Source organism: Budorcas taxicolor, chromosome 2 (genome assembly GCF_023091745.1).
Source record: "Budorcas taxicolor isolate Tak-1 chromosome 2, Takin1.1, whole genome shotgun sequence".
In the NCBI taxonomy this organism is placed as follows: Eukaryota; Metazoa; Chordata; class Mammalia; order Artiodactyla; family Bovidae; genus Budorcas; species Budorcas taxicolor.
This window is the reverse complement of record NC_068911.1, coordinates 66,005,247-66,149,425: the sequence shown is the minus strand read 5'-3', so window position 1 is coordinate 66,149,425 and position 144,179 is coordinate 66,005,247. Positions and strand designations below refer to the sequence as shown.

Below are 144,179 nucleotides of genomic sequence, written 5' to 3'. Positions count from 1 at the left end.
TTCTTTTTCTTCCCCCAAACTTGGGAGCTGGAATTTAATTTAATTGAAAATATTTAATGCCAGTTCTTCTTTAGGCCCTCCCATTAGTTTTCAAACCTGTGCATCCCTTGGCAGTATAGGGATATGCTAATACAGATACTTGGTTAAAGCAGAACCTGTGTATACATATATATACACACATATACATGTATTGATATATATAGACATATATGTGTTATATATGGAAAAGGAAATGGCAACCCACTCCAGTGCTCTTGCCTGGAGAATCCCAGGGACAGGGCAGCCTGGTGGGCTGCTGTCTGTGGGGTCGCACAGAGTTGGACACGACTGAAGCAACTTAGCAGCAGCAGCAGCCATATATGTGTTATATATAGTGTTAAAATATATAATATGTTAAATACAAAATGGTAATACATATAATGATATATTGATACAACATAGACATGTAATGAAATTGTTCAGCTGAAATCCCAAAACAGTCATTTAAACTGAAATTCTTTATGAAGTCACCCCAACCAGAAGTAATAATTCTTTTAACTCCCAGAGAACTCATGCTTTAAGTTCAAGTGTGGGTCTAAAAATCACTCTACCTTTTTAATAATTATTTGAGTATATATATATATGCAAATATATAAAACATGTGAGGTAGGGTGAGGTGTTAGTCACTCAGTCATGTCCAACTCTTTGTGACTGCATGGACTGTAGGCCACCAGGCTCCTCTGTCCATGTAATTCTCCAGGCAAGAATACTGGAGTGGGTTGCCATGCCCTTCTCCAGGGGATCTTCCTGACCCAGAGATTGAGCACAGGTCTCCTACATTGCAGGCAGATTCTTCACCACTGAGCCACCCGGGAAGCCCCATTAAATATGTACTTGTGGGGACTTCCACGGTGGTCCCATGGTTAAGACTGTGCTTCCAATGCAGGGTTCACAGGTTCGATCCCTGTTCCGGCAACTAGGATCCCACATGCTGTGTGGTGCAGCCAAAATATTTAAAAAAATAAAAAATAAAAAAATAATAAATATGTACTTGTGTGTGTGTGTGTGTATATATGTGTAAGTAACACACAGACAGACAGACACATATTCTACCTCTCTACCCACTGGATCCTTAGCTTAAAGTAGGGTTCTGTTGTGTTTTTCTTTATATTTCCCGGCACATAGATGCTCAGCAAAAGTCAGTTGCATATATTAATGTAAAATAAAAGCTAATTCAGTGATTTCAGATAGTCTGTCTCCATGATGAACCACCCAGTGTGGAGCATGCTAGGATATTGATAACCTTCTGGTTGATGGTTTACATTGCCCTGCTCCACCCTGTATTTTGGCAAAAGCAAGTGGAAGGTTTTGTTTAAAGTTTGCACTTACAACTTGGACTCATGATAGAGGATTAAGGAGCACCAGGATGTCAGAAGATTACTTGTAACTGCTGAATATTTGGCCTTTCCATGTTTCATTTCTGTGCAATTCAGTGCAATAAGCTTTGCAAAGTCAAGCTGGTCTTTCACACCAGTTCTCAGAAAATCTCACCTTATATGAAGTCTTTCTATGCCCTATACCTGGTGGCTCTTTTTGTACAGAGGACCAGAGCCAGATACCTATGTTTTCCTTTTAAAAAATATTTCAATTACAAAAATGTTATTTTTCTACACATAGCAATTACAAAGATATATATGCAAAAAGAAAAAGAGGAAAGAGAAACCATTGTTAATTCCACTAGCAAAAAATAGCTACAGTTAACATTTTAGTTTCTATCCTTTGAAAAATTTTTTCTCTGGCTTTACAGATGAGGCCGGCTTCCCTGATAGCTCAGTTGGTAAAGAATCTGGTTGCAATGCAGGAGACCCCAGTTCGATTCCTGGATCAGGAAGATTTGCTAGAGAAGGGATAGGCTACCCACTCCAGTATCCTTGGGCTTCCCTTGTGGTTCAGCTGGTAAAGAGTCTGTCTGCAATGTGGGAGACCTGGGTTTGATCCCTGAGTTGGGAAGATCCCCTGGAGAAGGGATAGGCTACCCACTCCAGTATTCTGGCCTGAAGAATTCCATAGTCAGTCCATGGAGTCGCAGAGTCGGACATGACTGAGAGACTTTCACTTTCATTTATGGATGTGGCACATGAAAGCATGGATTTTCCCCTTTCTCTGTCCTTGAATCCCAGTGATTATAGCCCGTTAGTACTGTGAGACTTTACCCTCTACCATAGTTATTTGGTAGGTCTGTGGATGAACACCGACCCGAGCTGGGTCATTCTGAATTTCTCTGTCTCTGAGGATGAAGCTAAAATGTTTAAATTAGGGGCTGTTGGAAATCATCTTTGACTGTGAGGAACAAGAAACAGAAGACAATCCAGTGTGAAAGAGTTGAATTAAAAAATAAGAGAGAAGCCCTGACAGCATTAAAGAATCTAGCTCAATTATTCTTCGTCTTGGAAGAACACACACTTTAAGTTCTGTAGGTAGAGTAGATGTTGGGGTGTCCTACCCATATCCTCCCCATCAGGAGTGAAGTATCCATTCCCCCAAAGGCCAGGAATGTCTGTTGCTGATGGCTCACAGCTGAGTTGATCCCAGGACCTGCCCTTGGACTGAAAGAGCTGCTTGGACTAATGTCCCACACCTTCTCCACATAGGGGCAGCCTACATCTGATGATTGGTCGATATGTGGGTATAAAGGCCTGGGCTCCTTGCCTCAATATTGAGCAACTCTGAAGCTCTCCATGGCATTGATTATAACATCTCAATTTAACCTTGCCCTCTGTCCAGTTCTCCTTTCTTCACTCTCTTACAGTTACGGATTTAAAGAGGGTCATCTGTTAAACTTTCTGCATGCAAATTTCTATCTCCATGTTTCCTGGGGAGCGAGACTAAAGACAGTGGGAGTGGCAGAGATACCTAAACACTCCACATAATGCATTCTCCCTTTTACCCTTGTTATAAATCATTCCATCATTATTATTATTTGGCCTAGAACAAGTGGTTTCTTGGTTTTTGCAATAAAAAAGGTTCTACCTAGTATATTATTTCCTTATGATACATTTCTGGAAGTAAAGTCAATGTTATACTAGAGATACAGATTTGTAAGAATTTTGATTCCTAATTGCCACATCATCCTTCAGAAACTTGTACCACTTTACATTCTCATCAGTAGTTCATGGAAGCAATCTTCCCAGATGCTGCACAACACTGATGTTATTCTCTTTTTATTCATTTATTCAACAGTTGTTTATTGAGTGGCTGCTGTGTGCCTGCCTATGTACTGTGGGCTGGGGATAAATCACTGCCTTCATGAAGCTTGCATTCTAGGTATGAAAAGATAGCCAATTAACAATTAAGTGAGAAAGCTTTATACTACAAAGTGGTTACATACTATAGAGACACATAAAACAGGAGGAAGAGGCAGGGTGTCCATTTCAAGCACAGCGGTCGGGGAAGCCATCCAATGAGATGGTGACTTTTCAGCAAAGGCTTGGAGCAGGTGAAGGAACAAGGCGTGGAGATTTCTAGGGAAAGAGCATTTTTGGCAGAGGGAGCAGCAAGTTCTGGAGGTTGGATAACGCACGTTCATTCAAACATCAACCAGGCCAGAGACTGGAGCAGGGAAGTTGGGGGAGGCAAAGGGAGGAGCGAGAGGAGAGGTGGTTTCTGAGGAAATGGGGGCTCCTTCATTGCCCCAGGGATTGTGGCTTTCTCTAGACAAGATGGAGAGATTGGAGCACAGGAGTGACATGTTCCAACTTATAATTCAAAAGATGCCCTCTGCACCACAGCTGAAGGGAAGTCTGCGTGCCGCAATGGAAGATCCCTAGTGTCGCAACTAAGACCCAATGCAGGCAAAAATAAATAAGTAAAATATTTTTTAGAAAAGGCACCTTCTGGCTGCTGTGTTAAAGAAAGACTCCAGCAACCACCTCTACCCACCATCCTCAGGGAATATGGTACAGGACCCCCAGTGAACACCTAAAACTGTGGATAGTACCGAATCCTAAATATACTGTGTTTTCTTCTATCCATACATACCTAGGATAAAATTTAATTCATAAATTAGGCATACTCAGAGATTAACAATACCAATCATAAACTAGAAAAATGATAAAAATGTACGCTAGCAAAGTTATCTGAATGAGGTCTACATCCCCAAATATCTTACCCCATGAATGAATTCAATGCCTTTCCCATCTTAACCAAGCACTGATCATGCACTGTGGCTGTAATTTTGCCGTTTGAGGTGAGACTTATGCGAAACTAGCATAATTCTTTTTTTCCTTCTTACCAGAGATCTTAGCAACCTCAGTATACAACTTTTTTCTTTCTTTTAAGTTGAGAACTTTCACCCTTTCACTTAAAGAAAGTGGGAGGCCAGTCAGGAGACTTTGCCTAACTGCTGGACCAAAAACAGTATTTCATTGCAGTTTCTTTTGGACTTGAAGATTTTACATATAAGGTGATTGTTTTTATTTCTTTTATTGGAAATGGCCTATTTTTAAGATCTTTGCTGATGCTTCTATTAGCATAGTACCTTTTGTTATGGTTTTCAGTGATATCAAGTATGTAGCTCTTTGTATATATGTATAGTTCTAGGTCCAGAGTTATTCTTTTCTTTAAGGCTGTTTGTGTTTTTTTAAGAGAGAGAAATTTTTAATTTTTATGAGGACAGATTTAAAAATAACTTTTCTTTTAGGGACTCTGCTTGTGATATAATATTAGAAGTATTGTGCCAAGATTATTGCTTCAGCCTGCTGCTGCTGCTGCTAAGTTGCGTCAGTCGTGTCCAACTCTTCGCGACCCCATGGACTGCACCCCACCAGGCTCCCCTGTCCCTGGGATTCTCCAGGCAAGAACACTGGAGTGGGTTGTCATTTCCTTCTCCAATGCAGGAAAGTGAAAAGTGAAAGTGAAGTCGCTCAGTCGCATCCGACTCTTAGCAACCCCATGGACTGCAGCCTACCAGGCTCCTCCATCCATGGGATTTTCCAGGCAAGAGTACTGGAGTGGGGTGCCATTGCCTTCTCCATGCTTCAGCCTAGGCTTTTTTATTTGAAAGCACAGGGAGCTGGCTTAATTGAAGGAAAACTCAATGCAATATTTGTGATTTAAACTGGAACCTGGAGGTAGGAGATTTAACAAGGCTACATGAGATTCTGGAACTGGAAACTAAAACCTTACCTGTCACCAAAGCATCATTTCCATTTCTCTGAGTTTTCCTGTTCTCTGCTCTCTGCCTGTCTCTAAGCATCTGCTTCATTCTTCTCTGAGAAATGGTTTATCCACACTGTGGCCACCCAAGTTTGAGCACCACTGACATGTAGACTAGTATCTCTGTGCTCCAGTTTCAACTCATAGGAAAGAGAAGCTAATTCACACAGTCCCTTCAGTAGTAGATGGGTCTATCTCCCTACCCCCACTGCCGCATGACAAAAAGCCATGTCCAGGGAGTGGTGGAGTCACCAGCTGCACGGGCTTCTCCTGAGGCAGGCACATGGAGAAGGGGCATTCTCAAATGGGAAATAGGGATACCACGAAAGAAGTATAATCCACATTCATCCAAATTTCATTCTCCTACTTTCACAGTTTAAAATTCTCCATACATTCGAAATCAATTTTTATGGAAGATACACTTTAGAAATATCACTTTATTTTATATTTTGTGGCAAAAGATTAGCCAGTTGTCCCCAAATTTTGATAGAAAAGGTGAATTTGTATCAGTAACACTATTGATATGAGCCAGATGTCTTATATCTTGAATTGCTTAAAGTAATTTGACTATTGCTATTTAAATATTATTTATCTAATTGTTTGAAATTCCTCTTGGTATATCAGTGTCAATTATGCCTTAGAGAGTCCCTTGGACTGCAAGGAGATCCAACCAGTCCATTCTGAAGGAGATCAGCCCTGGGATTTCTCTGGAAGGAATGATGCTAAAGCTGAAACTCCAGTACTTTGGCCAGCTCATGCGAAGAGTTGACTCATTGGAAAAGACTCTGATGCTGGGAGGGATTGGGGGCAGGAGGAGAAGGGGATGACAGAGGATGACATGGCTGGGTGGCATCACTGACTCGATGGATGTGAGTCTGAGTGAACTCCGGGAGTTGGTGAGGGACAGGGAGGCCTGGCGTGCTGCGATTCATGGGGTCGCAAAGAGTCGGACACGACTGAGCAACTGAACTGAACTGAACTGATAGGCTTTGTGCTCAGTTATGTCCAACTCTGTGACCCCATGGACTGTAACCTGCCAGGCTCCTCTGTTGATGGGATTTACCAGGCAAGAATACTGGAATGGATTCTCATTTCCTTTTCCCAGGGATCTTCCCAACCCAGGGATTGAACCCGTGTCTCCTATGTCTCCTGCATTGCGGGCAGATTCTTGAGCCTGCAGAGCTCAACCTGCTGAGCCATCATGAAAGCCCTTTATATGTTTGTTTTGTTGTTGTTGTTTCTTACCAATTAAAAAAAAAGCCAAAGAATAGAATCAGACCAACGTGATTACCTTATGGTTGAATGACACAAGAAAGATGGGAGCTTTTCCGGTAAGTGGCCTGAGGTGACCCCTAAAAATGGTGCGCTATTCACTTGACCCAGAAAACCCTACAAAATCATGCAAATCAAGAGGTTCAAATCTTCATGTTCACTTTAAGAACGCTCGTGAAACTGCCCAGGCCATAAAGGGTATGCATATCCGAAAAGCCACCATGTATCTGAAGATGTCACTTTAAAGAAGCAGTGCGTGCCATTCCGTTGTTACAATGGTGGAGTTGGTAGGTGTGCACAGGCCAAACGGTGGGGCTGGACGCAGGGTCGGTGGCCCAAAAAGAGTGCTGAATTTTTACTACACATGCTCAAAAATGCAGAGAGTAATGCTGACCGTAAGGGCTTAGATGTAGATTCTCTGGTCATTGAGCACATCCAAGTGAACAAAGCCCCCAAGATGCGGTGCAGGACTTACAGAGCTCACGGTCGGATCCACCCCTACATGAGCTCTCCCTGCCATACTGAGATGATCCTTACTGAAAAAGAACAGATTGCTCCTAAACCAGAAGAGGAGACTGCACAGAAGAAAAAGATATCCCAGAAGAAACGGAAGAAACAAAAACTTATGGCCCGGGAATAAATGCCGCAAAAAATAAATGCAAATAAAAGTGGAAAAAAAAAAAAAAAGAAAGATGGGAGTCACTGCCAGCCCACCATGTTTGAGGGATTCTCTTATAGATCTTGGTGGAAAGACAACTGAATTCACCACAGAGAAGCAGTTACAGCGGGAAGTGGTAGGGAAGATGCTGTCAGTTAATCTCATGCTACTGGGATCCCTTAAGGTGCCCTAGCTCTTCTTGCTGGTGAGCCTCATTCTTCCATTCACTTTACGATTCTAAAAGCCACCCCATGCCATCTAGGACATTTCCTTTGCCTTTGAGGTAGCCAGGAGGGGAATCGTATTGCTTGTAACCAAAGACCTTCATCTGCTAAAGGTGGCTCTCGTTTACCTCTGCCTGGTGGGCCGCTCCTAATCTTCTATAGAAAACAAATCCCACCCATCCTCTAACCACTTGGCCTCTAGATCCTAACGCGTCTAAATCAAGATCTACTCCTCTTACACTTTGGATATAATAGACCCCTCCTTTTTGGCTGGCCTGAGCCAGGTTTCTGTCACTTACACCTGAAATCACCCTGCACCCAAGCCCCTCTCATCTGGCTGTATATGCGTATCAAGTGCCAAGCATAAGACTTGGAAGGCAGCAAGTACTGGTCAGTAAATAAACTACTATGCTCTTAAAATCATAGACAATTTTATAAATCTGTAGATGACAGAGAAGTGGAAACGTTGCTTGGAGCAGCATAGGGGATAAGCCTACCTCTCCTGAAGTCAGACTACCTGGCTGTGAATCCCAGCTCTGTATATGAATATCAACTCTGTGATCTTGGGCAAGTTATTAATGTCTCTGTGTCTTAGCTTCTTCAACCCTAAAGTGTGGATGACAATAGGATATATCTCATAAAGTGGTTGGACTTCCCTGGTAGACCAGACAGTAAAGAATCCGTCTACAATGCAGGAGACCGGGTTCAATACCTGTGTCAGTATGACCCCCTGGGGAAGGGAATGGCAACCCACTCCAGTATTCTTGCCTGGAGAATCCCATAGATGACTGAGTGACTAACACAACCGCAACCATAAAGTGGTTATGAGGATTAAGTTCATTAATTTACAAAAAACATTTAAACAATGCCTGATACATGCAAGTGTTCTAAAAATGGTTTTGCTTTGATGCTGATCATTTTTTGAATGATAGGGTCAGGAATGAAAAAGAGTTCAATGTTCTCTCAAGGATTAGAGATCAAATCTTGGTTACTAGTTGCAGAATCTTAGATGAAATGCCTACTTTCCCTGAGAATCCATTTTTTCACTATTAAACTGGCACATATAAGGTCCCATGTGTGTATGTGAGCTAACTCGCTTCAGTCATGTCTGACTCTTTGCAACCCCATGGACTGTAGCCTACCTGGCTCCTCTGTCCATGGATTCTCCAGGCAAGAATACTGGAGTTGCCATTTCCTCCTCGAGGAGATCTTCCTAACCAAGGATCGAACCCCGGTCTCCTGCATTGCAGGCAGCTTCTTTACTGCCTGAGCCACCAAGGAAGCCCCATAAAGTCCTATATTGGGGCTCAAATAATGAAACACAGGTGGTTTAACAGAAGTTCATGTAATAAGGACCTTGAGTTTGGGGAGAGACACGGGGTTAGCTGACCACAAGCTCATTTTGAGCTAATACAATGTCAAGGCTGTCTTAAAACTTTCAGAAGTCAGACAGGTTGCAAACAGTAGTGTCACTTAATAAAGATTACAGTGCTTGGGTCTTCGCTCAGTGTTCAAGCACAGATTCAGCACTTCGATAGGCTGGAGAGTGTCTGGTAGAAAGCTAGACAGAGTGAGGGATATTTCAATCAGGTCATTCGAAGAACGATTGAGAGCCTTTAAAATGCTTGTTCTGAATAACAGCAGTCGAAGAGAAAATGACATGAAAGGTACTCAAAACTTCGTCCTGTGGTGGAGGGATGGCACTTACCTGACATTCTCCAGAAGTCCTGGGGGGGAAGGCCCTCATGGCAGACCCCAGCTCAACGTGAGTATGTGCTCTTTACCACGGAGAAGGTGATGGCACCCCACTCCAGTACTCTTGCCTGGAAAATTCCATGGGCAGAGGAGCCTGGTAGGCTGCAGTCCATGGCGTCACGGCGAGTCGGGACATACGACTGAGCAACTTCACTTTCACTTTTCACTTTCCTGTGTTGGAGAAGGCAATGGCAACCCACTTCAGTGTTCTTGCCTGGAGAATCCCAGGGACGGTGGAGCCTGGTGGGCTGCCGTCTATGGGGTTGTACAGAGTTGGACACGACTGAAGCGACTTAGCAGCAGCAGCTCTTTACCAACTAGAGCTGTTTAATGATGGAGAGGGCTGCCTTGGAAAGCCACAAGCCCCTGACCCTGAGAGGAACTAGGTGAACCTGAGTTTGTGTGTGAGTGTGTTAGCTGCCCAGTTGTGTCCTCCTCTTTGGACCCCCATGGACTGTAGCCCCCCAGGCTCCTCTGTCCATGGAATTCTCCAGGCAAGAATACTGGAGTGGGTTGCCATTTCCTTCTCCAGAACCTGAGCTTAGGGACATATTAACAAAGAACCTGAAATGTAGGAAGGATGGGTCATTCATCACTTCTGTTTCATTTCACATTCTGAAAAAACATTCCTTTATTTTTGTTTTTTAGATTTAAAAGAGGTCAACTAAACACTTGACTGACGGGTTGCAACTTTTGAAAAGTAGGAGCAGCTGCATATAAGGGTTGCCTTTTGCGCTAAGGGGAGTGGAAAGAGTCATGATTGCCTCCCAGGGCAGAATGGCCCAGCTGGTCCTGTCTTCAGGATCGTGCCAAGTGGTTAGCATTGAATCTGCTTTCACTACTGCTGACACTCGTGCCCACAGTCTTGGAATGACCCAGAGGAAGTCCCACCCCAGTGTGATGATAAGATGAAGCCTTATGAATCCATCTGAGTGTAACATCTCATTTTGATCACTTCCCTCTCAGCCCAGAAGGCTTGGAAGAGAGTCGATAGTGCAAATCCTGTTTGCAAGTGCGTTTCTTTCTAAAGAAAGAGTTGCCAGAATGTTTGCTCACAGAACAGCCACTGGCTAGCAGAACTCACACTACATAATCACAGGGGATTAAAATGAATCATGAGGGTCAGAATCATTCCACACTAAAAGTGGATGGTTTACTTTTTCTTAAAAAAACAAAAAACAAAAAACACCTTCCCTCCATATCCAAACACTGCTCTACCTGCATGCTGCCTTTTAAGGAAAAAAAAAAAAAATATAGAAATACTATTGTTTAAAAATCTATTTCTTGTGCACTGTAGATTCAAACAGCACTGAGAAACAGCCCATGGACATTTTGATATTTATGTGTTTGATATATATGTGTGTGTGTGTGTGTGTGTAGGAAGAAATGTAAATATCTTGTACAGAAACTTTTAACTACAGCTGCTTATCCAAATAGAGGCAGCAAGAGGTGTCAATCAGTGAATCATTTGAACTCCTTGAATCCCTATTGCTGCTTTCCCTGGAATATAAAATTTATATTTTAAGGCAGGACAAGAAAACAATTAAACACAGAATTCTCTCTGTTTGTTTGGGCCTTTTCCCTCCCGAATGTGCAGTGTGTACCTGCATTACACATTAACCAGAGCTCCTCAAAGATGGGAGTGCCTGCTCAACCATAAAAACCAATTTTTTTCTTTGTTCTGAGGCTAGCAATGTAACTTCTTAAAATAATAGTGTTCTTCCCCAGCACTGTAGGGGGTCATGGTGACTTGCTGCCCACTTTGTACAAGCTTACCTGGACTATGTAAGCTTGGTGACCTTTATGTAAAATATCAGTGTGTCATTTTGATATATGACCTTTGTCTCAAAAATGTATATGACTATGCCTTCTGACAGTTGGGATAGTTCTTGTAGCTTTCTGAGAATCTGTTTCTAGGGTTATAATCCTCCATTTGGCTCGAATAAAATTCTCTTTTTTATTCTTGATAGTTAACAAGAATCTTCAACAGGAGTTTCTTTTCTAATGATAAAAGGAATATATAATAATTGTTTAAGAATCTGGAATATATGGGAAATTATGAAAAATTTCTAGGTTCAGAAAAGTGAATATTAAAAAAAATGCACATTTTAGGTGATTGGTGTCACATAAAATGTGCTTAGCTGTCCTTAATCAGAACACTTCTGACACCAGATGTGTTGGATGCTTTTTTTTACACTAACCTATTCTTCTTATTCTCCAGACACCAACTGGGTGTCCTACAGTTCAATTCTAACCCTAACTACCCAGAGTTATTTTTCAGATTCTATAGGACTACCCAGTCAAAAGTCTCTGACTGTCTGTCAGCTGTATTTTGACTAACTAGCTGGCTATTAGTAGGGAGTTCTCATGACCTCCCTCCTCATTCAATAATTTGGTAGAATGGTTCACAGAACTCATGGAAGCACTTCACTTACTATTACTGGTTTATTATAAGGATACAACTCGAGAACAGCCAAACAGAAGAAATGTATAGGGCAAAGCACGACATGCCTTCTCTGGGCAGGCCACCCTCCTAGCACTTCACTGTTCTCATCCACCAGGAAGCTCTCCAAACCCATGGTTTAGGGGTTTTGTGGAGGTTTGATTACTTAGGCATGACTGGTGAAATCATTAGTCATTGGTGATTGAGCTCAGTCTCCAGTCAGGGGTGGGAAGTTTGGTGGAATGCAAAGTTCCACCCTTCTACTCATGCCTTGGAGACCAGCTCCATCCAGAAGCCATCTAGGTGCCTCCAGGTACCAGTCATCTCACGTGCATACAAAAGATACTTATCACTCCCCAGAGTTTCCAAGGGTTTTAGGAACTGTGTGTCAGAAACTGGGAACAAAGACGAAATATATGTATTTCTTGTTATGCCGTAGTGCTCTATTTTAAAATGTTTAAAAGGCTGTATCAAAGGGTTCTCTGGGCCAGGCAACTGAATGCCAGAATTGAAAGACCACCAGCTAAGTACCTGGCTGATTCATTTTCATCAAAACTGTTGTGGTTAAAACTTCCTTCTTTGTATGGTTAGCTAACACTTACTGGCAGTCCCTGAGCCCAGGTTGGGGCGGTGTTCTCTAAGTGTGGTCTTGAAGAACAGCATAAGCATCTTCTGGGAACTTGTTAAGAGATGCAGATTCTCAGCCCACCTCACACCTACTGAATCAGAAACTCTGGGGTGGGGGCCAGCAATCTGTGTTATAACAAGGCCCTCCAGGTGATTCTGATGTGTGTTAAAGCCTGAGAACCACTGCCTGGGGTGCTCCCATCCCACAGTGGGGAATTGGCTCCAAATGACTCACACTCTCAAGTCCAATCACATACGTATCTGGATCTGTGTGGCAATTACACAGATACATAAATCCATAAAAACTCTTCACGCTCTACACTTACTATCAGTGGATTTAATCAGGCCTACTTTGTTTTGTATTTTGGGGGGCTTTTTGTCTTGTTCTGTTTTTATCACAGTCAAATTGTATTTTTAAGAAGGCTGGTTGGGGCTGGGCTTGTCCCTATGAATTAAGGTGTCAGACCCAGGCATGATGGCCCCAGCAATACTGTCTTCTAATCAGTGATCACTAGGTGGGCATTCCATGGTATCAACAGCCAAGGAGGCCTATCCCCAAAGGTATTTATTGACATTGTTTAGCAGTGAATTAGTCCCCCAGCAACAATCTAAACTTGTTCTATAGCATCCTGGGTATGTCTCCAAAATGTGGGGCACAGACCCAGGAAGCCCTAAGGTGACACGTGGGAGCAGGTGGGAGGTAGTACTAGTCTTTCAAGCTGGAAAAGGGAAGCTGAAGAAATCTAGGGAGCAGTGATAAAACTCAGCTGATCTGGGCTATGTGTGCCAAGACAAGTCTTGGGCAAGAGAGAAGTCATGGCCAAAAAGCCATGAGTCACACAAACAGCGAGAACAGACCTGCTGAGAACAGCCTCTCTTCTGCTGATAGATTCTGGAGGAGCATGAGAAGGCGGGGTGTGGGCGGGGAGCAGATGGGCCAGGAAGGGCCCTGCAGCTCCTAACAGGCGTCTGTCCCCTGTCCTGGTCATCAGGGTGAGGTGCCGACCCCTGAGAGCCACAGAGAGCTCTGCACCCAGTCTCGGGACCACACAAATCCTCTGCTCCAGGGCCAAGGTGTCTTGTGAATCCTGAAACGAAAAAAAGCCCAGCTTCCAGTCCCCATCACGAACTGTCTTCCTGATGAACAGACCTTCCTTCGCTCTTATTTGGGGAACCCATCCTAGACTATGCAGCTGGGCTCACTTCTGTTAATCTCCACACTGCTGGGCAGTGTCAGCCCTGCACAAGTGAAGACTCAAGCGAGAGAAAAGTTGGAGAAAAACTGCTCCAGCAGGTGGACCCCGAGTCCACGCCTCGCGCTGCGCATGCGCACAGTCGCCTGCCGCTCCCCGCCCCTGCGACTCCTCGGGAGTTGCGTCTGCGATCCGGGACTCGGGAATTACGCCAAACCTGGAGTTTTCCTTTCAAATGCTCCCTACAAGGTATTGTTCAGTCCGCCCTTGCCCAGTGAAATGAAAACACATTAACAACCATTCCTATCTAAATCAGTGAAGTTTCCCTTCATTTCCCAGACCATTTAAGGTGAGATGCAGGCTTCTGCGTTTCTGGTTCCAGGACCTACTTGGTTTTGTTTCTGATGCTTCGATTGCATAGTTTCACTGTGTGTGGGGGGGGTGGGGGGGGGGGTGGCGGTGCTCGTTAGTTCCTTTGCCTACTCAGCATCCAAACTTTGTTTCTGTGTTGGGTGAGTCTCCCATTGCATAAGGCTGGGCGGAGAAAGGCCTCCCTCTCAGGGCAGAGGCAGAAGCAGACAGGTAACCTCTTTCCATCTCCTGGGAGTTAGCACGGGCAGCTGGGGACCTGAGCTCGGCCGGTCATGCTACCGCCTGCGGCTTTAACTCTTGAGCAACAATGCCAAGACGAAGGGACCACTGAGGAGTTCTTCACTGGGACAGCAGTGCAGTTTGAGTGTCCAGGGGTAGAGGAACCAGTGGCAGCTGCCTGGTTCCATTGTCCTAAAGTGTGATCTTGTCAGCTGACTAGCCCAGGCCAGTTTCTGTTCTCCATCTCCTCTGTCCACGTCAATGCTTGTGGTCAGCTCTCCTCTTCTGGGAGACTTGGTCTCCTTTCCCCGGATCCCAGGTCAGCAGTCATCGCTACCTCTGCAGGCTCTGCACCCAGCACCTCCACCCTGCTGTGGGTGGCTGATCCTGGTTGTCAGGGTATCAGGGGCCAGCTTGCCTGGTAACTCCTGCCCGCCTGATGCTTGTCTGCTAAAGCCAGTGTTCAGCCGAGTTTTTAGAGGTTTTATACCAGGTATGACAGTTTTCAGCTAGTTCAGAGGAGCTTCTCTTTGTGTAAATGTGGCACTTCTGGCCCCACAGGTTGTGCAATAGGGCTGCTCTAACAAATAACCTAGACAGCGTATTAAGAAGCGGAGATATTTCTTTGCCGACAAAGGTCCATTGTCAGGAAACATTTAACAGGAGGCTTCCTGTGTGCTGTTTTGGATCTGTCAGGAATTCTCTGCTCCTTAGCCTCTCCCGGGGGCTGAAGAATCCAGGCATTTCCTTCATTAATTTTTCTATACAGTGAAAAGTATCCTCTTCCTCCTTGTAAACCTTACGGTAAAAGTGATTGTTTACAAATCTCTCTTTAATATGGATTGCCTATGTTTTGTAAGTCTGGAATTTTAACCTTTATCTTTGCTAAGAATAACAACTTTGTAAGACAGTATATATACACACACCACGTTAATTAAAGCTCCATCAGAGCTCTGGTTCCCATGTCTTTCTTTCTCTCTCTCTCCTTCTTTCTCTCTTTCTCTCTCTCCCTCCCTCTCTTTTTCAGGCTGATCCCCCGGAGCGCAGAGGTTCTCTGAGTTCACTTTCCTGCCCAGGCTTCTGAGACCCTCTGGAGAAGGTGTCTTGCACCTTCACCCCATTGAGGGGGCGCCTGAGGCCTTCGTGAACAGAGCAAGCCCCGTGCAGGGGCTTTATTGGCTTTCTGTGTAAACCAAGGAATATCAGCCTCTTTCTCTCTCCTTTACTTTCTTACCAGTCGACTCTGGACCACCAGGTTCCAGTCCATTAAAGGACTGCAACAGTCCATTTAGTCACAGCTATGGTTTTTCAATTTGTCATGTATGGATGTGAGAGTTGGATCCTAAAGAAGGCTGAGCACTGAAGAATTGATGCTTTTGAACTATGGTGTTGGAGAAGACTCTTGAGAGTCCCTTGGACAGCAAGGAGATCCAACCAGTCAGTCCCAAGGAAATCAACCCTGAATATTCATTGGAAGGACTGATGCTGAAGCTGAAGCTCCAATACTTTGGCCACCTGATGCAAAGAGCTGACTCATGAGAAAAGACCCTGATGCGGGGAAAGCTAGAAGGTGGGAGGAGAAGGGGACGACAGAGGATGAGATGGTTGGATGGCATCACCAACTCGATGGACATGAGTTTCAGTAGGCTCCAGGAGATGGTGCAGGACAGGGAAGCCTGGTGGGCTGCAGTCCATGGGGTCTCAAAGAGTCAGACATGAATGAGTGACTGAACAGTAACAACAAATTACGGCAGACTGGCTAAGGCCCAGTAAGTGTCTTCGGTCCCAGTTCTGGGGGCAGCACTTAGACAAGGTGTGAGCAGCGTTGGTCCCTGCTGGAGGCCCTGCGCGGGACCTGCTCCGTGCTCCTCTCCTGGCTCTGGGCGGCGCGGGACCTGCTCCCTGCTCCTCTCCTGGCCCTGGGAGGCGCGGGACCTGCTCCGGGCTCCTCTCCTGGCCCTGGGCGGCGCGGGACCTGCTCCCGGCTCCTCTCCTGGCCCTGGGCGGCGCGGGACCTGCTCCGGGCTCCTCTCCTGGCCCCGGGCGGCGCGGGACCTGCTCCGGGCTCCTCTCCTGGCCCTGGGCGGTGCGGGACCTGCTCCGCGCGCCTCTCCTGGCTCTGGGCGGCGCGGGACCTGCTCCGGGCGCCTCTCCTGGCCCTGGGTGGCGCGGGACCTGCTCCCTGCTCCTCTCCTGGCTCTGGGCGGCGCGGGACCGGCTCCGGGCTCCTCTCCTGGCTCTGGGCGGCGCGGGACCTGCTCCGGGCTCCTCTCCTGGCCCCGGGCGGCGCGGGACCTGCTCCGGGCTCCTCTCCTGGCTCTGGGCGGCGCGGGACCTGCTCCCTGCTCCTCTCCTGGCCCTGGGCGGCGCGGGACCTGCTCCGGGCTCCTCTCCTGGCCCTGGGCGGCGCGGGACCTGCTCCGCGCTCCTCTCCTGGCTCTGGGCGGCACGGGACCTGCTCCCTGCTCCTCTCCTGGCTCTGGGCGGCGCGGACCTGCTCCCTGCTCCTCTCCTGGCTCTGGGCGGCACGGGACCTGCTCCCTGCTCCTCTCCTGGCTCTGGGCGGCGCGGACCTGCTCCCTGCTCCTCTCCTGGCTCTGGGCATGGCTGCCTCTTTGGCTTTCCTGGGCTTGTGGCTGCATCACTCTACTCTGGCTCAGCTTCACGAGCCCCCCCTCTCTGTGTCTCTGCATCTTCTCTTTCTCTGTCACTTGGAGAAAGGGAACATTTGGACACAGAGGGAGGCCAACGTGAAAAAGTCACAGGGAGAGACCTGTGTGAACAGAGTGAGCTGGAAGGTGGCCATCTACAAGCCGAGGAGGTGAGGGTGGAGGGGGAGAGCAGGAGAGTGCCATAGAAATCAAGGGACAAAGATCACTTCAGGAAGGAAGGAATGACCGCTGAGGTCAATGCTGCAGAGAGGCCTTAGGTTCCCGGATTCCATCTGGTTAAGGAACAAATGGCAGATAAAGAACTGGGGACAGAAAAGGCAGATAACCTGTAAAGAAGGAAAACGGGACTGAGGATAGACAGAGGCGGTCACTGAATAAATGTGAGGTTTGTCTGCTTGGAGGATGGGAGAGGAAGAAGGAAATGGCAGCCCGCTCCAGTATTCTTGCCTGGAGAATCCATGGACAGAGGAGCCCGCTGGGCTACAGTCTATGGGGTCGCATGGGTCGGACATGACTTAGCGACTAAACCACCACCACCACCGCCAGGATGGGAGAGACAGCCCCTGTAACAAAGCTGGGGATGAGTCTGCAGGGAGGTGCCTGGAGATGGCAGAAAGAGGAACGTTCCAAGAGACATACCGAGATTCAGATGGAAGCAGTAGCCTCGAGCTCAGATGGGAAGAAGACACCTCTTCTGTCCTCTCAGGAGGGAAGTGTGTCACTTCAGTGGCAGGAAGGTGAGAATCCCTCTGTGACGGCTCCCTTCTTCTGTGAAGTCACAGGCACAGTACCTCCTTCAGAGAGATGGGCAAATGGATCAAGGTTTGAGAAGAGTGGAGGTGACTGGAGGCTACACAGAGAAGGGACACTGCCCGGCTCATTGGTACATCTAGTGAAGCAAGCAATCATAGCCTGCTAGTTTTTCTTTTTAATTAATTTTTACTGGAGTATAGTTGCTTTACAATGCTGTTAGTTTCTACTGTACAACAAAATGAATCGGCCATACATAGACATATATCCCCTCCCTTTTGGACTTCCTTCCCATTCAGGTAGCCTGCTAGTTTTGAAGATGAAAATTTTGAACTGTGGGGAGGGTGTATGTCTCTACACAAGTAGAGGCTGTGTGCCATTGGCTGTGTACATGACACAGCATGTGCATTAAGAAAGGAGTATTCAGGGATACTTGGTTCAACAGGAATTTATCTGCCTGACTTTTTACAGTTATAGCCCCCCACCCCAACCCCAACTATGTAAACCCTTCAGTATTTTAATATTGAAAGTTACCTGGTAAAGTAAACTGATAGTGAATTCGTTCCATATTTTCTTGTGTTCCTTGAACTCTTCACTTTTAAATATTTCCGACTACCACTAGGTGGTGCTTTGTTCAGTTCATTCAAAAGGAAAATTTCTTTTGATTCAGAAGGAAATGCACTGAAAAGTAAGCACGCTACCAGCTGCAGTTCAGCTCTAATATTCACTTTCCAACTCATTCCAATTTTCTAGACCAGCTGTGGTATAAAGGAGAACTTTGCTTTGCTAAATTGTTACACAATGTCCTGCTTGTCGTTAAAGGAAATGGAGATGTCCCCTTCAAAGGACCCGGTGAAGGGACTGATGCAGGAGGCAGGTCTCATCTGAGAAAGAAATATGAATGTATGCATGATTGAGAAATCACTTTGCATTTGCAATTCTAACACCTTTAAAAAAAAATTAAAATTTGGGGGCTTCCCTGGTGGTCCAGTGGTTAAGACTGCACTTCCACTGAAGAGGGTGTGGCCAAAAACAGAAATATAATTTCATATTAAAAAAATCAAATTGCCTTTTAAACCAAAGATGCTTACTAGCCCTTTTAGTTCCATTTAATAGTGCCTGTCACTTCTATGCTAGACATACCAGGTCTTCTGTAAATTCATCACTAAAAGCACTCTGTTGAAAACTGAAACGGTTAATCTCCTATGAATGTGCTAGTAAGCTAGTAGAACAACTATTTAAGTAAAATAAGTACATTTTTTTCTTTCTCATCAGAAGTGATAAAATAGGATTTTATGTATCAACCCAAAGCCTCCCTTTCCCTCTGTGTGCATTCTGGGTTTAAACACTAAACTTGCTGCTTACCAGCTCTGACTTTGGGCCAGCCTCTTAACCTCTCTGAACCGTGGCTTTCTCACTCTGTAATACCAATATCTGCCCCGCCCCCACCGCTAGAGTTGTTAGGGTGAACAGAAGCTTTTAAAAAAAAAATATTGTGAAGTTTGGGGTACAGAATGCTTGATAAATAGGAGAGATTAAGTACAAGTGCATCCTTTTCGATTCATTGTTATTTCTGCCTGAAAACTAGCGTTCTAGAGTAGTGTAGCGCATCTTCCGCTCTCTTCCTCCCCCACCCCAGGCCCAGTGTTCACCCATCTTCATCTTGTACTGTGCCCCAGGGGGTTGACTTGTGTTGACTGGATGGACAGGTTTCTTTATCCTCTGGCTTCTGGCTGAGTTTGGACAGAGGACAGCAGATTGGAGGGAGGGTGGAGAAAGGTTGGGATATTTGTTCGTCTAGCTCCCTTCCTGTGGGGTACTGGGGGCTGGCTGCAGCTCTCAACTGAATTTCCCAGGTTCCCCCAGGTAGCCTCACCACACAGCTTTCTCTGTTTCTCTGAGTTTTCGCAGCTTCTCACTGTCCTTGCTCTCGCAGCGACTCTCACCTGTTATTGAACTTGTAGGGTCTCTGTGCTGCTCTTTGTATTCCTTTATTAAACGCTCCTCACATAATCCGAGTGTATCGTCTTTTTCCTGCTGGGTCTCTGTGATCCAAGACTTCTGCTAATTTTGGAGGCCACTACAAGAAATGTCCTTAGACTCTTCATTGCTTGGGGCCTCTGTGTTTCTCTGGAAGTCTTGATGAAACTTGGACAGAACCCAAATTCCAGGAGTTGAATTTGAAAGCCTCCCCACTACTTGTGCTATGTTCTTCCACTGCGTTCTGTGCTCCTGAGTCCCAGTCTCCTTGGTTCGAGCGTGGATCAGACCCAGGGTGAAGCTCCAGCCCTTCTGCACTGTCCTAAGAACTCCAAACATGCTCAACGTTGTGTGATGCTCTGTAACGCTGCTGAGTAGTGAGGGTGACGCAGTAGGGACCTTGTAGCATCCCATCCAGATTTCAGCTGCCTTCACTGCCTCCCAACACCTGATGCACTCCCAAATGAGCCCTCATTGTCTCTCTCCTCACTCACTCCCAGTGTTTCTTTGATTGAAGCACCTATGACAGCTCAAAACCATCTCAAAAGATCACCGTCCCCCCCCTACCCCCCACACGAATAAAGAATAAAATCTGGCTATAAGGGTAGTGCTGGCCCAGAACTGTGGGCACTTAGCTGGAGGGCCTTTCCTCTTGGAGTAGGAGGTGGGCTGGTGATGAGGTCCTAGGCCTGAAGCCTCACTGGCCAGGGTGATGGCAGGACATTGCAGACGCGGAGCATGTGGGCCCAGCCAGCTGCCAGCGGCAACCGCCCTCTGGTTAGGGAGTCTGAAGAGGGCCGAGATGGTGGGGGAGCTGCAAGGCCAAAAGGACGCTGATGTCACGGGCCACCGGCCTGCTGGTGCTGCACTGAGCTTTCAGCTGCGTCTCCTTGCACCAGCTTTGCCTCCATCACCCACAGTGAAAACTGAGGTCAGGTGGGAACATTTAAAAAGACTTATTTAGATTTTCCTGAAGGTCTATAGCAATTGTGGAGAACATATCATACGGGGTGGTGAGGGGGGAACCACAAAGGAACAATGACACAAGAACAAAAACTTCCGAACAGGCCAGACCTTCCCAGGGCTCCTGACCTGACGCCCATTCCTCACTCCAGCCCACCCGAGCAAGGAGTAGCTCACACCAGACATCTCCCTGCTCCAGACCATGGCCTCTCATTCCTGGGACACTTCGCACTCCAGTGCAAAACGTCCTTCTGTGTGGTCTGAGCTATTCCCAGAATGACTGAAAATGAGAGTATCTACTCCATTAAGGGAAAACCCAGTCTCTTCACAAAGGCTTCCTATAATTACTCAATAATTACAAGGATGTTTCTCAAATTCTGGGCTGTTTTACCTAATATAAGAATATGTTTGGAACATCAAAAGCTGAATTGAATTTGGGTTGTGTGATAATCTAAGTCCAATTCCTTTGCAGTCTCTCATCAAGAAATCAAAATTCTTGGAATCCAGTTTATCCATGGTTCACTTTGTTACAACATGTTTTGGTGATATGTTGTTCAGAATAGAAGGCTTATTCATATTTTTGATACATTTTTACTATTTTAAATGTTTTTTGTCTCCTGTAATACATTAGACTTGGAGTGTTCCTCCACCCCCGATTTTATTAGTTTGCATTTTCCTACCATATCTTTTTTCTCATCTCTTCATTTCCAACCTTCTCTCTTTTTGCTTTATATGCATCTCTTGTACAGAGATTATAGTTGGGGGCTGGTTGCTCTTTCACTTTACTTTCTTTTTATTATGTTATGTAGTATTGTTTTGTTACCTTTTCAGTCAATGTCAGAATTTCTGCTGAATTAACATTTTCTGCATTAAAGTACGGTGGCTCCACAATTTCCTTTAAATTTTATTACTTCACCATCAGGTGTGGCCATCATGGCTCGCCTCCACGTGGACATCACAGCCCAAGGAAAGAGAACACGGGCAGGGCATGACCCAGCAATTGCATAGGTGATTCCCATTTGTTCAATGAACTAGAAACGGCCTCCCCATAGCAAGGGACACTGGGAAAAAGCAGTGGGGTGGCTGTTGAATGCTTGTCTCTCAGATCCATTTCCACCCTTCTAAATTATGCTTTTTGATGCTGGAACTGGGACTCTGCAAACTACGTTTCTTCTGTGTCAGCTGACTTTGTGATAAATTCCACGAAGAGAATGCGGTGGAGGTAGGAGAAGCTGGAAGACAGAAGGGGAGAGGGGAGTACTTCTTCATTTGCTGGCTGTGGTTTTCATGTCATGCCGGGAACGGTTGTGCACCCCAGTAGCACCAATTGGTTTCACTCTCCTTTCGTTTGGCTCTCCCAAAACCAGACTTCAGAAGTCTGAATCCCAGGTCTGGGAGACCCTTTCTCTGAACCTTTAGGTTCTACAACTTTAATTTCTTCTCTTTGTTCCCAAAGCCCTAGGAGTTGTAGCTTCTTCCTGAAGTTATTGACCTCTGTTTTACCGCCACATTCTTCAGTCTTCCAACATCTGTTTGTCTTTTTTTTTTTTTTGGCTGTACTGGGTCTTTGTTGCTGTGATTAAGCTTTATTTAGTTGCAGTGAGTGGGGCTGCTCGTCGTGGTGTGCGGGCTTCTCATTGCGGTGGTTTCTCTTGTTGGAGACTGTGGGCTCTAAGGCACACAGGCTTCAGTAGTTGCAATGCATGGGCTCATTAGTTGTAGCACAGACTTAGTTGCTCAGCGCCATGTGGGATCCTCCCAGACCAGGGACCTGGATTGGCAGGTGGATCCCTAACCACTGGACTAACAGGGAAGTCCCTTAACAGCTGTTAAACTAATTTCTTATATTAAATTCTTACTATTTACTTAGTATGGCTTCAGCTTTCCTGAATGGACCCTGCCCAACACATTAATCTGTAGCTGGATGGCCAAATGGCACTAAGGATTCCAAGTGCTATTTAGGATGGGGAAAATGGATATTGAGAATAGCTATCTTCAAAACAGACGAAGAATTCTAGTACAATTTCATTCTGTTGGGGGCATCACCCCACCGTATCTTTCAAGATTTGTTGAAACCATGTTAAGCTTTTGTTCAAGATGATTAATTTTTTATGCCTATAACATTTAAAGACTTTCTTAAACAGTTCTAATTAAATTCACAATAATTATTTGGACTTACCACATTTTATTGGTTTTATTTTCATAACTCTTTGGTATAACAGATCTTATTTTATGCTATTCTTTTTCCTCCCCTGGGTTTTTTTTTTTTTTTTTTTTTTTAGGAAAATAATGAACTGTGTGTATGTTGCCTACATTCTGGATTCCTGGATGTTGAAAATGTGTCTTGTCATGAATGTCGCACATGTCAGTAGTGTCATGTAATATTGACTTAAGATTATTTAGGGGAAAAAAACGGAGAAGTAGCACAAGGCATCTGTGCCCGGAGCTCCCATTACTCCACAGAAGGGTGATCTTGGCGTGACCTACGTGGACTGCATGCATGTGGAATGGCTGCCGGGAATGGAGGCCCCCAAAGTACTTTATATATTTATAGGGAAGATGGAGGAACACTTAGTGGATATAACAGTGGGGTTTCCTGGTTCAGGAGGCTAATAAAGAGCCTTTGGTTTTAACCTGTTCTTCTACTGGGCTCATTTAAACCTGCTAAATGGGCTTCTTGTTAAGCTACTGAGAGAGGTGAGAAAGTGAACCTCCAGTGCCTTTGGATGTATAGTTGCTGTTCAGTCGCTAAGTCATTTCTGACTCTTTGCAACGCCATGGACTTCAGCACACCAGGCTCCTCTGTTCTCCACCATCTCTTGGAATTTGCTCAAATTCATGTCCATTGAGTTGGTGATGGTATCTAACTGTCTCATCCTCTGCTACCCTCTTCTCCTTTTGCCTGCATTCTTTCCCAGCATCAGAGTCTTTTTCAGAGAGTCAGCTCTTCATATTAGATGGCCAAAGTATTGGAGCTTAAGCTTCAGTATCAGTCCTTCCAATGAATATTCAGGGTTGATTTCCTTTAGGATTGACTAGTTTGATCTCCTCGCAGTCCAAAGAACTCTCAAGAGTCTTCTCCAGCATCACAGTTCAAAAGCATCAGTTCTTCGGTGCTCAGCCTTCTTTATGGTCCAACTCTCACATCTGTACGTGACTACTGGAAAAATCATAGCTTTGACTACACGGATCTCTGTGGGCAAAGTGATGCCTCTGCTTTTTAATACACTGTGTAGTTTGTCATAGCTCTGGTTTCATGGCTGTAGTCACCATCTGCAGTGATTTTGGAGCCCAAGAAGATACAATCTGTCACTGCCTTCAGTTTTCCCCCTTTTATTTGCATGAAGTGATGGGACTGGATTCCATGAGCTTAGTTTTATTAAGTTGAGTTCCAAGCCCCAGCTTTTTCACTCTCCTATTTCACCCTCATCAAGAGGCTCTTGGATGTTTATCTTCTCAGTAATGTTGATACTGATACATATAAAAGATAATTTGGCTGGGTGTGCAGTTCTAGGGTCAGAACACTGTAAGAAAATTACTCTTAGATATTAGCGTGGCTTTCTTGGATCCTTGAGAACTGTATGAGATCACAGTTGAACCCTGACTTCACATTTTGTACATGTTCAGAGCAGTACTCAAGATTTCTTCAGATTCCCAGGAGATTTGTGTAGCATAGTGGTTAAAAAAAAAAAAAGGTTCATAACCTAAATTGCCTGTGTTTAAATTCTGACTCTGTTGCTCGGGTAACCACGTGACCCGGCTTTCTTAGACTTTCATTGCCTCATCTATAAAATAGGAAAATAATACATCATCTGTGCTGACCAAATCTTTCCAGTCCCCTTGTGGTAGGTTAAGCTGTGTGACTGATCGTTGGTTGTGAGTAGAAATGACATTTGTGATCTATGGACTTGTTGATTTGAGACTTTCAAGAGTCCCCTCCCCCCAATTTTGGCATGGTGATAAGCAATGTTTAAGATGGTTAAGAATTGTCCAGTTTGCACACACAAATGAAAGGGAATAAAGAGAATCTTGGAATTTGAGGCCTTGTAGGTAGGCTTGCCCGTAACATTTCTGAGGTCAGAAAGATGTATATTCAGTTGTCTAGATATGTGAAAGTTATAAATGGAGATAAAATATTAAATAAAATATGTTCCACCTTCCTGCCTTAACAAATATAGTTCCATAATGAAAAAATAAAAGCTAGTTTAAATCTATTTTTTATGACTGAGAGTCAACAAAATGTCACATAATTATTGCACATATTTTAGGTGGTCTTTGTTGGGTCAATAATATTACATGAGTAAGAAAATGAAGAAATAAAATTTATGACATTTGATATAATTCTTTTATGAAATCACTAATTATAGATATAGTAAGATTTTACATTCCTCCTGTTCTTTTGCTAGTAGTGATATAAGGGGTTAAAAGCAAAGTAATTATTCAAAGTATAAAAATTTAAATAGAATTTTATCAAAATGGAAAATTATATGGATGGAAAGTCAAAATCAAAAATTAAAATTATTTTATTTTCAAAAACATTTTCTCCCATAAATAGCAAAATTTTCAATCTATGAAAAGGTAAAATAAAATTGTAATATATGGATATTAAACTTATAAATCAAGTTAATAAGCATAAATAACTTTAAATTTTGAAATGTTAATCTTATTGCTATTTTATAATTTTTATTGCAATTTTAGTGTTCAGAGTCTATCCAGTTGGCAATATAAAGGAAACTGGCATCACTTTATGCATGCATCTAGACCTGATATTTACACATTTAAGAGTACCATGAATTATTAATATTGCACAATGTTTCTCTGGCACGATGTACATCTTCTGACAATACTACAGATTGGAACAGGAAAAGAAAATGAGCACTTGACATGACTGGGAAGTAGTACTTTGTGCATGAATCTGTTGCGTTCATGTTCACAGAAGAGATTTGACAAGTTAGTCTTTTTTCTTTCACTTCCATAACTTAAATCTTCCATCCACTACAAATTAGTGTTCATCTCTGACATCAGCAGTGACAGCCCACGAAGGTGCATGTCACTCTGATGTAGTTACTTTGTTTTGATGATACGTGAAAGAGATGTAGACAAGTGTATTCGTGGGGCCTGAATGGTGTAAGTTGTGCGAGCAGCTGTTGCTGGGGCTGACTGTCAGGTCTTGGGTGACACAGAGACTCGCTGAAATATGGAGCCGAAGGCAGTAGCCCCTCTTGTCTAGGTCTGAGGGGACTAGAGTGGCAGATTTGAGAAGCTACCTACTCCTACACGCCAAAGAATAAGAGACCTGAAGAAAAAGTTTGAATATCAAAGGCCAATCAGTAAAAAACCCAGCAACAAGGGATTGAGTCTTCTCACTGAAGTCTGATGGCATCAAACTGCCAGTGATTAGAGAGAGGGGGGCCTGGGAGTGAGACATTAATGTAGTAAAGTGATGATTTTGGAAAGCTAAGAATTGGAATGAAAGTTGGGTGTGCCTACTGGCTCATGACACTAACTTGAAACAAAGAGATCATAAGCCAGTTGAGATTTTGAGAAAGTTATATTGCAGAAGAATCTCTGAGCCTAGAACAAAGAGCTTTTAACAGATTGAAACACTCTCTGGCCCCCCAGCTTGCAGAGGCAGGAACTAGGCTGTGAAATCAACAACACCGCCCATGATGTGGCCAAAGAGGATACAGAACGTGGAAGAACCTCCAGAAAGGTGATCCGGGGCCACAGAGAAAAGGGAAATTCCACCAACAAGTGGCATCAGGTCTCATCCAGGAAACTCCCCAAATGCCAGCAAAAAGAATCCTCACAATGCCTGTCCCATCAGATTCCACAGTTGCTGCAGACCAGTGATTGCTGTGTGCCCTCCAGTGGTCCTTTTTCTGGAGGGAAGTATCTGTAGTAGTTATCCTCTCCTGAATTTGCAGTGGTTTAGTAAGAGTACTAAACCCACTCCAGTACTCTTGCCTGGAAAATCCCATGGACAGAGGAGCCTGGTGGGCTGCAGTCCATGGGGTCATGAAGAGTCGGACACAACAGAGCGACTTCACTTTCACTTTTCACCTTCCTGCATTGAAGGAAATGGCAACGCACTCCAGTGTTCTTCCCTGGAGAGTCCCAGGGACGGGGGAGCCTGGTGGGCTGCTGTCTATGGCGTCGCACAGAGTCAGACACGACTGAAGCGACTTAGCAGCAGCAGCAGTAAGAGTACTGGGGGGTCTGAGGGAAGATAACATGTCCACTCGTTCATGTGTTATGAGGTCACACAGAGCCAAATCCAGATCTCAGAGAGAGGTGTGTGCTGCATCGGCCCTGGACTTTGAACTGGATGTAGTCACTTGATGGGACTTCTGGTTTTCTTCCTTTGGAAGATGAGAGTATGGGAAGAAGAGTATGCTCAATATTTGATAGCCAGAGAAGGGGGGAAATGCAGTCAAGACTCAAGCAGGAAGGCAGGATTCCAAGTTTAGCAATCACCTTAGCCTCTTCTCAGTGTCCTTGCATGTCATTTTTTCTTTGGATCTTTGCAACAGCCCAGTGAGGGAGCGGGAGACAGACCTTCAAGTACAGGGAGCATCACTGACTGAGGGCCCCAGCTGCTGCCTCTGAAATCCATGGCCACGTTTGCGCTATGGCCACACCCCCCTCTTCCCACCAGCTGCTTCTAACCAAAGCCTGGGTGTGGCTGGGATACTGGGGCCCCTCTGATAGTGAACTTTGGCTCAAGGATATCCCCAATTCCATGGCCCTGATGACCCTTCTTTAGCCTCCTCTCTACCTTCCCTCCTTCTCTATTTTATGAGGGGTCAGCTTTATCAGGCTCCTTCACCTTTTCTCTCACAGGCGCTTCCCCAAATAGAACCCTTGCTTGTCTGAAAAAAAAAAAAAAAAAAAGTAGCCAAAGCAAAGGAGTAGATTGCTGTAGAGATCACCATCTTCCACTGAAAACTGTGCTCTTCTCTATAGTGTAGAGATATTGCTGGAAAGACATAGAATCAGTTCTTCTGCCAGGGATTAGTTTTATTGGTGTCATGCTTTCCTGGCTCTGGCTTTATAATGGGAGCCCAGGGCAGTCTCACTGCCAAGGACACCTAACTTCAAATCCAACTCTCTGCTGTGGGTGTCCTCTTTATTTATGGCACTCCTCTTGCTTTATAGCTCAGCTGTATATTGAAATATTTCAAATATTATATATAGCATTTTTATTTGTTTGGAGGAGGTAGGGTTACATTCCACATTATCTCCATCTTAAGTTCTCCCAAAACAGCAAACATCCAAAATGAAAATGCAAAATTCCTAAAAAAAAAAAAAGTGAAATCATTGGGAAAACAGAAACATTTTTCTTTTAAAATGTTTACTTCATCTTATCCTGTGCATCTCTTTACATAGTTGTAATTAGCATGTAAATCAAGATTTTAATATTTTCACAATATTTATTAGGTTCCATACAGTATTTTTGTAGTGAATTTTTTAGTGGCTTCTGCTTGCTGGTCATTAAGTAGAACATAAATATACCAGTTTACAGTTAGATACATTTTTAAAAAATTTATTGAAGTATAGTTGTCACTTTATTTTGGTTGGAGGATAATTGCCTTACAATATTGTGTTGGTTTCTGCCATACATCAACATGAATCAGCCACAGGTATATGTACGTCCCCTCTCTCTTCAATCTCCCACCCCATTCCACCCCTCTAGGTCATCACTGGCCCCTGAATTTGAGCTGTCTGCATCATACAGTAAATTTCCACTGGCTGTCTAATTTTGTATTTGGTAATGTGTATTTTCAATGCTACTCTCTCAATTCACCCCACTCTCTCCTTCCCCTCCACATCTGATCTTAAGATCAGGAAAAAAAAAACTTTAAAAAAACCTCCTATCTATTGACTTTCCTTCTAAATGTCATTTTCCTAATAGACTTTCCATTTGGGAAGATACAACATTTGTTCTTTTAGTTTCAGAAAGAGGTTCTGGTATGCATTGCGTAAATTGGGTCCATTTTGCTTTGTCTTGAAGGAGTATGACCTAGTGCTATATCAATATCTTTTCTCTGTCCAAAAGAGTATTTCACACAAATGTAGGATATAAAATCTCAGAAGCATATTGAATATATCAAAAGCTGGTCAGCAGTGGCATTTTAGGGTAAAAAATCACTGGCTACTTGTTTCAAATTTACTGCTTTTGTTGTACATATCTGCCTATATTTAAGATTTTGAATACCCTCAAAAGAAGCAACATGTAGGAATTGGGATTTGATCATGGTGTTTTAAAAAGCAGGTTTTACCTCGCAGGTAAAACATTCAGAAAACTAAGATCATGGCATCACTTCATGGCAAAGAGATGAGGAAACAATGGAAACAGTGAGATACTTTATTTTCTTGGGCTCCAGAATCACTGTAGATGGTAACTGCAGCCATGAAATTAAAAGATGCTTGCTCCTTGGAAGAAAAGCTATGACAAACCTAGATGGCATATTAAAAAGCAGAGACATTACTTTGCCAACAAAGGTCCGTTTAGTCAAAGCTATGGTTTTTCCAGTAGTCATGTACAGGTGTGAGAGTTGGACCATAAAGAAAGCTGAGCGCCAAAGAATTGATGCTTTTGAACTGTGGTGTTGGAGAAGACTCTTGAGAGTCCCTTGAACTGCATGGAGATACAACCAGTCAATCCTAAAGGAAATCAGTCCTGTATATTCATTGGTGAAGCTGAAACTCCAATACTTTGGCCACCTGATGTGAAGAACTGACTCACTGGAAAAGACTCTGATGCTGGGAAAGATTGAAGGTGGGAGGAGAAGGGGATGACAGAGAATGAGATGGTTCGATGGCATCACCGACTCAATGGACATGAGTTTGGGTAAACTCTGGGAGTTGGTGATGGACAGGGAAGCCTGGGGTGCTGCAGTCCATGAGGTCGCAAAGAGTCAGACACGACTGAGAAACTGAACTGGACTGAACCTCTGAAGTGGCTCACTGGTAAAGAGTCCATCTGCCAGTGTAGGAGATGCAGGTTCAATCCCTGGGTCGGGAGGATCCTCTGGAGAAGGAAATGGCAACTAACTCCAGTATTCTTGCCTGAAAAATTCCATGAACAGAGGCGCCTGGCAGCCTGCAGTCCATGGGGGTCCCAAAGGGTTGGATGTGACTAAACACACATGGATGCATGATGTTATGTGAAAAACTGGCAATATGCTACTCTGAAAAATTTAGTGTGATTTTAGTAAAATTATTTGTTTAATGTAATATTTTATTTTAAAATTATACTTTAATTATGAAACATTTATAGAAAATTAGACAAGAGACGTGAAACTGTCATCAGCTTTATAAAGTGTTATCAAGTTACTCTTTGAAGTCATGGCACCAATATATGCTTCCACCTGTTCTAATGTTCTCACATGCTCCCCCAATACCTGGTCACATCTGACCTATTTTTCTAATCTGATGAGAAATTTTTGTATCATTGTTTTTTCATATTAATTTGTGGTTTATATAATTTGTTTAAAGAGGATATTATTTATACATTTTTCTTAGTAGTAGACCTAGGATTTACAACATTTATCTTAATCATACTGTATCTTTAAATGGTACCATATACTTCACATACAGTATGAGAATCTTACAACAGTATTATTTCAATCTCTCCTTCCACCTTTTGTCATATATATAACTGTGGTCATATATATAACTTTTGCCTATGCTATCTATTGCTATTATTTTGCTTTAGACAGTTAGTGATTCACTTTCCCATACACCTGAAACTAATACAACATTGTAAATGTGATTAGACATTAGAAAAAATGTGATTAGACATAAAAACTCTTTTATATTTACTTTCATTTTAACCATTTCTAGAAAATTTCCTTTTTGTCAATCTAAGTTTTTATCTGTCAACACTGCTTGAAAGACTTCTTTTGACATTTCTTGTAGTGCAATTCTGAAATTAATAAATTCTTTCAGTACTTGCTTGTCTAACAAATCCTTATTTGTCTTTCATCTTTGAAACGTATTTTCACTGAATATAGAAATCTAGATTCGTCAGTCTTCTCCAGCCATTTTAAGGAGACACAAAAGAGACTTGCTTATTTGGATAAGAAATCTGTGGTGAAATTTACCATTTTCTTCTGTAATTTTTCACTTGAACAGGCTTTATTATTTATTCTTTCTGTTGTGTGAGTTCTTTATCTAGTATGGATATTAGTCCCATATCAGATATATGACTTTCAAACATTTTCCGTTTGGTATGTTGCCTTTTCATTTTGTTGATTTCTTTTGCTGTACGGAACCTTTCTCGTCTGATGTACTCCTACTTATCTTTGCTTTTGTTGCCTTTCAGTATCAAATCCAAAAAATTGTTTCCAATACCAACTTCATGGTGTTTACCTCCTGTTTTTGAGTTTTATGGTTTCAGGGCTTATGTTCAAGTCTTTAATCAACTTTGAGTTAATCTCTGTGTATGGTATAAGATGGTGGTCCAGCTTCATTCTTTTGCATACGGCTGTCCAGTTTTTCAACACTGTTTATTGAAGAGATTGTTCTTTCTCCATTTTATGTTTTTTTAAAAAAAATTATTGGTGTATGGTTGATTTACAATGCTGTGTTAGTTTCAGGTGTACAGCAAAGTGAATTAGTTATGCATATGCATATAGCCATTCTTTTTAGATTCTTTTCCCATATAGGTTATTACAGAATATTGAGTAGTTTCCTGTGCTATACAATAGGTACTGCTTAGTTATCTATTTTGTATAAAGTAGTGTGTATTTTTCAATCCCGATCTCCTAATTTAGCCCCCTTCCCCTTTCCCCTCTGGTAACCACGTTTGTTTTTTGCATCTGTGACTCTATTTCTATTTTGTAAATAAGCTCATTTGTACCATGTTTAAGATTCCATATATATAAGCAATACCATGTGATATTTGATTTCCTCTGACTTACTTCTCTTAGTGTGATAACCTCTAGGTCCATCCATGTTGCTGTAAATGGCATTATTTCATTCTTTTTTATGGCTAAAATCCATTTTGTGTAAGTATCATATCTTTCTCTATTTCTCTGTTGATGGACATTTAGATTTCATCCATGTCTTAGCTACTGTAAATAGTGCTGCAATAAATATTGGGGTGTGTGTATCTTTTTGAGAGTAGGATTGCTGGATCATATTTATTTTTTTTGAGGAGGACTGTCCATTATTGTTCTCCATGATGGTTGTGCCAATTTACATTCCCACAAACAGTGTAGGAGGGTTCCCCTTTCTCCATATCCTCTTCAGCATTTATCGTTTGTAGAGTTTTCGATGATGGCCATTCTGGTGGCGCTAGTGGTGAAGAACTTGCCTGCCAATGCAGGAAACGTAAGAGACGTGGGTTCAATCCCAGGGTCAGGAAGATCCCTGGAGGAGGAAATGGCAACTCACTCCAGTATTCTTGCCTGGAGAATCCCATGGACAGAGGAGCCTCACAGGCTAGTCCATAGGGTCACAGAGTCAGACATGACTGAAGCAACTTAGCATGCACACATTCTGACCAGTGTGAGGTGATACCTTATTGTATTGGTGATTCCTAGCATCTTTACATGTGCTTGTTGGCCATCTGTATGTCTTTTGTTGGAGAAATGTCTATTTAGATCTTTTGCCCATTGTTGTTGTTATTGAGCTGCATGAGCTGTTTGTATATTTTGGAGGTTAACCTCTTATCGGTCACTTTGCAAATATTTTCTCCCATTCTGTAGGTTGTCTTTTCATTTTGTTTATGGTTTCCTTTGCTATGCAAAAGCTTTTACATTTAATTAGGTCCCAATTGTCTTTTTATTTCCTTTAGGAGGTGGATTAAAAAAGATATTGCTAGAATAAATGTCAGAGTGGTCTTCTATATTTTCCTCTAAGAGTTTTATATTATCCAGCCTTATATTTAGGTCTTTAATCCATTTTGAGATCAGGATTAGGTCTGTAATCCATTTTGACAGTCATTTGTGCATGGTGTTAAGAGTTCTAATTTCATTCTTTTGCATGTAGCTGTCCAGTGTTCCCAGCACCACTTACTGAAGGGACTATCTTTTCTCTGTTGTATAGTCTTGCCTCCTTTGACATAGATTAGTTGACCATAGGTGCATGGTTTTGTCTCTGGACTTTCCTGTTCTGTTGATCTCTGTTTTTGTGCCAAGACCATGTAGTAACCTGTCCATTGGTGTAAGTGAGGTGTTAAAGTCCCCCACTATTACTGTGTTACTTTCGATTTCTCCTTTTATGGCTGTTAGTGTTTGCCTTATATATTAAGGTGCTCCTGTGTTGAGTGCATGTGTGTTTAAAATTGTTAGATCGTCTTCTGGTACTGATCCCTTGTTCATCCTATAGTGCCCTTCCTTGTTTCTTACAGCAGTCTTTATTTTAAAGTCTATCTTCGTCTGATTTGTATTGCTACTCCAGCTTTCTTTGGATTTCCATTTGTATAGAATACCTTGTTTCATTCCCTTTCAGTCTGTATGTGTCCCTAGGTCTGAAGTGGGTGGGTTCCTTGTGGACAGCATATATACAGCTCTTGTTTTTGTATCCATGAGCTAGGCTACATCTTTTGTGTGGAGTAGTTAATCTATTTACATCTATTAACATACATACAATATGTATATCCTATTACCGTTTTGTTTTGGATTTGTTTTTTGCAGGTGTTTTTTTCTCCCTCCCCTCTTTTGTTCTTTTGTGATTTGATGACTATCTTTTCTTAGTGTTGTGTTTAGGTTTCTTTTTCTTGTGTGTTATCTAATGTAGTTTTTTGGTGTGCAGTTCCCATAAGGTTTTATTTTTTTAAATGGGGTGTAGTTGTGTTGGTTTCTGCTGTCCAACACAGTGAATTGACTGTATGTATACATATATCCCCTCCCTCGTGGCCCTCCCTCCCAGCCCACGTCATCCCACCAATCTAGTTATCACAGAGCATCAAGCTGAACCCCCTGCACTACATAGCAGGTTCCCACTAGCCATCTATTTTACATATAGTAGTGTATTCACGCCGATCCCAGTCTCCCAATTCATCCGCCCTTCCAGCCTGCCCCTGCCCCCACCACGTCCACCCATCTGTTTCTATGCCTGCATCTCTGTACCATTTTACTAGATTCCACATACATGTGTTAATATAGGATATTTATTTTTCTCTTTCTGACTTACTTTGTATGACAGGCTCTAGGTCCATTCAAATGTCAATTGTCAATTGTCTCTACAAATGACTCAATTTTGTTATTTTTTATGAATGAGTAATATTCCATTATATATATGTACCACTTCTTTATCCATTCACCTGTTGATGGACATTTAGGTGGCTTCCGTGTTCTAGCTCTTGTAAATAGTGCTGCAGTGAACACTAGGGTGCATGTGTCTTCTCAAAGGATGTTTTTTTTCAAGGTATATGCCCAGTAGGGGGATTGCTGGGTGATATAGTAGATCTATTTTTAGTTTTTTTTTTTTAAGGAATCGCCAAACTGTTCTCCATAGTTCAGTTCAGTTCAGTCACTCAGTCGTGTCCGACTCTTTGCAACCCCATGAATTGCAGCACAACAGGCCCCCCTGTCCATCACCAACTCCCGGAGTTCACTCAAACTCATGTCCATCGAGTTGGTGATGCCATCCAGCCATCTCATCCTCTGTCGTCCCCTTCTCCTCCTGCCCCCAATCCCTCCCAGCATCAGAGTCTTTTCCAATGAGTCAACTCTTTGCGTGAGCTGGCCAAAGTACTGGAGTTTCAACTTTAGCATCATTCCTTCCAAAGAACACCCAGGGCTGATCTCCTTTAGGATGGACTGGTTGGATCTCCTTGCAGTCCAAGGGACTCTCAACAGTCTTCTCTAACACCAGTTCAAAAGCATCAATTCTTTGGCGCTCAGCTTTCTTCACAGTCCAACTCTCCATAGTAGCTGTATCAATTTACATTCCCAGCAACAGTGCAAGAGGGTTCCCTTTTTTCCACATCCTCTCCAGCATTTATTGTTTGTCAATTTTTTGATGGCCATTATGACCAGTATGAAGTGATCCCTTATTTTGTTTTGATATGCATTTCTCTAATAATTAGTGACGCTGAGCATCTTTTCATGTGTCTCTTGGCTATCTGTATGTCTTCTTTGGAGAAGTGTCATTTAGGTCTTCCACCCGTTTTTTGACTCTTTTATTTAAAATATTGAATTGCATGAGCTATTTGATATTCAGGCTGCCTGAAGGTTAAGTTGCTGGTCTCTTAATTTCAAATGCATTCCCATTTCTGGTGTTTGTACTCTCTTCTCCTAGTCTTTGGTTTCATCATTTTTGTGTATGGATAATTTCCTACTCTTACTGTATGTTTTTCTTTACTGATGACCTTTCCCATTTGTAATTTTATTTCTAGTTGTGGCCTTCCCTCCCTCCCACTCTCCTAGAGAAATTCCCTTAGAATTTGTTGTGAAGCTGGTTTGGTAGTGCTTAATTTTCTTAGCTTTTGATTTCTCTGTCGAATCTGAATGAGAGCCTGCCTAGATAGTAGTCTTGGTTGTAGGTTCTCCCTTTTCATCACTCTAAGTGTATCATGCCACTCTCTTCTTGCCTGCAGAGTTTCTGCTGAAAAATCAGCTGATAATCCTATGGGGATTTCCTTGTATGTCGTTGCTTTTACATTTTTTCCTCTGTAATTAATTTTTGTCTGATTAGGAAGTGTCTTTTAAGAAACAACTATTTTATTGTATATTGGAGTATGTGCGCATGTGTGTGCACTCAGTCGCTGCAGTCAGTGACCCTGTGGACTGTAGCCTGCTAGGCTCCTTTGTCCATGATATTCTCCAGGCAAGAATACTGGAGTGGGCTGCCATGCCCTCCTCCAAGGACCTTCTCGACCGAGGGACTGAACCTGTCTCCTGCACTGCAGACAGATTCTTTCCTGCTGAGCCACTGGGCAAGCCCATATTGGAGTATAGCTGATTAATAACGTGATGGTTTCAGGTGCAGCGCAGAGGGACTTAGTCATACATATACCTGTGCCCATTCTGTCCCAAACTCCCCTCCCATCCAGTCTGCCACATAACATTGTGCAGTTTCCTGTGCTAATCAATAGGTCCTTGTTGGTTATCCATTTAGAATATAGCAGTGTGTCCATGTCCATTGCAAACTCCCTAACTATCCCCACCCCAACCCTTTCCCCCTGGTAACCTGAAGTTCGTAAGTTCTCTAAGTCAGGGAGTCTGGTTGTAAATAAGTGCATTTGTATAATTTCTTTTTAGATTCTGTGTATAAGGGCTATCACACAGTGTTGCACATCCGTCTTGCTTCATTTAGTATGACAATCTCTGGGTCCATCCATGTTGCTGCAAATGGCATTAGAAAATTAAAGTGTTAGTCACTCAGTCGTGTCCAACTCTTTGCGACCAGGGACTATGTATATGTAGCCCACCAGGCTCGTCTGTCCATGGAATTCTCCAGGCAAGAATATTGGAATGGGTTGCCATTCTGTTCTCCAGGGGATCTTCCTGACCCAGGGATCGAATCCAGATCTCCTGCATTGCAGGCATTCTTTTTAATGGCTGAGTGATATTCCTATTCCTTTTGCTCTGAATTGGCTCTTCTCCACTTAGTGCTGGTTACAACTCATGCTTGGATTAGTGCAATTTGTAGGCTGATTGCCACATGGGCCAGACTTCCTATTGTTGTGCATTTTTAAAGCCAAGTCAATAGTTGCCTGTTTTCTAAATCCCTTCAGTTCAGTTCAGTTCAGTTGCTCAGTCGTGTCCGACTCTTTGCGACCCCGTGAATCGCAGCACGCCAGGTCTCCCTGTCCGTCACGAACTCCTAGAGTTTATTCAAACTCATGTCCATCGAGTTGGTGATGCCATCCAACTATCTCATCCTCTGTCGTCCCCTTCTCTTCTTGCCCTCAATCCCTCCCAGCATTAGAGTCTTTTCCAATGAGTCAACTCTTTGCATGAGTTGGCCGAAGTATTGGAGTTTCAGCCCCAGCATCAGTCCTTCCAATGAACACCGAGGACTGATCTCCTTTAGAATGGACTGGCTGGATCTCCTCGCAGTCCAAGGGACTCCCAAGAGTCTTCTCCAACACCACAGTTCAAAAGCATCAATTCTTCGGCACTCAGCCTTCTTCACAGTCCAAATCTCACATCCATACATGACCACTGGAAAAACCACAGCCTTGACTAGATGGACCTTTGTTGGCAAAGTAATGTCTCTGCTTTTTAATATGCTATCTAGGATGGTCATAACTTTTCTTCCAAGGAGTAAACATCTTTTAATTTCATGGCTGCAGTCACCATCTGCAGTGATTTTGGAGGCCCCGCAAAATAAAGTCTGATGCTGTTTCCCCATCTATTTGCCATGAAGTGATGAGACCAGATGCCATGATCTTAGTTTTCTGAACGTTGAGCTTTAAGCCAACTTTTTCACTCTACTCTTTCACTTTCATCAAGAGGCTTTTTAGTTCCTCTTCACTTTCTGCCGTAAGGGTGGCAGATCTGCATATCTGAGGTTATTGATGTTCCTCCCAGCAATCCTGATTCTAGCTTGTGCTTCTTCCAGCCCAGCGTTTCTCATGATGTACTCTGCACAGAAGTTAAATAAGGAAGGTGACATATACCTTAGTCAGTTCAGTTGCTCAGTCGTGTCTGACTCTTTGCCTTAGGACCCTCTATAAACTAGCTCTATTCCAGCTATGCAGTTTTGCTCATTGCTAACCCTCTTCTTCCTATCTTTCCATTGTCCTATAAACATAACTCATTTATGTGGTCTTTTGTTGTGACTTTTGTTTCCTTTCTACCCATTTCATTCATAATTTAAGGTGAAGTTCAAATAAAATATGGTTTGCCTTCTTTTGTGAACTTATAAATCCTGTTTCAGAAGTTGTAGTTTTTGATTATTTCCTGTCAGAAGAACTGTACAGAAGAGATCTTCACGACCCAGATAATCACGATGGTGTGATCACTCATCTAGAGCCAGACATCTTGGAATGTGAAGTCAAGTGGGCCTTAGAAAGCATCACTACGAACAAAGCTAGTGGAGGTGATGGAATGCCAGTTGAGCTATTTCAAATCCTGAAAGATGATGCTGTGAAAGTGCTGCACTCAATATGCCAGCAAATTTGGAAAACTCAGCAGTGGCCACAGGACTGGAAAAGGTCTATTTTCATTCCAATCCCAAAGAAAGGCAATGCCAAAGAATGCTCAAACTACCGCACAATTGCACTCATCTTACACGCTAGTAAAGTAATGCTTAAAATTCTCCAAGCCAGGCTTCAGCAATACGTGAATCATGAACTTCCTGATGTTCAAGCTGGTTTTAGAAAAGGCAGAGGAACCAGAGATCAAATTGCCAACATCTGCTGGATCATGGAAAAAGCAGGACAGTTTCAGAAAAACATCTACTTCTGCTTTATTGACTATGCCAAGCCTTTGTGTGGATCACAATAAACTGGAAAATTCTTCAAGAGATGGGAATACCAGACCACCTGACCTGCCTCTTGAGAAATCTGTATGCAGGTCAGGAAGCAACAGTTACAGCTGGACATGGAACAACAGACTGGCTTCAAATAGGAAAAGGAGTACGTCAAGGCTGTCTATTGTCACCCTGCTTATTTAACTTCTATGCAGAGTACATCATGAGAAACGCTGGACTGGAAGAAACACAAGCTGGAATCAAGATTGCCAGGAGAAATATCAATAACCTCAGATATGCAGATGACACCACCCTTATGGCAGAAAGTGAAGAGGAACTAAAAAGCCTCTTGATGAAGGTCAAAGTGGAGAGTGAAAAAGTTGGCTTAAAGCTCATCATTCAGAAAACTAAGATCATGGCACCCGGTCCCATCACTTCATGGGAAACAGATGGGGAAACAGTGGAAACAGTGTCAGACTTTATTTTTTGGGGCTCCAAAATCACTGCAGATGGTGACTGCAGCCATGAAATTAAAAGACGCTTACTCCTTGGGAGAAAAGTTATGACCAACCTAGATAGCATATTAAAAAGCAGAGACATTACTTTGCCAACAAAGGTCCGTCTAGTCAAGGCTATGGTTTTTCCAGTCGTCATGTATGGATGTGAGAGTTGGACTGTTAAGAAGGCTGAGTGCCGAAGAATTGATGCTTTTGAACTGTGGTGTTGAAGACTCTTGAGAGTCCCTTTGACTGCAAGGAGATCCAACCAGTGCATTCTGAAGGAGATCAACCCTGGAATTTCTTTGGAAAGAATGATGCTAATGCTGAAATTCCAGTACTTTGGCCAGCTCATGCCAAGAGTTGACTCATCGGAAAAGGCTCTGATGCTGGGAGGGATTGGGGGCAGGAGGAGAAGGGGACGACAGAGGATGAGATGGCTGGATGGCATCACTGATTCGATGGACATGAGTCTGAGCGAACTCCGGGAGTTGGTGATGGACAGGGAGGCCTGGCGTGCTGCGATTCATGGGGTCGCAGAGCCGGACAAGACTGAGCAACTGAACTGAACTGAACTGTCATAGATGTAACAAATATTTTGTCTTTCCAAATGGATTCTCCTTGACGGTTAAGATCCTGGTCTTTATTTTTACTGTGGTCCCTACAGTCCAACACCTCAGTGCAGAGTCCGTGCTTATTAGGTACTTCATTTACTGGGCCAATATTCATAAGTGTTTTCACCAGCAAGAGAAATGAGACACCTAAATTAATATTTTTATGTTAGAAATTCAGAAAAAAATTGGGGGAAATCTTTAAGCAAGAGATTAAAGCATTGTTAAATGATAAGTGATTTAAAAATTATATATACCTATGCACTGTTATAGCAAACACACAAATATTTTATGCAAGTTCTTAAATTATAGATCAGTAATATGTTCAAGCGCTTACTACTTTTGAGCCACTTATATAACTTCTACAGATAAATAGACCACAATGAAAATGACAATAGAAAGATATTTTCAAAATTGTCATCTATTATCATCTTGTCATAAAATCTCTAGTCTATAAAAAAGAATTTCCAGTTTTGATCTTCTGTCATGAAAAATATCTGAAGATCTTTGTTTGTAATATGTTAATTTAGACTATTGATATAACTGTTCATAATTTGGCAGTTTACCTCAATGTTGGAAGCTACCTCAGAATCCATTAGCTGAGCTGAACAGATTAAGATGTAATGCTAAAGTTTAGCAACTGGGGAAAGTCAATAATTATCTGTTGAATAAGTTTTAAATGCTCAAATTAATTATGCTGATAGCTATATTACCTAACTCATTTTATTTTTCAATGATATTATTAGACCCTATTAACAGAATTTTAACAAGCACATCTCCTAAAAATAGAGAAATTTAGCTATTGTTTAATTACATGAGAGATTTTAAAAAAGTACTGGTAAGAAAAATTATCAATTAATACTGTACTGTGCAAAAGGATTTCTTTTTGAGGATAATGGCAGTGACATATTTTTGCATTTTCTCAAGCATCACATAATGCATTTCTTTCCTTCCAGTTATGAGAAACTCAGACAACTCTATCATCTTAAATTCTGTTAGGTAAACTTCATTTAAATCCTTTTTGTGTCAGGTTATGGAAAACAGCATTTCTTAATTTACATGCTTTTAAAAAATCATTAAAGCAAAAATAATTTTAAAAAGACCTCTTTTGAGAGAACAGTCCCTTTTGTCTACTTTCATAGAAAGCAAAACCTACTGTAAAATTAATAAAGTAAAACTACATTTGACTTGATAGTTAAAAATGAAATTCATAATCGTAAGTACTTTCCCAAATAACTGAGGTAATGCATGATAAAACCATGGTTCTAGCTCAATGAATTATTTCTGAAATCTAAAATCTAATGCAGAATAAAGCAAGAGAAGCACCATGATCATGACAATGGTGTGCTCATGCCATCCTCTTCTCATAGTCATTGGAAAAATTTGCATGTCCATTTGAGGAAAAAAGATACAGCTTACTGGCCCACTGATGAATATCAGAACTCTTCTAGTCTGAGTGCTATGACATTTTTGAAAATTTTACAATATTTGGTGCATTGGACTGCTACAGCAGGTTCCAATGTCACATGGCGTTGGTTATTTCAGAATTAATAAATGTTTACTTCTGGAAACATTTCCCTTAATTTTACTTCTTCTATGGCAATGTATAATTGGCAACTCACCATTTACTTAAATGGTAGAACTATTTATTTCTCCAGAAAAATCCTTATTCTACTTTTTGTGAGTTTTTTTCTCCCACACAGAAGGATCTTAATACTTTGCTTCAGTGAAAACCCAATTCTTACTCTAATTTTAGATGGCTAGAAAGATCTTCACTTAAAAATGTATGAGAATCACAGAAAAAATGTATTTGTATTTATTGAAAGTTTAAAGAAGTGATTTTTCACAATTATATCAAACATAAAATGGTATAATTTTAATTGCTTCACAAGTTAAATATTATCTTGTGGTCAAGGTAATCTAGAAATATCAGATTAAAATTTTTTCTACTTGGTTTTATAACTGTGTTGTTTAGGTATTTAGTGTATACATGTCTCTGTGTGTGTACATGTATATATTTTTATGATGAAGTCCCAGTAGTAAATGGATTCTCTCATAATTACATTCTCACAAATAAATCATTATTGTCAGACATCAAACTATAGTTTCAGAGATGGATAATGAGCAGAACTGCACTTAAACTCTTGTGTGGAATTTTCTTATCTTTCCTATCCTCTGAAATAAAGCAAATGTGTAGTTTCTCAGTGTATCATTGGTCAAACTTTGTTACAGGAACACATCAGTTTGTCTTCATGAAGTCTTTGATATCATGTAATTACATGAAGCACATTTATGAAATGTATACCTTAAAATGAAAAAATAACCACATGTTTCTTTATATATTTTCAGATTGGCTCTGAGAGAGAAGACTGAATCATCACTCCAGTGCTCTTCAGCACATCTGGTGTGTCTTTCTTCACTTAGCACTTCTGGCTTCTTCTATAACATAGGAAGATGATGTACTGATACTGTGTTGTGTTTCCCTAAGACCCCTCTCCCCACTTAGAATGTAAGCTTCCCCAAAGCAGGGGTTTTTGTGTTTTGGCTGTTAGTGTATACCCAGTGCCTAGAAGAAAAACGGACACCTTTAGTGCTCAGTGTGGTAGGAGACGAGGCCAGAGATATCATGGGATGCGGTTGGGGAACAGACCTTGTAGGCCCCGGGAAGGGCTCCAGCTCTGAGTGTAATGAGGAGCCGCTCTGGAACTCGGAGCAGAGGAGTGCCCTAACCTGGTGCATGTTTGGAAAGCTTCAGTGGCGCTCCTGTATTGAGGATGGGCTGTAGCAGCCAGGGTGAAAGAAAGGAGGTGGGTGTAAGGTATACAGTAACCTGGGTGAGGAACAACGAGGGCACACATCAGGGTGACAGCACTGGATGAGTGGTTGAATTCTGTATTATTTTGAAAGTAACAGCATTTCCTGATGTGTTGGATGTGAGTAGTGAGAAGTGAGGAATCAAGGTGAGAACAAGGTTGTTCTGACTTCAGCAACTGGAAGGATGGTGTGGTAATCAATTGATTTATGAAACATTATGGGAGCAGTGTGTTTGAAGGTAGGGTAAGGGTAAAGATTATACAGTTTGGAGTAAAAGATAGAGTTGTTTTGGCAGGCAGTTACCAAGATAAACCAAAGGCTGGTGCATCTGTGTATAGTAGCTGTGTATGTGGGTAAGGGAATATTCTGGGCTGGAGACATAAATTAAAGGTTCATTTTGTATGGATAGGGGTTAAAGTGAATGCAGAGAAGAAGAAAGAGGCCTGAGTGACCTTGCAGCAGAAAGGTCTCTAAGAAGAAATTAATTTTATCACAGGAAACAGAATATTAGGTTCTTCTCAGGTAAAAAACATTCTGAAGGAGAAAAACATCATTATCATGTAATCTTACTTTAGGAAAGACAGGTAAGAACAAGCAAATTATGAACATAATTTAAAGATAGAATTTATTCTTTGATGGTTTACTCATGCAAACTGCACATAAAAGAAAATAGTACAGTTTGTGTAACATTGCAAATATAAGGACCCAAAATGCTAGGTACAGAAGTAGTGTGACATCCTGAAAGTCAAAATGGAATTTGTGTTTATACAACTAATAATGATTTTTATTTGCTGAGTACAGACTGATTTACAATGAGTTTTGCTAACCTTGGTAATAAGCTCATTAACCGTTTACATGACTTCTTACATCTATGTAGTTTTATTTTACAGTTGCAAGAATTCCTGTTACCAAAGAACTTTAACTTGCATAAATAATAAAATTTAAGAAAAATGCACTGACTGACCTAGGAGAATGAAAAACGGAGGCTTTTCCTAACCCATCCAAACTACAATAAAAAACAGCCTTCTTGAATTCATATTTTGTGCCTTTGAGATCAACTCCTTAGCATAACTATGGCAAAGTCATGATTAGAAATTGAGTACCTGAAAATTATAAAATCAGTTAAAAAAAAAAACTTTAGAAGTAGAATTATCAACAAAAAATGCTCTCATTTTTTATAAGCCAAATAATAAAATTCCTATTATCTTCATACTTAAAAGTCCTGAATTGTCATTTGTATAATCTGAATGTTTCCCAGTTCGGAACTTAGGCAAGGTGGGATATTTCCTTGAATTGTCAAGGATATTCCATACAGATTTTTAAAATGTCAGTCTCATTCAGAGATGGCACTGAGACTTTAGCAAATAGTGTAGTATGGATGCAGAACAAACTACACAACTTATTATAAATGTGTTACAGATATTTACATAATGGAATCCTGCTTGAATGCCAGAAGTTGCTACTGGGGAGGACTCATAACTATTTTACAAAGTTTTCTTACACACATCTACTACTTTATTTTTAACAATTTTGTCTATTTTAAAATATTGTACTGTATTTTGAACATAACTGCAGAATAAAAATAGATAATGGCACATTAGAAAACTCAGTATCCCACAGATGACTGGATAATGAGAAAAGTGTACCTACAATCATCTCATCAGAAACAAACTACATCATGGAATGTTAGTTATCCAAGCCTGCACAGTAATGACATCTTAAATTGCAATCATCTATTGGCCAGCATCACACCGAAGGCATCATTAAACATTCAAGCAAAGATTGCTGGCATAAACTATTGAAAGACACACACACACACACATACGTACACTCTCCCACTCACTCTTGTGTCCCACATTATAGTTACATTGTTCTAAAGATAGATACTGATTTTTTTCCCACGAGAAACGTTATCAAAATTTGCTACTAAAAGATGACAGTGCTTCCACAAGAATAAGTACAAGTTAGCTTGCAAGTACAAGACATTGGGGGTAAACAGTCTTAAATTTTCTAAGTAGTAATTTTTAGGCTTTTCTGGCAACCATACCTTACTTGATTATGCATAAACTTCTCAGTTTAAAACCTGAAATCTGTAAAAAATAAACAAAACCAAAAATCTAATATCAAAAAATTATTAGGTATCCGATAACCCTGTATTGTACTTTATATAATTTCATATTTTGTTAGCCTCAAAACATAGGATTTAAAATACTGAATTTAAGACTTGAAAAACAGTCATTATTGAAATGATAAAGGATTCCAATATTCATGCTTATTTAAAGTCCTAAAGAAAATGCACTATTACTGATCTTCACTAAGAGTGTGCATAAAAGCACTGTATGTCTTTTACCACATTTCACTCACTTAAAAAGTGTCCGGTAATGTTCTTCCTTTTGCATAATGTGCAAAATAAAAGGCAAAATATTAAAAGCAAATTTCTTTCTCTTGCTAGTGCTTTATGACCTTGTTAACGTTACAAAGTCAATAGGGACTATGCAGAACTTTGGTATAAATGATATAACAAAACGACCATCATAGTTGAGGGTTAAGAGGTGGTCAAAAGAAATGGAAGTAGGAAGAGAGATTCAGTAACACCCCCATTTATTAAAACACCCCCAAATTAAAAGTGAAATAAAACCACAATGAATTATAATACAATTTACACATTGAGCACAGAAAAATTAATAAATCTAACAATATTTATAAAAAAAGCAAAATCAGTCTTTTTCCAGAGACTAAAAACTTGTTCAGTCTGATCATCAACTGCTGCTACACCAACTTTAGAGTCAAATTTAATTTCAAGTAAAAAACAAAAAAAAATTTACAACCACAGATTTCGCATAAATGGAAACTGGTCTTTCCTTGATTTCCCTTTGAAGTCACTAATGAGTATCTAAAGCTGCTGCACTGCAGGTTTTTAATCAACTTCCTGAGGGCTGTGACTGGGAGGAAGGAGCCATGACAATCTGCGAAAGCACAGGCTCTGTACTCTGGTCCGCCATCTGGGTGAGGACTGAAGTGGCTACAGCTTCTGCCTTGGAAGTTGAACTGACTCCATTGGATGTGCTGACAGAACTATGTTGTATAGCTTCGGTATGTGGACTACTCGGCACTGACAAATCTTCTGAACTATCATCTTTATCAGCAGCTGAGTGGAAAAAAGAGAACTACTCAGTTTCTTAGAATAGTTGTAAAAATTTATCAGGCTGAGTCAATGTACAGAATAAAAAGTTAGATGACATTTTACAGAATCAGTTTAGAGAAGTTGGTATGATGGTAACTGAGTAACTGAAAGGTGGCTTTAAGTCGTGATAGGCAATTTTGCCTGCAAAAAGCCAAATGAAGGCACAGGCATGCACATGGAAACACCTCAATGCCCAGTAAAACAGAGCTGAAGAATTATTTGTTAAATAGTGTTAAGAAAGAAAATTAAGTAGGAATTTGCGAGATAAGTTTCTTATAGATAAAATGAAACACCCAGCAACACATTTGACATGTAGGCCAATAGACTGGTTTTGTTATTTAAAGGTTAGAAAATATACATAATAAAAATGAATTCTAACATACAAATTATGTCTTCAAATAATTCCCTCTGCAGAACTATATTTATTCTGACTTTCTATCTACTGCAGCAATGGATGATTATAACACCTGATTCTAATGATTTATACACGAGAATAAGCAATATTTAGAATCTAAATGCCACCAGCTGTTATAGTTGCATGCATTGAGATTCAAATAAAAATCCATATAAAACTGGAGATAGGGCATTCTAAATATTTATGAAAATAAATAACCAATTTTTTGGCTTGAACAAATCTACATCTTTCTTATTTTAACAGAAGAGAAACCAATAATTCCATTTGTATAACACCCACAACTAGTTACAGTGTATGCAAGTTATGAGACAACTGATCGCATCAACACCTGTGAACTCAGCTTCCCAACTTAAAGACTGCAATTAACACTGGTGCTTCCTGGAGGGTCCTCTCTTCACCAAAGGTAATCACCATTCTATATGTATTCCTGTTATAATTCCCTTGTTTTTTCTTTGAAGTTTTACCAGATAAGTACAAATCTCTAAACAGATCTTTCAGGTTCACTTTTGAACACTTTAAAAACAGTGTTATACAGGATGTGTTCTTTTGCACTTTGCATTTGGTATTAAAATAATTTTTATTTGGTTTTCAGAAATGACAATTAGCTGGCTTTCTGTGAAATCTGAGAGTACATACTGGCCTGCTTACTGATGGCCAGGTGCTCATTCTGAAAGTCAATTATTAAGACTGTGGACCCCATGAAGCAGGACTTACCCAGTGATTTGTAATGTAGAAGATAGAGGGGGAGGAATCTGGCAAGCATAACTTTAGTTCAAATGTAATTCTTCCTTTTGAGGGTTTTCTGAAATGTAGTAACCCTTACAGAATTTTGATACTTTTGCCTCAAATCCATGCATTTTTGAAAGAATCTCACCATCTCTAATAATCTGCTTTAAACATAAAACTGCACCACTGGATAAAAATTTGATGTCAAGATACAGTAAAAAAAAAAAAAAATAAAAAAACAAAACAAAACACCACAATCAGTAATCCTTTTTAAAATTATGTAAAGCATAAAGGTACTTTTCTGATTAAGCAACAATGAATGTTATAAAATATTTACAATTCAGTTAAATAGCCAATACAATAATAATGCATTCAAAGAAAACACTGGCAAATAACAGTTTAACTGGAGAGCACAGTAAAAAGCCCTCTATTTCACCACTATTCAACATGATAACAAAATGACCTTCCTCTCAATGTAAGTTCTAGGGATGTAACGGCTTTCAGAAATAGAGCGACCTGTGACAAGTGGTATGAGGACATGTAAATATACAATGGGGGAGATGGACTCAAAATGAAAAGTGATAAGGGACAGGTGTATCTTTCTCCAAGCTTTCAGAATTAAGTAAAACAAATCTTTAGGTTGTACAAAGAATCAGGTACTCACTTATAAATTACGTATAAAATACCTCTGTAATGTCATACAGCTGTATCTATGTCCAGTTCGAGATGGTAAGGGGAGAAAAATTGCTAGTGTAAATCACAAACAATAGAAAGACACAAGAGATCTTATTACTCTAAGAGCCATTTTTAGCACTGCTTAAACCAAAAGAAACCATTATCTGACAATTCACTCTCTGAAGTTCCACTAATGTGTATACATATTTTCATTAGTGAACATATAAGCTCACATTTAGGGTCTAATAAGCTTTGCTTCTCTCTTATGATTACAGAAACAACTATGTTTGTTATGTTAATTATGCCCAGAGGTTTACAGAAGATGAATTAATGGCAGTAAAATTACTCTTATGTTTTATTCTTCATGGAATCCAAACATTAAAAATGTTTTCATATTTCCACTCTTGTTTTGACCCTTAAAATCAATGTCATGGTTTTCTCATGACTGAAAGGTTTCCTAGGATATGGGACTTTCTGTTGTTAAAAAAGAGACTATGACTGTGTGACTTTATATTGTCACTTTTACCTGCAATATTTTGTGATATTACTCAATCTAAACCTGAGTTTTATATCACATTGTTTTGAAAGAGCTAACTAGTATGACAGCTCATTATCATTAGCAATTGCTATGTGCTATAGTATGATGAGCAGTTATGTATTTGTAAATTTCTCCAGATTTTTTCTGAGATTTAAACATTAACTTAAGCAATCTTTACCTTGACTATTAAACATAGAAGTCACATTTTTTTCCAGACTTCAAATTTGAAATAAAAATTCTGAATTTTCTACAAAATCCAATTTGTAGAGCTGAAGAGAACTAATTTTATACAAGAACTATACTGACGCCAATCAGTCTGACATATAGATAACTAGACAGGAAAAAAGATGGGAACTGTTCCAAAACTTCAAAATATCTTATTTTTTTACATTTTTCACAACCTTGTATATCTTCACGAAAAACTTATTAATCTAGATTTTCAGTCAGTTTGAGGATACAGCATGCAAACCTATACATCTGTACACTTAAAAAAATCTTTATGGCTTCAAATAAAGAACTGGTTTGCATTTGCTGAGTATATACTGCCTGGATAACAGGGAACTGCTGGGGTTATCCAATAAATTTAGATTAAAAAATTGAAGATAATTATAAATTGAATGCAACTTAAGAGTTAATTTTCCTTCTACTTTTATAGAATTGTTTGTATATTTCTTTTTGAATATTAAAATTCAGGAGAGCTCTCTTGTTAAGAAAATCATGTATGCATAATGCTGAACTCAGTAGCTTCTAAAGGAAATTATGTTGTTAAGTCAGATGGGAGCCATAATGGCCTCATCCCCACAGCAGTCATTGTTAATACAACCCCAAACATAATTCTATATGGTTCCAATTTACTCCACAATGTGTTTCACAATCCTGTCAAAATGATGAGATATCAAAGGACTGAGATATATTTGCTCAAAACTGACAAAAATCAATGTTCTAAATATACATGGCATAGAGTTGCTAAATCTACTGAATCTTTTAAATTAAAAAATATTGCCCATTCTGATGAAACTGCTTACAATGACTACAAGTAAAGATGGTGGCCATTAAGTTTTATCGTGAGCACCTGAGGAACTGTTTGCATCCAATACAAAATGTTTCTTTCCTTTGAATTACTGACAATGGCAAATTAAAATGAAGTGGATACATATGGCTGAAACAATCTTCACATTTACAAATATCCTGAAATATCACTAAATCATAAAAATGAAAGCTATGGGTTATATATTATGAATGTTCCTAATGCATTCCCAGCTATGTTATTTGTTACAAATTTGTGTACGATGGACAAAATTGGGCATTTATTCAAGACTAACAGCTGGTTCCAACATTGTGCATCTTATCAAAATAGGACATTACAAGAAGGAAAGCACAATTAACCTCTAAAATGCTGAAAAGAGAAAAAAAAAACACCTCATTTTAAAGGGAAATATTTAAGAGGAAACTTACAAGCAGATAATTTCAATACTGTTCTAGTTTAGTATTTTTGTAACTAGAAGGCTCAATATAAACATTCAGAATGATAAAACTGCACAATGCTGATTATCTAAGGAAGAATACCTAGGATCTGCTACTGTAACAATAGGATCTGTTACTGATTGTTAAGCAAAGATAGTTAATTAAAAAAAAAAATTACTAAATGGAGGCTGGAAAAGAAGTGTTCAGTCTGTCAATCCAAGAAAACTATTACTCTGAGAATATAAACAAAATATCATAAGTACTTTCACTATATTTTAAATTATTAACCAACTCATTTTGCTGATCTATAGTAATCTCTAGGAAAAAGCTAGATATAGGAAAATTAAACTCTAGATTCTGAGAAGTATATCCTCCATTCCATAACCCTGCAGAACTTCTGATATTTAATATTAAATATTAGAATTGCAGTCTCCGTTTTTTTAATGGTAACTTGGTTCACTCTGGCAGTATTTCACTGATACAGCCTAAGGCTATAGGTAATGGAACATTACTCACTATGATAGCCAGATTTCTTCTGCATGGCGGTTACAGGGCAATCTTTATGAGCCAGAAGAAGCTGTTTCAGCTGTGCCACTTCATTTCTCAGCAGGGTGACTTCACTCTGGAGGAGAAACAACTTAGGTACCTTACCAACATCAGACTAAACAATTTTCACTGTTTAAAACAAGTGAAGATTAAGATATGAAAATCAGATATCTTTAAAATGCCAAGGAAAAAACAAAAATGTGCTGCTTAAATTGATTTAATCATTACACATTAGCTTTTATATTTTAATATTTACATAAAACCTGCAACTTACATAAAAATTTAAATCACAACTGGATAGCGTATTTCAGTTTTTTACATTATCATTTGCCTTGGAACTGCTTATATACTACACAGGTTACCTATCAAAGGTATTTTTATTTTACACATTACATGCTCTTTTGATTATTTGAACAACTAGAAGTATCAAGGGAGTCAGGATAAAATTTCACTGACTCTATTCACTTGGAAATAAAAAAAATTTATCCTGGAAACTAATTAAACAGCTTTCTAGAAACCAGGAAAATCTCCATAGGGGAAAACACAGTAACTGGAGAATCACAGCTATCTAAAGAACATCACAAGGCACTGTGTTTTTGGACACGGAACCAATGAAAGACATAATGTCTAAACAGCTTAGTTGCCTTTGACCTAAACCATTTGTACACATCTAAATTTAAATCTGATAAATCAATGATGATTTGTCCTTCTTCTTATTACAGAATGAGCAGTTCAGTCTGTTTTGGATGCATTAATCTGGTAGATTCTATGTTGAAGTTCCAAGTTGAGAAAGCCCAATTAATTCCTTTGGATCATCCCCAAACCTTAATACAAAAATTAGTGATAATTACCAATACTCAAGAGCTACAAATAATATGAATGTAATAGATTAATAACATTAAAAAATCTTAACTTACAAATACCTCTACTTATTTGGGCTTACATTAACTATTCACATTTCATCCATGAACCCAAAATTAAATGAAGAAATACAGCAAAAAGGTATACATAAAAGCTAAAGCACTTCTTTTTCCATCCCTAAATCTCTTACCCAGAAAGCTGAATGTAAAATACTTTAGTAGATTAGACTTATTAGGTCTCCTTAAGTGACTGATGATAGGAACACACAAGAAGAATAAAAGTTCAGTAATCCAAAGGCAAGTTTGCCGAGTCAAACAGTTCCTCACACCCCAATAACAACGAACTGTAAATGCTGTGTGAAAGCACAAAACGAAAACTGATGCTTTACAAGAACTCTGAACCATTAAAAAAAAAAGTTAAATTATGTTTAGAACATTGTGTTTGAGACAAGAATGGGTGTATAGTGATTAAAGTACGAAAGAAAAGGTTTAAAGTTTTGCTTTAAAAAACCAGCTGTTATTTACAAAATTAATTTCTATGGAATACTGAACTCATTAGTGTCAATACTCCTAATTATCTCTATTAATGACAGTACTTATGAGAAACCATATTATGAATAATCCAACATATATAATCCAAAATGTTTCTCCCTCTTTCTGCTGTCAGCTTGATTTTGAGACTCCCATTTACAAGTTTCTCTCATTAATTTCTCTAACATGAAATAGGGCTGGATATGTATTGGTGATTGCAGCCATGAAATTAAAAGACGCTTACTCCTTGGAAGAAAAGTTATGACCAACCTAGACAGTATATTCAAAAGCAGAGACATTACTTTGCCGACTAAGGTCCGTCTAGTCAAGGCTATGGTTTTTCCTGTGGTCGTATATGGATGTGAGAGTTGGACTGTGAAGAAGGCTGAGTGCCGAAGAATTGATGCTTTTGAACTGTGGTGTTGGAGAAGACTCTTGAGAGTCTCCTGGACTGCGAGGAGATCCAACTAGTCCATTCTGAAGGAGATCAACCCTGGGATTTCTTTGGAAGGAATGATGCTAAAGCTGAAACTCCAGTACTTTGGCCACCTCATGAGAAGAGTTGACTCATTGGAAAAGACTCTGATGCTGGGAGGGATTGGGGGCAGGAGGAGAAGGGGACGACAGAGGATGAGATGGCTGGATGGCATCACTGACTCGATGGACGTGAGTCTGAGTGAACTCTGGGAGATGGTGATAAACAGGGAGGCCTGGCGTGCTGCGATTCATGGGGTCGCAGAGAGTCGGACACGACTGAGCGACTGAACTGAACTGATGTCAAGAATACACAATCTTTTATAATCGAGTACCTGTAACCACCCTTCTCATTAGTTTGAACCTATTAATCAATATTTAATCATTTTGACCTATAAACAGAAATTTTGTATGGCTAAATATAGTTATTTCCATCTAGAAAACCTTTCCTTTTTGCCTTGTTAATTATTTCACTATCTTTAAAAGTCAAGTCAGGACAGTATAAATACACATGATGTATTTCTGTGCTTCCACAGCCATAATTACATAAATGTACGTATGTGTGTTTGATAGTGTGATAGCACTTATCACACTGGATTGTTTTTTGTTTACTTTGCCACCTCTGTTAGACTGGGGTTTCTCAAGAGCAGGGATCACCTTGCTTTCTATATCCCCAGATCACAGCCCATGGCCTAGCATAAACTGAGTACACTGAATTACCATGGTCTTCTCTAAAATCTGTTTCCAGCAGGTAAAAAAACAAACAAACAAAACCCCACTAAAGAGGGTCAAATGAAATAGCTTAAATAATATAAAACTGGTCAGTGGTTCTAATTTCATTATTTTTGTCAACAACCTTACCACATAGTCACCCTGTTCATTTTCTTAGACAAGGAAGACTGACATACTTAATAGCATCATCTCAATTACAGAATTTAAAAAATCACAAATGCCTTCTCAACTAAATACTCTATATGGACATTCATCATAAACCATATTATGAAAGGAAATGATGTATTAGATAAAATTCCTGAGCAGTCACAAGTTGATAATCTGATACAAAATAGTTTAAATAAAATTCTGGGTGTTTAAACAATATTCCTATGCACTCAAAAATAAATGTATTAAAAAATCTCTCTTTAAATGATAGGTTTGAAACTGGTAAGTTTGAATACAGAAACTGATAGTCCATCTAACAGTTGGTGGTATTATGGTTGTTCACCTAATCAGACTACCTGGTCCATGAACAAGTCAACAAATGTAAAGATGCCACTAGCTAAAAATGGGTAATGAACATTAAGGACTTTAAAGAGAAGGTATCTGACTCCTGTTACAAGGCTTCCCTGGTGGCTCAGATGGTAAAGAATCCGCCTGCAATGTGGAAGACCTGGGTTGGGAAGATGCCCTGGAGAAGAGAATGACTACTCACTCCAGTTTTCTTGCCTGGAGAATTCCATGGACAGAGGAGCCTGGTGGTCTATATAGTCCCTGGGGTCGCAAAGAGTTGGACATGACTGAGCGACTAACACTTTCACAACTTATATTTGTGTTAACTGACTTTAATTCTAATCAGGGGCAAAAACTGGAAGAGAGGAGGAAATTTAAAAATGTTTAAATATTATAATTTCCATATACTAAAAAGGAGATCAGTCCTGGGTGTTCATTGGAAGGACTGATGCTGAAGCTGAAACTCCAATATTTTGGCCACCTCATGCAAAGCGTTGACTCATTAGAAAAGACCCTGATGCTGGGAGGGACTGGGGGCAGGAGGAGAAGGGGACGACAGAGGATGAGATAGTTGGATGGCATCACTGACTCGATGGACTTGAGTTTGGGTAAACTACAGGAGTCGGTGATGGACAGGGAGACCTGGTGTGCTGCGATTCATGGGGTCGCAAAGAGTCGAACACAACTGAGCGACTGAACTGAAGTGATACAGTACAGAAGTATGCTGTTCTTTATCCAAAATGTAAATAATGTAATTTTCCCCTTATACCTTTAAATGACAAGGAAAAAAAAACCCAACAAACTCAAGGTGTGCTCTATACAAATTTAGTCCAATCTTTACATCATCCTGATCTAAAATATTTTATAATGATAAAGAGATTTTCCTAATGGTAATCCTGAAGCTCAAATGATTTTTGATCAAAAGGTTAAACTAAATCAATAGTTTGTATTTTATTGTATCCTAATACTCAATTTCTTTAAAAACTGGTTATCAGCACTAGACTGAAAGCAGCCAATGGGACATGGTTGCTAGCAAAGAATTGGGACTGTAAGAAATACTGCAAAGCAAACACAGTCGGATAAGAGAGGCCAAACCTTCAAGAAATGGATTTAGTTGAGCTGGAGAGCCCTAAGTATAAGCATATGCTTATGGTCTACATCAGGTTCCAGGTAGGAGTTGATAAAAGGAGGCTTATCCTGATATATAACCTTTACATTAGGCAAAATTAGAAGAGTTTGCCAAAGCCTGGCCAGTATTTTTAAAATCATTTATGACAAATGCAGAAAATTCAACAAATTAAACAAAACATTCAAGAATTATAGTCACATAATTATATATATATAAAGGAAAGAACTTAAAAAGACAGACAGTATTTAGACAAGGCAGTTCCATAAACCATGACTTAAAGCCATAACAGAACCAGTTTGCTTAAGTCATAGTGAATCTGAAAGAAATAAATGTTAAGCCATAAACAGATTTAATATTAAATGAAAAAAGAAGTATTTATACCTCTATATCTGTGGAGTATTTTAGACTGATTATAATTGGATTCAGCCTCCAAAACCTTTCTGGTTCATCTGTTATTAGTTTATTTGCAGAATATATTAACTGTCTTTCTGAAAACATTAAAGTCCCATTCAAATGTGACCAATTACTGATTTTTTTGGGGGGGGGGTCAAAATAAAATGTGTTTGGTAAGATAAAGCAGATGCTAGTTATGGTCTAAGAGAAAATGTAATTATTTGGCATTGTCTATACCATTGCTCTAATCTATTTGTATCTACTCAAAGGTTAATTACATACTGATGAACAAATATATATATATATTTACAGTTTGTCTGAAGCAGATTAGACTGATGAAATAATAACAGGCTAGCTAACTGATTAACCAATCAAAACATTTCACTGATATTTGGCCACAGATTGATGATCAGGTTCCATAAATTCATGATCTTTGACTTTCTAGTTCAGCTACTATCCCCCAAATTAAAGAAATAATATTGGATAGTTTCTTCTTTGGGGAGTTTCTCATTGCTATTACCACTGATTTTTGTGAAGAGTAGCTTAAGTAACTTAACTTCTCTATTACCTCTCTTATTTGATCTTTAAAATAGTACTTATTCTATGAGTTTGACAGATGGGGAGGTAAAGGCTTGGGAAGATTTTAGTAAAGACTAGTAAAAACTGCAGCCATGAAATTAAAAGACGCTTGCTCCTTGGAAGAATAGCTATGACAAACCTAGACAGCATATCAAAAAGCAGAGACATCACCTTGCCAACAAAGGTCCATATAGTCAAAGCTATGGTTTTGCCAATAGTCATGTATGGATGTGAGAGCTGGACTATAAAGAAGGCTGAGCACTGAAGAATCGATGCTTTCAAACTGTGGTGCTGGAGAAGACTCTTGAGAGTCCCTTGGACAGCCAAGGAGATCAAACTAGTCAATGCTAAAGGAAATCAGTCCTGAATATTCATTGGAAGGACTGAAGCTGAAGCTCCAATACTTTGGCCACCTGATGCAAAGAGTTGGCTCACTGGCAAAGACCCAGATACTTTGAAAGATTGAGGGCAAGAGAAGAAGGGAACAACAGAGGAAGAGATGATTGGATGGCATCATTGACTCAATGGACATGAGTCTGAGCAAACTTCGGGAGACAGTGAAGGACAGGGAAGTCTGGTGTGATGTAGTTCATGGGGTCGCAGAGTCAGACACAACCTAGCGATTGAGCAACAACAGTAAAAAGAAGTACTCAGAATAAAATACGTGAGATAGAAGTGGCATCACTATTACCCTTTCCCCCTCTAGAATATAGTGAAAAACTCAGTCTGGGAGTGGAGAAGAAAGACAGTTCTAGAGTTTTTCAGGAATTAACATTTTTTAAAATTTTCAGGTATCGGATACCATCTCCCAGTTGTTGCCATTCCTATTTCAAGTGATAAATACTGAAGTAAAATACGGTTTAGGTACCAGGATTAAAAAACCGATCCCATTCCCCCCAAGTCAATGGACCAGTAAACAAAACCTTTTCCATATCATTAACTTATTAGTGAAAACTCCTCACATATCTTGTTATCAAAGAATGCTTCTATTAGTTTACCGAGCTTCCAGTCCACACACATTTGCAGTGCCTAAGTTTTAAAAGCAAAATCCACAACAAATTCTACAGGTATTATCACAGATTGTTAAGAGCTCCTATGAGTCTGCCTTTTGTTCATAAAGGAAATGCTGCAATTCTAAACTGAAAACTAACCCACGAGATGAGTATAAAAGACAAAGACATAACGGTGTTAAAACCATTTCAAGTAAAAGACAAAATCATATATTACCTTTGAAAATATAATAGATTATAACCAACAGCATCCAATTCTTGGTCTAGAGTACCATAAATGTCTCTAATACAATTTGATGAGCTTGTTTTTAAAGCAATGATTCTAGAAAGCTAAAATATAATTAAATTCAGTGAGTGGGACAGTAAAGTTGAATAATTAGTATTTTCTTAAAACCTAATATGTATTTGGTAAAAATATGAACAGTCACACCTCAACACTCATTAAACCTTTTATTATATATAAGTAACCATGGGTCATTACTGCCCTGATCAGCTAAACGTGTATGTCACGTGAAGAATTATTAAGGAAATGTAGAACTGATGAATGTTTTCACATAAAGTAGTTTAATTATTTCTTTGACATTCAATTTTCTTTACAAGTCATTCTGTTCTTCACAGTTAACAGTTTTGCTGTTGGCAGACTGAATGAAATTTTTTCTCCAGAATCTACTATAAGCATATTAACTCTTCATATTCTGAAAACTAGAATGTGTCACTTACTTTTTTAAAACTTATTTTTTATGATATGTAAGTAAAAAACAGCAAAAAATCATATATCCACTTGAAACAATAGAGAAAGTCATAGTTGAAGTACCCCTTCTTCCCAAACCCCCTTTATCACTGTTACAAACTAATACATGTCATTCTTAAAATTTTACCTCTATTTAAAGATTCATTTCTATACTGATTTCCATACCTACACATTTTAACTATAAAGCTTTCATTAATGAAAAAGAATTATGCTGTACATTTTTAGTATGTGACTTCTGAGTAATTTGTTGAGGTGAAATTTCCATAATATAGAACTAACCATTTTAAACTGAAAAATTCAGTAGCATTTAGTACACATCTGCAGTGCTGTGCCACCACCACCCTCTCTCTATCTGACCATTCAAGAGTAAAACCTCTTATCCATTAACCAGTTTCTTCCTATTTTCCTCTTCCTCCCCCCCATCTCTGGAAACTACCCATTTGCATTTTGTCTCTATGGATTAATTTGTTCTATATATTTCATATAAATGGAGTCATATAGTATGTGACTTTGTGGCTTCTTTCACTTAAGCATAATGTTTTGAGACTTATTCACATTGTAGCATGTAATTTCACTCCTTTTTGTGGCTGAAAAATATTGCATTGGATGTATATGCCACAATTTATCTACTGATGGACATCTGGGCTGTTTTCAAGCAACTTACTTTTTGCCCATAGTATTAGACATTTTCCAGGTTAATATATTCAAAAGGACCTTATTCTCTTTCTTTTTTGCAAAAGTTTTTTTTTAAATACCCGATAACACATCATCTCACCTAGCTTCATGTTTTGGTATACATCTTTAAAACTAAGAACACTTTCTAACCATGATGCTATTCATTCCTCAATTATTAATGATTAAAAATACTGATTTTTATGCTTAGTAAAATAAATCAGAGAAAGACAAACACTGTATGATATCACCCGTATCTTGGTTCTGAAACATAAAACTAGTGAATATAGTGAATAACCAAAAACGAAACAGATACTGAGAAAAAACAGTGCTTACCAGAGGGCAAGACAGAGATAGGGGATTAAGAGATTAAAACCTGCTGTATGTAGGGACTTCCCTGGTGGTCCAGTGGCTGTCTCTCTGCACTCCCAATGTAGAGCGCCCAGGGTTTGATTCCTGGTCAGAGAACTAAATCCCACATACTTCAACTATGAGTTCACATGCCACAACTAAGATCCAGCACAGACAAATATATAAACAAACATTTAACAAACCTGCTATGTATAAAATAAACAAGCTGCCAGGACACATTGTACAGCACAAGGAATAAAGTAAGTTGTAAATGGAGTATAACCTTTAACAACTGTCAATCAGGACATGTACATGGAAACATGTAATTATATACTATATATCAACTATACCTCAATTAAAAAAAAAACTGGTTCTGTTTTACTTTGAGGTATTAAGTAGTTATATTCAACTACAGAGTTTAACTTAGTGATTTCTTGGTTGTGACTTCTATTTTAAAAGTTTCATGCCTGCTTCAAAACTGAAGTGTTAGCTAACTTTTACCTAGGTGATAAATCTTGCCTTTATTCCTCCAATCAAGAAATTTCTACTCAAATTAGGAAATATAAAAATGAACAATTTTACAATAATGATATTTTTATACAGTTTGGATGATGGAAAAAACATGAAATTAAGGGGGAAGTAAATATTACATTTATTGTGAATACTGAATTCTCCAAAGTTTTCTGAAATAATAAAGCACTGTTGGTGTTCATAGTGGTGACCAGGGCTGCAGTATAATTAAGGAAATAGCAATATGATTAACATGAGTTTGAGCAAACTCTGGGAGATAGTGAAGGACAGGGAATCCTGGCATGCTGCAGTCCACAGGGTCACAAACAGTTGGACATGACTTGGCCACTGAACAACAATCTCATTAAAAGTTGTTAATATTGTTATAACTTGGGTCAGAACAGAAAACTGGCCCAACCTGAAGTCCAGTACCTTGAGAATATAACCATATATTTATATACCACTTTGTAGTTTTGAAACATTTTCACTTCTTAAAAAGGCATAATTAGCCAAATTACAGAAGAAAACATTGATCAATTTATCCTATTAAAATTAATATATTTTAAAATGCCTCCAAAAATTCTAATTTGATGTAAATAACAATCCAGAGCAGGAGGACCAGCAAGTATTATTATCTCTATTCCATGGGTAAGACAACTGAGGCTAACAAAGAATGTTATTTTTAATACCATATAACTGTTAAGAAGCCAAGTCATTCAGAAGAATGATTTTGTTAGTTTAAGAATAGATCCACCTAAATCACTTTGTTAATGTATTAATATGAATACTCAAACATTTAATAGTTAATATTCAGAAATCTGATAACCATTTTTATAGTACATAAATTTGTATCTATAATGTTTCACTTTAAAGAAAAAAATTCCAAAGTTTGTTTTGAAAAATTATGATATGAAAATTGTTCTTGAAGAATTTATTAGGTAATATATTATTTAACATATCCTAGTATATAAGTACATATTTGAAGTCTCTGTAATATGGTAAAATTAAAATATTTAATTTTTTTTGAAATGGTTAAAAGTAAGTTTTGCAAGATAATTTATTTGTTCTAAAGCTAATATGTCAATATTCAAAGCCCAACACAGAGTTTTAAAAGATGTCTGTCTCACATATGAAAAAGTGTTAAGTTATTAAAATTTACATTAGGTGAAATGCTATCCCTGGAGCTAAAAAAGCTAGAAAGCTTTCTCCTAAGTGTTTAAACAAGACACTGATACTGGTGACATCTTTAAAGATGTAAGATGAGAACAATCATCAATCATGATTAATTTTTAAGTAGGAATGGATAGCTCAGAGGATTGACCAATAACAACTACAATTCATTAAATTCATAATGAATTTAAATTCATCAATTTAATTCATAAATTCATTGATTTTTCTCACTGATGCTCATCAATTGGTAGTTTAGAAGATTTTACTTGAGAATATTTACAGCATTAAAAACAACACCAAAAAGGAAGAAAAAACAGAAGGAAGGAAACAGACTTAGTGCTGCCAAATGCCATCACTGAAAATCTTACCAAAGACTGAATAGGAAGGAGCCTTAAAACCTTTATACCACATAGGGTTCCTAAGAAATAAATCTGAGGCACACTGGCAGGGCAGTATGAAATGTTTTCTACTGCCACTGGCCATATTGTACCTGTTCTGTGGATAATTAGTCCTTCAGTTCCAAAGCTGTCAATCTGGCACCTTTCACGAGCACTATATTCACTTTAAATAAAACAAACAAAACAAAACAAAATTTATAATTCAAAGAACAAAAGAACTTAAAAACAAAAACTGCAAATTGAACCAACTCTACAGTTGTGACATGAACCAAAAAATAAGAAAAATGAAGTACCAGTAATATTTTACAGTTTAAGATTCTGTTGAACTCTATATCATAACTTTATAAAGTTTAAACCAGATAGTTTAGGTACTTTTGTACTATGCAAGTAAACACTTACATTTAAAAATTTCTTCACTGTATCAGTATTGGAAGTTATATTACTTCATCTTGGTATTCAAATAGGTTTATTAAACTACACTTTACTACAGATTCCATACACACCCAATATTGTGTCCTAAAATGTCTGAATGGCTAACTAGGAAAAAATAAGGAAAATATGTGTTCATAATTATTAAAAAGAAATAAACAATTTACATATATGCACCATACCTGCAGTTGACCATTTAATGAACTCAAGTCTTCTGCTTTCTTCTCTAAAGACTGAACCCAGACTTTTCTCTTTTGTCGGCATCTTGAAGCTGCTGCTCTATTTCTTTCCAGAAACTTCCTCCTTTTTTCATCGGGATCTTCATTAGCTGCTCTTCTTCGACGACCAGTTGTATTTTGGGTCTGTGGAGTTGTGTGAGCTGGAGAAGCCTATAATAGACACAAATGAAAGCTTTTTATATTTGTACCTAGTGATTAAAATGAATATAATAGGCAGTAAAGGATTGCAAAGGTGAAAGTGAAAGTCACTCAGTTGTGCCAACTCTTTGTGACCCCATAAACTATACATTCCATGGAATTCTCCAGGCCAAAATACTGGAATGGGTAGCCTTTCCCTTCTCCAGTGGATCTTCCTGACCGAGCAATCGAACCGGGCTCTCCTGCATTGCAGCTGGATTCTTTATCAACTGAACTATCAGGGAAGCCCCTTGCAAAGGTGACAGGTATTAATTTTATTTTCTAAGTCTCATAGTATACGTCAATATTCTGAAGCAATGGGCAAATCACCCTGTTGTTTAACAAATTCCTTGAAATAAATAAGCATTGCTAAACCTAGATTCTCACTAACTGTCACACGAATGTATTCTTTGTTGTTGTTCAGTTGCTAAGTTGTGTCTGACCCTTTGTGACCCCATGGACTGCAACAAGCCAGACCTCTCTATCTTTCACTATCTCCTGGAGTTTGCTCAAACTCATGTCCATTGAGGCGGTGATGACATCCAACCATCTCATCTTCTATCACCCCCTTCTCCTCCTGCCTTCAATCTTTCCCAGTATCAAGGTCTTTTCCAATGAGTCAGCTATTTGCATCAGGTGGCCAAAGTATTGGAGCTACAGCATCAATATTCATACAATGAATATTCAGGGTTGATTTCCTTTAGGATTGTATTCTATTCTTTAACATTTGTATAAACAATATTTTCATGTTTATAGAGAGAATACAAAGAAACTTAAAAATGCAATACAAATGATGATGTACAGACCTTTTATTTTTCCAAGTGCACTTTTAAGCAAACACTATGTTATTATTCAATCCTTTGATAATTATTAAGGTACTAATAAAAAATAACTTTTTATTTAAATTCACTATGGGACACCATGGTTTCTATGCTATTTTTGCAATAAAAAAATAGCATTAAACTGTAAATGTAAAAAATTGGTTTCTCTAAAATTAAGGAGTTGAAAGTACATACACATTTTAGTGTATTCAGCTTTTCTTCAGTTTCTGAAATTTGGGGTCAGTCTTTTTCTAAGGGTCAGGTTTGTGTAATTATTAATGCTCATTTTCCTTGTAGGTAGAATCCCAGAGTCTAGATTTTCATTTTAATTGGTCCACCTGCCCTGCAAAATCAGCCAGACAAAAATCTTCAGTCATTAGTGATACTGTCCGGTGTTTAGGATTATAGAATATCTTCATGTCTCTCACAAATCCCAAAATTGTGCCACAGAACACCTGAATACAGGAGATGGGATATAAACCCTTGGAAACAGTGCAAAAGAAAGCACTTTGTGGCCATAGACACATGATCCAAAGTAGCAGCCTGAAAACAAATCTCTTGCCTCTACTTTAATGTTATTTTAAAATGATGTAAACAAAAATTTCTACATTCTCTTCATCTACACCATAGGCAGAAATCTTTACGTTCTGCAGGTAATTAACCTGAATTATATATATCTCTACCTCTAACAAGGATTTGAGGCTACTTAGAAGCATATATTCTTCCTTCTCTCCCTTTTTCTATTGATTCATTCATTCTACTTCACTGAAAAATATGCAGGAACTATTGTAGTGATATAGCAGTGACAGAGCAGATAAAAGTCCTGCTGTCCTGGAGTTTCATTCCAATACAAGAAAAATATAAATAAAAATGAGATCCAGGTAAACAATAGTTAGTACAAGAAAATAAATTACATTCATTTTCTTTTAAATAAACTTTTAAGTATGTAAAAGCCATACTGAACTTGCCAGCCATAGATCAACAGCTGTGAGCTGCATTAGGCTCAGGAGCCAGTTGGCTAACCCTGAATTAAGACATAAGAACACACTCACTTTTCCTCTCTTTTGGCCCCTAGGTAAAGTTGCTTGGTGGATGACAACCACAACTATTTCACTTTATCTTAAGTTTCACAAAGGTAAAATACTGTTATCTAAACACCTATGCTTAGGAGGTAGTATTAAACTTGTTGTTCAGCTGTGTTTCTTTAATTGGAAAGTTTTACTTTTAAATGCTAATATTCTTTAAGTAGAGAAGAAAAACATCTAAATAGAGCTCTGTAACATTTAACAGAAATACAGTTAACACTTTACTGCAGATATATAGAAATAGCAATCATCTAATGGCCAGACACAAATTAGAGTGAAATGGGCCTCTAGTATAAACAGCTGCCGTTAAACCTATCTGCTACTTTGGTGACATTTCACAAGTGTTAATTCAAGAACTGTCTTATATCAGTAATATGGTTCATATATAAATTACTTGTTGAATACAACCAATAGTAAAAAAGTTTTCTTTAAATACTATTGATGGATACTGTACCATTTTAAACCAACATACAGATACTCTGAGAAACATTTACAGAGTGCCCTCAGCAGTAGTAACTGCTTATTTATTTTTTATATGTTCAACGTTTATGTTGAATTACCTTTTCTTAAGGCTTTTTAAATACACTTTTGGAATAAAAATTTGACCAGATGCACTGGGATGACCCAGAGGGATGGTATGGGGAGGGAGGTGGGAGTAGGGTTCAGGATTGGGAACACGTGTACACCCGTGGCAGATTCATGTTGATGTATGGCAAAACCAATACAATACTGTAAAGTAATTAGCCTCCAATTAAAATAAATTTAAATTTAAAAAAAATTGACCAGAAAATCTTTTCAAAGTATATAGTCATTGAAGTCACACTGTGTGGTTTTGTTTTGTTTTGTTTTTTAAGGAAAACTGGGTGATGAATGATAAAAAAACACATACCGGAGTTTCTGTGGTGGATGTGGCTGGCTGTTGTAATGACTGTGGTCGAGATTCCTCTGACTGAGTCCTAACCAAACCACTACTGTGACCTTTGACAGTATCGCCGTTGGTAACTGGAGGATGTTGCTGGGTCAAAGCAGCTTTTAATCTCTGAAATGCAAATACCAATTTAAAAAAAGAATGCTCCCTGCTTTCTACCCAAATCTAACTCCCAACACACTTTTAGTTAACCAAATGAGACATCTGTTAATGAATACACAGGCTTTAAACTTAGTTTTGATTTATTATATTCCACTGCATTCCTAAATATCAGTAAGAGAGATAAAAGGACCTTTGGGAAGCTTTCCTGAGTCTTTTTTGGCAACTTTTCCTCTTCTTTCTTTGGAAATAGTGTAAAGGGATAGATACTAGAGAAGAGCTTTAGACAAAGTCCCCTACGTGATTCTAATACAATTGTTTTCATTTACTTCAACTAAGAATAACTTAGAAAACTTGTAATTTATTTTCATCTGTGCATATCTTAATATCTACAACTGATCCAGATACCTTAGAAATGAGGTATATATGAAAAAACCACCAATCTGCTTAAGCAAGTGTTAGTAGACATTTTCCACTGCTTATCATTGTAGATTCTGGGTATGATTTTAAAAACAAGGTCAGTAGCGTAAAAAATGTTTTGTTGAGGTATAAGTTACATACAGTAAAACAAAGTCTTTTCAGCATATATTTCTATGAGTTTTAACAAGCACATACAGTTGTGCAACCTCCTCCTACAATCAGGATACAGAACAGTCCTATCACGCACCAAAACTTCTTCATGATTCTTTCTTGTCACACTCTCCTCCCACCACAGTTCAGTCACCTAGTCATGTCCAACTCTTTAAGATCCCATCGACTGCAGCACCTCAGGCTTCCCTGTCCATCACCAACTCCCAGAACTTGCTCAAACTCATGTCCAGCGAGTTGGTGATGCCATCCAACCATCTCGTCGTCTGTCATCCCCCTTCTCCTACCTTCAATCTTTCCCAGCATCAGGGTCTTTTCCAGTGAGTCAGTTCTTCACATCAGGTGGCCGAAGAATTAGAGCTTCAGCTTCAGTCCTTCCAATGAATATTCAGGACTGATTTCCTTTAGGAATGACTGGTTTGATCTCCCTGCAGTCCAAGGGACTCTCAAGAGTCTTCTCCAACACCACAGCTCAAAAGCATCAATTCTTCGGCGCTCAGCTTTACAGTCCAACTCTCACATCCACACATGACTACCTCCCAACACAGTCCCTGAAAATCCCAAGTCTGTTTTTTGATTCTCAAAGTTTTGCCTTCTCCGAATATCATATAAATGGAACCATACAGTGTATATAATAAGCCTTTTGAATCTGGATTCATTCCTATAGCATAATGTACCTGAGATCCACCCCTGCGGCTGTGTTATCAGTAGTTTAAATCAGTTTCTAATAAACACTGTGTTGATTTTACAGATTCAGTTCAGTTCAGTCGCTCAATCATGTCTGACTCTGCGATCCCATGAACCACAGCATGCCAGGCCTCCCTGTCCATCACCAACTCCCAGAGTCCACCCAAACCCATGTCCATCAAGTCAATGATGCCATCCAACCATCTCATCCTCTTTCGTCCCCTTCTCCTCCTGCCCTCAATCTTTCCCAGCATCAGAGTCTTTTCCAAAGAGTCAACTCTTTGCATGAGGTGGCCAAAGTACTGGAGGTTCAGCTTCAACATCAGTCCTTCCAATGAACACCCAGGACTGATCTCCTTTAGGATGAACTGGTTGGATCTCCTCGCAGTCCAAGGGACTCCCAAGAGTCTTCTCCAACACCACAGTTCAAAAGCATCAATTCCTCAGCGCTCAGCTTTCTTTATAGTCCAACTCTCACATCCATACATGACCACTGGAAAAACCCATAGCCTTGACTAGATGGACCTTTGTTGGCTAAGTAATGTCTCTGCTTTTTAATACGCCATCTAGGTTGGTCATAACTTTCCTTCCAAGGAGTAAGCATCTTTTAATTCCATGGCTGCAGTCACCATCTGCAGTGATTTTGGAGCCCAGAAAAATTAAGTCTGACACTGTTTCCACTGTTTCCCTATTTATTTGCCATGAAGTGATGGGACCAGATGCCATGATCTTGGTTTTCTGGATGTTGAGTTTTTAAGCCAACTTTTTCCCTCTCCTGTTTCACTTTCATCAAGAGGCTTTTTAGCTCCTCTTTACTTTCTGCCATAAGGGTGGTGTCATCTGCATATCTGAGGTTATTGATATTTCTCCTGGCAATCTTGATTCCAGCTTGCGCTTCCTCCAGCTCAGTGTTTCTCATGAGGTACTCTGCATATAAGTTAAATAAGCAGGGTGACAATATACAGCCTTGACGTACTCCTTTTCCTACTTGGAACCAGTCTGTTGTTCCACGTCCAGTTCTAACTGTTGCTTCCTGACCTGCATACAGGTTTCTCAAGAGGCAGATCAGGTGGTCTGGTAAGCCCATCTCTTGTAGAATTTTCCAGTTTATTGTGATCCACACAAAGGCTTTGGCATAATCGATAAAGCAGAAATAAATGTTTTTCTGGAACTCTCTTGCTTTTTCCATGATCCAGCAGATGTTGGCAATTTGATCTCTGGTTCCTCTGCCTTTTCTAAAACCAGCTTGAAAATCTGGAAGTTCACGGTTCATGTATTGCTGAAGCCTGGCTTGGAGAATTTTAAGCATTACTTTACTCCTGAGTGAGATGAGTGCAATTGTGCGGTAGTTTGAGCATTCTTTGGCATTGCCTTTCTTTGGGATTGGAATGAAAATGGACCTTTTCCAGTCCTGTGGCCACTGCTGAGTTTTCCATATTTGCTGACATATTGAGTGCAGCACTTTCACAGCGTCATCTTTCAGGACTTGAAATAGCTCAACTGGAATTCCATCACCTCCACCAGCTTTTTTGTAGTGATGCTTCCTAAGGCCCACTTGACTTCACATTCCAGGATGTCTGGCTCCAGGTGAGTGATCACACCATCATGATTATCTGGGTCATGACGATCTTTTTTGTACAGTTCTTCTGTGTATTCTTGCCACCTCTTCTTAATATCTTCTGCTTCTGTTAGGTCCATACCATTTCTGTCCTTTATCAAGCCCATCTTTGCATGAAATGTTCCCTTGATATCTCTAGTTTTCTTGGAGAGATCTCTAATCTTTCCCATTCTATTGTTTCCCTCTATTTCTTTGCACTGATCGCTGAGGAAGTCTTTCTTATATCTCCTTGCTATTCTCTGGAACTCTGCATTCAAATGGGTGTATCTCCTTTTCTCTTTTGCTTCTCCTTTCACAGCTATATGTAAGGCCTCCTCAGACAGCCATTTTGCTTTTTTGCATTTCTTTTTCTTGGGGATGGTCCTGATTACTGTCTCCTGTACAACGTCACAAACCTCCATTCATAGTTCATCAGGTGCTCTGTCTATCAGATCTAGTGCCTTAAATCTATTTCTCACTTCCACTGTATAGTCATAAGGGATTTGATTTAGGTCATACCTGAATGGTCTAGTGGTTTTCTCCACTTTCTTCAATTTCAGTCTGAATTTGGCAGATTAGGATACTAGAGATCATTTGCCCAAGGTCACACAGCCATTAAGCTAGTTAAGATCCTAGATTTAAATCTGGACCTCCTTCTTTTCAAAGTGCAGTTTTTCCATGGCACATGTTATGTATATTATCCTACCTCCCCCCACCAAAAAAAGAAGGGAAAAAAAAGAAAATGGAAAAATCAAGAAAGATAATTTAAGGCTGGGTGGCTTGACATTTCAAAAGACAACTCCAAGGGAATCCCCTGGTGGTCTAGTGGTTAGCACTTCGCTCTGTCCCTGTCATAGGCCCAAGTTCAATCCCTAGTCAGGGACCTAAGATCCTGCAAGCCAAGTGGTGCGAAAGACAACCATGAAGGATTCAGAATGCCAAGTCTGATACTGTAACCACTAAAGCCATATCACCCCAGATTAGGTATGTTTTCCCCATCTTTTCTGACTGAGTACTTCTTTATGAACTGCAAACAGCAGTTCATAGTTTCTTCACTGGTTAGCATATATAAGATATACTGTATATATATATTAGCATACAAAATGTGTACAGCTGAGAAGATACTTTACTGTTTAGAAATTAACTGTCTCAAACTATCTGAACAAACTATCTGTAAAACTGGGAAAAATGAAAACTTCCTTGTAGTGCTGAGGTAAAGATTAAATATATAAAACTTCAGTTCAGTTCAGTTGCTCAGTCGTGTCCGACTCTGCAACCCCATGAATTGCAGCACGCCAGGCCTCCCTGTCCATCACCACCTCCCGGAGTTCATCTCATCCTCTGTCGTCCCCTTCTCCTCCTGCCCCCAATCCCTCCCAGCATCAGAGTCTTTTCCAATAAGTCAACTCTTCGCATGAGGTGGCCAAAGTACTGGAGTTTCAGCTTTAGCATCATTCCTTCCAAAGAACATCCAGGACTGATCTCCTTTAGAAGGGACTGGTTGGATCTCCTTGCAGTCCAAGGGACTCTCAAAAGTCTTCTCCAACACCACAGTTCAAAAGCATCAATTCTCTGGCGCTCAGCTTTCTTCACAGTCCAACTCTCACATCCATACATGACTACTGGAAAAACCACAGCCTTGACTAGATGGACCTTTGTTGGCAAAGTAATGTCTCTGCTTTTGAATATGCAGATATGCAGATGACACCACCCTTATGGCAGAAAGTGAAGAGGAACTAAAAAGCCTCTTGATGAAAGTGAAAGAGGAGAGTGAAAAAGTTGACTTAAAGCTCAACATTCAGAAAACAAAGATCATGGCATCTGGTCCCATCACTTCATGGCAAATAGATGGGGAAACAGTGTCAGATTTTTGGGGGGGGGCCTCCAAAATCACTGCAGGTGGTGATTGCAGCCATGAAATTAAAAGATGCTTACTCCTTGGAAGGAAAGTTATGACCAACCTAGTAAAACTTACCTGAGCTATATAAGGATTTCTTATTTTATCAGCTTCCTAACCTTTTTCAAAAATTGAGCCCTCTATTTTCACAGTTCAGGTGTTAAGAGTATGGACACCAAAGAATCACAAGAGTTCCTTTACTTTTGTATTTTCAAAATATACTTAGGAAAAAAAGTACTCAGGGATCATTTTAAGGAGAGGTTTAACTCAGCCTGAAGCTAAATATTTAAAATTTTAAATTAAAATTTTAATATTTAGTATATTAAAATTTTTTAAAAATATTTAATTTATTTGACTGTGCCAGGTCTTAGTTGCAGCATGCAAACTCTTAGTTGTGGCATGTGGGATCTGACCAGGGATCAAACTTGGGTCCCCTGCATCGGGAGCGCAGAGTCTTAGCTACTGGACCACCATGAACTCCTCCAGATGTGTTTTATTTTGGAAAATATATTCTCAAGACCACATGGTACACTGCATCTTTCAGAATCCAGGTTAAGATTCCCAGTTCCATTTTTTCTTCCTTCTCTTATAAACAAGCAGAAATAACCACATTAGCAGCTAAGATTCAGGAAATTGGGACACTCACAACTGATGGGATAATGTGTGGAAGTAGATGGATTAAAACTCATTAGGTAGGTGACCAAAGCAGTACTTGGCTATAATCAGGAAGGAATACTTAAACTAAATGGTCAAAGAAGTGAAAGCAAAAAGAGAGGAATTTGAAAGTGTGGGTCATATAAACAGAAGGAGGAGGATCTGGGGAGGTGGCCAGTGTGCATAATTACATCTTTTAAAAGCCAATCTATAATAGCGTTAGGTTAGGGCTTTCATTTCTGGATATAAAATGTATAAAAATATAAGTACTGGTTGAAATGTGAAGCTTGGTAAATTATTTGTTGGTAAAACATTTTTAAGTCCTTACGTAGAAAACATAGAATTGAAGAGCATTTAAAGTTTTATAGTAAAGAGCTTAGCTCTTAGAATTAATGAAATACAGTAACTGCACATAGGGGAGTCTGAAGTACATAAACATCACTCTCTTGAATAATCTTTAGTAGGGCAAGTTACTACCTTAAAGAACACTTAAAGGCAGCATCAGTATTCATTCATTATCCTCTCTTGACTGCCCTAGGGTACACAGTAGTCATCCAGTGAGGAAGCTCTAATGTTTGCTCCATGCTGTTACATTGATTACAATGGGTCTAACTTGGAAGTGTGCCACTGGATACAAAATGCAAGAAAAAGATTTTCAAGGGTTAATTAACACTGCTCTGAACTACAGATTTTTTTAACTATAAACTTTTTTAAACAAACATATTTAAAAACAAATGTATGCTAAAAAAATTACAGTGGGTTAGGAGAAAGTTGTTTAAACCATGATTCATATACGTTTTACAACTAATGTAAGGATATCTACAATCCACCCACATATATGTTGAGACATTTTAAAGAAGGGTAATTTGGTCCCCCAAATTAATGAAAACATCTATAAATATGATATTTATTTTACAACAGAATTTTGGAGCTACTCAATTAGTCCAATTACCATCTTATAGATAAAGAAATTAAGGCCCCAAGAGTGAAGTTACTTCCTAGGATCACAGAGCAAGTTAGAAGCAGATCCAGGACCAGAAATTCTGTCTGTTGACTCCTGGTTCACTGAACAAACATATTTTAAACAAAAGGTTTTTCAAACTAGAGCTTTTGTCTCACATGAAGTATTCTTTTTTTAAAAAAATATTTATTTATTTAGCTGTGCTGGGTCTTAGTTGCAGCATGTGGAATCTAGTTCCCTGACCAGAGATCAAACCCCAGCCCACTGCATTGGGGGCACAGAGTCTTTGCCACTGGACCACCAGGGAAGTCCTCACATTAAGTATTCTAAGTATATTTTAGTAACCATTAAGAGTATCAGACACTGGTCTGTCCATTACTGGATCAAAATTCTATCAATAGAGAAATCTAATATAAGTAAATGAAGATTAAGTACTCAGAGAAATTATGTAAGATTTAACAAGTCTATATTCTCTAATATGTATGTACAATAAAAGCTAGGCATAATTTTAATTTTAAACTAAAGGAAAGAAAGCAAAAATCTTTATTACTATTTTCTAAGCAGACTAGTGCTTTAATGTTAGAGTTAAATTTTAGTGTTGTAAAATTCAGCTACTATGTTGAAAACTTTTTGTCTTAAAGACTGTGTCAATTAAAGAGTAAATGTAGGAAAAAAAAAAAAAAGTGAATATAGTCTTGTTGTGCTGACCAATCTGAGATCCATCTTAAGAGGTAATCTGCTAAAAATAATGTTATTCAAATTCTATGTTATATGTTGTACCCATGAAAGCAAATTTTTATCACATCTGTCAGTACCTGGTAGGAATAAATTACTCGATCATAGTTCAAAGAAAAACACAATGTTCTCTAGAAACAATTTATGAAAAAGTCAGATCCATATTTCATAAGCACCACAAAAGCTCATCAGAGTAATAACCCTCCTTCTCCTGGGTGTTATCCTACCATCTGCTGCTCTATTACTTATCTTTATTTTGCAACTAATTAACAGCATAATCTTCTAAATTCAGCAAGTTAATTATCATTATTGTGGTCTTTGCAGCATCATCAGTCCTTGTGAAATCTTGCTCCCCACCCCCAGAGAACATATGAAAATGAAGTAGGTTGGGAGAGAGTCTGTTTTGTTGGAGTGGGCTCATTTGGTGTTTGCTGATTAGCTTGGCATGCAGAGGGAGGTCAGAAGAATTCTGCTGAACATGAGACTCCATGCAGGGCCCAACTAAGTTAATGTAGGTTTCTGAACATTTGCCAAGATGCCCTCTGTCAGCTCTCAGTAGAAACCCCCTGCATAAGACCTACCAGCTACCCACTGCGTGCAAAGATATCTCTCAGTTTGTCACACAAGTCTTAAAGAAATGATTCTGGGGAATACAACTTAAATACTTAACTAAATCTTCTTAAATGAAATTCCTGGATGGTTAACATTTTTTTATTCAGATGAGTTACTTTTGATTACAAATATTACATAGGAAATTTGTTTTTTTTAGAAGAGTAACACAGGTAGCAAATATCTATGGTTTAATGTGCTTAATGACAAACAAAACCCCTCAACTATATCTACATTTGGTGAGAGCCAGTGAAATTTTGTAGAAAACAGTAGATCCCAGGAATTTTCCTAGAATATTAAAAAATACTAGGTAATCTTTTATTTATGGACCCCCCCCATACATTTTTACTTAAACTAAGTTTTCACTTTTCCAAAGACTTAAAAGTTCTTAAAAAACAAAACAAGCACAACTTGTCCTGAAAGAATTTCTTCATAAAAAAAGAAAGATCTTCTTTAAATATTTGTAACAAACACAATGCATATAAATCTTCCAGTAAGCACTGGGCACATGAAAACCAGGCCACCGCAAAAGCATCCTTGGCTATCTTAGGATACAAATAAGTTTCTCTTCAGCTACAGTGTACTACTTATTGTTCTGTGTTCCAATGGTGCCATTTCTCATACATTATTTTTTAACCACATTTTAGCAGAGTTACTATTGTTGTACTACTTAACATTAACAGACTGTGACCACAAAGGTCAAATAAATCCTTAACAGAGATGCAAAATCAAACAGGGAGGATGTTTAAATATTTTCAGAGTTGAAAACAACAAAGCAAAATCCAATTGAAGCAGTGAAAGAAGAAATTATAATGTTTGCTGGGGGGCTTCAGACTGGTAAAAAGTCAGAAAAATTATTTAACATATAACATGAATCTAGGGGATGTGAGCTGGGGACCATTCATTTGGAGAGAATGGAGTTCAGAGTTCTATCACTGACAGAGAAAAGAATCCAATCCCATGATCATTTATCTGATCATTAAAAAACCTCTGTGCACTAGGATATGAACCTAGTCTCAACTTGCTCCCATTAGAATCATACAATTATTTATTTAGTAAATCTTTTTAGCCCCCTGATGCTTAATAAAATAAGAAAATCAATGACACTGACATTTTAATTCAAGTTTAGAAACAATCAAACCAAACCAATCAAAGTTCTACCAACAGAAGAATGGATAAAGAAATTGTGGTATACTCACAGCAAACTACTCAGCAATAGAAAGAAACTACAATACACACAACAACATGGATAAGTTTCACAGACATATACTTAGCTGAACGCAAGAGTATATATTGATTTTATTTACATTGCTGTTGATAAATATTAACAGCTGGGGGAGATGGACTGAGGGAAGGGACATAAAGAAACGTGGGTAGATGTTAATGTTCTATACCATAATAGAGGTGAGTTACATGAACTGCACTCAAATTGCACAGTATAAATTGGTCCGTTTCAATCTATGTAAATTTTACATTTAAGAAAGGCTTATTAAAAAATAATTCAGTGAGGGTAAGGAGTGGTCTGAGGAAGAACAACAGTTACACTGCTAATAATTGAAGCTGGGTGATGAGTACATGGGGATTCATTACAAAATCTTATTTACTTTGTATAGAATACTTGAAATCTTCCATAACAAAAAGCTTAAAAACAAGGAGGGGGGAGGCTAATTTCTGAATCTTTTCATTTAATTAAAAAATAGGACAATCTTATTTACTATCCCAATTTAAACAGGTAATCACCTAAATATGGCTATTTTATATGTTAGCAATATCTTACTAAGAAATTTAATTGGACTGTTAAATTTAAGTGACGCAATTTGTGACTCCCCATGCAATTTGGGGGGCCTTCAACCTATCACTGTGTTTCATACATAAACATGTGAAATACAGCTTTGGTACTTTTCAGTGTACAAGCGTACAAACTATTTTTATTCTTACTAATTAAATTTCTCAAGTTTATTCAGTTATTCAGGGAAGCTTACTAGTTTCTATCTTATAGCCAAAAGTATTTCTTTAAATCTGATCTGTTCTTTACCAACTGTGGAGGGAAAAGTCCACTGAATATGTAAAAGTATTCTGAGATGCAGAGAACAACAGGATCTCTAACTTCTATTCTCTTCTACACAGTTCTCACTAATTCAATTTTTCATTATACTAGTTACATTAAGTAGGAAGTGTAAAACACATTCCCAGTGAAGGCCTTCTGCTATCAGGTGAAAAAGATTCATCTTAGTTAGTTCCATGGCTTTGACCTAAACATGGTGTCACATGAAAAATTCTCCTCTTGGATTTTCAAGTTTTTTCACTATCATCAATAACCAGCTAATTTTAATACTCTTCAACCAACTATTATTTATTCAGACAGTATATAAGTTTTACTATTAAAAAAAAAGTTCTCACATACCAAATTCAGACTAATTATTTGCATTAATGGAGAATAGCAGTAAAAAATTTAAAGCCTTGCAATAATACATAATGGTTTTTATGGGTACAAATTTATAATGTCAGTGTAGTGCCTAGCATATAACAAACAAATAATAGGTGTCTAACAACTATCGATTGATTTTAGTTAAAAATTAGCTCTAAAGTGCGTTAAATTGTAGAAGGGAGGATTATTTTGATTTAAAAGAAAATTACCCCACTGATCCTCCCACTCATAGCAGCAGCTTCAGGTCATCTACTAAGATGATTAGCAAGTGAGAAAGATTTGAGGCTAAGAAAGACCCCAGGAATCAAAGTTTAATCCCTTTATTTTACAGATGAGGAAAATGAGTCTCAGAAAAATTAAAGTGGCTTGTTTGGGGGTAGTGAACAGAAGAATTATGAGTAAAATGAAAATATGTCTTCTGCTTCCTAGTCTATAGTTTACCCCTTAACACTGATTTCTTAGTGCCTGAAACATAAGTCAAAAATATGGTTTTCCTTTATATATACTGTTTACTAACCTGTACACTATTTCAGAATTTTTTCTTAATACTGTTCTATTCATTTGTATGACTGTTTAAAGTCATTCATTATGTCAGTGCTGCCTTCATTACTTCTAGTGGCAGCTGCAATATCCCTAGCCTCCAGCAGGAGGAGTTTGCCTAAAATACCACATCAAACATCAGAGAAACCAATGATAAAAACTAGAACTTTACTCCCAATTGATTTATTTGCTTTCAAGTACCAGTACCCTATCACTATGCTAATTAAAACTTTCCTTTTCCAAACTTTCTGGTGCCCCTATAATGTAATACAGCCCACAAATTTATAAAATTTGATCTAAATTGTACATCTGAAGTGGGCTTTAATTGGAAAAGCTAATTCAAAACAGGGTCAAGATATGTACAGAACAAACAAAATCTTGCTTACCATTTTTGCTTCTGACTGCACTGGTTGAGGAGAGGAAGGACCTGGAATTCCTGGAACACTAGGCACCATGGTGACTGGTCGAACAAGCTATCAGAAGATATTGAAAAATAATTACTAGAGAATATATTCAAAATGAGATTTGTACTTTATCTGCAAAATGGCTGCTATAACAACTTACATAATAAGTATATATTAATATGTATATGACAATATATTATACATTAACAGAAAGTATATATTGTGTTGGCCAAAAAGTTCCTTCTGTTTTTAAAGTAAAAATAAGACACATTTTTCATTTTCATCAAGAACTGTACTGAACAACATATTCACTGTTTTGTTCCACTACCTTCTGCCATTTTTCAGACAAGTTAATGATTCTGTCTTCTCAAAACTTTTTTATCTTTTTGAGCAAAGAACTGTTCTAGGTTCCCGTTATAATTTGTTTAAAAAATGGAATGGTTTCATTACCTTTCTAATCACATGTAGAAATAACAGTCAAGAAGGTTTTTTTCACTTCACTTACATGGAACCCAAATATCAAAATGATGATTAATCAAGCTGGTACAAATGATTTTCAGTGCTTGATTTGGATATTTTGAGTATGTCAGCTATCAAACTCATGATAAAAGATTGAGTGTTCTTAATTAATGCCTCGATTTGATCACTATCAATTTCAACAGGACTACCCAACCATGGGGCATCGTCCAGCAAGAAATCTCCAGCACGAACTTCACAAACCACTTTTGACACGTTCTATCAGACACAGCACCTTCTTCATTTACTACACAAGTCTTTTTGCATTTCAATTGCGTTTTTACCTTTCTTGAAATAATAAAGCAGAAATGTGTTGAAAATGTTGCTTTTTCTTTCATCTTCAATATTAAAATGGCTATAAATAATTCACTGATTACAATTTTTTTTTTTACACTGATATGACAGCTGTCACAATACAATCTAACAAAATTGTTTCAAATGAAATTAAAGACAACTGAGTGCCACTAGAGCCATCTTATGGGGAGGGACTGAATGAACTTTTTGGCCAACCCAATATATTACTATTTATATTGTTAATATAAATATAATCATTGATAAAATTATTTGAGACTGCAGAATCAGAAAAATGTATCTGAACCCTTAATGATCTTAATCCTGATTTATCCTTCAAAAATTGTCAATTTTTCTGAGACATTCATTTTTAATCTTCAATTTTCATAATTTACTTTTTTAATAATTTCTTCTTATAGAAATGAATAATATTCAGAGTGATGCAAAATTTCTCACAGACCTGTCACACCCCCATTTTGAATGAGAAAGAATGTTAAAACTTGTATAACTAGGCATAAAAAGTAATTTCAACAATGAACTTTGCTTTTCTAAAATATATACATATGAACTATGCTTTTCTAAAATATATACATATAAAATTTATAAATATATATACATGAAAGTTCTTTAATACATTAAATAAAGCATAATGACAAAGGAGAACCTGATCACCTCTAGTAATTTCACTAATAATACTACTTAACAGATTTTCCATCGTCTTTTGCCTTCTTTTAAAAGAACGTAATATCAACACTGAATGATTAGTTATTGTATACTAAATTATATCTCTTTCATTTCAGTTTCTCTCACTGCAGTTACATTTAGCAGGATACCATATAAACCCAGATACAAGAATGTTTCCCCATCAAAAATATCCGGAGAAAAGAGAGAGTAGTCACCTTATATTTGAGTCCTTATAAAACTCTCAAATAATGCATTTTGAACTACAAAGTTCCATTTGAAGACAACACATTACCTTGATTTTGTGGAAATATCTGAAATATTACAATCAATGCTAATTTTGGATACTTACAAAGGTCACTTTAGTTAATAAAGTAAGTATTTAATATTAATTTTAGTTAATATTCATGAGAATATAATCTCACCAAAAGTGTTCTGAGGATATAATCTCACCAAAAGTGTAAGGAGGATTTTAAAAATAATTTTTAAAAATTATACAATAAATGATTACATTGTACTGACCAGAAATATCTACAAGGTGAAAAAGAGAGACTGTATTTTTGAGTATTAGGACTTAATGTAAGATTTCCAGGATTTTAATAGTAGATTCAAAAAGTGTTACACTGAAATTATCTAGATGAGGATGAAAATAATGTGTTTTGGAAAACTTTGTGAGGTTCCTTAAAAAGTGGTTCTAATGACAAAAACTTGAATATTAAAGACACATTTGAAGATTCTGTTATTTTATGAAATGTGAGAATAGAAAAAAAGCATTATTTATAATGTATTATTCCAAAGAATGTGCCTTTAAATACTAAGTTACTGAATAGTATAAGTAGATATTTAACTACTATGTCTTTCAACATTTATATAATTAACATGCCCCTCAAAAAACTTCTTTTTGATCTTCTCATTAGGAAAAATGGGAGCTATCTATTGTCCATTCTAGTAGACCATTTAGATTTTCACATGCTTGGGACAGCAAAGGAATTCCATAAACCCCAACATGACCATAGAAGTTCAGAATGCTATTATAAACAATTTCTCTAATAATCAAAATAACATAGAGTTACCTGATAAATGTTCCAGTATAAATATCTTCTTACAAAATAGAGATCTATGTTAATATTTTTTTTAATACATTTATTTTTATTTGTTTGGCTGTGCTGGGTCTTGGTTGCGGTACATGCAATCTTTGATCTTTGTTGAGGCACATGGGATCTAGTTCCCTAACCAGGGATTGAACCCGGGCCCACTGTATTGTGAGCGCAGAGTCTTAGCCACTGCACCACCAGGGAAGTCCCCTATGTTAATATATGAATTCTACAAATCTAGCAAATTGAAATGGGTTGAATAAGGAATTAGTTTTTTTTTTTAAATTCAACCTTACGTTTATTTTTTTAATTTATTTTTTAATTGAAGGATAATTGCTTTACAGAATTTTGCTGGTTTCTGCCAAACAGCAACATAAATCAGTCATAGGTATACATATGTCCTCTCCCTCTTGAACCTTAGGAATTAGTTCTTAATACTAAAAATAAAAGGGAAACAATTAAGATTTTGAGGATTGAAAAATGTTATTTATCCAGTTATGTTTGCCTCGAAAGAATTATGCTATCAGTAAATATTACTTAACACTAAGTATTTTGTTGAATTCAGTTTCATAAACTAATCAAGCAGCCCCAAGTGTATTTTCTGATTATAAAGATCAGTTTTCTATAAAGAAAATATTAAATAGTCTAAAAACTTACTGGGACTGCAGCTGGAACATGCACATTAGAACTTGTGATTGATGCAGGAATCGCAACAGGCATGGTTTGTCCATTAGGAAGATGTAACAGAAGAGGAAATGGGCCTGGTACAGGACTAAGGAAAACAAAAGAAAGGCAATTAGAAAAAAGAAATCCGTATCAATGATGTCTAAAAAATACAAAAGTATTTTTACTATTATAATTTAAAAATAAATTTTCTGGAGACATCTAAAAAATTAATAAACAAAACAGAAGAGAAACAGAGAACAGACAGGTGGTTGCCAGAGGCAAGGGAATGGAGGGATGAGAGAAATTAAGAGGTACAAACTTCCAGTTGCAAAGTAAATGAGTCACAGGAATGAATTCACAGTGTGAAGAATATAATCATTAATAATGTAATATCATCCCTGTATGGTAACAAAGGTGGTCAGAAGATACTAACTTATAGTTGGAAGACACATAAGTATTGGGATGTAATGTGTATGTGTGTGGTGTGCTCAGTCATGTCTGACTCTTTGCAACTCCATGGACTACAGCTGCTTGCCAGGCTCCTCTGTCCATGGAATTTTCCAGGCAAGAATCCTGGAGTGGGTTTCCACTTCCTTCTCCAGAGGATCTTCCTGGCCCAAGGATCGAACCAGCATCTCTTATGTCTCCTGCACTGGCAGGTGGGTTCTCCACCATTATCGCCACTTGGGAAGCCCTAAGCGTTCACTGTGTATCTCAATAAAACTGGAAGAAAAAAAAACGAACAAGAGGTCCAGCCCAAGGAAAATGCCCATGTGACAGATACAAACTTGATACCATTTCTTATAAAATGAACAAAATACCCACAAAAAATCATACATGGTGTATATATGCTGCTCAAGTAATTAAACCAACATTTCTGAACCACTGCAAAGCACATTGTAAAATTTAATTAGTTTTAATTGCATCTTAAATGCACAATGTATGCAAGCAGTGTAGAAAAAAAAGAAAAAAAATGGGGAAAGCTACGAATTTACTTAGAGAACAAACTGCAATATATTAACTGAGAAAAATTCTTATCAGAAAGCTCTTGAGAGCTCCCTGTAAAAACTGAAAGAAATGTTTTGTGTCAGTCGCTCAGCTGAGTCTTACTCTTTGCAACACCATGGACAATAGCCTGCCAGGCTCCACTGTCCATGGGATTCCTCCAGGCAAGAATACTGGAGTGGGTAGCCATTCCCTTCTCCAGGAGATCTTCCTGACCCAGGGATCAAAGCCGGGTCTCCCACAGTGCAGGCACATTCTTTACCATCTGAGCCACCAGGGAAGCCCTGAAAGAAATGTTATCTAGTGATAAAGATAATCTTATGTGTTTTGTGTAAAATAGCATGAAAATAAGAGACCATCTTAAAATCACAATCTGTGTTAATTTGTCTTTAAAATTAAGCTCTGTATATGTTTTCTAATGTGTTAGAAAACATTCATATTAAAAAAAAAATTACCCAAGTATTTTTTCCAAAAATAAAAGCATGCAAAAATGATTAACACACACACAAAACTAAGGCCACAATTAGAATAATTAAATGTCTTAGGAAAACCATGAAAACAAAAACTTTACAATTCATAAAATTCAATGACTGGCCCAAATGACTTACACAATTGGCCTGTTGGAGGACGGTGCCTGGGTGATTACAGTACTTGACGTTGGTGAAGGTACTGCCTGCTGAATAATGACACTTGAGTCAGAACTTGTAAGCAGCACATTGGGAACTTGTAAAGATGCTGGACGAACGATAGCTGATGTAGGCTGTGCAGTTTGTGCCAATGGTACTTCCTATTTAATAATGAGATGGAGAAACAATGAAATTTAAAAATCCAAGTCAATTCATGTACCTTAATGAATAGAATGACATGTCTTAAAAAAAACCCACAAACTTAGTACTTAGTATCACCCCAAAATATATTAATATTTATTTAAAGTTAATTATGAGAAAATTGTTTCAAATGCAGTGTTAATATTTTAATTTTAAAAACATCTGAGTGGTTTTTTCAGTACAACTTGTTTTACCATCAATCTAGAAATAACTTAGGCTGGGCAACTTGGTTATATAACTCCATGAGAGTTCTAGTAAAAAATAAAACTACAATTCCATTCTCATGGAAGTATAGAACTTAAAATCCAGATGGGACTTCCTTGTCCTACTCCATCATTATATTGTATAAAGAAGAAGTAGGTCCAGGAGACTCTTTTATAGTTGATATCAATTCAATAATAGAAATGTTAAAATTTTTTTTTAAGTAATACAAATGTTTGCCAATTTCAGGTAACTATCTCTATATTACCAATAATTTCTCAGTATCAAAAGGTGAAGTAATATTAATACCTTGAATGTAAAACTAAACTATTGTAGTAAGATCTTTCCAAAGTAAAGAAAAACACGGAACCTTATAGATGGTCTTTTCCCCAATTTACAGATTAGAAAACAGATTATCCAGAACTCCATAACTAGTATAAAAATTGGTCCACCATGTTCCTTGAATTTGCCTTTATTCTGCCATTTATTCTCACAGTTTTATTAAGCTACACAGGAAGAAAGATAAACTAGTACTACTGGAACTTCATTTACTTGACAAGTTTGAGAAATTACAACATGCCCTGAAGGACTAGGAGGAAAAGAGACAGTAAACAAGTAAAACAAACAAGAAAATTTTGGACAGTAATGTCTTACAGACTAACAGTATAACATAATATCAATAAATCATGACAGATTAACTGAGGGAAAGTTGGAGTTGGCTACTTTAGATAGCATAGTGAGGTAAAGTGAGCTTCTTTGAAAAATGGCATTTGAACTGGTACTGAAAAGATGAGGAGTGCATTCTAGGGAGAAGGAAGCAATACCAAGAGCAATGTCTTTGAGGGAGGAAAAAGCTTAGAATATCTGATGAACACTATCATAGGAAAGGAATGAGGTGAGGTTGGATAAGAATACAAGTCTAAATCAATGACGGCTTACGAAGTGTGAATTACCTTAAATGCAAAGGCAAACCACTGAAGGATTTTAAGCACGGAAGCGACATATTAAAAATATACAGTCTAGCTTCCCTGGTGGCTCAGCTGGTAAAGAATCCACCCGCAATGCAAGAGACCTGGGTTTGATCCCTGGGTTGGGAAGATCCCCTGGAGGGGAACAGCTACCCACTCCAGTATTCTGGTGAGTGACTTTCACTCACATACATATATATTCAGATATACATCTACATAAATGTAAGTACTCTGTATATGCTTGTGTTTGGACACTTTCTGCATGTTTGTTACATTTCAATTAAAAAGAATTTAAAAAAGAAAAACAAAGCCACCAATTAAGAAAAATATACAGCTAATGGAAAATAGGTTGGAGATGGAAGTAGAAAGTCCTGGTAATTGTTAAAAGTTTTATTAACTGAACAATATATTAACAAATAATTATTAACAATTATTAGAAGGTAACAATAATCCAAGTAAAAGATGATTTGGACTACAGTTTTGACAGTGAAGATGAAAGAGATAAATTAAGGATATATTCAGGAAGTAGGTTTGGTAAGATATGCTACTGGTTTCATTGAGAAGAAAAAGAGGGAATTAAGTATTCTTTATTTTTGGCCAGAGCACCTAGGTGGATGGAGAGGAAATTTACTGAGACGAAGAAGATTGTGGGGGAGGGGGGGGAAAGGGCTCTAACTTAGACATACTACGTTTAACATGACACATAAAGGGAAATGTCAAGACAGAGCTGCATATGAATATGGAAATCTGGGAAATATCTGGGTTGATACAAATTTGGAAACCAGGTAGATGGTTTTTAAAGTTACAGGTCTGGATGACAGCATTTAAGAAGGAAAAAATTGAGAAAGAGAAGGGGGCTCAGAATTTACTTCTTACAACTATTCCAGTAACTATGCCCTGCCCAGTGTGAGCTAATGACTGAAGAATGCAGGAAGAAGAAGTGCCCCTAAGAGGGCTAAAGCAGCAACCAGCAGGAAAAAACTGTTGATTGCGAAGGGACTGGAATATTTTCTAGGTAAAAGATATTTATATCAAAGATTTAACAGCATTTCTTATAACTGTGATAATGTGGAAACAATATTTACATTCAAGATCTGTAAATACATTATGATAATGACAAAATAAAGTGCAACCATTAAAAATAATGACTTTGGAAAATTTTCTAATGGCATGGGAAAATCTTCATTAATGCTGACTGTCTAAAACATGATATAAAAAAGTAAACTATGATTCTTCTTGATATTTATCTTTTTATCCCTTTATACTTCTATGTAACTATTCACTTGTATATGTGTGAAAGTGTTAGGCAGCTCTTTGCAACCTCATGGACTGTAGCCTGCCAGACTCCTCTCTGTCCATGGAATTCTTCAGGCAAGAATCCTCCAGTGGGTAGTCACTCCTTCCTCCAGGTGATCTTCCCAACCCAGGGATTGAATTCGGGTTTCCTGCACTGCAGGCAGATTCATTACTATCTGAGCCACTACAGAAGCCCAATATATATATGTATATTTCTATGTATAAAGGTTATGCATATATCTAGGAAAAATGTTTCAAAATATTAGTAATTCTTACAGCTCAGTTATGGGGTAAAAGGTAATTTCTTTCTTATATTTTTCTGGATTCTTAAAAAGTTTTTTAATAATGAGAATGTACTTTTATTATAAGTAAATAAAAAAATACAAAACACCTAATGGTCAAAGCATTTATTCCTAGGCATCAAGGAATAGTTACCTTTTCTGCCTTACTTCTAGCTCCTCTGCCATGGCAAAAGTCCATTAGTTAGGCTATGATTTTAGAGTAACGTAACCTACAAAAGAACACTGTCATTGCCTTTTATTGTGCCCCATGCCTCCAAATAAATGTGTTTAGTAGATGTGCTAATGAATGAACATTAATTGAGAAATATCTGCAATAATGGTAACTCAGCACATAATATACCCCAGTTGGTCCCAGGTACCAAAGTAGTCAGATCTAGGAATGAAGCACTAAGTTACTACAAAAAGACTATACCAAGTAAGACAGTGTCATCGTCATCCTATTAGTTGCTATTACCAAAGATCACTGCTGAAGTAAGTAGCTATTCCTTTAACCTTTTAAAAGTCTATATAACCTTTCTTCAAACAATTTTTAGTTCCAAAGATTCTTAATTAAGCTGCCACTGTACAAAAGTAGCAAAAAAAAAAAAAGCAAAACCCAGAGAAAATTAAATTTATAAATTTATGTATCCTCTAAAAAAATAACAGGTTTATCTTAAATGACTATTCTCTCCAATAATTTGTCATAAAAAATTATATATAAACAAATTATCTTCTTTCCCTAAAATTTCTTAGTATTCATAGGGTTTCACATGTAAGGCAAATACAACCTGATGCTGATTAATGCATATTACATTAAAATTTTATCTAGATCAAATATTAGACTTTACTGAGAATGCTGATTTTTTTTCCCACTTAGTTTGAGTTTCTTCTGTAAATACAAACTTCTAACCTTCTCATCACTGGTAGTAGACTCTGGGTGAGGTAAAGGACTATCCTGGTGAGTTGTTTCTACAACAGACGGCTCCTCAATTTTGCTTCTTATGATGGGTGTTGCAAGAGGAGATAAATCTAGAGGCATCTAAAAATGCAAATTAAACAAAGTGTTAGGAGTTTAAAAACAGCCAATCAGTATATCTAAAATAAGAAAGCGACAAGTGAAAACTGTTCTGTCAGAAGCACTCTTAATTTCATGGCTAATAACATACTTTTTTAATGTCATCTTCCGAGGCTTTCTTGAACTCATTCTCAAATGGACTTGCCAACTCATTAAACAAACCCACTTCTTCACAGTTTTTCAAGAATCTTGTTGGTGTTGGGGTCTGATCTGAAATAAATGTCAATAAGTAATTACACAGATTTAAGTATCATACCGGACTCTAAAGTATTTTAGTTAGTAAATTAATGAATTAGCAGGACTGGTTCAGTCAGCTGTTAATTCTCTTTGGAAAGACCTCTTCCTTTAAAGCAAACAAAATTTGGTTAAGTTCTTGTTGCAGTTTAAGGTATTTCCTCCAACTTTATGAACAATAAAAGTATGAAAAGAATTCCTTCTTGTTCCTTATTCCACATGTTCTGAGTAGAGGGACATAAGCATCCTCTATTCAGAGATAAACTATTATTATTATCTAACACAAATTTTTTTAAAAATTTACACTATTAAAACTTACAAATACTTAAAATACATGCAATTTGGGGAAAACGAAGACAAGAACATGTATATTTGCTTTAACTTGGCCCTTCCACTAGTGTTCATAATCCATTATGAAAGCAGGCTTAAGATAAAACAGTGTTGCACTAAAACACAAACTGGGTGTACACGTGAGCACATATCAATTACAAAACAATAGCTAGTTAAGGGCTACACTGAATGAAAAACAGTTATGAATTTTGCCTGTTTAGTTTTATTATTTTCAAGGCTGTTTGCTCACAATGATTATGATTAATAGCACATTCAATTCTATTCACATTTTATATACTTTAGGGCATCAACTTTATAAGTTACATCAAGGATCTAGCTTAAACTAAATAAAAGTATAAGACTGACTCCTGGTTTAAGATATAATACTCATAAAACCTTCTGTGAAATTAAAATATGTATTTGTTAATTACTGGATCCCTAGAGTGGGCATCACTTACTGTTTTATCATCACCCTCAACCTAACGTATACACAGAGTATTAATGTGTTTACTACATATAAATATTTTACACTAAAATTATCTATTTGTCATACACATTAGATATAACATAGGCCCACCTCAGATAGTAGTAGTAGATTCAAACTTACTGAAGGAATTTTTGTCATCTTTTTACCTAATAGTCTGCAATGTACATAACCTATACTCCCCGAAAGACATACAAAATGGTATTATAATAAGGGCCCAGCATTCTTGTATCAACCTAGGTCCATCCATCATGATTGCAATAGTAAACTGAACCTAAATTTGACTCTTCTGTTCATGCTCAAAAGATTTGTCTATGCCTAAGAGAAGGTTCCTATTTTGTCTTAAAGGGAGCTGCTGCTGCTCTTAAGTCGCTTCAGTCGTGTCCGACTCTTGTGCGACCCCACAGACGGCAGCCCACCAGGCTCCCCCGTCCCTGGGATTCTCTAGGCAAGAATACTGGAGTGGGTTGCCATTTCCTTCTCCAATACATGAAAGTGAAAAGTCAAAGTGAAATCGCTCAGTCGTGTTCGACTCTTCGCAACCCCATGGACTGCAGCCCACCAGGCTCCACCGTCCATTGGATTTTCCAGGCAAGAGTACTGGAGTGGGGTGCCATTGCCTTCTCCAATTAAAGGGAGAGGAGTCTTAAAAATAAAATACATATGCAAAAATCATGTTTTATCAGCAATTACTGTAATGATCAGGCTTGGAAAGAAAAAAGTCAACACAGACACAATTGTTTAAACATGCATATGGTTTTTGGCTATTGATCATCAAATATGTATCACACGCATCATGCACTATATTTACACAGTTATGCTATACTACTCAAATATATTTAGTTAAAGAAAAAAGTCAAGTGCTATGTTTAGATGTGTTCTACTTTTCTAGCACGTTAAATGTAAACAGAAAAGTAAGTTCTAGAAACCAAGCTCAAAATATTTCTGAGTTAAAGGTTACAGAGAGAGATATGGCTCTAAGGCAAGAAGTTCCAGAGAAGGAAAGACCTTCATGCCCAGGGGAGTGAAACTTCCATGCTGTAGTTATTTTGTTTGCATTTTTGGTTTTCTCTCTCAATATCTGATACACGGTATTTTAAAGAAATACATACCACACTCTTACCTGCTTCCTTTTACTTATAGAAATGAAGATGTGCTGAGTGTTCCCCTACATTTTTCCTAAACAAATTGTTTTTTGGTGAATTATCTGTTACCTCTAGTTTTTTCAAGACAAAAATCTTGATACTGAATAATAAGAATTATCTTTTTTCCTCATCATATACAATGCTTAAGAGAGATAATTTGATTTCAAGCTGGGTAATAATTTAAAGTATTAATAATATTCAGTATTTAGGTATAATTCTAGACTTACAAATAGTATAACCTAAGCTTTACAAGAGAAAAAAATTAAAACATTAATTTGAATATTTGTAATATATGACCGTGGTTATGACAAAAGCGCTGAAATTTATATATTAAATTTTATATAAAAGCATTTTATCACAATACTTCTATGTGTATACATATACAGAGAGGTATGCATCTATAAATACCCAAAAAAGAAGTAGCTGACAGCATGGAAGGACAATAAATCAGTGCATGCACTGGGCTTCTCTCTTCACATACTGAAAGATAATCATCCATTTAGGTGATACAGTATGTTCATAGGAGCAACATACAAAAATAAAAAGCATTGATTGAATTTAAGCTCCGTTTACTAACACAGATGTTTAGTCCAAAGAGAAACATAAACAAAATCCTAATGAACAAGTCTGCTAACTGCTTTCTCCAACAGGAGGAGCCTGATCATTTTCTAGCTTTACACAGCACTGTAAAGCAGATGTAAACAGCTAAAAGAAACAATGACTAAACATCACGTTAACTGAATTATCGGTTTAATGTAAATTCTGGAAATGGTATGACTGCTCCCAGATCCTAATTAACTTTCACAAAAAATGATATTGACGTCTACATTCGAAAACTATACAAAAAAGTGATATGAATGGTCAGAAGGAAACATGAAAATGTAATGGGTAAAATACATGTTGCCAACATTTATTGTAAATGAAGTTATTGGAATATCACCAGACTATATTATTTACAGAGAATACACAAAAATTGTGCACATTCCAGGTGAAATATGTATATAAACTATTAATAAAAGCATATACTAACCAGCCACAATGACACTGTCATTACGTGCTGGACCAAATTTCAGTGTCATCTCATGTTTATGTTTATGGACAGCCAAATGATCCTCGTTGGTAAAACGCTGTGGCAAAAAGTTTTAAAATATAGTTAAGATTTTCAATTTGATCAAATAAGTTAAATGATAAGGAAATTTTCATTTCCACAACAACATGTAAAACCACCATTAACAAAGACATAGCAGTTTGTTAACAATAAAGAATCTACTGTTAGTATAGATAAACATACTAGGTCTCAATCATGGAGAAACTCATTACCCAAGAATGAGCAATAATGATAATACTAGGTCATGTAACTCATTTGAGAGCATTTAAAAAAAACCTGAGGCAAAGAAACTTTACATAAATTTCATCTGGACACTAAAAATAGACCACTGTTAATTTTTGCCATATCATACTAGAAATATATACTCCATGGTATAATGACTTTTGAAGAAAGTATTGTTATTTTACTTAGATTTCAGGTTACTTACCACTTTTAAAATGAGAACTTTCTTATAAAATTATTACTCCTGGACAAATTAAGAAGTAAATCAGGTGCTTTATGTTACCACATAAAAAAAGAATGCCTTGATTATAATCCAGCAAAGAAATAGCAGTGAATACAATAAAGCAATTCATTTTAAAATAAAAATTTTAACTTAGAATAAAGTGGTTTTACATTTTTTATCATACTCATATAAAAAAATGAAGCAAAATTATTTCTAAAGCTACACTTAACTTTGATAGGTCCTACATGCTAAAGGTGACATTTACGATTACAATATAATAAATACATTGTTTAAATATCTCCTGTGTCTGGATATCAGTCTTTATGAAGATGCTCCTTATCTTTAGCAACATTTACAACTGAAATATAGAGCACTCACTTTTTAATTTCAAAGAAATAATTATAAGATGTCAAATTAAGAGATCTATACTCACTCTCTAGGCTATATCCTTAAAAATGGGATGTTAAAATAATGAACATGGTTTTTCGGAACCACCAAAAAATGGATTCCTTATCCTGTGGTCTTACCATTCCCTATTCAACTCAGTACGTAAATCCTCTCATGCAACTAATGATAGCAGCTTTAGGGTTAACCTTAAAACAATGTAAAAGAAAGAAATATTTCTGTCTATTATGCTTTCTTTTCTCAATATTAAAAGTATGACCTGTATCATCCTTAGCCCAGCCCACAAGCCCACTGTAAAAAGTTAATCCCTGTCATTTATATCTGATTTTGCTCTGCACAGTACATGTTTATAGCACCTAGCAATATTTTATTGATGTTTTCATATTTCAAGTAGACAGAGCTCCTACTATTTCAGTTTCCCTAAATTTAACATATAGTAAGTAGTCAATAAATGCTAATTGAAAGAATGATCTCCTTACAAGTAAAGAACTGAATCTTTAAGCCCAATCTAAAAGAAACAAAAACCATCAAACCACAGATTGTTCCTAAAGGTGAATTAAGCGTTAATTTAATTTGGTTATATTGTTTTTAAGTTACTGTACACCAGTGGAAAATTATTAATATGTCCCCTCTTTATAACCTGTTTATATTCCCACTGAAGATGAGTATATAGGTGCAAAGAGTAACTTTACCCCTTGACTCACTCATTTACAATTGAAACAATCATTGAGCAGTCATAATCTAGCTCTGCCCTACGCAAGTGCTATTTTCCCACTGCTCTGGCATTACGTATAAGAATCCTTTCCAAATTCGGAAAAATAAAAAATAGTCATCCTTTGATAAGAGTTTCCAATATGAAGCTTTTGGAGAATAAACACAGTGATAGCATTTACCAGCACTACTTCATTGCTTTTTACTTTGCATTACAGTTTTGAATGTCTTACAAGCATCTTAAAGCAAGATTCACTTTATGTTCCAAAGAACCCAACAATGTGGCTTCTCCACTGAAGGCAATCATCAAACATTTGCAAATAAATGCATTTTAGTAAAGGTCTTAGATTTTAAAACAGCAAAGTCAGCATAATTAACAGACAAGCTTAGAAAGTTATCTCCTAGGAATTTTATCCCAACGGTATCCTGTGCTTAGTTACTGGTTTGAACACAAATATTCAAATCAAACAGCAACTACATATACAATAAATTACATTATGTTTTGTACAAAATATGTGAAAATACCAAGAAGATTGATTCTAAGTGAAAAGTAGCAGGTAAAAGGACCCTAAAATACATTTAGGATCATATGAATAGTAAAAGGAGAAATGCCAGGAATATGAATTCACAAAGTTTCAAAGAGAACACAGAGATCAAGTTTATCTATATGCTATTTATAAAGGAGTTGTTAATCATATAATATTTCTATACATGAGCAAAATACTCTGAAATTGGTACTTGATACAAGTATCAATTTATCATGGATCTATATCATGATATAGATATTATCTATATCTATAACCTTGCCTATCATCTGAGAAGACTTATTTACCTCTAACGAGAAACTTAAAACAGTGTCAAAAGGCAGTCACCAGGAAAAGATATATATATGTAAAATGCATTATTTTTTCAACAAATACAAAATAGCTACTACAAGCTAATATTTTTGCAAGAATCTGTTTGAACTGCTTTTCCAGACAAATTAAAAGGTTTATTCTAAAAATAAGTTTTGTAGAAAAATAATGATACTGCTAGTAATAATATATTGAATTAATACAATTTCTTTCTTCCAGGCAATTGTGAGCACTATTCCAATGAAAATGTTATACATGTGCAGTGTTTTGTTAAATAAGAAAGACTTTGAACATACAGCTGAATAAACAATGGGAAAGGCAGTCAAGAAAAGTTAGAATAGGCCAACAATCTCTTACAAGGTTAAAAAGTAAGGGTAACCTGACAAATATAGGAGGGGGTGAAATAGTTGCTTCCATAAGAAATTAATTTAAGCTCAGATATTGGGAGAAATTTGTGTTTCCAAAGTGTGAACACTCTTATCAGAATTAACTTAAATCAGTCATTCTGCATTCAACACATGCATTTATATCCATGATATAGATGATTATTCCTAATTTAAAATACTGATAGGTATTAAATTATAAGGTCATTAGGCCAATAGCCCATTTTACTACTTCTTTCACGAATTGAAGTACTCTAATTTAACACCAGGGAGTTACTGATCACACACATACACACACACACACTCTCCCACACTTTCATTGGAACTTCAGATTAAATAAAATGAAATCTTAATCTCCTTTAAAAAATAGTTATAATGTATCAATATTTCACCAAAGAAAAAACTTTCAATGAGAGCATCACCAAAAGCAAAGCTATTATCAATAAAATGTAAGAATTTCAATGTTAAAAGACTCTTTCACTAAATTATCTCAACTTTGTCTCTTTTACCAAATTCAATGGAACATCATGTTAAACTAAATGAAATTATCAAAAGTCAATCTATGAAATACCTAACAGAGACTGGGACATAAAAAAATTTACTAGAAAAAGCCAGCAGTTAAAAATTTTGCACTGATTTCTTTAGGTCTCTCTGAAATAACGTTATCAACAAAATATACTTACAATTTTAAAAACCTATTTGAAATTTAAGTCCATTAAGTATTTTAAAGCTAAAATTTAAATCTGGAAGAATGTTGTTAACTAGTGACAAAAAATAATTTGTACTACCACCATCAGATTGGTGCTTCTAAAATCAATGCTTAATAGAATTTTTGATTTCCTAGGAAATTACTATTTGAATCTAGAGAGAGCCCATAACCATTCCTAGTCCAAGCAAGATTTAACAAATGGATGATGCTGACCTTGGCCCAGTTATCACTTGGCCAGTAACAGTTATAAGGTATTACTATAACATAGATTAGACTATTTTAAGTATCTCAGAGAACAAATATATGCCAAAAAAGTTATTAATACATAGGAATGAAGTGTTCATGATGAGAAAAATACTTAAAAGTTATTAGTGAAACTAAAAAATTGTTTTAGTTTTTAAAAACAATACGAAAAAACGTATGAGGAGCCTTAAAAATGTGTATACCTTTTGATCCGATAATTTGGTTTCTAAAAATGTATTTTGAGGAATTAGGGAGATGTACATAAGGGGTTATACAGAATATTCATCACAATGTTATGATTTTTTTAGGCCATAATAATTAATTTTTAGGCCATAAAAGAGGAATAGGTAAATAGATTTGGAGGCATATTCTGGCAACAGAACACTACACAGGAACTCAAACTCATGTTTTCAATTAACACACAACATGTCATACTATATAATGTCATCGGCATACAAAAAGAATACACATTAATACATGTGGTATGATCCCAATTTTGTTTGAAAAATAAAAGGGGGGAAGAACTTAGGAAATGCACCAAATGTTAACAGACATCCTCTCTAGATTTTACTTTGTCAGTGTTCTCAATGATACTTTTGTAATTAAGAAAAAAGAAAAACTTTTAATGTTTACTGAAAAAGATACACATACAAAGACCCCTACTGAAATATACCTTGAAGGCTAAGCATTCTATTTTGGGATATTTTGCTATAAACATAACACAAAAGTAGGCTTGGGTTCACACTTACCTCCAGTGTTCACAGGTTCTGTGACTGAGAGGGATTCAATAATGTATATTTGATTGTGCATGTGTAAAATGAGGCCAGCAGCATCAATTTCATAGGACTGGTGCAGGATTAAATAACGTAACCCACATAAGCTTCGTAGCACAGTGACTAAGTTTAAAAACGTTAGTATCATTATAATTGCTTTTATTACTATAACAACTATTATATGGAACTTTAATTCCTCCAATCTTTTTTGAAACAAGTTGGAGCACAAATTTAGACATGGTATGCTACACACTTAATAAATATTTGAAAGCTCTATTCTACGGTTCACAAGCAACTTTTGAGTTTCTCAGGTAGACCTTTTTTGTTACTGTTTTGAATAAAATTTTTATTTTGGAAAACTTTTAATTTACAGAAAAGTTGCAAAAATTGTACACAGAGTTCCTATACACTCCTTACTCAGTTTGTTTCCCCTAATGTTCTCGTATTATTGTGGCACATTTATCAAAACTAAGAAACCAACCCTGATATATTACTATTAACTAAACTCACAACTGGTAGCTTTAGTATTGCCCAGCTTAAACAGACTCTGGCTCCAAATGAATTTTTGTTATGTTCCCAAATTCAAAATCATCTCTGAAAATTATGTCAAGGACTGCCAGCTGTCCCTTAAAATCTATTACTCTTTTTCCTTCAAATTAAGAATTTCTAAATTTTAGGTGAGCACTTGGCTGCCCAGAACAAAGACCACATTTTCTAGCTTTCTCCGCAGTTAGGTGGCCATATTCTTTTGGATCAAAAGAATGAGTGAAAATCATTTGCATTACTTCCAGTGAATGCTCCTAAAATGATGGGTGTATACACGCTCCTCTCTGCTTCCCCTTCTCCCTCCCTTACTGCTGGAATGTGGACTTCATGTCAGGAGCTGAAAAGCCATTTTGGACCTAATAATGGAAGTAGCATGATGAGGATTACAGAATCAGCCAACCTGGGGCTCCTACTTCCTGGTTATTGTATTAAAAAACAAGAACATCAGTCTGTTGTTAAGGTTGATTCTTTGTCTCAGCCTGCATCCTAAGTAATACAAATCTCTTAATAACAATATGCCATAGCCTCTAAAGATAATTTCTTTTGTGCAACGGAATATACAGAAATGTAGTTTTTTATGGTGGCCATATCGAAGAAACATGCTTGTATGTCTAAGTTTTGATATGGTTCCTTTTCTCTGTTCAAACCTTCCACACCTCTTCCCGACTTTTCATTTCCAGGTACTATGGATAAATTGTCCATGGTCCTATCTAAGGCCAGTCCTTCCACTTGAACACTGGATCCCATCCTCTCTTAAGGACTCCATTTCTACAACAGTTCCTCTCTCTGCAGTGTAAAGTGTGCTATGATAGTCGCAACTTAAAATTCAAAACAAACAAAAAAGCTCCATCTTTAATCCTCCCTCAGCAGTATCTCCCTTTAAGCTAAATTACAAATAAAAAGTATCTTACAATGTCTCCACTTCTGATTCTCTGCATTTGCTCTTCAGGCTAACCCCAATCTCACTGTTGTCACTGCTCTTTCACTGAAACTACTCTTATCAGGGTGTCTTAACAGTCCTCATATTTCTAAATTCAACAGTAAATACTGAATTATCCTATCAACTGTATGACTACACTGTTTCTCCACATTTTGAAATACTTTTTCTACTTGACTTCTAGAACACAGTTTTCTTCATTGTCTGCTGCTTCTCTGCCTCCTCTGTGTCCTTCCCCTCTTTCTGACTGCCAAACACTGGAGTGCCTTCAAGCTTAGTTCTCACCCTTCCTCTCTATACTACTTAAATACAGAAGTAAAACTGAAGACATATGGGGATTATGGATTATCAAACTGTATTCCTAACTCTACCAATGGAAAAATAATTATTACCAGACATCAAGGGAGGAGGAAAGGAGAAGTAAGAAGAAAAATAAGTGTTATCTCCTTTCATAATAGGGAGTCTAAAAAACTATTCTAACAATATTTTTTCATATTTTCTAAAAATATTAAGTCTTTTAAGCAATCTCTGATACATACATGTTCTTATATTCAGCCATAGGTTGCTTTTTCTTCTGCTGAATTTAAGTAAAAAAATAGTGTAATAAACACCCTTGGTACACTTCACTCAGCTTTAGCAATTATCAACCTATGGTCTGTCTCATTTCACCTCTACTCACAATTCACCCAATGCATTTTTTTTTTTTTGAGACCAATCCCAAGAATTATTCTACCTAGAAATATTGCAGTATTCATCTGTGGCATATTGTAAAACATGGCCACAAATTCCTTTTGGTAGGATATATACCCTCCTTCCTTTGCCGTGTGGTTAACGTTGGTTCTCCCATCCACAGGATGGTACCTATTCTCCACCCCTTGAGTCTGAGCTGGTCTGGTGACTTGCATGATCAACAGAATGCTACAGAACTGATGCCGTGTCACTTCCAAACTAAAGCTGCAAAGGAGCTTTGTAGTTTTCAGCTTCTATTCCCATGGAAAACCACTGTCCAACGATTCCCAGGTACCAAAATATATTGAACATATATTTAATAACCTTGGCATATGTCTTTTCATAGTTTTGACATAACATTTGTGGGACAGAATCCCAGAAGTGGGATTGCTGGGTCAAAGTGTAAATGCATTTGCCGTCTTGCACTTTTACCAGCAATGAAGGAGAGTGCAGAAGGAGTATTTTTAATATGAATGAAGTAAAATGGCTGCTGCTTTGCCAAAAATATAAACATTCTAATGGTTGAAAATGTCAAACTAATAATAGATTGATTTATAGACAGCATCATTAGATGGAAATGCTGCTGATATATATACTGAGGAAGAACAGTGGGGTAACTTGTAGGCCTGATAAAGCGCTGGAACGCCCTTGCTATCTGCAGAAGACTCTACAAAGGCTCTCCTTCCTATTCTTTGTGGCCTGAGGGGTAGTCTCCTCTCAGTCTCTTGGCTATTTGTGCCACGGATTGGGCATGTACAAGGCAGTCTGCTACGAGAACTCAAATAATGAATATCAGAAAGTTCCCAGACTTCCTGGATCTGGTATTGAGGTGAATAAGCTCTGGCTTTACCCCTGGGATGTGTTGTGTAGTGTTCCATTTGCCTCATCTCATCAGCTAAGGAAGCATTGATAGTGTCTATAAACAGTATGGATGTGCTTGAACAGATTGTGTAATTTTCCTCAGCAATTTTAAAATATTTTCTCGACCTGAAAATTATCTCATTTCCATTTACCTTAATTCCCCTAATTTTACTGAATTCATTCTCTCACTGGTTCTATCTCCCAGTTTTGGGGTTGAGGTACCAAAAACCGGGAAAGTTAGACATTACTAATTTGATCTTGGGTTCTCATCCTCTCTGATCTTTTGTTGGCATTTAATCTTCATTTGGTTAAATGCCAAATGAGAGCTAACCTTCATTTAACCTTATTTCTTAAGTAAATTTAAATACAATGTTTTTTATTAAAAGTGGCATATATATTACTAAAGAGTCAATCACAAGATGACAATTCCAACTATTTTAAGCAGAAAAGAATAAGACAAAGAATCAGGGACTTGTCTGAGACTGAGTTTTCAAGAATGATTCCTAGAACAACACAGCAAAATTAGTCATGGTCCAAAGGGTGGCTTGAGAAAAATACTGTATTAGCTATCATCCAGGGGTTACAGAATTATGCTCTCTCTGTACAGTCCATTTCAGCAAAATGGACCACCTTTCTATTTAACTTAGTCCCAAATCCAAGGAGTAAATGTAATTTACCATTATGAGTAAATCATATCCAAAATTTTAGTGGAAAAGGATTTTGAAATTTGCTTTCTTGAATTTATAGAAAAATGTATACAAAACTTATCTCCAAAATATATGTCAAATCACTCTATTTCTCTATATGTCCATTACTACCACCCAGTCAAAGCCACCATTATCTCTCACCTGACTGCTGCCAGTCTCTACTTTCCCAGCTTCCACTATTAGCTCAGCAATGGCTTTTCATTCCTCTGGGAATAAAACCCAAACACCTTAGACCATAGTCAACAAAAAAGCTCTACAGGTTATGGGCTCTTTTTATTTCCCTACCTTTCTGACCTCATCTCCTACCCTTATCCTAGTTAATCACTATAACATTCCAGTTACAGCAGTCATCTTTCTGTTCTTAAACACACCAAACCCATTTCTTCCCTCTTGGCCCTAAACTTGTTGTTCTTTCACTCTGAAAAACTCTTCCCCAAGGTATGTGTAGGGTTTGCTTCCACGTCTTTATTCAAGTGTCACCTTATTACAGAGGCATTCACTGACCAATCCATTTAAAATGTCACCGACTCTGGTAACTTCTACCTTTATTCTCTGAAAGTAAAAGCGTCAGTCGCTCAGTTGTGTCTGATTATTTGCGACCCCAAGACCAGGCTCCTCTGTCCATAGAATTCTCCAGGCAAGAATACTGGAGAGGGTAGCTATTTCCTTCTTCAGGGGATCTTCCTAACCCAGGGATTGAACCTGGGTCTCCTGCATAGCAGGTGAATTCTTTACCGTCAGAGCCACTAGGGAAGCCCCACTTTTATCCTGCTCAGCATCACTGGACATCATGTAAACTAAAATCTTTATATACCACTACACCCTCACCAGAAGGTCTACAATTAAAAGACTATCTAAAACAATCCTGAAAAAGAAGTAGATCAGAGAACTTACCCTAAGTGACTGGAAGGCTCACTATACTGGCATAAAAATTGACAGATTGATGAAAAAACAGAATAGAAGCTCAGAAATAGATCCATGCTTTACAAATCATTTGGTTTTCAAGAAAAGGGATAAAGCAATTTAACGGAGAAAGGAAAAAATCTTTTCAACAAATGACACTAGAATCTTTGAAAAGCCATATAGGGAAAAAAAGTGAGCTTCAACTCCTACCTCATACTTATGCAAAATATTAATTCAAAAGGCAGGAGACCTAAATGAAAAGCCAAACTTTCAGAGAAACATGAAGGAGAGTATTTTTGTGTCTTAAAGGTAAGCAACAGTTTCTTAGATAAGTCACAGAAAGCAACAATCAAAGAGAAAAAATTAACACATCAGACTTCATCAAAATTAGAAACATCTGTCCATCTTTTGATGGACAGATTATTTTCATATTATGAAAATCAAGTTGGAAACCAGAGACATAAATAAAAAATTGAAGATGGACTGGTATCCAGAATATTTAAAGAACTCATACAACTCAATAATTAAAAGACAACTCAATTTTAAAAAACAAGCAGAAGATTTGAAAATATTTCACAAAAAATAAGGTATAACAATGGCCAATACACAAATGAAAAAGTGCTCATCTTTTCATCAATGAAATGCAAATTAACACACAATAAGTCAGTATACACCCAATGAAAATGGCTAAAATTAAAAGAATCACACCAAATATTGGCAAGGGTTTTATACAACAGGACTGCTCACAGACCGCTGGTGGAAATATTAAGTGGTATCTCCCTTTTAGAAGCACTTTGACAGTTTCCTATTATATGTAACATATGATCCCACCACTACCCTTCTAGGTAGTCACCCAAGGGAAAAATAAGAACGTGTTCATACAAAGGCTGGTACTTAAATATTCACAATAGCTTTATTTCTAACAACTAAAAATTGGAAATAAGCCAAAAGTTCATAAACAAGTGAATAAATAACTGCTTGTGAATTAAGGAAATATTATTCCTCAATGAAAAGGAATTAACTATTGATCAGATAGTATGGAGAAACTGTAAATAATGTGGAATGAAAGAATCCAGTCAAAAGTACATACTGTATGATTTCACTTACATAAAATTCTAGAAATAAAAACTAACCTATAGTGACAGAAGGCAGAACAGAGGTTGACAGGGTTGGGAGGGGTGAGAGGGAGGCATAACAAGCACAGGAAACTTCGGGAGATGATGATACACTCACTATCTGAATTGTGATGGTTTTATGGGTACATACATATGTTAAAATGTATCAAACTGTACACTTATAATATGCAGTTTACTGTATATAAATTATATCTCAAGGTATCAACGAAAGAAAACAATGAGAACCAAAGAAACATTTTAATATTTATGATTTATAGTTTGTATATTTAAGTATTCTATAATTTTACTACACATTAAATTTATTTTCTCATTCCTCAGTGTCTATAGTTATTTTAAGATTATTATAACAACATTAGATTTAATGGCCTATTGAAAAACACTGAAATATCTTCTGAAACAATAAAATATTATTTTCTGAAAATGCTTTCACACAAGCCTATATTAAAGATTTTAGACTTACTAACATTAGTATATTAGTGATATGCTGTACATTAGTGGTTTGCTCAGAGGTAAAAATTAGTTAATTTTACAAGAGTTCAGCAAATAAAACAATTTTCATACAAGATAATGTATCTGATTTCCAACTGGGCAGTTTACAATGATTTTCAACCAATAATGGTCAAATGAAAATACTTTTAAACCTTGTGTTTTCTCCAGGTTTTCCATCTTTCCCTTACAAGATTTAACTTTTTTTTTTCCATATTAGATTGTCTTCTTTAAAATTCAGATATGCTGCTGAGGAAAATGAATTTTTTTCTCCAAATTTTTCTGGGTTATTTTCTTTCTAACTCCAAAGTTGTACAAAATATCGTAAAGGAATCCCCTGAATGACAACATTCACTGTCATAAGTGTTTAATAAATGTGAACACACCAAATAATTTATGTATTACCTGGCCACATCCAGGGGCAGTACATAGAAAGGGTTTGTCATCACTCATATTCCACAGGTCCTTGTATTGCCTATAATAAAACATTCAGAGGTAGTTAAACATTTTACAGTACAGATTTTTAAATAAAGAACTTAAAATGTAATATTACTTGATTTTCATTAAGCTTTTTACCTTTTCTATCTGAATGTGAAATAAAAGTTTTACTGACATTTTAACCCCATCTTCCACTTTCTTATTATGAATAAAGACATGCAACATGCAGATTTCACATTATAGAAAAAAATGTTAAGAACTCTGATCTATTAGGTTAAACCTTTCCTGTTCAGTAGCATATGTGTGGAAAGAATGAAATAATTTGAAGATCACTACTTTAAATACCAATGAAATCATGGACAGGCAACTCTCATCAATGTCTGATAAAACCATCAGGAGCAAAGGTGATGGGAGTTTCATAATGGCTGGGTCACGTCGACAGCATCTGAACTCATGGGTCAGTGTTAAATTAACATCACCAAAAGTGGGACAAATATTGTGAGTCCCCTGATGAGACAGCGGAAAGCACATTAAGTATTCGTGGTGGGGGGCAGGGGGTGAGGCTGTATCCAAACCTGAAATCTAATCAAGCTTTTCTAGATTATACTATAGGAAATAAAGGAGATAGAAAAAAAAGGTCAAATACCACTACTCAGATACAATTAGAGAAATTCTACAGCACAAAAGACCTGGTCTCCTCAAAAATAAATGTCATGGGGAACAAAAGAAAAGAGAAAGTAGAGGGGAATTGCTTTAGGTTAAAAGAGGTTGAATAAACCATATTAAACAGAATACAATATGGGGACTTTCCTGGATCCTGATTTAAACCAAAAACTACAAAAAAGACATTTTCAAGTCAACATTATTTTCCTACTTTTTGATTTAGACTTGAAAGTTCCCAATTAGTTCTTCCATTAACTTGCAGGGGTTTTTTTGCTTTCTTCCTACAAATTACATGTAACAACTATATTTGACTGAACTAACAATTCTGTAAAATTATTTCTTTTTCAACACTAGTTTGTTAGCCTTTCAGAAATATGTAACCTTCAAAAACCTTTCAGAAAAAGCCCTTCACAAAGAGATGACAATCGCTATAATAGTCAGATTTGGGAAGTGCTAGAATATTTCTTCTGGGAGGCAGGACTTTTCAAAGACTTAATATGTTCAAGGGAAATGACAGAAGAGCACCTAGAATATAGCATATCTGCCACACCCATTTTCTATCTTAACCTTTTTTCACCTCATGGGACTAGTATCATTTGGAACTCATTTAAGGAGAAATCAAAACCCTAAAATATATATATTTATCTCTGTCATAGTTAAGTGTATTTTGATGCTCTATTTAATAATTTAAAAATACAATAGGAATATCAGCTAAACTACGTACTTGTAAATATTCCTTATTTATTAAAAAAAACACGATCTAGAAATAACCTATGAAAATACTTATAATCTACAATATGAAAAATAAAAACAATTTTAAAAATAGCCCAAAATACCAAATTATTGCATACACACCTGGCAGAATTCACATGTAACTTGAATTTCATAAGCTGAACAACTTATCACGTCCTCTTTTTCATGGCAAGGATACTGAAAAATGAAGTGGTTTCACACTATTAAGTATTTAGTTTTGAAACACTTCTTGAAACATAGTAAAAAATAAAAACACTCAGATAATTACACTCTGTAATTACTGTCATCCAAAAACCCACTCACTATTAAGAATCTTTATAATAGAGCTCTGCTCCTAAAATAAAACACCCATATAAATGCAAAATATATCCAACTCTACCATAAAGAAGGTAAAAGAGAAACATTTAGCTTAGCCCTTAAGGTTATGGTTGAAGGTCAATAATTAAAAGAGTGAAAATCCTGACTTTTGAAGTCTGGTGAAAAGACGAGACCTTGTATTTTAAAATACCTATTCAGAAAGCTTTAAATTTTTTCAAATGCAGTCAGTGTGGTCTGGTTTTCAGGCTAATTCATCAAAGTCTATTTGTCCCACAATGTAGTTGAAGGAGCTCTCTCTTCCCTAACTTCATAGCTTACTTATCTGATATTAGCTTAAGGACAAGTACAACATACTTAAACTACTTAGGTGAGTGCCTCATTTTTAAACCCAGCTAATCGGAGAAGGCAACGGCACCCCACTCCAGTACTCTTGCCTGGCAAATCTCATGGACGGAGGAGCCTGGTGGGCTGCAGTCCATGAGGTCGCTAAGAGTTGGACACGACTGAGCGATTTCACTTTGACTTTTCACTTTCACGCACTGGAGAAGGAAATGGCAACCCACTCCAGTGTTCTTGCCTGGAGAATCCCAGGGACGGGGGAGCCTGGTGGGCTGCCATCTCTGGGGTTGCACAGAGTCGGACACGACTGAAGCTACTTAGCAGCAGCAGCAGCAATACTCCATTACATTCACTGAAACCCCATCTAGTGGCGAACAGCGTTAACTATATGCTTATCCATAAAAGCCAATGGTACATAAGAGAAAAAAATTTGTTTTTAAATAGTTTTGCTTATAAATGTGGTGAAGAATGTCCTGCTCAACAGAACTGGGTAATTCCTGTGGAGAAATGTGCAAATAGCTACAGTTCTGAGTCCCGGAATCAGAGATGATATAAGAGATACGAAGAACAAAGTTCTCCTGAAAGAAAGAGAACATGTTAGCTCCTCAGTCATCTTGACTCCTTACAGCCTCACGGACTATTGTCTGCCAGGCTTCTCTGTCTCTGGGATTCTCCAGGGAAGAATACTAGAGTGGGTTGCCACTTTCTACTCCAGGGAACCTTCCCTAACAAGGGACTGAACCTGTGCCTCTCGTGTCCCCTGCACTGGCAGGTAGATTCTTTAACCACTAGTGACACCTGGGAAGACCCCATTAAATACTAAGAAATGAATAAATTGCTATATGATATGGACCAGATAAGTTTAGATTATGTTACCTATCTCAATAAACTCCTAAAACTAGTAAGAAGATGCAGTTCATACTGCTTTGAAAAATCAAAGCAATATTTAAACTCAGTTGAGTTCAGGAAACATTTAAACATCAAACACACACAAAGACACAAAGGTGAAAAAACAAACAGACCCTCCACTCTGAGAAACTTTTGTTCAAGCAGAAGAAAGAAAACAGAAATTTCAATACAATCTGGTTAAGAATAAGAGTTAAAATATTAAAAATATAGAAGTAGTGCAGGGAACCAATCCAATACTTACTGAAAAGCTTTCTGAAAGAATTAACCCTTGGTATTCTTTTCTACCCGCCCATGACTACTACTGTCTCATTCTAAAAAAGAAGTTCCTTACCTACACAGCAGATTATTTTCTAGCCAACCAATAACAAGTCCCATTCCTTATACTATTTCCTAATATCTAGCTGAGGTAGTTGTAAAGACAACAGACAAAGCACCTTGAGACATAAATGATTATAATTCCTCCAGCAGGCTTAAATGCTAATCTCAAACCTCTAAATCCAGGTTTATCTCCCTTTCACATCAAGGGTGGAAATATGCTCCTAGGAAAGCATGGGAAGGAGGCTTTGTTCAACTCTAAACTGCCAGAGAAGACAATGACTGCAGACACAGAACTGTTACTATAGCACACCGCTCTCTGGCAAGCATCTACAACCTATCAGTTCAGTTCAGTCACTCAACTGTGTCTGACTCTGCGACCCCATGGACTGCGGCACGCCAGGCCTCCCTGTCCATCACCAACTCCTGGAGTTTACTCGAACTCATCTCCATTGAGTTGGTGATGCCATCCAACCATCTCATCCTCTGTCATCCCCTTCTCCTCCTGCCTACATCTTTCCCAGCATCAGGGTCTTTTCCAGTGAGTCAGCTCTTCCGATCAGGTGGCCGAAGTACTGGAGCTTCAGCTTCAACCTCAGTCTTTCCAATGAATATTCAGGACTGATCTCCTTTAGGATGGACTGGTTTGCTCTCCTTGCAGTCCCAAGGACTCTCAGGAGTCTTCTCCAACAACACAGTTAAAAAGCATCAATTCTTCAATGCTCAGCTTTTTTTATAGTCCAACTCTCACATCCATACATGACTACTAGAAAAACCATAGCCTTGACTAGATGGAACTTTGTAGGCAAAATCATGTCTCTGCTTTTTAATATGCTGCCTAGGTTGGTCATAACTTTTCTCCAAGGAGCAAGCGTTGTTTAATTTCATGGCTGCAATCACCATCTGCAGTGATTTGGGAGCCCCCAAAAATAAAGTCTGACACTGTTTCCCCATCTAACTGCTATGAAATGATGGGACGGGATGCCATGATCTTTGTTTTCTGAATGTTGAATTTTAAGCCAACCTTTTCACTCTCCTCTTTCACTTTCATCAAGAAGCCCTTTAGGTCTTCTTCATTTTCTGTCATAAGGGTGCTGTCATCTGCATATCTGAGGTTATTGACATTTCTCCCAGCTATCTTGATTCCAGCTTGTGCTTCATCCAGCCCTGCGTTTCTCATGATGTACTCTGCGTAGAAGTTAAATAAGCAGGGTGACAATATACAGCCTCGACGTACTCCTTTTCCTTTTGGAACCAGTCTGTTGTTCCATGTCCAGCTCTAACTGTTGCTTCCTGACCTGCATACAGATTTCTCAAGAGGCAGGTCAGGTGGTTTGGTATTCCCATGTCTTTCAGAATTTTCCACAGTTTATTGTGATCCACACAGTCAAAGGCTTTGACACAGTCAATAAAACAGAAATAGATGTTTTCCTAGAACTCTCTTGCGTGAGATGAGTGCAACTGTGCTGTAGTTTGAGTATTCTTTGGCATTGCCTTTCTTTGGGATTGGAATGAAAACGGATCTTTTCCAGTCCTGTGGCCACTGCTGAGTTTTCCAAATTTGCTGGCATATTGAGTGCAGCACTTTCACAGCATCATCTTTCAGGATTTGAAATAGCTCTACGGGAATTCCATCACTTCCACTAGCTTTGTTCATAGTGATGCATTCTAAGGCCCCCTTGACTTCACACTCCAGGATGTCTGGCTCTAGATGAGTGATCACACCATTGTGATTATCCAGGTCGTGAATATCTTTTTTGTACAGTTCTTCTGTGTATTCTTGCCACCTCTTCTTAATATCTTCTGCTTCTGTTAGGTCCATACCATTTCTGTCTTTTATCAAGCCCATCTTTGCATGAAATGTTCCCTTGGTATCTCTAATTTTCTTGAAGAGATCTCTAGTCTTTTCCCATTCTGCTCTTTTTCTCTATTTCTTTGCATTGATCGCTAAAGAAGGCTTCTCATCTCTTCTTGCTATTCTTTGGAACTCTGCATTCAGATGCTTATATCTTTCCTTTTCTCCTTTGCTTTTCGCTTCTTTTCACAGCTATTTGTAAGGCCTCCCCACACAGCCATTTTGCTTTTTTGCATTTCTTTTCCATGGGGATGGTCCTGATCCTATATTTTTTTAATTTTAAAAAAAGAGTATTACAATTTCCTTTAAAATGCAATTATCTAAATAAATGGTATGGACCTAACAGAAGCAGAGGATATTAAGAAGAGGTGGCAAGAATACACAGAAGAAGTATACAAAAAAGATCTTCATGACCCAGATAACCACGATGCTGTGATCACTCACCTAGAGCCAGACATCCCGGAATGCGAAGTCAAGTGGGCCTTAGGAAGCATTACTATGAACAAAGCTACTGGAGGTAATGGAATTCCAGCTGAGCTATTTCAAATCCTGAAAGATGATGCTGTTAAAATGTCAGCAATATGTCAGCAAATCTGGAAAACTCAGCAGTGGCCACAGGGCTGGAAAAGGTCAGTTTTCATTCCAAACCCAAAGAAAGGCAATGCCAAAGAATACTCAAACTACAGCACAATTGCACTCATCTCACACACTAGAAGAATAATGCTCAAAATTCTCCAACTTGGCTTCAACAGTGTGCAATTGAGAACTTCCAGATGTTTAAGGTGGATTTAGAAAAGGTAAGAGGAACCAGAGATCAAATTGCCAGCATAGGCTGGATCATAGAAAAAGCAAGAGAATTGCAGAAAAACATCTATTTCCGCTTCATTGTATATGCTAAATCCTTTGACTGTGTGGATGATAACAAACTGTGGAAAATTCTTAAAGAGATGGGAATACCAGATCACCTTACCTACCTCCTGAGAAATCTGTATGCAGGTCAAGAAGCAACAGTTAGAATGGGACATGGAACAACGGACTGGTTCCAAATTGGAAAGGAGTATGTCAAGGCTTTATATTGTCACCCCACTTATTTAATTTATATGGAGAGTACATCATGTGAAATGCTGAGCTGTCAAGGTTTGCCATAGCGTTTCTTCCAAGGAGCAAGTGTCTTTTGATTTCATGGCTGCAGTCACCATCTGCAGTGAAAAACCTAGCTTAAAACTCAACATTCAAAAAACTAAGATCACGGCATCCAGTCCCATCATTTTATGGTAAATAGATGGGGGAAACAATGGAAACAGTGACACTTTATTTTCTTGGGCTTCCAAATCACTGCAGATGGTGACTGCAGCCATGAAATTAAAATATGCTTGCCCCTTGAAAGAAAAGCTATGACAAACCTAGACAGCCTGTTAAAATGTAGAGACATTACTTTGCCAACAAAGGTCTGTCTAGTCACAGGTATGGTTTTTCTAGTAGTCATATCATGATGTCAGACTTGGACTGTAAAGAAAGCTGAATGCAAAGAATTGATGCTTTGAACTGTGGTGTTGGAGAAGACTCCTGAGAGTTCCTTGAACTGCAAGGAGATCAAACTTTCAATCCTAAAGGAAATCAGTCCTGAATATTCATCACAAGGACTGATGCTGAAGCTCCAATAATTTGGCCACCTGCTGCAAAGAACTGACTCATTGGAAAAGACCCTGATGCTGGAAAGACTGAAGGCAGGAGGAGAAGGGGACAACAGAGGATGAGTTGGCTGGATGGCATTACTGATTCGATGGACATGAGTTTGAGCAAGTTCAGTGAGCTGGTAATGGACAAGGAATCCTGGTATGCTGCAGTTCATGGAATTACAAAGAGTTGGGCACAACTGAGCAACTGAACTGAACTGCAATTCTGCCACATTATTAAATAGTATCAGCAGTCCCCAGCTTTTATTGGCACCAGGGACCAGTTTTGTGGAAAACAACTGTTTCACGGAGGGAGGTGGAGGATTGGGGTGGGAGTGGATGGTTCAGGTGGTAATCTGAACCCATGAGGAGAGCAATGGGGATCGGTGAATGGCACAAAGCTTCACTCACTTGCCCCGACGCTGATCTCCTGCTGTGCAGTCCAGTTCCTAACAGGCTGGTCTGCAGTTGGGGCGTTAGGGATCCCTGATAGAATCATTAACTATTAAATGTCATTTTAATGGCTACACAGTATTCCATATAGATCTACAGTGTCATACAGATACAACATATTTATAACTAATTCTCTGTTACTCCATTATGTGTGTGTCTTAGTGGCTCAGTCGTGTTGACTCTCTGTGACCCTATGGACTGTCACCCATCAGGCTCCTCTGTCTGTGGGTTTCTCCAGGCAAGAATACTGGTATGGGTTGCCATTCCCTTCTCTGGGGGATAGTCCCAACCCAGGGATTGAAACCAGGTCTCCTGCAGTGCAGGTGACACCGTCTGAGCTCTATTATAACTATTCTCTTACTGATTTTTATCATCAGTGACTACTTTTGAGGACAAATCTTTGTGTAATATCTGTAATTATTTTCATTAGATGAACTTCTAGAACGGAAACTACTATATCAAAGTGAAGGCACATTTTCAAGACTTAATTTATATTGCTAAATTCTTCAGATACATAACACTGACTTCTACTTTATCTGTAGTATACAGGAAGACCTAATTTCTCAATGCCCACACCAACAGTGAATATTTAACATTTTAGTTAAATTAGTGGGAAAAAAATTTTTAAGTTGCATATATTGACACACAAATGAGGTTGAACCTTTTCATATATATAATGGTTCTTTGTAATCTCGAAAATGCTTCCTTTGCCCAATCTTTTTTAAAATATGAGAGATATCTGACATACAACATTGTGTAAACTCAAGGTGTAAAATATGCTACCTTGATACATTTGTATGTTGTAATACAACTGACATTGTATATTTATTTTACATTACCTAATTATAGCACAATATTGTTGTCTATATCTGTTATACTATACATTAGATCATCATAGCTTACTCCTTTCAAATCTGTATCCTTAAACATCAACTTTATCTGTGCCTTTTGCCCATTCAAAAAAATAAAATGTTAATCCAAAATTCTCTCTTGAATACAGGTCAGAGGCTCTTTCTTATAACATGGATTTTCTAATTATTTACCTCATTGTATTCCTGATCTAGTCCTAACTATGCAAACTACAAATGATGCCCCAAACAGTGAAATGACTTACTCAAGGTAAAAAATGGTACAAGAAATTTCTCCTGCTATACCGTGCCTGCCAGCTGGCAAGCTTTGCTATACTGTGCATATGAACTGTCTTGCATTGCAATTCTTTGCTTACCAACTATACACCTGTTTTCTGTAAGCCACTTAAACAAAAATAGTACAGAAAGACTCTCTGGGGACTTGTAGAGTTACTCAACAGACCCATTATCAAATAAAACCACACATAATATAAGACGCCAATTAAAAAACAGTAACGAAAAATACTTTAAGGAAAGATGAAAGGAAGGAAGTGGTTGAAATCAACCAGCAAACCATTTCTTGTAACTTAAAATGAATATAAAAGACAACCTTCCAAGGAAAAACATATATAAGGGTATCTTCATGGGAGACAGATTAGTCAGGCCATTGAGGGAGCAGCCTAAGTTCAGCCTGTCTAAGTACCTGGACAAGAAGAGAAAGGTGCTCATGGTGGGAGGGGGCTTGAGCTGGACAGGAGACTGTTAGGTGAGGAAAGATCTGTCTATGCAAGCAGGGGGAAGCAGTCTGATGTGGGATGTCGGTGCCCGAGAAGGGTGAGGAAGGGTGAGGAGGCATCCACGTGAGGTGAAGAACAGGGATGGCATCAGCCCAGGACAGGATATCAGGGCCAAGCAAGAGGATACCTACCTGCTGAGAGAAGAAGGTCCAGTGGCAACAGGCAATTCATTACATGTAACACAGGTAATGAATGAATAAGTGAATTTCTCAAGGATACAGTGGATGAAAACAGGCAACACTATACAGAGGATGAAAATAATTACACAGAATAAATCCTGATGATGAGATTTAGAGATACTGGTATGAACTCATGATTTTCAATGTAAACATATAGAAACAGAGATGATAATATGTGTATAAATATGCACATATATTCACATACTTCCCTAGCTGTGTCACTGAGAGGGCCTAGGAACACTGATATAAGCAAGAAGCCCACTTGGCACCCAGACCTTGATGTCAAAATGCCATTTTCAACCAAAAGGAACCTGGGATCCTTGAAGAATTGGTTGATTCCAGGGCTGAAGCAGGAAAAATACATGATGGGCCTTGAAATCTTGTGCAAGAAAGATGGACTTACTATGGATTTAGCCAGAAAGTGGCTAGATCTCAGACAATTTCAGAATCAAAAAAAATGACAGTAATAGATATTATAAATAAAATAGGATTTCATTAATCTGATATAAAAGATACATACCAATATAGAATAAACTGAAAGTTTGATTAGACAGGATACTTACATCCTCTCAAACTATCTCCCCATAAAATACATTTTAATTACTAAAGGCAAAAGAGTAATATATTACAAATGCCTGGCAAACATCACTTTACTCAAATGATACAAGTTAACAATACTAAAAATAAGAAAAATCAGTATCCATATCATTGCAACCAAAGGGTTGCAATGAGGAGGTCACAGCATCACTTTCATGATAGTCATGCCAAAGACACATAATCTGAATCTAATCATGAAGAAATACTACACAACCCCAAATTGAGGTAAATCCCCTCAAATCAACTGGCCCATAATTTTCAAAGTGTCCAAGTCAAAGAAAGATCAAGAACTGTTTCAGATCAAAAAAGACCAATGAGTCGTGACAGCTAACTGCAACATGAGATTCTAGACCGAACCCGTTTGCTATAAAGAAAAGACATTATGGGAATAACTGGCAATACTTAAATATACAGATTAGATGGTAGCAATATTTTGAAGTTAACTTCTTGATTTTCATGGTTGTATTATGATTTAAGAGGAGAATGTACTATTGTAGAAAATAAAGTATTTGTGGGAATGGGACATCATGCTAGCAACTTATCTTAAACGGTTCCAAACTAAAAAAATTTAAAAATAAAAACGGAAAAACTTATAGGAGCTTAAAGTGTAGAGAAATAACATGCACTATCATAATTCACATATAACCATTATATAATTAGCATCATGTATATACTAGAATATATACATTTATATATAAATACATAAAAATATGCATACATATTTATATATGTACATATAAATATAAATTTATATGTACATATACAGTATATATAAAATATATACTGAATATACTAAAATATACAGATTCTCTTAACAATTCTCTGATTGTTTCTGGATTATAACTTTCATATTGTGTCAAAGAACAGAAAAACTATGTTCTGTATTGAAAGTTAAGAGCAAACAGAATAATAATTTCTGTATCTGAATAAAGACTTGAGAGGTGACTAAAATTTAGGCAATTAGCTGTCCTATAGGCAACTCCCTTAATTAAAACATGAAATGTGGGTTAAACATTTTAAGATAGACAATATTAAACATATTAAGATAGACAATCCTTTACACTGTAGTATCAATATTCCTGTGCCATTTTGAATTATATCATTCAAATGATACAACTGATAAAAATATTTGCTTTTCTTACATCTATCAAAAACAAGTAAAAAGGAAATCACTTCATAGAAACTAGTATAAGCAAATGAATCTTTGAAAACAGAAGTGGGGGAAATGAATCAGTTTCTGGTGGTTAATTTCAGAAATCACTACATTCTAAAATATGAATTTTACTGATCTTCTAGTTACAGAACTACAAATGTTGTAACATCTACATTTAAAGCATGTACTCAAGCTTCAAAGCAGATTTCTAAAATACACATAATATTTAATGTTACCTATGATGTGCAGAATTCTCAAACATTTCTAATACAAATGTATTTTATGAAATTTATTTAAAAATATTTGACTATTTGTACCTGATACTGCATTAAGAATAAGATATATTTCCTGACTTCAAAATTAGTTTAATAAGGAAGGCAAACAAGTGAAAATAGTAATACTAATTTAGTGATGTACATACAATAATAAAGATATACACAGGTGCTATGGGAACATAGGGGAACAGGAGTATACTAGAGCTGGTTACCTTTCTTCCCCACCCATAATCCCTTCTTAGAGCCAGGTGGCCAGCAAAGGGCAATCCTATATTTCCATTACCCGACATACCTGTTTCATTCAGGTAAACCAGGAAAGATATCTGAATAAGTTAGGCCAATCAGATTACCTCTTCAAGAAATGTGTTAAAAAAAAAAAAGTCAACCAGAGCTATACATTAGACATTTAAAATCATACTCAGGATTCAGAGAAACCTTCTGTCATGTTCATACTGATAAGAAATTAATGAAAGCCAGAATGGAGTAGACACAAAAAACAGGGACAAAAAACCATGTAGCCAAGATGAGCGAAAGTTTCTATGAAGCCTGATGCTTTCTGTGACTGGGTGAAGTGAGAATCTTTTGTATACTGAGTATGAGCTCTTCTTTTCTCTAAAGTTAAATTTATCTGATCTTCTACCCTGTCATTAAGACAAGTACCTAGCCAACCCTGGAGAGACAAAGGATCTGCGAAGGGTACTAAAGGAAGTAATGCCTGGACTTAAGTCTTCTCAAAGCAAAAAGAGATGATGTTTTGGGCAGAGGAAATAACAGAATACACAGAAGGATCTCCAAGAACTTCTAATGGCTAAACTATGGGATATATGATTGGAGAAGAGAGCTGGGACCAGAGCAGGAAGCAAATTTCAAAGGGCCTTTAGTACCCAAGCAAAAAGTCTGGAGTCCAACCTCATTCCCTTTTCTGACCCCTACCCTGAGGTTATAAACTATGGCCCTGTGCCAAAATGTTAAGAAAGTTTTTCAACTTTCTAAATATTGAGGAGTGTGTGTGGGGTGGGAGGGGCGGAGGAGAAAAAGAAGCAATAGAGACTATATGTGACCCCCATAAAGCCTAAAATCTTACTATTTGACTCTTCAAAGAAGTTTGATTAATCTTGCTATTAAAATGGGAAGATTCATGTTGAGGTTTGACAGAAAATAACGAAATTCTGTAAAGCAATTAAAAAATAAATTTAAAAAATTTAAAGAATAATAAAAAACGTAAAGATTTTAAATAGGTGATTTAGGTAATCAAAGGGGCATTTTTGCAACATCACTAATAGAAGTGTGGAGGATGATTAGTGAGAGTAACACCATGCATAAGAAAATCAGTTATAAACTTTCTAGATTCAGGAAAGAGAATGATGATTTATACTCAAGCAATGCCAGTCAAAATGAGGAAAGGATACGTTAGGCTCTTATGATTAGGTCTCTAATCCTTAACGGTGTCTGCAGACCCTTGCATGGACTGGCCTCTGACACCCACCGTATTCTTATGGTACCTAGATTTTTTGACTATAGTAATGCAAACTTCAATCAGCTCACTCTCTCATCCTAGAGTGCTATTACTTCCCACTCATCTGTTTCTTGGTTAATGCCACTCACCACTGATCTTCCTCCCTCCACTATCCCCCTACCTTGTAATTTCGAATGTCTCTTTTAGTAATCCAGTTATTGAGCACATCCAAGAGAGTAGGACTTTCTGTCCAAAATGTTTTTAAAATATAGAAAATATCTCAAGGATTAACTCGTGTTACTATCCTTATAAAGTCCTACAAGAGTTGCGACTTTCATACTGGGACTCTTTGCTATAGAGGACTCCCTAGTCAGACAAGTTAGGACCCTTTGAATTAAAATTATGTACTTTTATGGAGTCTTTGGTGTGCTTTTATATGCTGATATGCATTGTAGCTCCAAAAGGACATCTCCAAATCTGCCAAACCTCAGAATTTTTTTTTTATTAAACAATAGTCAATACGGTAGGACACTAACATTCTGAGGATTGCTGTCTGGAAATATCTCTTTAATTTAATAATGTTTGAGAGACAATCACAAAATAAAAGGCCACCTTTGCAGTAAAAACTTAAAATCTCTTACCTTTCTAGCTGGTAGGCCATGAGCTTTATCTACTCTGCTGCCAGGTATCTGTCAGCTCTTATTAAGTAAGCGGTGCTTCTCAAGCTTCCATCTAAATATCCTTAGGGCAAAGGAGAGGCAGAAAAGAGAAAAGTCATTACTCTGCAAGAGCTAAATAACTTCACTACAAAAATTTATAAATTGTTATTTTACATTTTAAAGTGCACGTGAATTTTGCCTTCCATTCCATTATTTAATATTAAAATTAAGGTTCCCTCAAAAATCTTCCAGGAAGATACCTATCCTGTGGCTGCCCACAACTCCTGGCACACTGCCACCTATTAGAGGTGTAGTAGTTTCAAGGATGGAAGCATGGCAATGGAGTCTTGGTGAAAAGAGAAACTTTTTAATGTAACAGAAGCTGATTACTGTAAAATGGCAGTGCTGAATCTGAGCAGCAAAATTCTTAGACTGAACATTAATAGTTCCTCCTGCGTCAGTGTGCTTTACACAAAAGTTTATGTGGTTCTTATTTGGAAACAACTTGACTTTTTTACACCTCTATCAGCTAGGATTAGGTTTAGCTGTGAGAAAACTCAAAATAACAATGGCTTAAGTGAATCAAAAGTTTATTTCTCTCACATGAAAACAGGCAGTCCTCATGACCATTAGGAACCCAGGTTCCTTCTATTTTGCAGTTTTGCCATTCTCAACATGTAGCATCTCCATCATGGCTTAAAATAACTCAAGGTCTAACCGTCACAGCAGATGAGAAGAAGGAAATGGGGAGATGAGTGATAGCCTCCTTTCAAGGACACTTTTCAGAAATTTTACAGGAAACCTCTATTTTGGTCAGAACTTAAGTCACATGGCTAGAGCTAGCAGGGAAGCTGGGAAATACATTCTTTATTTCCATATGCTCAAGGTGGGGGTGGGGGGAAATGGAGCATCTACAATAGGAAAAAAGATGAGAATGAGTATTGGTGGGTAATTAGTTTTGTCTGTCATCATACTCTGGTCATTCTAAAATGGAAGATGGTTGATACTTTGTAGAGGTGCCTTATCAGTCCACTGATGGGAGCTTTAAAAAGTAGATAGTTCTGCCAGCAGCCAAGGAGCAAGACCAATGTTAATAAGGACTTCTCTAAATATGCAAGACCAATCTGTATCTGAAGACCAGAGTAAAGAAACAACCTAAACAGTTAAGGTTTGGAAGGATAATCTCACTAGGTTTTCCATAAACTTTCCATAAAAATGATTACACAGGACCGTTAGGTAAGTCATGGAGTGCCCTAGTCAAGGCTATGGTTTTTCCAGTGGTCATGTATGGATGTGAGTTCGACTGAGAAGAAAGCTGAGAGCCAAAGAATTGATGCTTTTGAACTGTGGTGTTGGAGAAGACTCTTGAGAGTCCCTTGGACTGCAAGGAGATCCAACCAGTCCATTCTGAAGGAGATCAGCCCTGGGATTTCTTTGGAAGGAATGATGCTGAAGCTGAAACTCTACTACTTTGGCCACCTCATGCGAAGAGTTGACTCACTGGAAAAGACTTTGATGCTGGGAGGGATTGGGAGCAGGAGGATGAGATGGCTGGATGGCATCACGGACTCGACGGACGTTGAGTTTGAGTGAACTCCAGGAGTTGGTGATGGACAGGGAGGCCTGGCGTGCTGCGATTCATGCGGTCGCAAAGAGTCGGACACGACTGAGCAACTGAACTGAAGGTGGGATTGGGTAAGAACTTGCCAGAAAGCTCAGTTACTAACTGCATTAGGAAAAGGCAGTGATGCCAGGAACAAAGTTCAAGGGAAAGTCAACTTTTCCCTACACTTGAGTGCTGAGCTCCCATACGTGACAGCCAAGTGTGAATTTGGAGCTCCACTTCCTTATTGCACAAACCGTTGAAAGGAGAACTTGTACTTTACCTTGAATAAAGTTGGCTGAAAAGGCCTTAATATGTTTAAAACTTCTGATGCAAATACCAAAAGTGATAATGACTCTTATTTCAAAGCTGGCAAGAAAATTCTGTTTTATATACAGACTGTTCCTTAAAGGAAAAGGGACCAGAAGAGGGTATTCTGCTAGACAAATGCAAAATGGGGACTATGAAAGGAGCAGCAATTCAAAGGACAAATGGCTCTGTGGGATATCTCAAAGGTTCACATCCTCCAGAGAGAGATAAATTTCTGCAAATTATTTCTTTCATGGAAATGGTTAAATATGGCTTCAGATTTTCCTATTGAATATTTCCATTTAGTTCAGCAGCTGCTTACAAAAGACCAGGAACTTATATCTAGAAAGCAGGAAGATAGCCTTCTGATCTTTACTTCTAACAAAAGCAGCAACATTAAGCCAGCCAGCTGAACCTGCCGGACAGAGCTCATGTTTAATGCATACGCTCATGTTTAATGCATACAAGGTTAAGCTAATTATCTAGACTTTGAAAAACATGAAAAATAAAGGTTTATTTGTTTGTAACTTGAAGGGCACAAAGGTAAGGACTCTCTCCTTTACACTATCCTACCCCAGCTATGTGTGTCTTATACTTGGATAAAATCAACTTGTAGGTAAGGGGTAGGATCTCTGTCTGCTAAAGGGGACAAACACTACAAATGGCAAGTATTCAGGAAAGAGAAATTGTGCCAAGGAACAGGGCCCCAAAAGGTAGACATTTGTGTGAGAAAGGAATTAACTCTACTTAAGGGTGATTCTGGGAGAGAAGCTAGCGCCCGGCCTTGTGGAAGCAGAAGAGCTAGGTGGGTGGGGGAATAGACTTTCAAGGCAGCAACGTTCAGACAGGTATTTGTATCACTGCAGATACACTAAGACTTTTCAACAGACTCATAAGACAGACATGTTTTAAGAAAATCAATTCCTGTATCTTCAACTTCCCTATGTTTGCTTTCCTAATAATAATCTGCCTGCTTTCCCTAAGTGTTCATAATTCCGTATTTGAAAAGAAACCCATACCTCTTAGCCATACCAAATATTATTACAATGCATTGCTCTGGATTGTAAAAATCTCCATGGAACAAAACAAGGGGCTGATTTAAAATAAGAGTGTCTTCAAGCCTCCATTAATCAAGGCACCTTTATAAATAGTGCTGTTAAAGCAAAGCATGGCTTTTTAAGAATGGTGTCGTGCCTTGTGTTGAGGAATATTTTGAATTCAGATGTATTGAACAATGTGATGACAGGAACAAAAACCCTTTCATTTAATGATTGCCTCTTCTATTCTCAAAATACTGTGGAAAAATGCATTGTCCTGAGAGTGAGCTTCATGAGAACAAAGCAAAGAGGAAATCAATAGGAAACTTTGTAAAGTTCAATTTATATTTGTTACAAAGAAGTAGGATAAGGTGATGTGATCAAAATAGTTAAAAGCATTAAAATACCCTGGATTCAAATAAAATTATTAATTATACGTTCAGTAAGAAAAAGGAACAATAAAAATGCTCAATTGGTAAAGGTGAATTAAGTCATTTGTTTTTTTAAACCAATGACAGATCGAATCACTAAGGATCACAGTTGACGCTCGAACGACTCCAGGCACCAATCTTCCATACAGTCCAAAACCCAAATGTAACTTAAGAGATGTCCTCTGTATCTGTGGATTCTCCACTTTCGCAGTTCTGCTCCCACAGATTGAACTACTGGCAGGTGACGCAGTAATGTATATACTACTGAAAAAAATCCACATAAGTCAACCCATGCAGTTCAAACCTGGGTTCTTCAAAAATCAACTGTACTTAGAATGGTGTCAATATCTTGAAAAGTCAGAAATCATTCTTTTTTTCAACTCGTTGTTTAGTCACTAAGCTGTGTCCGACTCTTAGTAACCCCATGGACTGCAGCATGCCAGGCTTCCCTGTCCTTCACTATCTTCCAGAGTTTGCTCAAACTCATGTCCATTGAGTCAGTGATGCCATCCAAACATCTCATCCTCTGTTGCTCCCTTCTCCTCTTGCCCTCAATCTTTTCCAGCATCAGGGTCTTTCCCAATGGGCTGTCTCTTCACATTAGGTGGCCAAAGTACTGAAGCTTCATCATCAGTCCTTCCAAAGAATATTCAGGACTGATTTAAGATTGACTGGTTTGATCTCCTTGCTGTCCAAGGGACTCTCAAGAGTCATCTCCAACACCACAGTTTGAAAGTGTAAATTCTTTGGCACTCCGCCTTCTTTATGGTCCAACTCTCACATTCATACACGACTACTGGAAAAACCATAGCTTTGATGTACAGACCTTTGTCAGCAAAGTGATGTCTCCGCTTTTTAATACACCGTCTAAGTTTATCAAAACTTTTCCTCCAAGGAGCAAGCATCTTTCAGTTTCATGGCTGCAGTCACGGTCCACAGTGATTTTGGAACCCAAGTAAATGAAATCTGACACCGTTTCTTTTTCCCCATCTATTTGCCATGAAGTGATGGGACTGGATGCTAAGATCTTCATTTTCTGAATGATGAGTTTTAAGCCAACTAAAATTAAACTTACAAAGAAAAATTTTAGGAATAAACTTAGAAATGTGCAAGAGTACACAGTTCATCAAACTTATTTTCAGGAGTATATGTATGAGTATACCAGGCAGAATGGCTGCCCAAAGATGTCCAAACCCCAATGCCCCTGGAATCTATCAATAGGTTATGTTACAGAGCAAAATGGACTTTACAGATATAAAAATGGTCACAGATTCTAAAACAGAAAGGTTATCCTGGGTTATCCAAATGGGCCAATCTGACCATATGACCCAGTGAAAGCAGAGAACTTTCTCTGTCAGATTCTGACAGTAGCAGAAGTCAGAGATAAGCAAGAGATAGACTTTACTTGCCATTACTGGAGGCAGCAATACTGAAAGCATTTTAGCTTCTACGAGTGAAGACCAGCTCCAACTGACAGTCAACAAGGAAAGAGGATCAGCAGTCCTGTAACTGTATGCAGTCAACAATCCAAATGAACTGGAAAGTGGATTCTTCCTCAAGAGACTCCCCACCTCCCCAAAAAAATGCAGCTCTGTGAACATACCGATTTAGACTTTGTAAGGCCCTAAAAAGAGGGCCCAGCTGGACTTCTGACAAAAGTTGTGAGATAAATTTCAGTTGTTCTATAATGCAAAGTATGTGGTTATTTTTGATGAGGAATAGAAAATTAATAAAGCAAAAATCGTAGGGACTCAGGAGGACAGGCTTGCAGATCAAGGAACTGCACAGATTTATTAGAGTTTTCTCTGTGCTCTAATTTCCTTCTCATATCTTGGTAAGCACCAAAAAAAAAAAAAAGCCAAGAAATGATCCTAGAGCTCATACTGGGAACAGCAGTATAGTCATAATAAACTTAAACCTAAGAAGCTGAAAACCTGAAGCTGTAAGCTAGAAGGACTTCATTCCCCTTTCAAGGTTTAAGATTCTTTGAGTTTCTAAGCTAGGAAAAATTTAAATGGTATATCACTACTATCCTCTCCAGTAAGAAAAATATACTAATTTTAGGATTGTCCAAAAAAAGTGAAATTACTGTCTATGTAAAATACAGTAAGTACAGTGCATAGCACTCATACAGTATCTGTTTAGTTTATTATAAATTTTACTGTTTTATTTTGACTTTAAATGTACATTTTCCTAATAATCCTAATCTCACTACCTCCTTTATTTTTAAGTCTGAAGGTGAGAACTAGTTAAATTTTTAGACAGAAGTTTAATTAATCTTTAACCCATGAATTTGATGTTATCCCCTCAAGTTATCTGGACATGTTTAGTTCATCAGTGTAAGGAAGTGAGAAAAATATAAGCTCAGCTTTAAGGATGAAAGCAGTAGTTTTTAATTGTTGCCCACTCCCAGCAGACATGGGACTTGGCAGGTGGCACAGTGGTAAAGAATCTGTCTGCAAAAGCAGGAGACGCAATAGACACAGGTTCAATTCCTGAGTCAGAAAGATTCCTTGGAGTAGGAAACGGCAACCCACTCCAGTATTCTTGCCTGGAAAATTCCACATACATACGCACAGCACACATGACAGATGTTTTTCATACATATCACCACTCCCAAGAGTATACCAAAGTTTTGATGAAATTCCTCAAAGTTGATGAGATACATGAAGAACATCACAGACTTTTCTCAATACTGTATTCATGAAAGTACATTTTGAGTGCAGATGGCCCTATGGATTCAAACAACCTTGAATCAAAAATATTTGGGGGAACAGGTTCAATCTCTGGTCAGGGAAGTTCCAATATCCCAAGCAGTGTGGCCAAAAAAAAAAAAAAAATTGAGGGGAAGAAATTTTAGAAAGTTCTAAAAAGCAAATCTTGTCTCCTGCTGGCAACCATTTACACAGCATTTACACTGTATTAGGTATCATAAGTAATGTAGCGATGACTTAAAGAACATGGGAGGATATACTTAGGTTATATGCAAATACCATGCCATTTTATATATGGGACTTGAGTATCAATAAATTTTGGTATCCACAGGGGATCCTGGAACCAAACTTCCACGGATATTGAGGGATAGCTGTACGTGAATAGTGAAATCAGCCCAATGTCTCAAAATAATCTTTAATAAAAATAACAGTCCAATTTTTAAGTCAAACTTCTTTTCTCAAGTGAGTCTTGATTATTCCCAGACCTCTACTTCCTAGGTGATACAAGGTAAGCAAGTTCTTATTTTAAAGTTTAAAATTACAATAGAACAAGAGTAGAAATATATAAACACAAAGAACTTACAGATTAGTGGTTATGAATATGAACAGTGCTAATCCAAGTTTTTACCAATAACATTATTTTAGACTTGGTAATCATATCAGTTATGTGAAATAACATCTCCAGCATTGTTTTTGCTCAAGGCAGATGAACAAAATGCGCTTCTTGATCACTGCTTTTCCTCACTAAAAACTTATCTCTGTTTAAATAGAAAATTCACAGCTCAGCAAGAATTAAAATAATTCATAATCACCACTCAGGAGTACATCAATAACAACTTTTCATTATGAAGAGGGCACAAATAAGATATAGATTATGTACAATTCCCATAACAACACTAGTAAGCTTACCTCCTCCTACACCATACAAAGTATGTCAAAATTCAAGTAAATGAACGATATTACCTCAGAAGTAACCCTCATTCCAACATCCATATTTCACAATCATTAAAATCTATCTTACAAAAGATAAAAGATACCAGTGACTCTCAACACTGTGATTGAGAAATGATGTTGTACTTATAGTAAATAATTAGTAAAGAAATCAAAAGCACAAATATTAGAAATATGGTCTTTAAACTGAATCATCTCTTCCACTGAGGAGAGGAAGAAATAAAAGATCTCACTGAAATGTTTATAGTGGGATTGGTGAAGTAGAAGAAAATGATAACTGGATTGCATAGAAATCACAGTATCAGAATTTTATCATTTCAGTGATTTCTGGTAACACTATCCTAGCAAGTATCCAATAAACAAAAAGAAACTCACTAACCCAAACAATAGAATTAGAAAAAAACTAAGTTACAAAACTGGAATGTCAAAAAGATTCAGGTTCCATGAGGCCAACTAAAGAATGTTTAGGGAACATATTTATAAACTTAAGGTCATTATTCAGGTAGCCATATAATACCAAAACATACCTGTTGATTTACCAACTGGCTTTTGCCAATTACAATCATTCCCACCTGTCTTTCTCAACTAATCTTGAGAATCTCTCCAATAATAAGCTACTATTACTGTTGGGACTAGGCCTCTCAGGTGGCTCAGTGGTACAGAATCAGCCTGCCAAGCAGGAGAGACAAGTTTGATCCCTGTATTTCGAAGATCCCCTGGAAAAGGAAATTGTAACCCACTCCAGTATTCCTGCCTGGGAAATCCCAAGGAGAGAGGAGCCTGGCAGTCCATGGGGTTGCAAAGAGTTGGACACAACTTAGCAACTAAACAACAACAGCTGTTGGGAGTGCTTTCTATTCCTTGGATATTGTGACAGAAAAAATGACCTAGAATCACTATCTTTGTTAAGACACAGACTGCAGACATGGGTGAATAGGCCTAGCTCCCAAAGCATTTATTTACATCCCTTCTTGTTACAAAAAATGTTTTTAATTACTACAATTACCAAAATGCCAAGAGAAAAAAAAAGCATCACTAAAAATAAATATAAAAATGAATGTATCAGTTTCAAGCTTGTTAAAAAGTGAAAGTAATAATTATCTATTTACAATTACAATATATATGTAAAATAATTCCAATTACTGTTGGCCTTAAAGATCCACAAACTTCCTTAAATTTCTTTGAAACTATACCTTACACTAACTTTTTAACCTTAAAAAACAGAAATAAGATGTTCTGTGGGATTGGCCCCTAGATATGAACGGGTGAATACTATTACTACTACCTCCTCATTAAGTTACATTAAGAGAACATGAGGAATTTTATGTACGTTCTTAGTCTTAAGGAATAGGTGTGAGAATAAGATAAACAGAAATATAGTAAGTTAAACTACTGACTATAACTGCTAATTTGTTTTATTTACACTACATTTTAATTAGAGCCTAGGATAACATTTTATGTATTAATTAAAAAAAATAAATTATTGCTACTCACTGGGTTTTCAATGAGAGACTGGTGAAAATCTGGTTTTAAATAGGGAGACTTCAACTACTTTGTCAGAGGACATTACAGTAAGACTATTAAAGAGAAAGAAGTACCAGCTTATAGTCTTCATTTCATAATGGAAGGAAGAGATTGAAAACAAAAATGAGTGGAAACAGCATGTACAGTGCGACTGTTTACTTGATCTAATATGATCTAACGACAATTTACCAGCAGAGAACATACAAGTCATTAAACCCCAACTTTTCCAAAATTCAAAAATTTAAGTAGAAAAAATGTAGATGATTAATTGAAAGTTAATGCTAATTATAGGTAGTGGAAATTTGAGGCAGAGTATATCGTTTTTAAAAATGAAATTTATATAGCTTCTAAATCCTAAATACAAATACTCCAATTTATGAAAGAGCTGACACAATCATTTTTACTGTTAATCTTAAGTTTTAAAACATGAAACAAACATTCCAAGTAAAGTAAATGTAGGAATTTCTGGATTACATTATCTAATAGATAATATAGTGCCCCAAATATGAAATAAACATTCTAATAAAATGTTTTAAAAAGAACTTCTAGAAAATACAATCAAATCTGCAGAAGGTATTATGTACCTTAAAAACATAAGCACAAAAGCACCTGAAAGCTCCATCCTTAATGACAATTAAAAAACAAGCACTTATGTTCTAAATTACCACAATATTATATTTTAGTTAAAAACCTAATGGCGCCAGCATCCTCTCAGAATAAGATTAAACATGTCTTGGGGAAGCAGCATACACAGCACTGTAAATGTGGACTATTCTTACAGATTATTTTACAAAGATTAGGATTCAATTATCGATGGCCTTAATTGTTTGATATGAAGAAAGGCGTCTCTATTTTTTTTAACATACTTTACAATCATGTTCCTGCAATTTTGAGAACAGTGTTTTTAGTAGATTATTGAAGTCAGTGTAATCAATTAAATAACAAAATATAACTGCTATTATATTTGTCTTTTAGGGCACTTAACCATATAGAGATGACTTTCTAAGAAGCTTCTCACCTTCATAGTTTTGGTACAAAAGACCAAAGATATAGGTTTTAAGATAATGCCTAGAGAGACTGACAGTGGTTATAAATTTCTTCAGATAAGACAAAAAATGTGCTCAGTGCAACAGTTTTTGTTCTGATTTCAAATCTATACATTAAGTGTATCTACTGTTACTGTCTCCAAATTTTAATATTCCCTAGAAATTGTTACTTTCACACAATAATAGGTATTAGTCAATAGCCTAAAGTCCATCAGGAGTAATCCCTTTTACTTCATCATATTCACAGTAGTTTTGCTCTTGGCCTGGCCAGTTTTTAAAACTCTTCATTAAGGAAAGGCAAAGATAATTTTATACGATATAAGGGCACAAAAATAGTCCCCATCTCTTTCGCTCTCTCCCTCCTTCTAGCGTCAGTTGAACCAGTGAACACAGAACCCCCCCCCCCCCCCGCCCCCGACACACACATACACATACTCTCGGTACTGGTCCCCAGGGCATCAATTGAAAAAAAAAAAAAGAAAAGGTTATACCCCTACAGATTCTCTGCAGTCTACCCAGGAAGGCTTAAATTTAAAAAAAAAAAAAACGAGGGAAAATACTAGAATCAATCTGCACCCGCACCTCAGCCCCGCCCCATCGGGAAAAAGTGGGGGGTGGCGGGAGCGAAAAGGGGCAGAAAGGACAGAAAAGGCAAAGACTTCCAACTCCCAGGTTCTCCATTCCATTTGTTCCGTCAGCTTCCACCGCAGCCAGAGACCCTGACCCTATTTTCAACGGCGCCTCCAGTTCCTCCCCACGCCACCATCATATACAGTGCCCAACCACTGAGTGCAGAGACCAGAGCCGGCCCTCTTCCTGTTCCATCCCAGAACTGAAGGGGGGTTTCCCTGCGCCCTCTGCGACTCCGACATGTGCCCCCGGGACCTCTGAACTGACCAGAGAAGGGGAAGGTACATCGGGGGAGGGGTCTAAGAGAAGCCGTTATTCCTTTTTCCTCCTCGTTAGGAAAGCGCGCGAGCGGGGAGGGGCCGGAACAACAAATGCCAGTTACCTAACGGTCCGGCCTGGCCAGTCCGGCTCCTGAAGCCGACGCCGCGCGGGCCGCAGAGGCGGCAGCGCAGCCACAGCTGCCCCGAGGGCTAGGCACAGAGGCAGGAGAGCCCGAGGTGATGGGAAGCGGGGGGTGGGGACTATGGTGAGCGACGTCGCCATGTTAGTGCCTTCTTTCTCCGTATCCCTACAGTCTCCAGTCCTGCGGCCCTCACCTCATCACTACTCACCTTTCCAGCTCACTAGTTCATGCTCTTTTCGGTCGTTGGGAAGACCCAAGCTCCGCGGTGTTTACAAACTACCCCTAGAGGAAAGGGCTGAACCGCACTTTAAAGGCCACGGGCTCCCACAGGCTTCCGTCCTCTCTCGCGAGATCGGACTGACAACCCTTCTCTCCGCCCCACTCCCGGCATCCCTCCTTTCTTCTCGCGCCCCTCCCCTACACGCACACTCCCCTTCTAGCCTTCCTTCAGACGGAGCGCCTCCGGGTCAGGTGGTTCCGTCCGGCTTAAGGAAGGGGGTGGGAGTTCAGGAGGGCAGGGAAAGTGGGGCGGGAACCAAGGGATACTCGGGCGCTGATTTATTGGATAAAGAACTCGAAGGGCGGGAAGCAGTTGTGGAGGGGGCGGGACCAGAGAGTCAAAAGAGCTGTGTCTCTGTAACCCGCGAGCCCCTGAAGACTGTGATTGGCAGACGGCTGGGAGGCGGGCGCGAGTGTGGGGCGCTGGAGCAGGTGGATGTTGAGGTCCCGTGAGGTTGATGGTGTGCAGGAAGGAAAGGTGAACTCTGCGAAGGTTGCGAGCGGCGGCAGAGAAAGCAGGAGTCCTCTGAGCCCAGCTCCGGAAACCTGGTATTTCCGTTGCTGTCACTTCCCGGTCCTAGGTAGAAAGGAGAATAAAGCGTAGGGAGGCGCTCACCAAAACCCACCTTCCAGCTACAACTGAACCCTGAGACGCAGAGCTTCGGTTTAGAAGAAGCAGAGTGTGCTGGAAATTAACTCTAGAGCTCCCAACACGTCTGAAATGGGAAAGCAAGATGTCAGTTCTGAAGATAAACGAGAAAGCCTTTACTATGAATGGCATTTTTTCGAATTCTACTAAGCTATAGGTGAAACTGATTCCCCCGGCTCTTAGCGCCCTGTACGTGATGTTAGCATATAATTATGTTCAAAGTAACTTACCAAAAGGAAATACAGTGCTTTACACTATATCTCCCTAACTTAAAACAGTAACAGGGACTTCTTTATAAGAGAAAATCTTCCATATTATGGTGTATCCTATTTTATCAATTTTCCTTTACTAAGTAGTTATAGGCAAAAATACATCAATTTTAGTAGAAATAATTTCAGATCTTTAGAACATGAACAACTCCGTGTTAACACTGTAAAGAAAAACCAAAGGACACTTAACAGGGCATAGAAATAGCGCTCTTTCCACCTTACTATCCTACTGCTTCACAGGTCGATGCAATACCAAGAAAATATCTGTCAAACTTTGAAGGTAGCTGTTTAAAAAGTGTGTGTGTGTGTGTGTCGGGGGGGTCATTTGATTAACATGAAGAACAAAAGAGATCATATTTATTGCGCCGCAGTTGACACAAATACACTCCCAACAAGCAGAAGTAGAAATCTGTAATTCTTTTTACAACTTAAATGTTTCAAATGTTAACTGTAGGGATATTGGTTGTTCAATAAATGCACACTAGCACCACTGAAAAGTATGATAGGGACCCCTGCAAAAATCTGCATTAGTTTTTTAAAAGCACATTTTTTCCAGTGCCTTTTTTTCTGCTTCTTATGTGATCATTTCTAGTCTGTAGCAAAATTATGAATTGAGTTTACATATGAACATATTTGCTCGACAATAAAAACTTCACCTGCTAATGCAGGAGACATAAGAGACATGGGTTCAATCCCTGGGTTGGGAAGATCCCTGGAGAAGAGAATGGCAAAGCACTTTAATATTCTTGCTTGGAGAATTCCATGGACAGAGGAGCCTGGCAAGCTTTAGTCCATGGGGTCCCAAAGAGTCAGACAAAACTGAGCAACTAACACTTTAACTTTCACGAGCACAAACGGTACTCTCGAACATCTCCAAACTCAAGTGAAACAGAAACTGTTGGAAGATTGTGGGGCATGTATTTGACAGTAAAAGAACTGCAGTTCAGTAACGGTATCTGGCATTTAGTAGGTTTCCAGCCTGTATGCCTGTATGTGAGTCAACAAACCCCTCTTTTAAAACTAATATCATTACTCAAGAGACCTGAAAGAAGCCAAAGTATTGACACAGTTTATGTCTCAACTTAAAATGAAAGTACCATCCCTATATGTTAGTAACACTGTAGTACTGTTAGTGTAGCGTAACATTGATTGTTAAAACCTCAGGAGCTCAGGGATTAGATCTGATAGAGTACCTGAAGAACTATGGGTGGAGGTTCGTAACACTGTACAGGAGGCAGTGATCAAAACCATCCCCAAGAAAAAGAAATGCAAAAAGGCAAACTGGTTGTCTGAGGAGGCAAATAGTTAGGAAAGAAAGAAGTGAAAGGCAAAGGAAAAAAAGAAAGATATACCCATCTGAATGCAGAGTTCCAAAGAATAGCAAAGGGAGATAATAAAGCCTTCCTAAGTGAACAATGCAAAGAAATAGAGAAAAACAATAAAATGGGAAAGACTAGAAATCTGTTCAAGAAAATCAGAAATACCGAGGGAACATTTCATGCAAAGACGGGCACAATAAAGGACATAAACAGTAATGGACCTAACAGGAGCAGAAGATATTAAGAAGAGGTGTCAGGAATACACAGAACTAAAACAAGATCTTAATGACCCGGATAACCACAATGGTGTGTTTGATCAGTCACCTAGACCCAGACATCCTGGAGTGTGAAGTCAAGTGGGCCTTAGGACACATAACTACGAACAAAGCTAGTGGAGGTGATGGAATTCCAGCTGAGCTATTTCAAATCCTAAATCGACTGAGTGGATCACAACAAACTATAGAAAATTCTTAAAGAGAATACCAGACCACCTTGCCTGCCTCCTGAGAAACCTGTATGCAGATCAGGAAGCACAGTCAGAACAGACAATAGAACAATGGACTGGTTCAAAATTGGGAAAGGAGTACAAGGTGTATATGTCACCCTGTTTACTGCATACTGTCACATGTCACTCATTTATAAGTGAGTTATAAAAGTTACAGCATTTCAAATTAGATGAATTAAAAAAAATCATTTTCCATTCACTTATGTCAAAAATTTGAAATTCTTTTCTCTAGTTTTGATTCATTTTCAGTTGGCAGTAGGTTTGGTTTTAAATTTCTCCTCTTCATCCCTCCTCCTCCAGGACTTTGCCAAGTTGATAATTATCTACATAATGGGTTAAAACATTTTTTAAAAAAGTCTTTGGGAGTCCTTTTAGACAAGAGAAGAATCATTAGTAATACAGATGGTACCCTGATCTGTTGTGAGGATGCTGCTACTGCTGCTAAGTCACTTCAGTCATGTCCGACTCTGTGCGACCCCATAGACGGCAGGCCACCAGGCTACCCTGTCCCTGGGATTCTCCAGGCAAGAACACTGGAGTGGGTTGCCATTTCCTTCTCCAATGCATGAAAGTGAAAAGTGAAAGTGAAGTCGCTCAGTCGTGTCCAACCCTCAGCGATCCCATCGCATGCAGCCTTCCGGGCTCCTCCGTCCATGAGATTTTCCAGGCAAGAGTACTGGAGTGGGTTGCCATTGCCTTCTCCAGTTGTGAGGATACATTTTGCTAATTTTCTAAAGAGAAAATATATCAAAACTGAAAAGCATAAAAGAGGTCAGAGGAGGACTTGCCTGGCTGTCCAGTGATTAAGACTCCATGCTTCTAATGCAGGGAATTTGGGTTCAGTTCCTGGTTGGGGAACTAAATAAGATCCCACATGCCATGCAGCCAAAAAATTAAAAACTTTTTTAAAAATGAAGGAGGTCAGAGGGAAAAACGGGTGGAATGAATGCAAATCTGTTATATATACATGTAGCAGTTTGGCATAGCAAAGTAGCTTACTTTATCTACATCTAGTTCCACAACAGGTCCTTCACTGTAGCTTTTCTGCAATGGAGAAAACATTCGGTGTGTACAAAATACAGTCAGTATTTTCAGTTCTGATCCTGTGAACTTGTAAGCTCACTACAAGTTTTTTTTAACAAGGGCAGGAAACTTCTGGACTGTTTCTTTGCCTGTCTTATTATTCCCCATATGTATCTATCTAACTTACTCCTAGGAAAATTAGTGAGGACCTGGTGAACCACCTTTAAGAAACTGGCATGACTTCTGAATAAAACTGGTGTTCATTCAATACAAGGAGAGACTATTTGAAGAAAACATCTGTTGAAAAAAGCGTCCGTTACTAAATAAACACAAGAAACAATGGTGGCCTCTAAATGCTCTTAAAACCTTCCCAATGCCACAGAATGTTGTGTTTCCATCTTATTTAGAAGTATTTATGAGATTATTAATCCATAAATCTTGTTATTGCTCATAAGAATGCTACTAAAACCCTACTATATATACAGACAGATAAATATCTGTCTATACAGAGTAAAATGGGAAGATTTAATTTATAAGATGTAGTTTCTGTTTGTAACTAAACAAAACATAGCATAGTCCAGGGCATTCCTTATGTCTGCCTTGGACTAGGGGAAAGAGTCTGTACATTTTCACAGGTATCCTCAAGGTACAGCTCAGTACAGTGGTTTAGATTTTGCCTGTGAAATCAGGAAGGGTGTGTTTATGTGTGTCTGTGTGGTGTGAAGCAGAATAATTACCCACCCACCTGATATCTGAAAGATGAAGACTACATAGCCTAAGATACTTTAGTTGATTTTTGGGGTAGCTTCTATCTCGTAGCAGATTCTCTCGTACAGTGCCAGAGTTTTCTTGTACACTGACAGCCATGACCTATGATATAGTTATCTCTTAGCGCCTGTTCTCACCATGGAACTCTCCATTCTGAACATTTCAAATGCAAGAAAGACCACTACACACCTCCCACCCCCAATCTTTGGTTCTGAAAAGAATTTATCATTGTGTGTGGCATTATGGAGCTGTATTTATCCTCAAATTACACCAATTAGCTTATGCCAGCTTCAGTGACACCAGCCCAAAGAGAATGGAATTTAAGGCCTCATTTTCATCCTTCATCTCAATGACTTCTCTTATCTCTCTCATCCCACTCCCTACAGAGAGGGTTTGTCATCATTATGGTCTGCTTTCCACACACTATTAAATTACCAGTAAAGTAGCACTATTCCCAGAATAAAGACTTTTATCTGTCCTTTGTGTCTACCCTGCCTGGCTCCCATATCTAGTCTACTTATCAACCTGAGGCCCAAATAAGACCAAAACCATGAGTTCCTTATTTATCAGAAACCAAGGTAGGTATAGTCATATGGACTCTCCTGGGCCCTAGCTACTACCTAGCTCTTTCCAGTTACCTTCTTACCTTGGACAGTCTCTCAGGTTCACTGTCAACCAAATGCTTTGTCTATTTTTCATCAAGTGTCAATATTTATGGAGCATAAAACATGCTCAATATGTCAGGCACTGTTCCTGGCCCTAAGACCACAACATTAAACAAGGCAAAGTCCTCTAAGCAGATCCTCATGGTGGGAGGAGGGGCAACACGGTGTGTATATAAATAGTAAGATAACTCAGTGGTAAGTGCTATGGAGAAAAATAAAGCAGGAGTGTGATAACATGCAGTATTATAAGCTTACTCCTTTTATACAGCTTTACAGGACTTGAGAACTACAGATAGTTTAGACCTCTCTAGAGAAGTAGATAAATGCTTTGAACTGTCCTTTAGATACAAGTCTTGAGGGAATAATACTGAGCTGTCCAGCATCCGAGAGACTCAGCCAACCTATGCAGCTATTTGAGGAAGCAAATCCTGTGACTTTTTTGTAAGAGGAGCAGATCCTGGAATTTCCATGGCTGGGAATTGCTGACTAAATGGTTTTTGTTCAAAAGCAGCCACTGACAACAACCATGAGTCCTTGTAGGAGTCTCTACCAAGATCTGCTGCAGGATGATAGCTAACGCTAATAGGCAGAACAATCAGGAGCTCTTGGATTTACGAGTCCCTGTTGATCTTAGGTCAGTTCTTCCCTTCATTATTGTTGAGAAAGAAGCTCTAAATTACAAAATATCTAAGAGACAGATTACTTACATCATTTGGGAGAAAGAAGTATAGATTCTTGCCAAGAACCTATGCCAATTTTTTAAGATTATAACAAGATTGATAGCTAAAAGGATATGACCTAGGGAGACAGGTTACTCTCAATTTACAAAATTGACATTTCTATACATTTTTGAGATGTGTATTGAAGGCTGTTTTCTCTCTGACAAATTAGACCAGTGTTTCTCAACTTCCTGACTTTGGGACCCTGTACCTCATAACCACATGTTAACATAAGTAACATTTTGGGGAAAAATAATAATTTCCAAAACAAAAGGAATAAAATTTTTGCAAATTATTATGTCATGCTTAAGAGAAGATAGTTGCATTACTGTATCTTCTTCTGCACTTGATTTGCAGTTGAAGTATATGATGAAAATCTAGCCCCACGGAGTTATGTAAATGGAAGAGAGGACCTCATGAACTTCCTGAAGGGCTCTCAGGGCTCTCAGAATTCTCACACCACACTTTAAGAATCACTGCAGTGTATCACTGCATAATGTATCACTGCAAGTGGTACACTGTATTAGGGAGGAGAAAACAAGTCTCCCAATGAGTGAGTTGATAGCTTTTTGAAAGATAAAGGAGTCTGAGTCGTGGCATGCTGGCAATTGTAGTATTCTGGTAGTGCTTCTTGGAGAAGCACTATAAGCTTTGAGTTTAATTATTAATATATACAGATAATCTGGGTTCCTTGATAAACTTCGGATTCTGACTCAAAAGATCGGCTGTGAGGCTCCAGAACCTATAGTTCTAACAAGCTCCCAGATGATACTAATGGTGTTGATTCACGGACATCACTTTGAGTAGCACTGTTCAAGTAAATTATGATATACACATCACCAGAAAACCTTTAGGACTATGCACAAGTGAGCTTCTGTGTGCGAGGGAAGTGTAGGATAGGGACAAGTGGAGGAAAGAGAGAAGTATAAACAAACTCATGCTAAATACTTTAAAAATAAACTATTAAGATGCTATTGTTTCTTATAAATCCTGTTTAGTTCAGTTGCTCAGTCACGTCTGACTCTGCGATCCCATGGACTGCAGCATGCCAGACTTCCCTGTCCATCACCAACTTCCCTGTCCATCACCAACTCAACCTCAAACTCATGTCTATCATGTCGGTGATGCCATCCAACCATCTCATCCTCTGTCGTCCCCTTCTCCTCTTACCTTCAATCTTTCCCAGCATCGGGGTCTTTTCCAATGAGTCAATTCTTCGCATCAGGTGGCCAAAATATTGGAGTTTCAGCTTCAGCATCAGTCCTTCCAATCAATAAGTCCTATACTATGACAGATTTTCACTACTACTAGTTAACTATCAAAGCAAGCTAAGGCATAATGTTGCTATGTTTGTTGAGGCAGAGGAGAATGGTATTAGATCTGAAAAAAATTTTTTTTGCCCCTAATAATTGGGCAAGTAGTGATAGACCGTCTCTGAAGTTCATAGTATTATCAATAGAGTAATACCATGAAATTATGAAATTTATATATTCTCAGCATGTACAGAAATTCAGCAACTCTCGTTATTTCATGTGTAGAAACCACATTTTTAACAGGTTTTGCAGAGGACAGTACTGCAATAAAACAAACTTTACTTATCATGCAAACAAAACCATATTAGCTAAAATGATTAAACAGAATTTTAAGCTTACAGTAGAAGCATTAGTTTGATTCTTAAATGTTATTTCCCATTTCTCTACAATTCTTCCTTAAGCTTAATTTCAATAACATTATTTTCTACCCAACTTTAGCCATTCAGCAACTTACCCACAAAATTTCATCATTCCTTGGACCTACCTTACTTCTGAGATCTTGAACACTGAAATTTAAAAGAACTTGTCTAAACATTGAAAGGATCTTCAACCTTATTGAAATCTCTAGGCCCTTAATCCCTCCCTTTGAAAAGTTTTTGATAAAATACACATAAAATTTACCATCTTAACCATTTTAAGTATACATTCCAGTCATTAAATACATTCATAGTACTGTGCAAGCATCACCACCATCCATCTCCATAACTCTTTCCATCTGGTAAAATTTGAACTCTACACTCATTATTTTATAGCCCCCCCCAACTCTCCCTACCTCAGCCCCTAGCAACCATGATTCTTTTTGTTTCCATGATTTTGACTACTCTCATTTTTTTTTGAGGAACATCATACTATTTTTTACAGCAGCCATACTATTTTACATTTCTACTTACTGTGCTTAAGGATTCCATTGTCTCCCTATCCATGTCAACTTTTGTTATTTTTTGATGTAGCTATTCTCGTGGGCTATTTGCATTCCCCTAATAATTAGTGACGTTGAGCATCTTTTCGTATCCTTGTTAGCCTTTTGAGTGTCTTCTTTGGAGAAATATCTTTTTAAGTCCTTTGATCATTCTTAAATTGTTTTGTTGTTGAGTTTTAAGACTACTCTATATGGAACTTAATCTTATGATTTACAAATATTTTCTCCCATTGTTAAGATTTTTTATTGTACAAATTAAAAATTTTTATGATGTCCAACTTATCTATTTTTTCTTTTGTTGCCTGTACCTGTGGTGTCAAATCCAAGAAATCTGCCACATCCAACTGTCTGCAAACTTTGCCCTGTTTTCTTCCATGAGTTTTATAGTTTTAAGTCTCATGTTCAAATCTTTAATCCAATTTGAGTTAATTTTTGTAGATTGTTAATAAGAGTCCAACTTTTTTCTTGTGCATGAGCATATCCAGTTTTCCCAATATCATTTGCTGAAGACTGCCCTTTCCCCATTGAACAGTTTAGCATTTTTATAAAAAGTTATTTTACAAAAAAATTTACTCACCCATAAAAATGAATGAAATATTGCCTTTTATAGCAACATGAATGGACCTAGAGGATATTATATGTGGTGAATTCAGAGAAAGACAAATACTATATGATAAAAAGCTTCTTGATGAAACTGAAAGAGTAGAGTGAAAAAGCTGGCTTAAAGCTCAACATTCAGAAAACAAAGGTCACGGCATCTGGTCCCATGACTTCATGGGAAACAGATGGGGAAACAGTGGAAACAGTGTCAGACTTTTTTTGGGCTCCAAAATCACTGCAGATGGTGACTGCAGCCATGAAATTAAAAGACGCTTACTCCTTGGAAGGAAAGTTATGACCAACCTAGATAGTATATTAAAAAGCAGAGACATTACTTTGCCGACTAAGGTCCGTCTAGTCAAGGCTATGGTTTTTCCTGTGGTCATTTATGGATGTGAGAGTTGGACTGTGAAGAAGGCTGAGTGCTTAAGAATTGATGCTTTTGAACTGTGGTGTTGGAGAAGACTCTTAAGAGTCCCTTGGACTGCAAGGAGATCCAACCAGTCCATTCTGAAGGAGATCAGCCCTGGGTGTTCATTGGAAGGACTGATGTTGAAGCTGAAACTCCAATACTTTGGCCACCTCATGTGAAGAGTTGACTCATTGCCAAAGACCCTTATGCTGGGAGTGATTGGGGGCAGGAGGAGAAGGGGACGACAGAGGATGAGATGGCTGGATGGCATCACCGACTCGATGGACATGAGTTTGGATAAACTCCAGGAGTTGGTGATGGACAGGGAGGCCTAGTGTGCTGCAATTCATGGGGTCACAAAGAGTCAGACACGACTGAGTGACTGAACTGAACCACTTATATGTAGAATTCAAAAACTGTACAAATGAATTTACATACAAAACAGATACACAGACAACAAACATATTGTTACCAAAAGGGAGAGAGGAGGGACAAATTACTAGGAGTATGGAATTAACAAACTACTGTACATAAAACAGATAAACCAGGACTTACTGTTAGCACATGGAATTATATTCAATACCTTGTGATAACCATGATGGAATATAATCTGAAAAAATATTTGAATCACTTTGCCATACATTTGAAACCAAGACTATATTATAAATCAACTATACTATACTTTTAAAAAGTGTGAAGATTATTTGGCCATATATGGAAGGGTTTACTTTGGGGCTATTACATTGGTCTATTGTATCCATTTTTAAGCCAGTATCACATGGTTTTGATTACTGTAATTTAAAATTTTTTTAAATCAGGGAATTCATTTTTTTTTTAACTTTCTCCACATTTTCCTTTAGCTCCTCAAGCATCTTTAAGATAGTTGTTTAAGTCTTTGTCTAGCAGATCTGCCATCAGGTCTTTATCAGGAAGATGCTGTTGATCATTTTTTTTCCCCTTTGAATGAGCCATACTTTCCTGTTCCTTTAAATATTTTGTGACTGTTTTTTCTGGGGGGTTGAAAACTGGACATTTGAATTTAATAATGTGGGTCTCTGGAAATCAGATTATCTTCCTTCTGTAAGATTTAATTTTTTGATTGTTGTGGGCTCTTGTGCCAAGGATCGATCAGCCTGATGTGTAAACTTAAGGTATTCCCAGGTCTTTTTGAGTCCATGGTCACTGTCCTTACCCCTGCTCTGCACTTCTTTTATTCACATACACTCCATATCATATACCTTCAGTTCAGTTCAGTTGCTCAGTTGTGTCCGACTCTTTGCAACCCCATGAATCGCAGCACGCCAGGCCTCCCTGTCCATCACCAACTCCCGGAGTTCACATCCATCGAGTCAGTGATGCCATCCAGCCATCTCATCCTCTGTCGTCCCCTTCTCCTCCTGCCCCCAATCCCTCCCAGCATCAGTCTTTTCCAATGAGTCAACTCTTCGAATGAGGTGGCCAAAGTACTGGAGTTTCAGCTTTGGCATCATTCCTTCCAAAGAAATCCCAGGGCTGATCTCCTTCAGAATGGACAACATCTCCCGTTTTCGAGCGCACAAGTCTTTAAGAGTATGCTTCAATCTTGACCATAACTGGCTCCAGTCCATCCTACACACTGTTCTTGTATTAAACTTTAAGCAGATCTAGACCTTCAATAGCTGGCTGTGGGCAAATGAATTACATCTGCCAGATTACATAATTTGGCCTCAGTTTACCTTTGTAGCTATACTATTTCCCTACCCTGGCAGTTGTTTCTCATAAACTTTACCTCATGCTATTCACTGGCTAAGATATCCTCTTAATCTGGGCTTTCTTCATTCCACCAGTTCAAGGTTTAATTTGTAGAAAATTAACTCTTCTTCATGTAATTCCATCACTAGAAAACTCTTCCTACCCCTTCTGAACATCATAGTACTTTCTGCCACTCTTCTGGAACTCACCATTCTACTTTTTTCAGTTATTTCCCTAAGTGTCTAGTGTTTGTGGCTAGATGACAAGATGCTCTTTAGTTATACTTTATATTCAAATCTGCATTTGAGGTTAATCCCAAAGGCATCAAAAATACATTTTTGCAATGAGGAAAGGTAACAACGTGTCACTAAGTGTACATGGAAATCTGAAATACCATCAGGAACAACATTCTTCTACCACCGTTGGGTGGTGGTGTCTCTTGGAGTATTTAAACAGGCCAAACTCTTATTAACATGGAAAATTCATTTGGTCTTTGATGTGAAAACATCTTTATTGGCTTCTGTTCAGAAACTAAAGTTAGTGAAAAGCAAACACCATTAATATTTGCTAGTAAGGTTGGTAGCACTTGCTGCAAAAATGTTGTACAATGAACATTTCTGCTGTTAAAGATATATTCCAGTGTTGGAAACTTGTTATTGTAATTAAGATAAAATTGCCTGTGGTTACACTGCTAAGTTATACTTATTTTCTAAGAATTTTTTTGTTCAGTAATTTAGAAGCCAAGCAGCCATAGCACAATTTCCTTTTCATTCTCAGGGGATTTCCTCAGCTAAGGGCATCTTTTAAGAAATCTGTTCCGTAATTAATGTTTCAGGCCTCTTTAACCACCAAACCAGCACTAAGAGCAGGTTTTGGTTTTGGTTTGTCTGACTTAAGTTGATCTTATTTAAAATGAATTGGGGACTTTGCTGGTGGTCCAGTGGTGAAGACTCCGGGCTCCCAATGCAGAGGACCCAGGTTAGATTGCTGCTCAGGGACTAGATCCTATATACCTCAACTAAGAGTTCGCATGCCGTAACTAAAGATGCTGCATGCTGCAAAGACCTGGCACAGCCAAACAGTTTGAAAATAAATGAAACAAACAAAATGAAGTTGTTACAAAGGATCGGTTAATCTAAGTATTTCCCTAGGACTTAAAAACTTTGGTATGACTTCTTTATGTTAATTGTACAGTACTTAAGTTGTAAAATACATATTCTTTCAACTATTTTAAAGTGTATAATTCAGTGGCACTTGGTACAATTACAGTGTTGTACAACCATCACCAGAACACTGATTACCCCAAAAAGAATCCCAACTATTAAGCAGGCACTTCCCAATCTTCTCCCACTAGCCTTTAGTAACCACCAATCTGCTTTGTCTCTGTGGACTGTTTTTTGATGCACTACAAGGCTTGTGGGGTTTAGTTCCCCAACCAGGGATCAAAGCTGGGTTCTCAGCAGTCAAAGTCCAGAGTCCTAACTACTGGACCACCAGGAATTCCATGTCTCTATGGATCTGCCTATTCTGAGTATTTCATATAAATAGAATCATATAATATGCAGTCTTACTGTCTGGGTTCTTTCACTTAGTCTGTTTCCAAGGTTCATTCATGTCCTCCTTCCTTTCTATGGCTGAATATTCCATTACATGGATATACCACATCTTATCATCAGTTTATGCAAACACCATCATGTGTTCATCCAAACATCAAATTGGTTGTTTCCACCTTCTGGCTGCTATGAACAGTGCAACTGTGAACATCCGTATATAAAGCTTTTGCTTGCATGCTTGTAATTTTTTTTGATATATACCAAGGTGTGGAATTGCTGGGTCATATAATACTTCTCATTTAAATTGCTGAATTCAAATACTGAGTGGTACTATTTATGAAAATAGTGAAGGCTCCAGGAAATTATGTAACACACATTAGATGATGAACCAAAAAGTGGCAGTAGCTCTAGCTCTATAGGTTTTGACACTAGGTAGTGGGAAGGATCGGAGAAGGCAATGGCACCCCACTCCAGTACTCTTGCCTGGAAAATCCCATGGATGGAGGAGCCTGGTAGGCTGCAGTCCATGGGGTCGCAAAGAGTTGGACATGACTGAAGTGACTTAGCAGTAGCAGCAGCACTGGGAAGGATATGGAAAAGTTAGTGATTCTCAAATAGTGTGCACAAAAATTACCTGGCAAACCTTTTTAAAAATGCAGATGGCTGAGTCTCAAGGCCAGATACTCTAATTCAGTAGGTCTGAAGCCTAGCAATTTGTACTTTATAGACATCCTAGATGATTCTGATGGAGATGGTCTTTCCACCACTGTACTTACCCTTGAAATTGATGGCTTTTTCTCAACTGAAATCAGATTAGGCAGAAGGGATTAAAGGAGTAAAATGAAGCTTTCCCAACTGTCATCTTAATCTTTTATAGAAACAATGCAACTGTGAAGACAAATAATTTATTTGCTGAGGAAGTATATATCTGCTATGAGGAAAACTGAAGTCTTTCTATAGTAGACTTTCTTCATTTTAATAGGCAAAACTTGACCAATAAGCAACACATAGTATTACAAATAAACTACTACTGAAAGCGAAAGAAACCAAAGTCGCTCAGTTGTATACAACTCTTTGCAACCCCATGGACTGTAGCCTACCAGTCTCCTCCATCCATGGAATTTTCCAGTCAAGAGTACTGGAGTGGGTTGCCATTTCCTTTTCCAGGGGATCTTTCTGACCTAGGGATTGAACCTGGGTCTCCCACATTGCAGGCAGATGCTTTAACATCTGAGCCACCAGGGAAGCCCATAACTGAACCAGCTGTCATTCCCAAGACTCCTATTATAAGCATTTGTTAGTACCAAAGATAAGCAATGCTGTAGCAACTTTTGGCTTTAAATTGCAGCCAATTCAGTTTACTTTTTGATATTGAGTTTCTTCTAAGAAGACAGATAAGACTCACTATAGACACACAATTGCTTAATGTGAGACTTACTGACAATCAAAAATTGCCTCCCTAATCCCAACACCCATTTAATAAAGTTTCAATTCCTAAAAACCTGACATGATTTTTAGATCCAGGTGTGTAAGACCAGCCAGGTTAGTCTTGGAAGGTAATACTGCTTCCAAGTATTGTAATTCATGTTAGCCCTTCAAAACATAAGACCATCTTAAGTGATTAACTAATCTGATTTAATCATATTTCATAGAAGCTCAAAGCAAACATTTCCCCTTTATATGAATAAACTAAAGCCCTATAATTTACAATGTGCAAAACATTAAAATAATTCCCATTAAAATTATTTTAGCATATTTTCCATCATCAGGGACTGATACAGCCTCTGCCTGAATACACGTTCTTCTCAGTGATGATCTAAATTTAAATTTAGGTAAATACAAATCACAGCAAAAATTAAAGTTTTCATCTTTAATGAAATGACTTTGGAAATAACAGACATTTCCATGACACCAACACTACAGTTTTCGGAGTCACAGTAAGATACACAGAATTATATCCGTAATTAATATGAATGCCAACATTTCAAGCAGTAATTTCTGTTACATGGCAAACAAAATCAAGAAAGCAACCATCAAACAAAAGAGACCCATAGCTTCAGACAAGGCAAATCCCAGGATAGCATATGAGAACAGCTGCTGCTTCAGTGAAGGGTTTCTAAAAGAGACAACACATATCATATTATTCAAATTTTAGCATGGTTGATAGATGTTAAAGAACCAGATTATTAGTGTTGGGTTCTTTGCAAGCTGAAAAGTACTGGCACAGCGTTCTGCCCAGATCTCTCTTGGTTCTGCCTGTGACATTCCTTTCCCTTCATTCCTAATCATATGGGAAAAGGGAGGCATTATCTCCCTATGTCAATGGTCAGTCTTCATCCATTATGAAGGATTCTGACCTTCTTATCCCTATAAAAGTATGTTTAAGATTTGATAGTTTAAATAAAAGGTCTTAAATAATAAAATGGAAACTGGTATTTTTTTAAAGCATGAGCTCTCTTACTCTGACTTTAGACAAGGAGTTTCTCTAGTCCTTAATAGGTAAACTGGAGTCTCTCCAAGGGGTTTTGGGACCAGTGATAATGCATACAAAGTACTCAAAATGTAATGCAAGACGCAGAAAGGCGCTTAATAGAAAGTAGCTATTATTTCACTAGTTTTCTAAGTTTCCAACTATTTCAAACATGTTTCAAACTATTTATTTGGCAATATAAATTACCTGGCATAACCAATGATGAGACTGCCGAAGACTGTTCCAATACCAGCACCAGAACCAGCCACTCCTACTGTGGCAGCACCTGCACCGATAAATTTGGCTGCAGTATCAATGTCTCTGTTGACCGCAGTGGTCTGAAACTCCCTTTGGATTAACTGAGACACACCATTCTGGGTGCCATTAAATACCGTAGAGCCCTGGAGAGGAGGAAATAAAGGCAAAGGTCAAATCAGTAATCATAGTTAGCGATTTTAATCATGGTACTGTCAAAATGATAACCACTGCTCTATATTTGCAGCTGAGTTTGAATAGAAGATGGTGTGCCACAATGGAAAACTCTAGGGCTTAGAATAATTCCAGTCTTGCAGAAAAGGAACAACAGGTTCTACACCGCAGAAGGTCTTTGAAAATTAAGAAAGTGTATGTGCATATGTTTTTTTAATAGAGTAGGCTCTTCAGTAACTGTTATCAAAATCATAAACACTAGCAACTCAAAACACTTAAACATATATATTAATTATACTTCCTGGCCAAAATTCAGGTGACTAAGTTTTGGATAAAGTTTTTTTCATTGGCTTATCCTCTGCAAATTTTTTGCATGAAAGGGTGGAAAGGCCTGCCTAAAACCATTCATTAACGAGGTTTTCCCCCTTTGCTTTGATAAAGACCCTAAGACTTCTTTGGTAGCATTAGTTAATTTTACCTCTCCAGTCCTATTCTCTGGTCGAGATAACACTGATGCAGAAATTGGTCTGTATGCAACTCTGGATCCAGCTCTGATCTGTTCATGAAAAAGATTCCATGTATTAAGACAACAAATATGACTTCAAGGACCCTTCCCACACCATGAATTCTAAAAAGGCAAGTTGCAAAAATGAGTCAGAAACATCATGACTTTTCTCTATTGATTCTTATCCTGGTTATTTGATCATGTTTCAATGCATGAAGCAATTTTAACAAAACTGTTAATGAAATTTTAAAACTTATTCATAATGTATTTGTAACACTCTGAACAAAACTTTTAAGAACAGTAAGTTAGAGTAAGTATTGCTTTTAAAATTTCAATTATTGTAGTACCACAATTCAGATCAGAAAACCAGCAATAAATACCCCACATTCTCTGATAAGTGGATCAACAAGTACTATAAACGCTTGTCATTTTAAACAGCCCATTAGTTAACATGAGCTCCCGCTATTTCTAAGATTAATCCTATATGTCCATTAATCATAAAATTAAAAAAGCAGTTTAAAACAATTCCACATTGGTGGAAGAACAATCTTTTAAACAGTCTGACCAAAAGGACATATTCCTGCCCTTGAGTGTCCACTAAGGTCACAGAAAATTCCTTCAGAACCAAGACCTGATTCTCTTAGACCCCCCAGATCTTCACACAAAGTGCCCAAAAATGGTTTTGGAAATAACACCCCAAAGGCAGCAGAAACTTTCGGCTCCTGCACTAGCCGCCTCCGCCCACACAGGGTGAGGCAAAGTTCCTCTGCAGCATCGAGTTTGACCTACAAATCGTAATGGAGACCGCAGCAGTAGCGAATGTAGGCCTCGAGGCCCCTTCCACCCTTCTCTGCACCCTAACCCTCGCGTGCCCCGATCCAACTGGGTGTCGGAGGAGGTGGGGGAGGGGCCGTTCCAGGACAAGGAGCAAGGAGGGTTTGACCTACACCGAGCTGGACCCGACAACTAGGAACTAGGCCTCGGCGGTTCTCCATAGCCAGAGTGGAGGGGAGGAGCTAAGTAAGAAACCCCAGGAAAGGGATAAAAAGACACAGAGGTTAAGAGGCGTGAGGGAACTGTCCTGAAAGGGCCGTGAGTTCCACGCGGAGGTGACCCATTCAACAACGTGGACGTCCGGGCCAAGAGGTCTGGACCTCGAGCTCCAGGCCCAGTGTGGCCTACGCACCAGAGCTGGGGTGCAGGCAAGCTTGGCGCAGGCGAACATCTTGCACTCTTCGGAACAGCGCAGCTGGAGGACTTGGGTGACAGGAGACGTGGGCTCCTCTCCCGCTTCCTCTCTGCGGAGGCAAAGAGGCTTAAGGTCAAGTGTCCTCCGAGGGCCCGTACTTCCACCCAAGTCCCTCGGGTTCCCGTGCACGCGGTCAGCTCGGGCCCAGCGCCAAACGAGGTGCCGGCAGAATGAATGGGTCCCTCTAGGGCGCGGCTTCACCACGGCCAGACCCAGCTTCCGCGCCCTCCGCTTACCTTCCACGGAGGTGGCGGCGGCCGCGGCGGCAGAGGTCGAAGGAATGGGGCTGAGCACGCACGCGCAGTCCCGCTCTTATCCGCACCGCAGCACCCGGATGTAGAAGGCGGGGAATTGGGTGCAGCCCGGAAAACCCTCAAGGTCACTTTGTAACAACTTTATTGGTAACCAGTCCGGAAGGACAGAGACAGCAGCCCCAAGATGGAGTGGCGGGCAGAAGAAGGGTGAAGGAGAGACAAAAAGTAGATATTGAAAACTAGCCCAGGGAGAGGGAACCGAACGGATTATTTCACCTTTGATCTAAGCTGGTCGCAGGATAGTGGGACTTAATCTTTCAGTTGACTTTCTTAATGAGATTTGGCCTTTTATCAGTTGGTAGGTTTCTTTCGTAAAAGAGATCCCGTCCTGGTCATTCTTCTCTGTGAAATAGAACTCTGTGGGAAAACGTTTTATTCACTGCTTAGCAGAAAGTGAAAATACATTTCTGTAAAGGAATCTGAAAAAGAGTTCCAGAAGTCTGGAATAATCTTCTGGGGGAAAGTGGGCCTGACCTGGGACAAGTTCAGTTCAGTTGCTCAGTCCTGTCCGACTCTTTGCAAGCCCATGTACTGCAGCAAGCCAGGCCTCCCTGTCCATCACCAACTCCCAGAGCTTACTCAAACTCATGTCCATTGATTTGGTGATGCTGTCCAACCATCTCATCCTCTGTCGTCGCCTTCTTCTCCCGCCTTCACTCTTTCCCAGTATCGGTCTTTTCAAATGAGTCAGTTCTTCGCATCAGGTGGCCAAAGTATTGGAGTTTCAGGTTCAGCATCAGTCCTTCCAATGAATATTCAGGACTGATTTCCTTTAGGATTGGCTGGTTGGATCTCCTTGCAGTCCAAGGGACTCTCAAGAGTCTTCTCCAACACTACAGTTCAAAAGCATCAATTCTTCGGAGCTCAGCTTTCTTTATGATCCAACTCTCACATCCATACATGACTACTGGAAAAACCAGAGCTTTGACTAGACGGACCTTTGTTGGCAAAGTAATGTCTCTGCTTTTTAATATGCTGTCTAGGTTTCTCATAGCTTTTCTTCCAAGGAGCAAGTGTCTTAATTTCATGGCTGCAGTCACTATCTACAGTGATTTTGGAGCCCCCCCAAAATAATACTGGGACAAAGGAATAAGCCCCCCTCCCCTCAAAAAAAGTACTGGGACAAAAGAATAAGCAAATGAGTAGATCTAAGAGCTTTGTGACTTGGGCACAAAGTTACCTCTTGGTAAAGAGAGGGAGGTTGGTTTTTCTCCCATCCCTGTGATTGGGAGAATTAAGGGATTGTAAATGTTTTTTCCTGTTGGGCCAGGGACTAAAGAAAGTCCGAGTATTTTCAAAACGGACCCAACTTTACCATTTGTGGGTATCTTTGGGCTTCAGATGAATACAGAGATATCTTAGGAAAAAAATCACTCTTACTGGACTTCTGTCAGGTCTTGAATTCTGTAAATCAGATTTAGTAGTTCTAACAAGTGGCTGTGAAAGTGGTACAAGTCAACATGAAAGATTAAGTATCTAGGGATGTCTAGGGACTGAAATCCGACCTACTTGGCCTAGAGCCCTGAAACAACATGGACCCAGAGGATCACTTTTTTTCTAGTTGGCACAACGGTGCAGTATCATCTAGCAGTAATCCTTTGGACAAGCCCTCAGAACTAAAACTTGAAGAACGAGTTAAGACTGATCTACTTCATAGGCAATTAAGACACTGATCCAGCTTCAGAGGCAAATGCTTCAAACTCACATGCGAGCTAATCATTTTAGGCTCAATCTTTAGCACATAAAAGAGTTAATTCACATGTGCAGTTCAAGGAAAACTTATTAGTATATTTTCTGAAGCACTCAATTCTTGCCTGAAGTATGTGGTAAGATGTCCTTTGATGTCTAAAGTTGAAGAAACAATAATGCTCTGTCATAGTCAGGGTTCACCAGAGAAACAAAACTAGCTGGAAGAAAAATTTGACCTCTCTTGGCAGGATCCTACTGGTTCTGTTTCTGTGGAGAACCTGGACTAACACAGAGCATTATTATATTAAGCATTATTGTTTACATATATCTATAGGCTTCCCGGGTGGCACTAGTGGTAAAGAGCCCACCTGCCAATGCAGGAGATATGGAAGATCCCCTTCAGGAGGGCATGGCAACTCACTCTAGTGTTCTTGCCTGAAGAATCCCATGGACAGAGGAGCCTGGAGGGCTGCAGTTCATAGAATTGCAAAAAATCAGACACAACTAAAACGACTTAGTGTGTGTACCTGCATGCGTGCGCGCGCGTGCACACACACACACACATACACACACACAATGACCATATGGAATTAATTGACTTATGTGGTTATAGAGACTGAGAAGTTCCATGAACTGATTGCTGGAGACTCAGGAAAGCTGATGGTATAATTGAACTGGATCTGAAGGCCTGAGAATCACTGAGGCCAATGATATAAATCCCAGTCTGAGAAAATAAGATGGAATGGCCCACTTCAGTAGTGAGACAGGGAGGAAAAAAGTGAATTCTTCCTTTCTCTGACTTTTGTTCTATTCCTCAATGGACTGGATGATGGCTTCCCACACTGGGGAGGGCAGTTTACTGAGTCCACAGATTGAAATGCTGATCTTGGTGGGGAGGGAGGCCCACTAGGGAGGGGATATATATATATATAATATGTTTATATAAAAATATATAAAAATATAAAATATATATGTATATATAAATTATTATATATATAATTATGACTGATTCACATTGATGTATGACAGTGACCACTATGACACTATAAAGCAATTATCCTCCAGTTAAAAAAAAAATCTCATCCAGAAACACCTTCACAGACACTAGAAATAATGTTTAATATACATACTCCTGTGCCCAGTCAAGTTGACATATAAAATTAATCATCAGAGGCCTTATACTTCAGTAATAGATTATCTTAAGGGAAAAATTATTCTAAATGAATTTGTGTATGGAAATGGCTTAGAGAAAAGCCCTTCCTCTCCAGCCATAAATCAGTAGCAGTAACTGTTGAGAAGAGGCAGGAGAAAAGCCAGGCCCCCTAACAGTCTCACTTCCATGGTGCATATGGGTTAGTTGCCTATAGGAGTGAGAGGTACCCTCTGTGTCCAGACTCCCTCCTAACATGTGTCAGCATGTCAAGGAGCAGATGAGTTGGCCTAGAAGAGAATAGATCCTTTGTGGGTTCTGTGAGTTAGAGTTTAAATATTTATGAAGAATTTTAGGTGTTCAAAGAACAGATGTTCTACCTTTGAGAACGGTGTGTGTGTGTGTGCGCGCGCGCGCGCGTGTTTAAAACAGAGAGACAGAGACACAGAGAAAGTCAAATAATAAGTTAGTCATAAGTATTTAATCCTGTCTACATTTTTTCTTAGACTGTGGAGTCAGTCATGTTAAGTTATGGGACATTAGAATTAGGTAATATCTGATAACTGGGTGATGATGGCATGAGGAAGAAAGGAATGGGGCAGTAAAAAGAAGTATGAACTATAATTTCTAAATAAATCCTTCCCTATCCTGCATGCTCCTGTGCAATGTGACTTTGCTACTCATCTCATCTAATCTACTGCTTGATCATTAATATTAAAAGAAAATGAATAGGTATATGAATATGAGATCATGTTCCTCTGCTGACTCTAACCCATCTCGAAGTAAGTAACTTACTCCTTTTCCAATTAATATGCCAGGTGCTGCTAGTTACCTATTCAGCTTTATTCTCCCCTTCTGTCTTACTTACAGGATCCTGCTCCCAGTTAAAAAAAAAAAATGAGCTTCCCAGGCTCATTTACAGTTAGGAATTATCAATGGTTTGTGAGTTGAAGTTACTTGGCAGTGCCTCTAAGAATGCTTGGAAAGAAGTTAGAGGCAACTGGTTTATTTTTTTTTTCTTTTCTTTTTCCTGCCTGGAATATGAACCCAGTGTTTGGAGGTGAAGCAGCAATCTTGCAACCATGATTACAGAAGCGACACATTAAGTATGGAGAAGCTGGGAAAGAAAAGGAGCCAGATACCACTCAACCATAAAAAAGAATGAAATTTTGTCATTTGAAACAACATGGATGGACTTGGAGGTCATTATACAAAGTGAAATAAGTCAGGCAGAGAAAGACAAATACTATATTATATCACTTATATGTGGAATATAAAAATAAAACAAGGTAGCACCCACTCCAGTACTCTCGCCTGGAAAATCCCATGGACAGAGGAGGCTGGTGGGCTGCAGTCCATGGGGTCACGAAGAGTCGGACACGACTGAGCGACTTCACTTTCATTTTTCACTTTCGTTCATTGGAGAAGGAAATGGCAACCCACTCCAGTATTCTTGCCTGGAGAATCCCAGGGACGGGGGAGCCTGGTGAGCTGCTGTCTGTGGGGTCGCACAGAGTTGGACACGACTGATGTGACTTAGCAGCAGCAGCAGCAGAGATACAGAGAACAACCTAGTGGTTACCACTGGGAAGAGGGGAAGGAGAATGGGGAAGACAGGGGTAGGGGATGAAAAAGCACAAACAGTTACGTATAAAATAAATAAGCTACAAGGGTATACTGTACAGCACAGGGAATATAGCCAATATTTTGTATGACTGTAAATGGAGCATAATCCTGAAAAATTGTTAATCACTATGTTGTACACCTGGAACTTTAGTATACATCAACCATGTTTCAATTAAAAAATAAATAAATAAGGAGTCTGAGTTAACTTCTTTTTAGAGTAGCTACAGCAGCCCTTAACTGCCTATTTATGGACTTCATGGTACAGGAGAAAATCAATCTATTTGGTTAAGCCACTGAAGTCAGTTTTCTGTTATGTGCAGCTGAACACAATCCAAACTGATACATAATTCCGTAGATTTACACCTGAAACTTTTTTGGATTTGGGGCTGTGATTATAGTGGCCTATTCTCTCACAGAATTTACATTAACTTACATCTGTCTTTTTCCCCTTATCTGCTAGGTATTTCTGCTGGGACCAACCACAAGACAGAAATCATATTAGTAATTTGAACAGGGAAAATTTGATATAAACTTTGTTAACCAGAAAAAGGTATCTAACTAC

At 38.2% G+C, this 144,179-nt stretch overlaps 2 protein-coding genes and 1 pseudogene across 3 annotated transcripts; 1 reads left to right on the top strand and 2 right to left on the bottom strand.

Moving 5' to 3' along the window:
- The first annotated feature begins 6,551 nt into the window (after positions 1-6,551).
- On the top strand, positions 6,552-7,105 carry LOC128043328 (60S ribosomal protein L17-like; annotated as a pseudogene).
- Positions 7,106-27,545: 20,440 nt separating this feature from the next.
- On the bottom strand, positions 27,546-121,719 carry ATF2 (activating transcription factor 2). 2 transcript variants are annotated; one of them, XM_052658831.1, is made up of 14 exons: positions 121,670-121,719; positions 110,796-110,895; positions 99,087-99,161; positions 97,536-97,605; positions 86,225-86,321; positions 83,093-83,211; positions 82,837-82,965; positions 78,962-79,140; positions 77,340-77,454; positions 74,083-74,169; positions 62,863-63,012; positions 59,834-60,040; positions 49,138-49,243; positions 27,546-27,617 (listed from the first exon to the last, which is right to left on the bottom strand). In XM_052658831.1, the coding sequence occupies exons 3-14, from the start codon at positions 99,116-99,118 to the stop codon at positions 27,559-27,561; spliced, it is 1,350 nt and encodes a 449-aa protein (XP_052514791.1). In that variant the 5' UTR covers positions 99,119-99,161; positions 110,796-110,895; positions 121,670-121,719; the 3' UTR covers positions 27,546-27,558. The 2 variants fall into 2 exon arrangements, with proteins under 2 accessions (XP_052514791.1, XP_052514783.1); XM_052658823.1 differs by lacking the exon at positions 27,546-27,617 and adding an exon at positions 44,379-44,767.
- A 14,321-nt stretch (positions 121,720-136,040) lies between these two features.
- Positions 136,041-139,188, bottom strand: ATP5MC3 (ATP synthase membrane subunit c locus 3). The gene is made up of 5 exons (XM_052662587.1): positions 139,075-139,188; positions 138,776-138,887; positions 137,563-137,640; positions 136,863-137,056; positions 136,041-136,301 (listed from the first exon to the last, which is right to left on the bottom strand). Exons 2-5 carry the CDS (start codon positions 138,812-138,814, stop codon positions 136,187-136,189), a joined length of 426 nt encoding a protein of 141 aa, XP_052518547.1. The 5' UTR covers positions 138,815-138,887; positions 139,075-139,188; the 3' UTR covers positions 136,041-136,186.
- Positions 139,189-144,179: the final 4,991 nt, after the last annotated feature.

Excerpts from the sequence above, each read along its gene's own strand:
- ATF2 (XM_052658823.1), bottom strand. The coding sequence starts at position 99,118 with ATGAAATTCAAGTTACATGTGAATTCTGCCAG. Across the intron at positions 60,041-62,862 it reads CATCCACCACAGAAACTCCG|GCTTCTCCAGCTCACACAAC; the intron begins GTATGTGTTTTT and ends TGTCTATTATAG. Across the intron at positions 49,244-59,833 it reads CATTAAATGGTCAACTGCAG|AGTGAAGTCACCCTGCTGAG; the intron begins GTATGGTGCATA and ends TTTCTCCTCCAG.
- ATP5MC3 (XM_052662587.1), bottom strand. The coding sequence starts at position 138,814 with ATGTTCGCCTGCGCCAAGCTTGCCTGCACCCCAGCTCTG. Across the intron at positions 137,641-138,775 it reads TTGCCTGCACCCCAGCTCTG|ATCAGAGCTGGATCCAGAGT; the intron begins GTGCGTAGGCCA and ends TTTCATGAACAG. Across the intron at positions 136,302-136,862 it reads CTCATCATTGGTTATGCCAG|AAACCCTTCACTGAAGCAGC; the intron begins GTAATTTATATT and ends TGTCTCTTTTAG.